The 144179-nt window shown below is 35.3% G+C and overlaps 4 protein-coding genes across 10 annotated transcripts in view; 3 read left to right on the forward strand and 1 right to left on the reverse strand.

The window, feature by feature from the left end:
• Positions 1–6374: 6374 nt before the first annotated feature.
• Positions 6375–10831, forward strand: LOC110459661 (fibrinolytic enzyme, isozyme C-like). Its single transcript, XM_021512018.1, has 6 exons — positions 6375–6548; positions 7006–7183; positions 7619–7706; positions 9230–9404; positions 9806–9954; positions 10602–10831. The coding sequence occupies exons 1-6, from the start codon at positions 6500–6502 to the stop codon at positions 10749–10751; spliced, it is 789 nt and encodes a 262-aa protein (XP_021367693.1). The 5' UTR covers positions 6375–6499; the 3' UTR covers positions 10752–10831.
• Positions 10832–17618: 6787 nt separating this feature from the next.
• Positions 17619–90671, reverse strand: LOC110459654 (ecotropic viral integration site 5 ortholog-like). Of its 7 annotated transcripts, XM_021512010.1 has the most exons (21): positions 90502–90671; positions 65827–65994; positions 59607–59758; positions 59219–59307; positions 58683–58907; positions 58060–58134; positions 57182–57307; positions 55981–56124; positions 53879–53968; positions 53028–53125; positions 31926–31986; positions 31134–31187; positions 30192–30362; positions 29890–30045; positions 29442–29588; positions 28850–29011; positions 28274–28420; positions 27619–27714; positions 26365–26451; positions 25139–25152; positions 22935–23034 (listed from the first exon to the last, which is right to left on the reverse strand). In XM_021512010.1, exons 2-21 carry the CDS (start codon positions 65907–65909, stop codon positions 23022–23024), a joined length of 2190 nt encoding a protein of 729 aa, XP_021367685.1. In that variant the 5' UTR covers positions 65910–65994; positions 90502–90671; the 3' UTR covers positions 22935–23021. The 7 variants fall into 7 exon arrangements, with proteins under 7 accessions (XP_021367677.1, XP_021367680.1, XP_021367679.1 ...); XM_021512002.1 differs by lacking the exon at positions 25139–25152 and having other exon boundaries at positions 17619–23034; XM_021512005.1 differs by lacking the exons at positions 25139–25152; positions 90502–90671 and adding an exon at positions 73769–73869 and having other exon boundaries at positions 17619–23034.
• Positions 90672–93483: 2812 nt separating this feature from the next.
• Positions 93484–101596, forward strand: LOC110459649 (putative peptidyl-prolyl cis-trans isomerase dodo). Its single transcript, XM_021511997.1, has 3 exons — positions 93484–93564; positions 99297–99488; positions 99827–101596. The coding sequence occupies exons 1-3, from the start codon at positions 93513–93515 to the stop codon at positions 100045–100047; spliced, it is 465 nt and encodes a 154-aa protein (XP_021367672.1). The 5' UTR covers positions 93484–93512; the 3' UTR covers positions 100048–101596.
• An 18514-nt stretch (positions 101597–120110) lies between these two features.
• The window catches only part of LOC110459652 (NMDA receptor synaptonuclear signaling and neuronal migration factor-like), a 30341-nt gene continuing 6272 nt past the window's right edge, over positions 120111–144179 (forward strand). Inside the window, exons 1-4 of the mRNA XM_021512001.1 lie at positions 120111–121126; positions 141752–141999; positions 142748–142866; positions 143294–143374. Of these exons, the coding sequence (XP_021367676.1) occupies positions 120786–121126; positions 141752–141999; positions 142748–142866; positions 143294–143374 (789 nt within the window). The 5' untranslated portion in view covers positions 120111–120785. The remainder of the gene's footprint in view (positions 121127–141751; positions 142000–142747; positions 142867–143293; positions 143375–144179) is intronic.

The raw sequence follows: 144179 nt of genomic DNA on the forward strand, positions 1-144179 counted from the left end.
AATAATGTAGTGTTTGTTAAAAGAAATAATAATGTAGTATCTACATACAGAAATAATAGTGTAGTACCATATACAGAAATAATATGGTAGTATCTATATACAGAAATAATAATGTAGTGTTTGTTAAAAGAAATAATAATGTAGTATCTATATACAGAAATAATAATGCAGTATCTATATACAGAAATAATAAGGTAGTATCTATATACAGAAATAAAAATGTAGTACCATATACAGAAATAATAATGTAGTGTCTGTTAAAAGAAATAATAATGTAGTATCTATATACGGAAATAATAATGTAGTATCTATATCCAGAAATAATAATGTAGTATCTATATACGGAAATAATAATGTAGTATCTATATACGGAAATAATAATGTAGTATCTATATCCAGAAATAATAATGTAGTATCTATATACGGAAATAATAATGTAGTTACTACACACGGAAATAATGATGTAGTTTCTACATACAGAAATAATAATGTAGTGTCTGTTAAAAGAAATAATAATGTAGTACCTATATACAGAAATAATAGTGTAGTACCATATACAGAAATAATAATGTAGTTTCTATTAAAGAAATAATACTGTAGTATCTACATACAGAAATAATAGAGCAGTACCATATACAGAAATAATATGGTAGTATCTTCATACAGAAATAATAATGTAGTATCTATACACAGAAATATTAATATAGTGTCTGTTAAAAGAAATAATAATGTAGTATCTATTCACAGAAATAATAATGTAGTATTTGTTAAAAGAAATAATAATGTAGTATCTACATACAGAAATAATAGTGTAGTACCATATACAGAAATAATAATGTAGTTCCTACACATGGAAATAATGATGTAGTTTCTATATACAGAAATAATAATGTAGTATCTATATACAGAAATAATAAGGTAGTATCTATATACAGAAATAATAATGTAGTTTCTATTAAAGAAATAATACTGTAGTATCTATATACAGAAATAAAAATGTAGTACCATATACAGAAATAATAATGTAGTATCTATTCACAGAAATAATAATGTAGTATTTATATACACAGAAATAATAGTGTAGTATCTATTCACAGAAATGATAATGTAGTATCTATATACAGAAATAATGATGTAGTATCTATATACAGAAATAATAATGTAGTATCTATATACATAAATAATTAAGTAGTATCTATACACAGAAATAATAATGTAGTACTTTTACACAGAAATAATAGTGTAGTATCTTTACACAGAAATGATAAGGTAGTATCGATAATGTAGTATTTATACACAGAAGTAATAATGTAGTTTCTATACACAGAAATAATGTTTACAATCGATATGTGGAACAATCCACTTCAGTGTTCATGTGAGAGACTGGAATTTCTCCGGTGGATGATGACAAACAAGCACATGTTTTCAAGATTTGAGCATTACAAATGTACCTTAAATAATGGGACAAAGGTTTTGTTTTGCAACCTCGGTACTTCATTGATAGAAATGGAACGAGATTGTGCTAGTTACGTGGTTACGGCCATTGTTCTCAGTGTGTCAGTAGTTGTAGGAGGTCTTGGTTACCGTTACAGGTGGACACTACGCTATGTTTATTACATGACAAAGAATAAATTCGTCCTAAATGACCATGTCAGAAACTGCCAGGACATATTAGTCTATACCTACGATGCGTTCCTATCCCACGCCGAGGAGGACTCCGACTTCGTAACTGGTGATCTTCTCAGAAATATGGAGGAAATCAACCAGTTAAACATCTGTCTACACAAGCGTGATTTCATTCCCGGTAGAGACATAGCCGGAAATGTAACAAATGCCATTCACAACAGTCGTAGGACTGTGGTGATTTTATCACCGGACTTTCTCCGCTCCTAATGGTGCATGTTCGAGTTTAACATGGCACGGATGGAGGGAATCTACTCCAGAGATGGTACAAACGTTCTTCTCCTTGTGTTCTACAGATCTGTCAGGCCAAAGGAACTTCCTCTCACCCTGATGGAGCTGATTGACACTGAAAGCTACCTTGAATATCCTGGTGACGCCCAGGGTAACGCTGTGTTCTGGGACAAAATGGCTCAAGCTTTGGCGTAGTGTTTTGATTGCTTCCTCTTTGAACAATTGATCCTTTGACTAGCATTGTTTTACATTTGTATCTTAACATCTTTATTTTTATATTCATTTTGTTATATTGATGTTTTGGATTATTTTCTGCCCCCCCCCCCCCCCCCCCACATCGTTTTAAAGCGTCTTGAGCGGCAGTCTCTTACCTATGAACAATGCATATTAAGTATACTACGTAGTTTCTGTAGCTAAATTATGTTAATTAGAAATATCAGGATTAAGGTCTTAATTTTAAACATGACTTTGCGATTCAATCTACTTCTCGCTTATTTTAGTTTAAATTATTAATAGTAGATCGGAGCCTAGTTCAAACCCAGATTACAATGTATATGAGCGAACCACTAATCACCCCTATACTAATACAGATTTCCGAAGTGTTCATTTGGAACCCTATACGTTAAGAATGAGGAACAGCACAGATATAACAACTAAAGGTTACCATATGACCTTTTCCATACCATACCCTGCGAGGCCCCCATATCAGCGCGAAGGGCCAAGGGCAAGAGGGCTGATATGGGTTGATCACATTATGACCGTTTCATCTTATACACTGTACTTATCATTGCAAATATTTCAACACACCATCAAAATATTGAGTATTCAAACAAATCCGGGTGACTGAGGCGTGATTTTAGACATAGTAAATTCATATGAGAATTAAAGAATTAATATTGGAAACGACTTGAGGTGATGATATTATTGCAAATGGATGAACGAAAATTAATCAATTTAATTACATTATTCGGAAAGGGCTGTCGAACAACGAATCCACTTATGATATATACTACTATGTAGTATCCATATACTGTATCGGATGGTATCCGTCTTTTTTACCCAAGCTTTTATGTGATATTCATTTCAATGTCTTTCTCATGAATTGTATTGTTCTACTTCCCATCCTCCCAAGTTACAGTGTATAAATATTCAAATTTCATTTTATACAATTAATGACAAAGGTCTTTGAATATGTTTTATACGCGCTTACCAAATGTGCCTCCTTGGTCACGATTTTTCTACCATATCCGAATGATGCAGTGTATTAACATTTTCAGTTGCCCGTATTACTTTGTTCATGTTGGTAATTACAGCAAAAGGCGTAACGGATAGAAATTATGTTATTTTGCAGATCGTTTGTATGCAAAACGAATACAATTGGTCTAAATAGTGAGTTCATGGAATATGACTTACTGATGTACAAGATTGGAGATACAGAATTAGTTGTGGAGTAGGCTTTGCTATCTGTCCTTTTAACATTTCTTGAGATTACTAAATGGAAAGCGCTCCAAAACATTTCAATAATTGTTAAAACAAAATCAGGGAATTTCTCTACTTTCTCGAAGATGACGTAGGCTTACAGAAGGCGTAGTAAAATTATTAACTATCAGCAAACAACCAATTTACTGTTTCTTATATTGACGACAATTTCGACGTGTAATTTTGCGGCACTCGGTGAACCAATTGTTTTATAAAGATCTTTGAGTAAGTTTGGTTCAACATGCGCACACGGACAGCAATCTGCGAGAGGAACAATAAAATGTTATCTTAGCTTTGTACGTCATGAACAAATTGATAATGCAAATCAATATCACATATTATTTGATTTAATAGTGAAGAACATGTAAAATTAATGAAGAAAGCAAATGTCAAAACCAATTTAATCACAGTCTATGATAAATCACAATCCCCATATTGCTGGCAACGCAAGCATCTATTTCATTTGATATCTTTCGAGGATTTCCTCTTGCGTTTCTTGATGATCTTTGATTTTGTCCTGCTTTTTGTGTTCGCGTCCTTTTCGTCCTTTTCTTGTTCTTGTATCTGAAAGCGTCGCTGTTCCTCAGCAGCAAGACAGTAACGACCCATCTTTTTCATTGTTTCCTCTGCATATTGTTTTAGTTGCTTGGCTTCTTCTCTCAGAAGTCTGGCTTCCATTCCACCCAGCAAATTAGACTCCCACATCATGTGCTGAGACTCCTCTATTACTGCTATAGCTCTGTTATATATCTCATCGGCCTTTTTTGATTCCTCGCTGACTTTCGGAACTGGAGCCAGAAGAACATTAGAATTGTCTTTCAGAGTTTTAGTTTTCCTTTTCGATTTCTCAATTTTTTCTCTCTGACCAGAATTTAAAGTATTTGTTTCTGGAGTAACATTCTTATTTTCGGCTTTGTCCCATAACTTGCCAACATTGTTTAGCATTGCCTTCGCGTCTATCCTAATCTGATTGGCCTCGCGCTTCAGTTCCCTAGCCTCTTTCCCGCTCATCCGCTTTGCTTCCCTCTCCATCCGCTCAGCCTGTAGTATCAATGAACGAGTTTTGATGTAAGCCTCGTAATATTTCTCGGCCTCCTTGTTTGCCGGTTTGTAGTTGTAAATGCTGTCCCTTGATTTAAGCGGACGACGCAGTGCTGTGCAGTTCAAATTCGAGAACAGGTGAGGAGGGGTATATCGAATGAATGCCGAACTATTAATTCCCATTTTGCATAGCTTCGGTCACAGACTAATAATGAACAGCTTTCGGAGGTTTCTATGTTGCTATGAACTAAAGTGTATCTATGACGTCATAATTGATCTGACTCTGGCATATTTATGACGTAACAATGTATTGTGATTTGACAAAATATGTGACGTCACATTTGGCGTGCATCTAGTGTATTGCACGAACTAAAACAGTCAACAAATTATATTACTGTATAGTGATTGAAACTGTGTACATTGTAAAGAACGTGTAATAATAAAGGATATGTGGTAAATTCGTGGTTATTTGCGATGTGTGACGCTTCACCAATTCAAGAGTCTTGAGATATTATTAACTCTTATTACTTTGTTGAGGGACTTGCGTCCACGGTAAATGATAATGGGATACTAAAAGAGTGCCACTCACTGACCACTTTTAAGTGCCACCTCGCCGAAGTGGCCTAACCATGACACAGTAGAATGGCACTTGATTCGGTCAAATGATTTCGACATCAGGTTAACCAGAGGAATATGAAAGTAACTATTATTAAATTGAAGCTTGTAATTGTGGTCATCCTTATGAGAATGTCTTTCACTACTTTTTGGAATGTCACCTTTTTACAAACGAAAGACATAATCTGGTTCAAAATCTAAATAATTTGAATGTAGCGTTAAATTTAGAAATATTTTTGTGCGACAATTCACAATTTTTCTGTGGGCTTAACACAAACATTTTAAGAATTGGGCATAACTTTATTAAATCCAGCAAGAAATGTTGAGCTCAAATTGTATGTACATAATTATTGTCATTATTGTAATGTCACGTAAAAAAATCTTGTTTATCTACATAAGATGTCTAACCGTTAAAATGCAACAATTTATTTTTGGTTTAAAAAAAACGTACTTCATCTTTTGAGGACCCGATTGTTAGGCCAACTTAATCTGTCTAGACGTAAAAATATGGCGTCAAACTAGCTAATAAATAAATAAGAGGGGAAAGGTAAAACAAAAAGAAATGTGACCGAATTCTACATTAGATATACTCTAAATGTCCGGTTGTTGCCCTGACTAGCTCAATGGCACAATATACAATTTCCGCTAACAATGAAATATATGATGATCGAAAAAAAGACATCTAGCGGTAAAAGGACATTCAACTTTTAGTATCCGATTTTTTTTAAAACTTTGATATAAACGACACAGAAAGCCAACGGAGTAGCCATTATACAGCTGGGAGCCCTAGTATTTAGTAATGAGCCGTCACGTGGACGTATTAACTTTTGTCCAACATGTCCGACTAACTTATTATATCATTTCTGACCATAGAAACCAAATCCTTGACATGTTTAAATTTGTTGCTGGATTTCTTAAATTCCTTGCTGAACTGCCATTTTTCTTATTCTTCATTTAATTATTTTTTTCAATATTCACAATCTCACATGAACCCCACCCAGCGTAGAAATCATTATCAAATGTTGCGAACAGCTTTTACTTAGGACATCAGCAGATACATTATACAACAATGAAATGATAAACTTTGAATTATTACAAAATCTAATAATTTGTTATGTAAGTTTTATTCTCTTCAACGTTATAATAAGACACAGAAAACAATCGAAAACACCCGTGTCCTCCGTTTCCGAGATTAACCACTACGTGAGACGGTTATAAACTGGCTGTAATTGTTTAGATCGTGTCTTGTGTAATGGTATACAGTAGGAGCAGCATACACATCAAAGTCAGTTTATCCAATAACATTCTCAACGATCTGAGAACTGACCATGTGTGTCCTCTCTGTGTCCAGTGTCGTGATAGAGTAATAAATCACTGGTCAGTCTCCCTGGGTATATAACAGGCCTGGGGCCACTGACCACTACTGGACGATACCTGGTCATAAGACACAATGAGGGTTAACGTGCTTATCCTTTTAGCTGGAGTGACGGTGATGGCGGGTAAGTTGATTATTACTTATTAACACGACTTCTTGCAAGCTTTTTTTCTTATTTCTCAGATAAAAAAAAGGTGTTGTCGCATATTACTAGACATTAGGAAAACCTAATATTTCAAATGTATATAAAAATACTTTTCTGTCAAATTTTGATGAAATATTAACAATAGGTACATCTGCATGTATGGAATAATAAAATGAGCGAAAAGAAAACAGGATTCTAGTTTTAAATAGATAACTACGTGGATAATACCGGAGCCTTGTATTCCGCCTTGGTAACCTTCAGCACGTAATTCCGGCTTGTGTTTCATCTCCATATCACGACATTATATTTTTACTGTAAGCGAAGTGGACTAAATGGTACATCATATAGATACCTAAATAATGGAAAACAATAGAAATGTGGATGCGAAATTTCCCTGAATGTTTCGCCGTAAGGTTATTTCTTGTTTCTGATACAGGGGCGGTGCCCAGTAGCCGTATAGTAGGCGGGGCCCAGGCGGATCCTAACGAGTGGCCGTGGCAAGTGTCACTACAGAGTCGTTCCGTCTTCTTCCTCCCTCCATCCAACTTCTGCGGCGGATCTCTCATAGCCCCTGATGTTGTGTTGACGGCTGCGCACTGCGTTGATGGAACCAGGTACGTCGTTTGTCTTAAACATTCAGATGTATAAGATCAAATATCTGGACATTCCTACCTTCTCCATTTCTTCTCTTTCCCTACATATATCTCCTTTGCTCATTCTTTTTCTCGTCAATTGAAAGGGCGAAAGGTCGTAATAGCGACTGTAAAACCATCAAAATCAGATCAAATCAATCAAACATCTCGAGTATTTTTTAGGTGTTTCGTCAATTTTGAAAAAGGTTGCATGCTCAGCGCAATTCCATAAGTATATCGTAGGGTTGATCATATACATTCGCATGTACTTTTGTAAATGCTCACTGGGCATGCGTTTATACAATCGCTTCTGTGCGCCTCGTCAGGAATAGTTCGACCATACCAACATCTCACCAGCTCCAATTGACTCTATACAGAAATGCTCAAGTAAAAAATGTGGTTTCTTTTTCATTGTAGTCCGTCGTCGGTGACTGTGGTGGCAGGTCTTCACCGCCAGGGGTCTACATCAGGATCTCAGACAGTACCGGTATCTCGCATCATAATGGTAAGTCTACATACGATGTACCTGTAAATATTAGCGGTATAAAGTCAGTAAGTCCGTGTTGTATGAGTTATGTAAAAAATGAGTAATGACGTATGCAAAAAGTGATTAAGATCGGTTAAAGAGTATTACATCATAATCAGCAAAACAGACATAGACCATAGATCTGAAAATGATGACGTCAAAAACTTGCCCATGTTTTGAAAATGTTATTTGTATCAATTCTTGAAATTTAATTACGTCTCATATGAAAGGAAAATTTATTTTTTATGGTATAATAGCGCTGCTAAAAATCTAATGTATTGCTTGTGCTAAGATTGTTACATTGCTATCACAGACCGTAAATATCCACGCGCGCACGGTGAATATCAAAGCTTACTGTGTGGGTTACAAAACTTTCAGGGATATTGAGTGTCATCACAAAAAACATCCATAGACTTTTTCAGATTTGCCTCTTCGACTTAGTTATTCGAGGTTTTTTTCATATCTTTCCCACTACATGCTAATCACTAGAGAATTCCATGGTAGTTTTTCGTAATACAATAATCTCCCCTTAATTTCGTGTTGGATATAATGTAGCGCGATTTGATGACCAGGGTATACGTACTACGGTTGAGACGACAGTATAATTCTGAGGCCCAGGGTTCGAAACCTGGTCTGGCGCTGTTGCATATTTTACACTCAGAACACTGTTCTTGATTTCTTCTTGTTCATTTCAACTTGATTATTTTTCTATAAAAGTATATATTTTTTTTATTTTTTTATTTTTTTTTTTTGTGGGTATTTTATCTTTCTTTCTTCAAAAATGACCTATCGAGCTATAATAATGCAAAGTTAGAGTTTTTGGTAGAGTACGGAAAACCTTCACTAGATAACGCGTAACAGATTCCATACAGGTAAAAACTAATTTCAGGTATTGATTTCATATTCTCCTCAAACGAACTCATGACAGGTGAAAGTATATCCAAACAATTAATATGAGACCAAGTTGCCAGCACATTTATAGCTAGCCGCTAATAAGTACAGCCAAAATACGAAGTCAGTTTCCAATCAGATTCTTTGTTAATTTACTTCTTTTTTCAAATTATTTTCGTGACTTCGTTTAATATCCAATTTGAATAAAACTTGATATTCTATTAGAGAATCATCCCGTGTTTCTTGTGGTAATATTTATAGTATTGACTCTGTTGTTGAGATATCACATTTCATCCCAGCATAAACATTATGCTTTGACGTCGTTCCCGTATACACAATGTTAAATTTTGCCGTAAAATTGTTTGGTAATAATTCTATGAAAGGGTAATGAAGTGAAATGTTACCAATAGAAACGCTACATATTTTCTAGCTATGTGCCAATTTTTATAAATTGTTGACTAAAAACGAAGTCAGGAAAACTAATTTTCGAAAAGTAAATAAAAATAGAAGCTAATGGGGAAAATGAAGTGACCTGAAAGTCTTTTGACCTCCTACTGTACATCGTTGTATTTGTTTCAACAGTTCGGTTGCTTGATGCTTTTGGTTTACAGCATCCGCAGTACGACAATTCAGGTGCTGGATTCCCTAACGACATCGCCGTCTTGAGACTGTCTCGGTCAGTGAGTACTGCAGACAAGACTGCCCAAATTGTTCAACTGCCAGGCGAGAACATGAGTTTCCTTGACAACCCCGACTGTTGGATCACTGGATGGGGGAAAACTGATGGTAAGAAAACACTTACAAGGAAATTCAGAACTTACAAAATTTAAAGTAAATTCTTATCCTTTTTAAAAAAAAGATATGATTCGATGGTATTCTGTTTAAAAAAATAGCAAGGCAAAATTCTGACAGCACTTTGAAGTAGTAATTTTCTTGATATTTTAGTAGTTAATTCAAATTCCATCAGGGTATCTGTCTCAAGCACATTTCCATTTTATTTATGGTATTGTTATATCCTGGGCACGGCCCCGATATTCGTCTAACATTACGATATCAATGACCATCTCCGCAAATATATGTCATTGGACTATGTTATATCCTGGTCACGACTCCGTCGATTTTAGATATATATTTCAATCGTAATGTTCAATATATATGTGTCTGCAAATATTTCATAATGTTGACAGCTAACAGTGGCACGGCCGAAGTTCTTATGGAGGCCCGGATGGAAGTGATCAGTAACGGTGACTGTGAACAGAGTTGGTCCCAGGTGTCGGGGGCTAGTATCTACGACACACACATCTGTATAGAGGCCCAAGGCAAATCCGCATGTAGTGTACGTACATCTCCTACTTTAGATTAAAAAAATAGGATAACACATACAAAATAGTTTAGACCGATGTAACATTCATAAAATAGCCAGATAACCCAAATTAATATGTTCTACATCAGGAAATCATAAAAAAACTCTCAAAGAAATGCTAACGAATAGCGTCTTTTTTTCTCTTGTAGAATGCATAATGAGTATTTGTTTTCTTTTTATTATATCAATAGTAAATAATTTCACTATTTCACATGTATAGATGAAATCCTTTTTGCATCATCGATATCCAGAGGTTACGCTCACTGCACCCATGGAATATGTCGTAGCAAAATCGAAGGCTCGGTGTGCACCGTCTTGCGAATGAGACGAGAAGACTAGTTTGATCCTTTGATGTACACCAAAATAATCTCGCGGTCGCGTAACGGTAAAACTTATTTTCTTTGAGGTCGGGCGTCGCTCCTCTGTTACCTTCAAAGGACAAGAATCAACCTAGTGATTGGTCAGATTTTTCTACCTGACACCAATCAAATAGCTAGCAAAGTGCCTTCAATTTTGCTATGACATATTCAAGGGGTGCAGAGGTCGAAAGTGAGGTAACCCCTGGATTTAATACCCTGTGCTACATTACAATATATAGCCTGGCGTGTATTTCCTTACAGGGAGATTCCGGTGGCCCCCTAGTATGTCGGGTTGATGGGAAGTACGCCCTAGCTGGAGCCACGTCCTGGGGGATCACCACATGTGAGGGCTTTCCCAGTGTGTATGTCCGGGTCAGCAAGTACCTTTCCTGGATCAACAGCAACATGTAACCAGACAATGGAAAGCTTATACTACTGTGCAATAAAATGTTATACCGTAAAATGTAGTGGTCTTTTTATTGTTGACGTGACTGAATGTACCAATATTAAAAAGACTCCACAAGATTTGAATTGTGTAATTGTGTGTGTCAGAAGATTAAGGCTAGCATTACAATTCTGGAAATTTTTGTACTATGGTATTCAAGTAAAATTTGTCAAACTTTCAAAACTAACCATAATGAATAAACTTATTTTAGTCAAGAAACAAAGTGGTACAATGAAGTTTATCATTTCTTGTGACGGTAAAACAAAAACTGTAAAACGCAAGTTTTAAATCAACCACTATTATCAAGAAAATGTAAAGCTTTTATTAAAAGTGCTTATTCACAGGGTAAAGAAAAACAATATCTGTTATAGGTCAGATATATCTCCTAATATATCTGTTATATGTCTGATATATCTCTAATATATGTTATAGGTCAGATATATCTCCTAATATATCTGTTATAGGTCAGATATATCTCCTAATACATCTGTTATATCTCCTAATATATCTGTTATAGGTCAGATTTATCTCCTAACATAATTATCTGTTATAGGTCAGATATATCTCCTAATACATCTGTTATATCTCCTAATATATCTGTTATAGGTCTGATATATCTCCTAATATATCGGTTATAGGTCAGATGTATCTCCTAATATATCTGTTGTTTCTACTAATATATCTGTTATAGGTCAGATATATCTCTAATATATCTGTTATAGCTGATATCTCCCCTAATTTATCTGTTATATGTCTGATATCTCCCCTAATTTATCTGTTATATGTCTGATATCTCCCCTAATATATCTGTTATAGGTCAGATATATCTCCTTATATATCTGTTATAGGTCAGATATATCTCTAATATATCTGTTATAGGTCAGATATATATCTCCTAATATATCTGTTATAGGTAAGATATATCTCCTAATATATCTGTTATATGTCTGATATATCTCCTAATATATCTGTTATAGGTCAGATATATATCTCCTAATATATCTGTTATAGGTCAGATTTATCTCCTAACATAATTATCTGTTATAGGTCAGATATATCTCCTATATCTGTTATAGGTCAGATATATCTCCTAATATATCTGTTATAGATCAGATATATCTCTAATATATCTGTTATAGGTCAGATATATATCTCGTAATATATCTGTTATAGGTCAGATATATCTACTAATATATCTGTTATAGGTCAGATATATTTCCTAATATCTCTTATATAGGTCTAATATATCTCTAATATATCTGTTATATGTCTGATATCTCCCCTAATATATCTGTTATAGGTCAGATATATATCTCGTAATATATCTGTTATAGGTCAGATATATCTTTTATAGGTCAGATGTATCTCCTAATATATCTCTTATAGGTCAGATATATCTCCTAATATACCTGTTATAGGTCAGATATTTCTCCTAATATATCTGTTATAGGTCAGATGTATCTCCTAATATACCTGTTATATATCTGTAATATGTCTGATATATCTCCTAATACATCTGTTATAGGTCAGATATAGCTCCTAAGATATCTGTTATAGATCAGATATATCTCTAATATATCTGTTATAGGTCAGATATATCTACTAATATATCTGTTATAGGTCAGATATATATCTCATAACATAATTATCTGTTATAGGTCAGATATATCTCCTAATATACCTATTATAGGTCAGATATATCTCCTAATATATCCGTTATAGGTTAGATATATCTCTAATATATCTGTTGTATCTACTAATATATCTGTTATAGGTCAGATATATATCTCATAACATAATTATCTGTTATAGGTCAGATATATCTCCCATATCTGTTATAGGTCAGATATATCTCCTATATCTGTTATAGGTCAGATATATCTCCTAATATATCCGTTATAGGTCAGATTTATCTCCTAATATATCTGTGATAGGTCAGATATATCTCTAATATATCTGTTATAGGTCAGATCTATTTCCTAATATCTCTTATATAGGTCTGATATATCTCTAATATATCGGTTATATGTCTGATATCTCCCTTAATATATCTGTTATATGTCTGATATATCTGTTAGGTCAGATATATTTCCTAATATATCTGTTATAGGTCTGATCTATCTCTAATATATCTGTTATATGTCTGATATCTCCCCTAATATATCTGTTATATGTCTGATTTATCTCCTAATATATCTGTAATATGTCTGATATATCTCCTAATACATCTGTTATAGGTCAGATATAGCTCCTAAGATATCTGTTATAGATCAGATATATCTCTAATATATCTGTTATAGGTCAGATATATATCTCGTAATATATCTGTTATAGGTCAGATATATCCCCTAATATATCTGTTATAGGTCAGATATATCTACTAATATATCTGTTATAGGTCAGATATATATCTCCTCATATATCTGTTATAGGTCAGATTTATCTCCTAACATAATTATCTGTTATAGGTCAGATATATCTCCCATATCTGTTATAGGTCAGATATATCTCCTTATATACCTGTTATAGGTCAGATATATCTCCTAATATATCGGTTATAGGTCAGATATATCTCCTAATATATCGGTTATAGGTCAGATATATCTCCTAATATATTTATAGGTCTGATATATCTCTAATATATCTGTTATATGTCTGATATCTCCCCTAATATATCTGTTATATGTCTGATATATCTCCTAATATATCTGTTATAGGTCAGATATATCTCCTAATATATCTGTTATAGATCAGATATATCTCTAATATATTTGTTATAGGTCAGATGTATCTCCTAATATATCTGTTGTTTCTCCTAATATATCTGTTATAGGTCAGATATATCTGTTATAGGTCAGATGTATCTCCTAATATATCTGTTAAAGGTCAGATATATCTCCTAATATATCTGTTATAGGTCAGATATATCTCTAATATATCTGTTGTTTCTCCTAATATATCTGTTATAGGTCAGATATATCTGTTATAGGTCAGATGTATCTCCTAATATATCTGTTATAGGTCAGATATATCTCTAATATATCTGTTATAGGTCAGATATATCTCTAATATATCTGTTATAGGTCAGATATATCTCCTAAAACATCTGTTATATCTCCTTATATATTTGTTAAAGGTCAGATGTATCTCCTAATATACCTGTTATAGGTCAGATATATCTCCTAATATATCTGTTATAGGCCAGATATATCTCCTAATATATCTGTTATAGGTCATCCTAATATATCTGTTATAGGTCAGATATATCTCTAATATATCTTTTATAGGTCAGATATATCTCCTTATATATCTGTTATATGTCTGAAATATCTCCTTATATATCTGTTATAGGTCAGATATATCTCTTAATATATCTGTTATAGGTCAGATATATCTCCTAAAACATCTGTTATCAGATATATCTCCTAATACATCTGTTATATCTCCTTATATATCTGTTATAGGTCAGATATATCTCTTAATATATCTGTTATAGGTCAGATATATCTCCTAATATACCTGTTATAGATCAGATATATCTCTAATATATCTGGCTTAGGTCAGATATATCTCCTAATCTCTAGTATATCTGTTATAGGTCAGATATATCTCATTATATATCTGTTGTAGGTCTGATATATCTCCTAATAATCTGTTATATGTCAGCTATATCTCATTATATATCTGTTTTAGGTCAGATATATCTCCTAATATATCTGTTATAGGCCAGATATATCTCCTAATATATCTGTTATAGGTCAAATATATCTCCTAATATATCTGTTATAGGTCAGATACATCTCCTAATATATCTGTTATATGTCTGATATATCTCCTTATATATCTGTTATAGGTCTGATATATCTCCTAATATATCGGTTATATGTCATATATATCTGTTATAGGTCAGATATATCTCCTAAAACATCTGTTATCAGATATATCTCCTAATACATCTGTTATATCTCCTTATATATCTGTTATAGGTCAGATGTATCTCCTAATATACCTGTTATAGGTCAGATATATCACCTAATATATCTGTTATAGGTCAGATATATCTCATAATATATCTGTTATATGTCAGATATATCTCTAATATATCTGTTATAGGTGAGATATATCTCTAATATATCTGTTATAGGTCAGATACATCTCCTAATATATCTGTTATATGTCTGATATATCTCCTAATATATCTGTTATAGGTCAGATAGATCTCCTTATATATCTGTTATAGGTCAGATATATCTCCTAATACATCTGTTATAGGTCAGATATATCTCCTAATATAACCGTTATAGGTCAGATATATCTCCTAATATATCTGTATATCTCTAATATATCTGTTATAGGTCAGATATATCTCTAATATATCTTTTATAGGTCAGATATATCTCCTAAAACATCTGTTATATCTCCGTATATATTTGTTAAAGGTCAGATGTATCTCCTAATATACCAGTTATAGGTCAGATATATCTCCTAATATATCTGTATATCTCTAATATATCTGTTATAGGTCAGATATATCTCTAATATATCTGTTGTTTCTCCTAATATATCTGTTATAGGTCAGATATATCTCTAATATATCTTTTATAGGTCAGATATATCTCCTTATATATCTGTTATATGTCTGAAATATCTCCTTATATATCTGTTATAGGTCAGATATATCTCTTAATATATCTGTTATAGGTCAGATATATCTGCTAATATATCTGTTATAGATCAGATATATCTCTAATATATCTGGTTTAGGTCAGATATATCTCCTAATCTCTAGTATATCTGTTATAGGTCAGATATATCTCATTATATATCTGTTGTAGGTCTGATATATCTCCTAATAATCTGTTATATGTCAGCTATATCTCATTATATATCTGTTTTAGGTCAGATATATCTCCTAATCTCTAATATATCGGTTATAGGTCAGATATATCTCCTTATATATCTGTTATAGGTCAGATATATCTCCTAATATATCTGTTTTAGGTCAGATATATCTCTTAATCTCTAATATATCGGTTATAGGTCAGATATATCTCCTAATATATCTGTTATAGGTCTGATATATCTCCTAATATATCGGTTATATGTCATATATATCTGTTATAGGTCAGATATATCTCCTAATATATCTGTTATAGGACAGATATATCTCCTAATATATCTGTTTTAGGTCAGATATATCTCTTAATCTCTAATATATCGGTTATAGGTCAGATATATCTCCTAATATATCTGTTTTAGGTCAGATATATCTCTTAATCTCTAATATATCGGTTATAGGTCAGATATATCTCCTAATATATCTGTTATATGTCAGATATATCTCCTAATATATCTGTTATAGATCAGATATATCTCTAATATATGATATAGGTCAGATATATCTCCTAATATATGTGTTATAGGTCTGATATATCTCCTTATATATCTGTTATAGGTCAGATATATCTGTTATAGGTCAGATAGATCTCCTTATATATCTGTTATAGGTCAGATATATCTCCTAATACATCTGTTATAGGTCTGATATATCTCCTAATATATCGGTTATATGTCATATATATCTGTTATAGGTCAGATATATCTCCTAATACATCTGTTATAGGTCAGATATATCTCCTAATATATCTGTTATAGATCAGATATATCTCTAATATATCTGTTATAGGTCAGATATATCTCCTAATACATCTGTTATAGGTCAGATATATCTCCTAATATACCTGTTATAGGTCAGATATATCTCCTAATATATCTGTTATAGATCAGATATATCTCTAATATATCTGTTATAGGTCAGATATATCTCCTAAGATATCGGTTATATGTCAGATATATCTGTTATAGGTCAGATATATCTCCTAAAACATCTGTTATATCTCCTTATATATTTGTTAAAGGTCAGATGTATCTCCTAATATACCTGTTATAGGTCAGATATATCTCCTAATATATCTGTTATATGTCAGATATATCTCTAATATATCTGTTATAGGTCAGATATATCTCCTAATACATCTGTTATATCTCCTTATATATCTGTTATAGGTCAGATAGATCTCCTTATATATCTGTTATAGGTCAGATATATCTCTAATATATCTGTTATAGGTCAGATATATCTCCTAATACATCTGTTATATCTCCTTATATATCTGTTATAGGTCAGATATACCTCCTAATATATCTGTTATAGGTCAGATATATCTCTAATATATCTGTTATAGGTCAGATATATCTCTAATATATCTGTTATAGGTCAGATATATCTCTAATATATCTGTTATAGGTCAGATATATCTCCTAATACATCTGTTATAGGTCAGATATATCTCCTAATATATATGTTATAGGTCAGATATATCTCCTAATATATCTGTTTTAGGTCAGATATATCTCTTAATCTCTAATATATCGGTTATAGGTCAGATATATCTCCTAATATATCTGTTTTAGGTCAGATATATCTCTTAATCTCTAATATATCGGTTATAGGTCAGATATATCTCCTAATATATCTGTTATAGATCAGATATATCTCTAATATATGTTATAGGTCAGATATATCTCCTAATATATCTGTTATATGTCAGATATATCTCCTAATATATCTGTTATAGATCAGATATATCTCTAATATATGATATAGGTCAGATATATCTCCTAATATATGTGTTATAGGTCTGATATATCTCCTTATATATCTGTTATAGGTCAGACAGGTAGATACGTATGGGTACTGCATGTTTCCCGATACTTGTATTTAATTTACATGACTGTGCAAATGTATGTGGGAAGAACACAAACAAGTTACAACATATAATTTATTTTTATTGTCAATTGCATCAGGTACAAAATAACATGATGACATTTCCTGGCGGTAAGTAACAGCCTGAACTTGTATGAACTGGGCTGATAAATGATAACAGCAGATGTTGTCTGAATCTCACTCTAGATAACCTGGAGGCATCAGATACTTAAAATAACATAAGTTGCAATAATTCGCCAAAGGAGTGAAATTCTAAATTTTATCAATACTCATGATGTAATATTACTGTAAAGTGAAAGTAAAATGACAATTTCCATTATGAACCCAGGTATTATTAAAGAAAAATGAAAATTCCTGCTTCAATAACAACGCTGATATGATGACGTTACCACAGATATCTTGAGTGAGATGCAGACAACATTCCTAGGTCCTTACATTATAAGCTTGGTCAGGTGTAAACCAAGTACACATCCACATATAACACAATTTGGATCAAGATATAGTTTCAACACCAACAAGCACATTGCAAGGCAGTCATATTAAGTATATTAAAACTTCTTCATGATTTTGTCTTCAAAATGGTTTGATAACTACAACTATTCTATAATTTCTATTTTGTAGACATGATTCCCTTATTTTCTTAAAAGTAGGATGCAACGATTTTTATACAAATGAAAGATGTCCAAATTTAAAGTGACAAGCAATTATAGGTAGACTTTCCAATGAAATTTTACAAACATGACATTTTAACAAAGTAAGATTTAGCTAAGCTTACTATTTTTTTGTTCGATTATTAACCAATATTGAGAAAAGAACATGAACTTTAAAGTTAATTTATAAAAAAAATGTATGGTTGTGAATTAAAATACATGTATTGATCTAAAAACCTTGGGAAAACCCTAGTTTTTTGGTCAACAGATAAACCTGTATTATTTTGATTCAATCAACAACTAAAACATTTTTGGATCAAATTAGGATCTTCTCCAAATATTCTTATGACTGAAAATACTTGATAAAAAAATACATTTGATCACATGTTTTGGTTTGACAGAGAAAAAAAATCTTACACTAACTTATCTCAAAAGTTTAGTTTGGCACATATCATAACAAATAACACAATGAATTCCACTTCCTAGTGATGGCTTTCCTGGGAAAACAAGGAACACTGGAACAAGAGGAAACATGGCCGGCCTGAGTAATTGGCCGTTTTATAACAGACATAAATTCTGTAACAACTTTAACAGGATAAGTAAGGGATACTTGTTTCATTTCTTGGAATTTTAGCCTAGATCATGTAATTTTTTCCACATACATCACACAAATGATCTCTAATATATATTTAAGTTACAAAACATACTCGCCCAACACTTTACTGTAGGGGAAGGCATGTCCTGATCGCACACATTTGTTCTGTTACAGAAATTAAACACCATCACTAGGGAGATTTTACTGACATTTCTGGGGAGCGAGTCGTGTTCAGAGCCGCGACATTTGCAGTAAATATTCAGTACATGTAGATAATGGAGAAAAGTAAACCAATCATCCCTCTATGATGACTAGACAAGGAATTCACAAACCTGTTGATATTTATCTGTTTTAAATAAGATTTATAAAGAAGTTAAGCAGAAACTCTATAAATCTATTTCCAATGTCTATCAGTTTCATCTTCTATAAGCTTCTTTAAGATATGCACAATTTCATCAAATTGTCCTTATGCTATCCTTAAAAAGAACTGAAAACTCACTCCAAATAGCTAGGTATACAGTATAAGCACAGTTCAAAATTTTCATTTAGACAACTCATTTTTTTTTTTTTTTAAATTGACAGGGTGTTGAGTAAACCCTTCATGATAGTAATTCAACTATTCAAAACAAGAAAATCCAACAGGTATCCATGTATAGGTGATCCTTTGGCTCCTTGTTAACTGAGGAGAGATTTGATAACTAAACATTATGGCCTCCTGTACTTAACACTGTGAAATGGTCAACAACATCACATTTCCAGCTTTCTAGGACAGACTGATCAGGTCCATTCTATTACATACAATATAATGTACAAAAGAATGACTCTTTATTTTATTTTAATACTCTGGAATCGTTTCGAGGATAATGGCAATGATCACATTTCATAAATTTTCATATAAATCAACAGGAAGGTGAACTTGTGAAAGACCTATGGGAGAAAGTTCAGCAGGTGAAAACATCGTACCTGATCATTTCTACACTCAGTTGTTTTCTTTATACAAATCACCATTGTATTACCAAGTACAAATGCATACTGAAACACTGATAAGTGAATAAGTATCATCTAAATATTTGTGATTAAATCAAACTATATTGGCAAATTGAAAACAACTATCAAAATAACGTGATACGCTTTTTTCCTCAATTTTGTTCCATAACGATTTATAATGCACCTTTGATAAATTCCATACTTTAAAAAAAAAATAAAAAAAAAATGCAAAGGACAATGGATTGCTCACTTATTTGAATAACTATCTATCTCCCTAAACTAAGGACACTATCACCCTAATTTGGTCGAAACCTGGCAGATAGTTTTATAAGTAATGTAGTTTAAAGCAATCAGCCAATCTGAACCCTTTTGACCCCTCCTTCAGCTCCAAGGAGGACTGTCCTTTCTTTTTGATACTCATAATATAAAATAACTACTAACAAAGTATTGTTAAATTCTGTTCAGTGTTTTTGGAGGAGAGTTTCCTTACTGTAAATGTTTGACAATAGATGACAGACAAAGCAACACCATATACGCTCCCTGTAGTACATTGTACCAGGTGGGCTAACAATCCTACCTAACAAAACGTACCAGGTGGGCTAACAATCCTACCTAACAAAACGTACCAGGTGAGCTAACAATCATACCTAAAAAATCGTACCAGGTGAGCTAACAATCCTACCTAACAAAACAGTGTGACGTGACCTGAAGATTTGTGACAGAACATAACTACAGACTTCCCAACATTCACCAAAATATACAAAATAGCTTTAAATCTGGAGCAGCATCTGACTTATCATTACAAGCATACATTAACACAAATTCGTTGGATATTGCATTGGAAAGTATAAATTTTATGTCAAAACAAAGAAATTGACTGTCTACTGCATACAACCATGATTAATTTGAAACTAAATGTTTGAACACAATCATGACAACCTCAACATCCACACAACACCCTCCATCCCCTATACCGATCCTATATCATATTAGTAATAATGGGGGTTTACAAATGGAGTTAACTCCCTGAGGACTGAATGATACATTTTAGTTTGCAGCAACTCAAGCTTAATATATGATGTTGATGTGTCTTCAGACATGGCATCCTAAATATGTTTGCAGATTCTATAATAAAAGGTGGTCAAAATATGCTACAATAAAAACTCTTTACAGCCCCGATATCAGCAAAGGATGCCACGAGGGTAAACAACACATGATGACATATTCGTGATGGGATAGAATTATGTTAAAACTTCGATCTGTGGATGGGAATAAATGTAAAGCCTTGTAACTCAATTGATTTTAAAGTGAAACAGTGACATGATTGGTGAATGGTTAAATAGTACTGGTACTTAGTGGTACTACAGTGGCACTACAGTAGTACACAGTGGAAGCTGATTTTATTAGCCGATACCTGGTTATAGTGTACAAATACATTGCATTGTCTAAAATAACAGCTGTTGTATACATTTATGTATGTAAGCCAACTATAAGCCTGGTAAAAACAACTTAGACAAGGGAGACAATTGAAACAGAACCAGCTGTTCACACAAGCTTGTAAATGTATAAAGTAATGACATTTATGTTAACGGCAAAAATAAAGTTGACCAAAAATAAAAACTCTTGTAATATAGTGTGCAATTATCAGAATTCTCTGGCAGACTAGGGTCGAGGAATAAAATGTAATAAGTTCACAATGAAAGAAATCTGATATTTTAGAAAATACAAAATATATACCTGGTAGTATATCACATGGTATACCTCAAATATATGTTTCCTCTGTACCCATGTTTACCCACCTAGTCAATACTTTCTAAAGCAGACAAATACTCCAGTTTTATTAGTTGGTAAATGCTGTTGTGTTTAAAATTCAGTTGAAAATTTGGAGTTAACTCCCTTGGACCAAAACCAATCGGATAAATGCCACCATACAAAAACCAATACTGCATGCGAGTCCCTGGACAAGTCGGTCACTCCCTGGACAAGTCGGTCACTCCCTGGACAAGTCGGTCACTCCCCGACTTATGTCACCCCATTGCAATATGCCATTTTATTAGTAACTATAAACGTGTCCATAAACCAACCTATATGTCCCTCAGCAATTAGATAATTTACATTTTGGGTATTACTTAAAATACCAACAGTCCTACAGAGTGACTTCTCTACACAAAACTCAGGCATTTATTGTAGTATGATAGTCAAAACACCATCAACTTTCTTTTTAATTTTTTTCTTTTTTATATTTTCCCCTCCTGGAAGTCAAGTGACCAAGTATGGAATCAACCTGACAAAAACAAACATCACTGTTATGCATGGTAAAAATCACAATGACAAAATGGGATACATGCAAATGAGAAAATGTCAATAAAATTACAAAAAATACGAAAGCATTTTAAACACAACACAGTAAAAATTGTACACAATGAACTGAAATGATGAACATAAATACTGATTACAGAGTTGCACCATGGTGATGTATGACTCATAAAAAGGGGCGGGGCAATAACAGTGATGAGGCCACGCCACTTGTACCCTTACCCAAACCCTTTGGACCAAGACAGGGGCAAGGTTACTTTTGTCAATTATCTCTCATAAAACATTTGGTTTTTTGCACCTTTAATGATTTTTTATGCAGCAAGACCATTTAAAGTACCAGTTAATTTTGTATAATCATGACATAACTCAATATCTGAAGTGTACACTTTCACGACAAAAGTGTAATCTGTAGCCTCTGCCTTGGCCAAACAGCACAAACATGTCAGTAGACTGTTGCATATTAATTATAAATAAAACCTGTACAACTACACTTTACTTTCCTTATAAATCTCCACATCAATAATATCACTGGCATCTCGAGGCACCCATGGAGTGCCGTAAACATCACAAGATAAAGACTGCTCTGAGCTCTTCAATTTCTGTAAAGAGTCTTCTGTTTTGAGTTGCCTGTTGGCCTGAATGCCACAGGGTGTTGCACTACTCCCTAGATTAGCTGAATCTGTGTCTGAAGCACCATTGTATTGTAACTGTGAGGACATTTCCTCAGACAAGTCATGGCCGTCAACTATTTCAGACAAAGTCCTATTTAATGTTTCTGGGTTTTCGAGATCTGTGAAATCCTCCTCGTCTTCTTCGTCCTCGTCATCGACCTTATCCTTACCAGGTCCACAGAAGCCATTGTGTCTTGGCCGCTCGCTTTCTGGTGTCTTCTGCATCAGTTTTAGTTGTAAAACCTGTAACAGAAACTCCATCATAAAGTATGTTTACAGATATCAACTTTTCTGTTCTATAATTGGAAACGGAAAATTCCATAAAATCTAACTCTTTTTTGTTCCCTCCTTTTTTCCCTTTGTTCAAAACATATGAAACAAGATACAATAATATCAGACTACATCAAATTTGCCTTATTTTGCAGATATAACAAATGTAAAGGTGCTAATGGCACTGCCATATACATACAATTATTGTACATCCTGATGATGATCATTATCAATAATATCAAGTATTGTAATGTTTAGTTACTGAAAAAGGCCAGAAAGGACAGGAAGTATCACTTGATGTGAATAATTTTGTCATTAATGATTGTATAATGATTTAGAAGTACCTGTTACATGCACTTGGAGCATCAACATATACATGTACTACTAACGTATGTGTATAACAGACATCAAGGACATTCTTATACATACAACAGGTACCAAGTCAAGTGTTAGCTCTAGTTGTGATCATGCACAGAAAACAACTATGTTTGTGAATTAAGAAAAAGTGATCTCAACATTTTCAAAATTAAGATGTCATTTTGAAAGAAAAATGTGGGGTTTTTGCTCACACTTCATACTTACTTAAATGTGATTGAGGAATAGAATTGATTAAATGTGATTGAGGAATAGAATCAATCAAATGTACTTTTTCTTCTAAAGCCAACATCAGCTTGTATATATTTTTTTCACTTCTAAATGCAATAAATTATTAATCATAATTTACACTGTCATCAAGGCAATTTATTTGATGTACATATGTACCCTGTATATACCAAACTCCAGCACAACACATATGATCTTGTTATATTAATTTTAAAGTTACGGGTATAGGATCTAAAAGCCCTGCAGTCTATCTAAAGCAGCTCTCCACAAGCCTCTCTACAAGCAGTTACTGTCCTAACCATACCACTCCAATAAGACTCTATGTATACCTAATACAATCATTAATGAGTCACCGATCAAACTTACTTGGTTTTCTAAAATCATGTGAAAATATTCTTAAACTCTGCCTACAATATTTACTAACATTTATTTAAATATTATGGATTACAGTGTTTGTAGTATTTAATGAATTGTGATGATCAAAGTTATTATCATGTGGATCAGTAGAAACATGCATGGAGTCCAGATTATACAGCAGAGATGCTTAGATTAACGATGCTAATTAAGGTTGAAGAAATTTACATTTTGAAAATTCTATTTTGTTTTTTCATTTCTTATTTTGCATTAAATTTAACCTAATTTAATCTCATTCTGACTTTACAAAATGTTTACACGTTTGTTTTAAGAGCAAGTTTTCATTGCCCTGTTATAACATATTGTAGGGTACGTATTTTCGCTGTTTTTGCAGTTCATGTACAATGAATCCAGGAACTCAATATAATAGTAAACACTTCTAGCAAAAAAAATATACAAACTGTAAACTCAAGCCTACGTTATTTGTGCTGGTAAAATTTCAAGCTAACAATGCTGAAACAATGCTGCTACAATGTGCTTACAATTACATAACTATCTTACAACTACCAAATCAACATTGTGCATTGTTTTTACAAAAACAGAAAAGTAAAACTGAGCAGCAAAATCAGAGCTGTATATTTATTTAGTAAATTGAGTTAAAATTAATAATAGTCATAATACAGAATTCCTCAATGGAACCAATTCTAGATAAAAATGTTAATGGAATAATTTTAAATAAAAAAAATCATGTTCCTTTTCAAATTTTGTCAAGTGGAAAAAAATGTAAACCAATGCAATGTTCAGATCACTGTAATGGTCTCTATATTTGTTCTTATCAATCCATACACTTGGAAATAACAGTATTTGATTGTGTCTCCAAAATGCTATTAAAAGGTTCACCTGAGAGTAAATAAGTTAAAAGTTTATGAAAACCTTATGCTGGAAAAAACATTTGACCAAAGGATAGCCTTAAAAATTCTAAAAAATAAAAAATAAATGCAATCAGAACCAGTTACACGATGCCATGTAGCAACATTTCATGCTCTATAACTTGGGGAAAAAAAACTTTTACTTAATTCAAAGACAAAAACATGAAGACCAGATTAAAAAAAATACTTGCTGGAATATTTTGTCCTGATCAATAAGCAAGACATGTGAGGAAAAATGGAAGATTTTAAAAACATAGCAGTTAAATGTCTTTGTTTCTTTTGCTTAAATTTAATAAGTTTTATTAAAAAAGCAATCAAAATACTACTTTATAACTTAAACTGTATCAAACTATTTGATTAACTGATTTTTAATGCTACACAATAATTACCTTCCACACAGGAATGAATTGTACTGGTTAGCATAAAAGTTTCATTTCACATACATGTGAATGATTGTTATTGTGAAGGATAAAAGTTTCCTTTCTGATACAAATGAATGAAAAATCAAGTGAACCAGTGATGTTATATTCTAGATAATGTGAAGTACAGTAGGTAGTGTTTGGGTGACACTATAGGTGAATGGCTGATTACAAACAATATCTATACCAGGTTATACATCTATATAACAACTTACTTTCAATCCTGTTTTGGCAAAAGGTAAAACTAAACAGATTTTATGAAAGATTAAAAGCTTAATAAATCAAAAGGCAATTGAAATAAAATCAAAATGAAAAATATGACAAATCATTGTCAATTTGAAAAAAAATCTAATGCTTAAAAGCAGGACAAGGAATATGAAGCGAATATTTAAAACCCACAAAAAGCTATTATCCTATAAAACTAAAAACAGGACAAGCATGCCACTGAGGAAAGCTACTGTACCTTTCATTTATTAGACACCCCTTCTCATCAAAGGAAACGATGCGACATGAAATTGTTTATCTATCTTTTGAAAAATAAAATAATTAGCTAGTACTTTAATATGTGTGCATCACAGCAGTTAAACTGATGAAATATTTATGTCTATATCATAAAAAGATGCTATCTAAACAAAATTTTGTTGTTCAAAACTTTCCTTATTACTTCAAAAAATGTTTTGAATGGCTTTAAGTTTGTTGCTAAACACCTAAATATTACCCAATTTAAAAACAATTCCGCTAATTATCCAATCTGTGTAACGTTTTGAATTCAAGACTAAAGCATTTGTTTTGCAGTGAAATTCATTTCTAAAGCTCCCAACATTTGTAAATGTTGTTTTTTGATTGTAACTATACATGGACACATTCCAGACTAAACAAAACACAAACAAGTAGGGAAGGACATGGGGGTGGTAATACAGACAAGAGAATTAGAAAACACCCACACGCTAGGATCGGTCATGTGCAGTAGAGCATGCAGACTGAGCGAGGTCACACACCTCATCCTGAAGGTCATAGATACGATTTTCTAGGTCCTGGCTACCGACTTTGGTGTCCAGACGATCAGCAGTCAATAGCTCCTCCTTCTATATAAACAGAATTCAGACAAATTGTTTACAGTGTAATCACCTTGGTAGTCCTGATACGATACAATGTATCAACTAGACCAACTCTTTACAGTCAATCCAGATACACTGTATAAAATAAAATGAAACTTACCATGTTATCTGGTTATTCCAGATACATAATATCAAACAAACTCTTTGCAAACAATCCAAATACAGGTATAAAATAGACCAACATTTAATTACCATATAATTTTGTTAGTCCAAATACAAGATATGAAATTTTGGTCGAAGAAGGGGCATTAACAGGTTGGTGTAACCTGATAAATCTGAATATACTGTATACAAAAGACTGTATTTTATCATATAACCTACTTGAATAGCTCACCCAGATACATTGTAAAAAACAGACTTTTGCTATAAAATCCAGTTAGACCAGATATAAAGTATGAATTGGCTGACTCAATCTGATTAAAATCATCTGTTACATGGCTCCGCCTGAACATCTGAATGTGCCGCGGTCAGGGTCACGTTCAAGTGACCTTTAGATGAACCAATCAGAGGCGCGCTGGCAAAAGTTTGCCAGCGAATAGGAATAGCATGGTTGATAGATAAATAGCGAGGGGTATCGAACAGATTAATTTTCCAAAACAAATATGGCGGCGGAAACTGACGTTTCTACGACGCCAAGGAAAACGTACCCAATGGGTAATAATTGCGTAGGCAACACCGCCATACAGTCTTTCTTCTCTACTAAAGCTTCGAATATCTTTTTCTGTTCGGGTTTCAGACGATCAATCTCAAATAACTTCAGAACTTTCGCATCATTCTCATCAATGTCCGCCATATTTGTTAATACTCCGAGTGCCCTTTTGAAAGAGCGTTTCTGATTGGTCAAAATTTAATGAGTATTTATAAATATAAAGGTCACCTGAACATGACCCTGACCGCGGCACACTCAGATGTTCAGGCGTAGTACGAAGTTAACGAAGCCATGTAACATATGATTTTAATCAGATTGTGGCTGACTTGGCTTCCTTGGTAAGTCTATATAGATTGTACCGACTTTTACAGAGGAATCGGCATGGTTACGCCACTTAACAATTGCTGTATAAAGCACAATTAAGTGAATTGACTGTTTTTTTGTGATTTGTGACATGTTTTACCTGTATTTGTACCAAACATTACCTGTATTTCTACCTCAGCTATCTTTTGTTTCAACGTAGCTACATATTGTGCATGCTCTGCCTCCGTTATCCTAACCATCATGGAGTCTTCCTTCCTCTGAATACACAAAACAATCAGAAACATGAAACATGTATCATTTGAATTTTGTTTAACTTTATCAGGTATCAACTGTATAGATATTTATTTTGCAGGTAAAAAAACAATAGTGTTTAATATGCACTTTATTGCTATGTTTTGAATTTTCGAATCACCAAGTGAAGTATTTAAAATGGAACTTCAGCATTTTTTACTATTTTTTTTAACAAATTCATCAATTTCTTTCAAAATATTTTAATTATTTTACATGACTTTTATCAATTGATTGTTTAATATCATGCATACATATTAAAAACATTACCGATCTGAGGCTGACCTTCACTGTAGCCTTCGATAATAGAATCTTAATTGCTAATTTTAATTGCAAGATATTTTCACATACACATTATCTTTCATTCTCAAAATTTCTGAAATTGAATCCCTTGTGAAGACCGTAACTATACAACATAATAATCTTGTTTTAGGCTTTTAGCTGTGACAACATTATTGAATTAGAACAACACCATGTTCAGCATGATGCTGCAGTCATTAGACTTGTATCACTTTAAGGTATATATACCTGTGTGTGAAGATCATCCATTTTTCTATGGAGTTCCTGAATTTGATGCTTATAATCTTTTTCTATTATATCTCTCTCCTCCATCTTGGATTTCAGCATTTTATTTTCTTCGTCCATTCTACGTATCTGGTTCGTACATATATGATTCTGTAAAACAGGAAACAGATACAAAATTCCATCACCAATGAGTAACTTAATTTTCTATACTCTTGTTGAGTATATTTCACAATTCTGTATCGAGCAATATTCTTTTATTCAAAGCTTCTTAACAATTTGACCTAAAAATGAATACATGTATCAAAATAAGAATATTTATCACAAAAATCATTTTATTACAACAATATTTTTACACAAAACAACCACATTCAAGACCATCAGGATAACGTCTACATGACAGTTTTTTGTAAAGGAAGGTATCTCTTTCACTAAATATTTACAAATGGTAGAGTTTTCCAGATACCTGATGGATGATTGGGTCTCTAAAAAGTTTACTGTCATTTATCAGAAGAATGTTTCCTGAAATAATGATCAGATAAGTTATGAGGAAAGCCCACTGTATCCAAGTGGATGATGTACCTGTGTTTCAAACTCCATTATTTTCTGCTTACTCTCCTTGAGATCAGAGAGAGAGGTGGCCTCACGGATTTTAACGGTCATCAGTTCCTCGTTGATCTGCTTCAGCTCCTGTTTCTTATCTTTGGGAGACACCGGGTCTCTTGTCATACTCTCTATGTGTTTCTGTAACACAACAGTTGTATAAACCACCACTCTCATCACCATGGATACGTACATTGAAGACGTTCAAATATATGGAGAAATTATGTACACATTCATTTGTGCTCATGTGATGAAAAGAATCATGTTTTTGTTTCTATTTCATTTTTCAAAATTTTCAAGAAGTATTAGCTCTTCTAGCTCTGCAGAGCCTCACTAAAGTGAAAACTACTAGACTCTTTTCATAAATGATGTAATTGAAGATCCAAAGTACAACATCACTACTTTATATTTCAATAAAAGTGGATAATCATGGCTTATTTTCTTGAGTTTTACCGTACAATTTGACAGTAACTGTTTAATTAGATATAGAAAGAGCTAAAGTTTAGAAGTGAGCCTAGGACAGTTCTGCGGTTCCTGATTCAATGTTTTTTATACAGCAACATCAACCTACCGCCCAAAGGGATTCCAGTTCATGCACCCTCTGTCGCATCTCTTTGAGTGACAGATTGGCCTCTGCTTCCCTCAGCTTTACGGCGATCAACCCCTCCTGCAGGCTCTGGATGTCGTTACTAGGTGCCCTCTGTAGCTGTAGGTTGGTCTGTAGCAGGAAACAATTACAAACATAAAATTAAATGTCATTGCACATGTTAACAAATGTACAACCAATCCAAAAACCACACTTCCATCTAACCTACACTAGCCATGAGGGTAGACAAGTACAAATACAGCAAAATTCCAATTTCTGGCGTGAACTGTTCCTATAAAAGCTTTGTATGTTATTGATATTACAAAATGAAAACATAACACTAGTTGAAATAGATGTTCATGTTATACACTTAGACCTTGTATTTGTTAGTGATTTTATGACTACCTAGATCTGTAGGATTGCGTTTACTTACATCCTCCAAGTCTTTGATCTTGGACCTGAGTTCCTTAACTAGAGAGTTGGTGTCTGCATCCTTAAGGTGGAGAGCAATGAGTTCCTCCTGGAGGCCTTGTATCACAATCTCGCTCTCATCGTCATCTAAGGACCCAGCGTTGGCTATACTCAGGGTCTAAAGGGGAGATAACCAGAATACGTTATACTGGACATACTTATCATGAGGGGCTGTACCATATAAAACAACAAGGGCTTTAGGCTATAACGCTTATCTATAAGGGAATAATTAGAACATGCTTCTTTTTCTATTAACTTTCTTACCCGTTGTTTGACATCGTCCAGTAGAACATGAGCTTCCTCTAGTTTACGAGTGGTGTCTGCTAGTTTCTGTTTGGTTGTTGACAGCTTGTTTTTGAGTGCGTATGTTTCCTCAGCCTCTGTAGCCCGTGTCACCTGATCATGGATCAACTTATCTGCCAATAATGCTGACTCCTACAAAAACCACGATAATGACATAACACTATAGAACAAGATGTTGAATCAAAAACAAAAGTCAGGGCCATGACAGAATCATTTGTACTTTTGCTAAATATGGTTAAAATTGGCTGTGTGTAATGTTTCCCATGCAATATTGAACCCCCTAAGCCTTTGATCCAGGACATATCAAGCATCTTCATTTTCCCTAGATCCAGATATATATGTATCTCACAGATATTGAATCCACATATTTTAAGATATATCTAAGGAGTAATCTTTTAACAATTTACCCCTATTTCCTCTTCACCATATTTATCATCACTTGTCATTTATACAAAACTGAATCCCTTTAAGGGGCCTATGGATGCTTCATATATATATACCAGTCAATATCATTTAAGCAGTTCTTAATTACCAGGAAAAAGGAAGCTGACTGACATTGGAAGTACTTCATATACCAGTTAAGCTTAAATAATGAATGAAAAAAGAAATTATTTCCTGAATTCTTTAAATAAAATGCTTATAAGATGTTGAAATGTTGTGTGGGTCATGTGACTTCGTTGTTCCATAGCTGTCTTAAAATGTGCAAACTGTACATGTACACCATTTCGACAACTGTACCGAGTGCCCGGCCTCTACTTGACCTTTAATGGACAGTAATTGACCCCTGTATCACAGCATTACCTGCATCGCTATACAGCCACATACACTATAATTAACATATCACATTTCTATTCTACAAGCCTGATTTAACCATTCGGGTCACAGTGACATCTGGATACTTACTTTTTCTAGTGTATCTATACGCTGTCTCAACAGTCTGTTTTCTGTCCGCAACCTCTGTTAAAATAAGGTCAAATCATGGTAAAGACGTAAGCCAGAAATATGTTTCAATTCAACTTTTATAAAGAACATTTATTCTATCATAATTTTTTATTTTGATGCTTTAATCAATGAGATAAGGACGGAATTTCCAATTTAAAGACTAGCTGTTACATGTATTTCTTCTATCAATCAGGAAAAGACAACAGCACATATGCTGATAACAAGATCTAAATGCGAGCATTTCAGTCCCCTACTATTAAAAAAATATAACTTTGATGGTATTGTTATTCAGACTTAACAATTAAAACATCCCAAGATACATATAAATAGCAGGTTTGGTGAAAGAGGGTAAAATAGCTAGGATAAGTCATACTCCAGACAATCTTCTGTATCAGACGTGAACAAAGGGCCATAACTCTGTTATATAGTGGGGCATCATACTTGATTTCAGTAATGCAACACAGTCCGCATCTGAAGAGGTACACCCAGAAAATTGTTGCAGCAAGAGTATATGAGAGATGCCTTATCAAACAAGACACGCTGTGGACAAAGGGCCAGAACTCTGTTTTTAAATGAGCAAGAGACTTGTTTCAGCATACAACACTCTACCATACCAAGGATATTCTCGCATATAAAATTTGGCAATTGCAGGTAACTGAGTATATGAAGTATGCCCCTTACAATGTGACTCACAAATGGACTGATGGACAGTGTGAAATGTACCGTCCCCTCCAGTCTAACTAGATAACCTACCCGAAGCTCAATCTGGTCTTCATTCTCCTTGCTCTTCTGGGCGGTGTAATCCTTCTCTATTCTGCAGATAACAAAACAAAAAGACATATAGGTTAATATAATGCTTTCTATCAAATATTAAACTACTGTACTTGAATACTGTAAACACTTCTTGTAACAGAAATTCTGTTTCAGCTAGCTGTGATTCCTGTAATAATAATGATTATAATTCAAGGTTTTATATACCGATTTATCACAACCTAGTTCGTAGTTTGTCTCAAAGCGATTCACAAATTAGTATCCGTGGTTATAGGGCCTTAGCAACCAGCCAATATCCCTGGGGAGCATACAGTCGGTGCTGCCATTTCGGCGCTCACAGCTAGCATTCTACAATTCTAGCACTGCCCAACCACATACTCATTTACAGCTGAGTAGACTGGAACAAGCGGAGTAAATATCTTGCTCAAAGATACATCACAGTGCCGTGACTCGAACCCGCAACCCTACGGTCACACGCCCGGCGTCCTACCACTGTACCGAGATTGAAGATATTTTCTTGTTTATGTGTTTATATATATATAATGCATTTCCACAGTTAAATGCAGAAAGTCAAACTTCTAGTACAGTACTCTCGCAGGTAAAGTTAAAAAATATAACAACCCATAATACAACCACTATTAAATTTTACTTTTTGCACACAGATTAATAGCCCTCATCAGATGACTTTATCTTGGTGTTAAAAGATTAACAATCATATTAACATTTGTTGCATAATCTTTTGTAAGTAGAGTCGGTTTCTAAATACCGTCAATCACCATTTAATATATCAGCTCTACAAAATTTAGATTTTATCTCATCTTAATTCAAAAGCATACTGTAGAAATTGTGTTGAACTTATTGCAGGTAGAAATGTAAAGGTAACTTTACCAGGTCAAAATAAATTTTAACAGTGAAATATGATAATCTTCCAGCACAGAGACCATAATCATGTCCTCAGTTGATATGTAATTATAGCCAGAAATAACCTTTAAAGACAGACTCTTAGTGTGTAGTGGCTAAGGGATAACCAAATACCCATCTATCATGTAACATACAAATACAGGGATACATGTCAGGAGGGATGGTGTTAGTAACATGATATACCAGGCTAGGCAGTCATCAGTCAATGTTTAATACCCATATGTTGTGATGCAGGGGTCAAAGTTTTCATTTCAAATTTTCAATTGTCTTTTTTTCACAATCTTTTGCTTGATATATCAAATGCAAAAAACACCAGACTAACTTGTGGTAGAAGGAAAAGACAAAGAGAAAGAAATATAGGTATAGGGATAAGGACACTCCCGGGACACTGAATCGAGGGACCCCCAAAGATGTTAGAAGATAGAGACAAAGATAGACATCCCTGGGAAATTTTGAAGTAGAGGCAAAAATATCAATCATTTAGTCTCTGCATGATGTCCCCAACCGGATGACATAAGAATTAAGATCGCTCCCCACCTCTTAAATGACCAGGTGCTTTAAACTGACTTTACATGACATGCAAGAGTACAGGGTAACACAAAAAAGGCAGCTATACATGTATATATGGGGAGGGGTAGTGGGTCCTTAGGGATATAAAAAGTGAGTGGTATATATGGGGTCATGGAGAGTAGACAGAGAAAAGGATTAAGGTGGAGCAGTAAGGTAAAAGTATACCAAGGGGTAAACGAGGGTATCGGTGGATCTTTTGACTCCCTCACGCTAGGGAGCTGTCACACCCTACCCTATAGCCAGTCCTTGACCCGTGACTGCATCCTTTGTTGCTCTCCCTTACACAGGTATGCGGGGACCGACATACAGATTACCTCCGAATGAGGTGTTTAGACAAAGTTAATATCACCAATGAATTATGATACATACACCATAGACACAAGTCTGTAGATAAAATCTTCACATATCTTCCAGTGACATGTGATGAACAGCGATACAGAAATAGCAGTATACATTTCCTATTAGGCTATGATATATCTGCCAAGTTCATTTGAAAAACTGGTTGATTTCATTTTTTTTATTTTACTTTGGAAACTCTGTTAAAAATATTCAATATTTTCTAACAAATTGACTCTTAGCCGATTCAGAAACTCTGAAAGGACGTTGATGTAGCTCATTAATTGATATTTTTTAACATATAGACATAATGTCAAGCTTGCTATAAGCATGATAAAACTTGACGTCAACCACACATGACAATGAGCCTCACAATATATATACAAAGAAACCCAATCAAGTGTGAAATCTATATACCGATAAACATCGGACTTTATCCAAATGTCAACAAATGATAGACAAATGTCCCCGGCTCACACACATACAGATGCCACAAGGGCTGACTGTTGTAACGGGTACAGCTCATTTCCTATACCAACTTACTCATCCTGAATGGTGTAAAGTGGATCATATTTGACAACTTCTTGCTTCAAGGGAGGGCCAGTATATGTCTCGATCTTGTCTACCTTTATTTGATTGTGTCAGGAAGATAATACAATGTATAAGATTGCTCTTTGGATTGCATGCCACAAGTGTAACCTGTTTTAAACCAAGACCTGTATATTAGGAACACCTGCATAAATCGCAGATCTTCAACTAGATCTCACTGACCTTAACACCCAAGTCTTACAGCCTTACATCCGTAAAGCAGTCTTCATTAACAGTAGACACTGTTACATATAGACAAGGAAACATATCCCCCAGAACACTGGGTAAAACCAAGATAATGGTAGTAGGACTAACCGTCCACTCAATGGTAAACTTAACCAATTGTGCATTAATCATCATTGATTCAGATTCAAAGACATTGGTCCAAGTGCTATTCAGTTAGAACAGGTTTTCCCCTGGTACCGACTAGTGTTTGTTACAATATGGCAGTTATATATATCGTTTTGGGAATACATTCGTGTTATTTCTATCATCAACGTAAGGGCAGATACAGATTATCTGAACATCTTGATGAGCTTTGATTCATAAGGAATTCAAGTAAAAATTTCCATGATTTGCATGACTTAAAGAATTCCGAATGTTTAAAGCAATTACACACTTAATGTTCATCTTTTAACCTTCAGCCTTTGTGACTTTGATATTTCTGAGTTCGACTGATGTGGATGGAGACGACCTTTATTTAATGTCAGACCCTGAGTCTGAACCCACACTGGCTTTTAGACAGACATTAACAGATGTCCCACTCGGAGACAACTAGATTTTTACTGGAGTGACAAAACCTACATATTAAGTGAAGATATATCAGCCTATGATACAGTATGATCAAATATGATAAATGAAGTAAACACACAGCCAGTCCAACAAAATAGTTCAACAATAAAACTGATTGAGAGCTGGTAATGGTGCATATATATAACCGTTATAAATTTACTATTTGTAAGTTAAAGGAGTTCCACACTTAGGTCTCGAAGTATATACTTATTAATATCTTGAAGTATATACTCATTAATATCGTGAAGTAATTATTATAGTCCATTAATAATTTAATACCCTCCCTAAACATTTACATAGTCTCCACTCCTGATAGTAACTTACTTACAGGTAATATATCAGTCTGGGTTAATTTGCTGAATCTTTAATGGGGAGTTGAACACCTGAGTCAACTAATCTCTATAAAACCATGCATGCAGACATTATTTACAGCTTATTCATTATCAGGTGTACAGAAGAACACCCTCCTCATGTAATATCTTCATATTAACTCATAGACTGCACCAAACTAACAATATTTGAAAATCATTTGGCATAGACATACACTGATACACTGTTTAAATTACAGTCCAATCAAGGCATTATAGCTTTTAATACGACTTCTGAAAAACAAAGTAAAAAATATACATTGGTATGATTAGTGTGGACAATTGGACCCTACATAGCTAACTAAGTTGACAATGCCTTCCATAAAACATGTATAAGACGATGTAGGCTACAAATTGATAGTTAGGTTAAAATGTCCACAATAAACAGTCAGTATTTCCTATTTATGCCAGAGTTTACTAAAGTATTGAGTAAAACTGATGTTAATTAAATATTATCACACCCAGTCTTTACACGGATACTCTAAGCCTGGCCTGTCCAGCCCTTTTGGTGAGATTTTTGTTTATATTGTCAACAACAATTGTGTTGGGCACACACTGCCCTAAGAGGTAACAAGGATAAAACTAATATTTGTTTAGCTTGCCATATACATCAGAGTGTTCACCCGAGGTTCACTCACAAGCTCCTTACAATACTTCTACTGTTTTGGCTAAAAGGCTGTAAACATTAGTCAGACATGAACTAGAGAGCGCACTTTATATAATATTTCCTTCAGCGAGATTTAAAAAGAGATTACTTTAACAGTACAATAATGGAAAGATAGAAATTCTAAGTGTGCATATACAAGTATGTATTTTGGGCAGCAATAATGATCACGACTCGTATAGATTTTGTTGAAATTTTGTGCGTTTTGATTAGCTTTATCAGTTTACCATCACTGAAGGAGGGCATTCATACCAAGTGAACAATTCTGCATACCCTGGTGTATATATATCTGTGGCCTCAAATGGCATTTTACTTCAACAGTTTAAAAGCTTGGTCTGGGTCTCAGTAAATTTATATGTGATTTTATAATGATGACCAAAGAATTTAAAGTCCACCCTCATTTTAAACACAACACTTTACAAATGATTATTTCAGGTGAAGCATTTCTGCAAAAACGATTTCTAAATGAAAGGTCAAATGTGTGGATATAAGCTCAGTGGTCACATATTTTACCCCCTTTCTGACGACTTCGTGCTCTTGTGAACGACATTTCAAAGATAGCTTTGACCAGCATATAGATAAAGTTCAACTTTCAGTATAAGACATTTTAGAATTTCCAATCTGTTGACAAATATAGACTACATTGATATTTGATCTTGAATCTTTATTACAATATAAAGTTATGTACATATTGAATTTATATAGCTATATATAGGACCACTATAGAAGTTCCTCAAGGTTTTACTGACAGACTGAACACCATCTCAATGTGGCAGGTATTTCAGTGTACTAAATTGAATCCTCTTTAATTCTAGATACATGTACCTCTACACTAATATACCAGTGATTGGTAATTTTAAGATGGTCAGGACTTTGATGATCAGATACATAGGGTCCAGTTAATTATCCTCAATAAATTAGCCAATAAATCAATAATTATGCACGACCTTATTGTCATTATTAGTTATGGCAAACAAGTAGAAGGCCATCAGCTAGGGGTGCAAGAGATTTGGGTATGGGTGAAGGCCATCAGATTCCAAAGATGATCAAATAAATTATCATCACACTGAAAATTTGGCTTTAAACGACACAATGCTTTATTTTGTAGAAATATTTCAAAGAAATTTATATAACGATTTTTCCTTGCATGTGCCACGTGTTTGGCAACTTAAGCATCTTCCCCCTCGGATTATGATTCGATCTCCTATCCGACCCCCAAGGGGTTGAGAAATTCTATCAATCTCGTATGTTTTATAATGTTTGTCTGACTGGTTTATCACTGCACTTCCTAGTTGGATGTTTTGTTCATCAATTTAAATATTTGGCGTAGGGTTAGGGGTTAAAGACTAAGACAAGTGATTAGCCGATAACAATTATTTTTGTACAAATTACAGACTAAATGCTTGAGGAGCTGTGAAGTAATTATTACCAGAACATCGTATGAAAGTCAACAATGAATTTACACCAACGTATAGTACCAATGTAAATTATCAACCACTGATCTCTGCCATACAGTAATGTACAGATGTACATGTATTACCAGCATAAGTCAGTTGTCCTTTTTTGAATCCAAGAGGCCTTAGACTAATTGTAAAAAGCAGCTGAATCATACAACGTCTCTCTCAAACCATTGCCAGTTGGAATGAACAACAAGAAAAAAGTCCCCAGACAGTGTCATGTGGAGTGGCCGAGTCAGCAGGAAAATGCATTTCTATTTTACATGATCCAATCAATAAAACAACATTTGCAGAATTCATCGTAATTCTTCAGCTTGAAAAAATCGATTTCTGCTACACAAAGTTATTTTTTAAGCAAAATATTATGACTGTCTCCAGACCATTCATATCAATTCTAACAAAATTGGAGTGTCATACATATCTTACTGCTAAAGACAAGTGTGCACTGGATATCATAATAAATAACAAAACAACATATCAACAAAACTTATTGTTATTATCATCCATAGGAAAGGTCTGACAAGTTTATTGAATACTAGCAACTGTATACACAGCATTGTAAGAGTAACCCTACTAAGGGTCTATATAAAGTTAAGTATCCCCCTATATATATAGCTAATATAAGGATCTATGAAGTTAAGTATCCCCTTTAAGGGTCTATATAGTAAAGTACAATGTATACCCTCTATAGGGGTCTATAAAGTAAAGTATCCCCTCTATAAGGGTCTATAAAGTAAAGTATCTCCTAAGCCGTCTAATGGTAAACTAGACCCCCAGGAACCTCAGTGGGACAATGAAGACCCAAAGGGTACCCAATGGTAAACTAGACCCCCAGAGGCCTCATCTGGATAATGTAGACCCAAAGTGGACTATATAAAATAAAGTATCCCCCTCTAGCGGTCTATATAATAAAGTATCCTCTCTAGGGGTCTTTAAAATAAAGTATCCCCTCTAGGAGTCTATAAAGTAAAGTATTCCCTCTAGGGGTCTATAAAGTGAAGTATCCCCTCTAGTGGTCTATAAAATAAAGTATCCCCTCTAGGGGTCTATAAAGTAAAGTATCCCCTCTAGGGGTCTATAAAGTAAAGTATCCCTTCTAGCTGTCTATAAAATAAAGTATCCCCTCTAGCAGTATATAAAGTAAAGTATCCCCTCTAGGGGTCTATAAAGTGAAGTATCCCCTCTAGGGGTCTATAAACTAAAGTATCCCCTCTAGGGGTCTATAAACTAAAGTATCCCCTCTAGCGGTCTATAAAATAAAGCATCCCCTCTAGGGGTCTATAAAGTAAAGTATCCCCTCTAGGGGTCTATAAAGTAAAGTATCCCCTCTAGGGGTCCATAAAGTAAATTATCCTCTCTATAGGTCTGTGAAGTTATTTACCACAGAATTAAATGGAACCACTGATTTAGCCTTCAGGGTATTTAACCACTGATTACAGGTACCCTCCCAGGGTCTAGTTAACACTGATCCCTTTGGGGCCTTATGCCTCCACAGACAAGGAGTTCTGAAACTGGTTCCCCATGATCTATGTAGTCACCAGTTTCCCTTAGGGGTCTTACTGGGTAAGTTCCCTAGAGTCTTGAAAGTGCATTTTTTTATACAAATTTACATAGCTACCAGACTGGTCCCCTTTGGTTTCTATAGCTAGTTACCAAAGATTCCTTAGTTGGAATCAATGTTACCATTGTGTCCCCTGACGGGGCTTTGATTGTTATCATTAATTGATTGTCATTGATGTCTTGTTACCATGGGGTCTTCATACAACGACGACTTTGATGGGTCTAGTTTACAAATGAGTTCCCTTTGGGTCTACATTGTCCCACTGAGGCCCCTATGGGTCTAGTTTACCAATGAGTTCCCTTTGGGTCTACATTGTCCCACTGAAGCCCCTATGGGTCTAGTTTACAAATGAGTTCCCTTTTGGTCTACATTGTCCCACTGAGGCCCCTATGAGTCTAGTTTACCAATGAGTTGCCTTTGGGTCTACATTAATTGTCCCACTGAGGTCCCTATGGGTCCAGTTTACCAATGAGGTCCCTTTGGGTCTTCATTGTCCCACTGAGGCCCCTATGGGTCTAGTTTACCAATGAGTTCCCTTTGGGTCTACATTGTCCCACTGATGCCCCTGGGGGTCTAGTTTACCAATGAGTTCCCTTTGGGTCTACATTATCCTGCTGAGGCCCCTGGGGGTCTAGTTTACCATTGAGTTCCCTTTGGGTCTACATTATCCAGCTGAGGCCCCTGTGGGTCTAGTTACAACTGTAAGTCTTCTTTGGGTCGACATATTTGTCCCGCTGAGGCCCCTGGGGGTCTTGTTACCACTGTATTGCACTGCTCAACAATGATGATCAATAGATGCATCAGGACAAAAGGATAGCCAGCCAATCTGTTATACTGGTTACATTAAATCAATACCTGCTGGCACATGCATGTGAATAATGTGTGTTAAACCTGCCAGTACCCAGAACAATCTCAACTGATGCAAACTTGCCTGTACAAGGAACAATCTCACAAAATATTCCAATTTCAAATCCTTAATTTCCATACGTTAAAATCTATTTTTCTTTTTAATTTGAGTTGTGTTTGGATTCGAAATGATAAGAGATGTAATCAATATTAATTGTCTTAATCACATTACCGCCCCAACATATATAACAAAGTTACAAAAACAACAAAAATGAAAGAAACATCCAATAAACAAAAAATAATAAATTCAGAGGTTTATCTCTATTTCAAATTCAATGAAATCATATGAAAGTCATCGTCAGATGCATTCACTTTTGCACACAAGACATCTTTACTAGTTGAACAATATACATTACTAACTATATTATTCAAATAATAATAATTTAAATTCCATGGTTTATATATGTATTATTGATTTGCTTCATCTTTTGTATTGAGCCTTCACAATTAGAGCACTTAAGTTCTTAACATTTTAACACCTTTTATCACTTTAAAAAGAGTATGTCAGAAAGGAAGTAATGAATGTCTTATTTAATTATTTACTCAGCTGGTTGATTGTCATGATATTGATGAGGGACTCCAAATAGATTAAGCTGAATCCTACCTTACACTGATGTTAGATGGAGGAGGTGAGGGTTTAATTGAGTCAATCATTACAGCGTTAGACAGCAGCTGTATCACACAGCTGGTATCTATATAACTACAGGTACCTTACCAACCTTACCCCTGGAAAGGTTAAGTTTCCATTGATGGGTACGTAAGATCAGTGATATCACTGGACAGAAATAACACAGTAAGTGTGACAGTAATTTCATCAACTGATGACAATTAAATTTTAGTTCGTAAAGTTTGTATTGCAGTACCGTATGCTGTAGATCAGTTGTGATAACAAAATGTCACAAAGTGGAATCTATAACCTTTAGAACATAGAGTTATACTTTATTTCAGCTGACTGATTCAAGTGATTCAAAATAGGGCTCCTCATACCATGACTATATTTACTTTTGTCTCTCAGTCTTATATAAGCCTTATTTAACAGCTGTCAGTAAAATAAATATTTAAATAGTAGAACTGTTGGAACGGAAGATGTAAAAATCTGAATCTGTAATTGGTGCAGAAAATCAATTTCTGTTTACCTTATTCAATGTTCCCAGTGTAAGCAGAGGACACAGAACTTAACCCCTTGTAGGAGAAGTAGACAATATATAACACACTGAAATCACTTCATACAAATTACTCGATATTTTCTCTAACCTATACAGGGGTTAATAATCAGGTAATTTATTCTACTCTCATTTCAGATCTACAATGTCACCGATATAATATCAAATAGACTAAGGTCAAACACATTTCTACCAACTGATGCAATTAAACCTCAGATATAGATTGAACTTTATTAGTGTGTCAAAGAACTTTGATAGCAATGAATGTACATGAATGGATAGCAATGAATGGGACGTATCAGGGAAGCATGTTATATAGTAAGACATTTTAATAGGAATACTGTATAAAACTCACCCAAGCAATTCAGCTAAGGAAAGACATTGATGTAATGGAAAACCATCTGTTCAGTTTGTGAATGTGAATCAAAAGCAAAATGCATGGTCAAATATTTGATAAAATAACATTTTGATTTTGAAAAGTGCTGAAAAAGTAGGCTACTGTCGCAATGTGCATTTATTAACACAAAGCTGGAGCATACAAGTACACAGACAATTTTGCACTGCAGCAGAATGTGGTGGAATGCTGTGTAAAGTGGTACAGAGGTCCCCTGAGGTTACAACTGTCACAACATTCCTACACCCCTATACATCAGGACTGCCCGCATCACTGCAGTGAACAGTTCTAATAACAGTACGTTAACCCATCTAATATCTATAAACAATACACAGAAAAAAACATGGATAGAAATCTATCCACAAGTAAGAGATATTTATGTCCAATTTCCAACTTCAATGTAAAAATAACCAAGAATTTTAGCATTCATTGTGTTAAAGTTAAGATATATACAAAATGTTTAATAAATTACGATTTTTTTGAAGAAAAAAAAAGTTTTGGTTTTGAGGGCTGTCAAGCTTGTAAAGTGTTAATTAACAACTCTAACTTTAATAAATCAATGGAAATGACAGGTGAACTTAGTCATACCTGTACATGATACATTATATATACACAGGATTTATACAGTCCAAGACTTACCCATCATTTTGAGGGCTGAAGTCGCTATAGTAATCCACATAGTCCACAAAATCCATGAGATGAAGAAGTTAGGAGCGACTAAGGTCTCAGAGGGGTCAACCCTGATGTCAAAGTTCACCGAGTCATTCTAAACAAGACAATCACTCTCCCTTAGGTGTCTGCAACACACACTTGTCTCTTAGGGTCAAGATTAATTAGGCCTTATATCCTCTTAATGACCCTACAAATCACCTGTACACCAGGTAACATGTCTCCTCAACGTTTGTATCCAATACCTGTACTTGTGTATTTACATGTGTCAAACACTGGTAGACTACGTGGGTACACCCTTCTAATGTGTAGTTCCTAGTAATGTCTTACTAATTAATTTTACTGGCTCAGGTTCCAAATGTTGCACGGCTCAGGTAGATGGACAGGTAATTTATACACAACCCAGTGAAACTTTGGACAGCTATTGCTATTAAAAGTCAATGTAAAGCTGTATCTTTTTAAAATTACAAAGTAGAAATCAGTTAGTATCTATGTTTTACCAGTATAGACTGTCACAGGTAGATAATGCAAGGTAAAACAGATTAATTTCACAAGTAAGTCCAGGTATGGTTTGTTTTTGTTTCCACATTCCTCGTCATAGATGTGTGTATTGTACAGGTAGAACAGGTGGATACACTCCTCTGATATATCTTACTTCAAAACACAATACAACTAAGGATCACATCACAATCTTACTTTATACCTGAGATTCTTTTCCGTGGAATGTGTTGATATATAATAATCTAGCACACCGATATTCCCGTTTTTTCGAAACAGCATCTAGAAATCTGATGCACATAAATGCAACTGATTAGAAATCTTGGTTTTTTCCACATGATATGTAGTTATAATTCCTACTTCTTTATGCACACTGCCTGTGGCTACGTGTCACACTCGTATATATCCAGGTATTAGTAATGTCCTAGAGAGGAGGCTGATGTACCACAGACCTGGTCATTCCACACACCACCTGTCACCAATGTCGGGGATTCCTCGGGTTTTTTTTAACTGTAAAATCTATACTTCCACACTAGATAAGAGGTTAACATTCCTAAGTCTTGCCTCAGTTGTGTAACATTAGATTGGATGTAGTGTATGCAAAGTCTCCCGTTATATATACTTTTGACAAATATGTTAATCAGTGTTCATCAGTCATGGTAATATTCACAGATACAAAATGTGGTCACAGACTTTTATTATCACATTTCGTTATCAAAATTCTATCTGTTAGGTTATTACCTGAGTTTCCGGATTATCTCATATGTTAATTATACATCTACCTGTCATTTGTACAGGTAAAACCGAAGTAAATAATGTCAGTAAATTGTAGATTCCTTGATTACAGGTGCTCTGAGAAATGTTTCTCTATAGTACTTGAACAAACCACGTTAATCATTCCCTGATCTAAGATTAGTCCTGAGGTATAGGAATTGAAATATTTAGATTCTGACGGAAGGTAAATGCAATAAAAGACGGCACAATTGAAGGTAATACTGTCCAGTGGAGGTAAACATGTCCCTCTGGCCCGGCCCTCTGATCCATACCTGTAGTCAGTTGATCTCACTGGAGATTCAGTGATTGAGAGTCTGTGATCAGTTAACCTCCGCTGAAATTGTTTACCAAGAGATGAAGAGATACCATTGAATTCTTTATATACCACAGAGAGCTCTCGACCAGTTTTATGTCTTTTGTAGGTGACTTGATTACAGTAACAATCTAACTTGTATCACAACTGAAAGGTCCCACAAACAGATGTTCACAATCTTATCACCTCAGGTAGGGTTAACATAGGGTGGGCCTCGTCACTGGAAGTAAGATTTTATATGTCTGTATAATTGTATCCACCACATGAAATATCCCTTAAGTTCACATATTCAGATGAAATCTTCAGTTTATCCCCTGGACTGATCACTATTTGAATAATTCACCATATCTCCTGGAGTTAAAGTATTGCTTCAAGCCGATTTATTCCTTACATACTTTATGTACACACTTTCTCTTCAATGCTGTAGTTCAGTGTTTTAAATGCACATTGAAGCCTTTTTATAGACAAATATACAGATGATGATGATGAAAAAGGTGACTTGATCCTCATATTCACAGATGAGGCATCCGTAGTGTCAGTAACAGGTATTGAATATACTTGTAAAGCTTGGTCATACCCGTACCGTAACCGCGATCTTCTTTTTCCTTCGGACTGTGGGCGATATTGGATGATACAGCTCTTATGTATCCCTCATACCTACATCAATAGGTACGGATCTCAATTAGGCCATATCACCTTAGTACCACCTAGCACAGGTAAACACCGAATAATTGGACATATTAGATCCTCTTCATTCTCCATAGAAACACTTGAGATTGCAGACGGAGACAAAAAAAAGTAGGTACCCCACAGGTGTAGTAAGTACCACTGTTTACCTGAATGTGTCACCCTTGACCGCTCAGCTTAGATTTCAAAGTAAGGCGGGAGGGCGTTAAAGGCCAGGTCTACCTATAGTCCTGTCACAGCTGACGGCTACACTGTATAGTGGTAGTGTATCAACAAACCCACACCTGTACACATGTCCAATCCTCCGCTGTCCAATCGGTCAACTAACCCCTCACTAACACCATTCATGGTCAGTTCAGACACAAAGTCAACTGCTGCTGCTGACCAAGAATGAAGCAAACATTGTCTTGCATGTTAAAATCTGCTTTATTGGCACACCAGGCCTCTGAGAAGGGGAGATTATGCTGCAGTAGTTCCGCCATACGATGGAGAGGCGCCGAGGGGTGATATATGTGTGTGTGACAATAATAGGCTGATAAGTCAGGTGTTACAGGACAGCAGTGCTCGGTCTACTTACAGGTAAACTAGGGCGCACCTCATCAGCAACCTGAGCACACCTGACTATTCACATGTAAACACATAGAGCAATTCAGAATAAAATTATGATAGAAGTTTGAGAACACAGTAACATAATACTGCTACATCTACCGGGTGGAATATAGTATTACCAATAATACTGCTGCATGTAATACAGTATTTCCAAATCTGCAACAAATTGATTTGCATTTGAAAAAGATATAACTTCCTTTTGGTTGAATATTTGTTGCAAGTATGAATATTTGAATTACTTAATTTCTGTCATTTATTTAACTACAGTAAAATATGTCTTAAAATCAACCTTAAAGCACAAAGGATAATTTTTCAACTTCTCTAAGTTCTCAACTCTGTAATGAAACAATTAGTCTTTAACCGAAGTGTCGCAGATGCTGGGACAGAATGATTTATAAAGCCATAGAGATTTTATAGGAAATATTCAAGCAGCAATTTCTCCAGGTTTATCATGGGAAACCACACAAGTTACCCAATAGCTATAAACACCTGCTGACGATCACTGATAATTATGATGCTGTTATTAATTCCCCAGGTGTTCAAATATAATTCAATAAAGCAATCTTTTTTTTTATAGTTGTTACAAACCAAGATAGCCACCTCTAAAAAAGCAACATTATAAATAAAAGTGAGAATAATGTATTAAAGGCTGTGTTAATACATTAATGTGAGAAATTAATTGGTTTTAAATCTGATTAGAACAATATGCAGGTGGTATACAGGTGTATAAAATATGTATTAAGTTCTGTTAAATCTAGCTTGACCTACAAATTTAATTAATTTCTATTAAACTGAAATAGCTAATATGTTTACCCATAGTGTCAGTCACGGCTGATCTATAGCATTATATACATACTATGAATATAAATGTGAAATACCACTTTCCTACACTGCTCCACTAATCAACACACTGACAATTACTACATCCTGTATTAATGCCAGCTAGCTCACCAAATACAGCTACCTCTGGAAGCAACATATGTGCATAAAAATAATATATCATTAGATGAAATTACAAAGAGCCTGACAAAATGTAGGAATAACAAGATTATTATTATATAGGCCAGAGTTCTTTTTTTGTCAAACATTTTTGAATGCTGTTTGAGATATTCCACATATACAAACAGTTTTAAATTTTATCTTTTATACCACCACATCAAATGTGACAAAATTTATTTCTACCCGAGACACAAATAAGGCAGCATGACAAAGATATGGAGGAGGTGGGGGTGTTCAAGTTTACAGCAGTATAAATGTGCATGTGCTTGCATATATTTTTGGTATGTTATCATCCACATTTTTTTTATTTATAATAATAATAAATTATTATTCAAGGTTCTTATATACCGCTTTATCACGACCTAGTTCGTACGATATCTCAAAGCGGTTCACAAATTATTATCCGTGGTTAAACGGCCTTTGCAATTTAACCAGCCAATATCTTTCTCAACTCCCTGGGGAGCATATAGCCGGTGCTGCCATTTCGGCGCTCACAGCTAGCATTCTACAATTCCATCACTGACCAACCAAGTACTAATTTACAGCTGAGTAGACTGGAACAAGCGGAGTAAAGCATCTTGCTCAGGGATACAACACAGTGCCGTGACGTGACTCGAACCCGCAACCCTTCGGTCACGAGCCCGGCGTCCTAATGAAATATATTCCATTGCCAGCACACCCTGCATTATTGTACATAAAACAAAAGAAAAAGTACACAGTTTATACAAATGACAAACATCTGGTTAAGGTTTAGTGTTAGATCTAGCACAGAAGGATTGAGCCAGACAGGTATCAGTAGACAATACACACTCACGATTTAACAGCTAGCTACACCAAAAACCCCAAGTGTATAAATTATGCAAACTTTGATACAATGCTGTCATCTTATTACCGGTACTTCATCTCCAGCCATCAAATGACTTTGTTACTCATCTCTGAACTATTCTTAAGAACTTTCAACAGAAATTGATTTTATTTCGTATTAAGCAGCATGGGAATGGCCTGCAGTATGAGGGAAGGTCTACATATCACAGTTTATACCTGACTGGTGTGTTGGCAGACTGTATAGATTTTTCCTCTGAAGCCTGATCAATTTTCTATGACTCATTTCCTAGAATGCTGATTTCTTGAATGAGGCCGAGACCCACATCTATCACAGACATATATATTGCATGTCTAAAGCTTGTGAGGTGTTACAACTCTCACCTTCAAGGATAATCTAGATCCAGAGGGGACATGCAGTAAAGTTCAGGACCATCAATGATTTTTACATTAATCTGTTTATAATAGATCTACTGATCAACTGATATGTATACAAGTCACTATGTGGGAGACAAAACAGGTGATATAGAGGTACCTCAATGATTATCATGTTTCCATGTGTTTGAATATTTCATGGTCATAATTTAAGGGACATAAAATATCATATTCCATACATTTAGTATAACGTCGCTGACAAATGTGACGTTTTAATTTACAGTTGAACTTATATTACTGTTCATATAAATTTTGTGACCCTGTGTTTTAACCAATGAAAATGCTCACAATGTATTACTTTAGATGACTTACAATTTGTGTGATATTTCTTTTGATGTATTTTGAGGTACCATACTTTACAAATTCAAGTAGAACAATTTATTAAATTATTCATATATGCTGGTTTCTTGCATTAATAATATGGTATATGTATAAAGTTTGCGCAAATATTCCATTTCTATAAATGAAATTATACTGTCTAAATAACAGTGATAGTTATACTGTCATACTTTATATTACTCTACAAATAAGTATCTGCATGCTAAAACAGGAATTGTATGTGAAAACAAAGAAACAAATCATGTATTCAAATACAACGTACTACCTGATTATTTCAATTTGTGTGTCATATGTTGAATATTTGACTTTTATCCAACACACAATTATTCTTTGACATATATATATATATACTAACATCAAATCTTGGAGAAATACTCTAGCAAATTGGATTTGGCATTGCCTATGTTTTTGTAGAGTGCTTTCTTGTAATGACAGGTCATGATTTGATTCTTCGTTTGTTTATGTCAATTACAAACGTCAAAGGTGCAAAAAATTGCAACTGTAATGTATTTTGAATGACATCATAAATATAGTACTTATCAGTGTAATCAAAGGGATGCTATACACCTTCACACTCCAGCGACCACATACCGCCATCCTATCTCTACCTCACAGGTATGATAATGTATTTCTATAGATTACGATATCAACTTGTTAAAGGCTAGACCTCATCAGTTTGGTACATCCTACATGCTCTGTTGTGCATGAACAATCATCTCTGCCATCAAGTACTGTGCCCCAGTTGTACAGGCAATTTTCAGCTTTATAAAACTCAACCTTTTCAAATAGGATGTGTACACCTTTAAATTTATGGGAACATTTTACTTAGATATGACAGTCTACCCATTACATTAAAACCTGCTTATATAAATCCCAGAGAACCTTATGAATTAGTTCTCCATGTTCACAACAACCCCCAGTGGATCTAAGAAATATCTAATAAGTCCTTAAAAGAACTACATAGGAAATATGTTTAAAACAAACCCAAAGGGACCCAAGGAAGGAATTCTCTACATTTGAATTAAAAGCAACATAAGCTACGGAAGGATATGAAACTTTTGATTAAATTTGATTTTCTTACTTTAAGAATTTGTTTCAGTCAGATTGCAAGTTGTTTTTTAATTGCTAATTTATGCAACTTCACTTTCAACGTTTAATATTCTTGTAACTTCCCTTTTATTATGCAGGTACATATAGACATGAATATATTTCTGTATCCACCCTTTAATAGCTAGACCTTGACCTATATTTCAACATCACAAGGGTCATCATAATATTTAAATAACAAGAAACCTGTCCTATATAGTTGTCAAGTTACCAGCAGTGTTCTAGTTACTTAAGTAACTAACTGAATGGGTTTTACCATTGCTTTTTAAATGCTTTGGTGATTTGTAACATTTTGAATTTTGTAAATTATCACAGTAACACAATTGGACATTTCTACAATTCTATACCACAGAATTTTTTATACATGTATGTAAAAGCTAACAGTAGTGTTAACATGAAATTGGACGCCTTTCAAACTCTGTCATTGAAAACAGGAAAAATCTCAACATACTGGTGTTACTATGAAGAATTCTTATCATCATCACATAAATCATGAATTCAATAGACAAACTGTTTGATGGCGTTTAAATGATGTCAAGTAGACACATTTACTGACAGTGTATAGGGACATCTAAACCATTACACCATTGACAGTGTAGGGGAATACAAAACAGGTAAAAACGCCTAAGGACGCGTGACATCTCATCAGATAGCATTATGTGTAGGATAAAAATTATGTAAATACATGCAAGGCTCCCAGTAGAAAACACCTTTAATATTTCTCATTGTATAAATATATGGTGATTAAATTCAAAGGCTTGAATATTTTGTTTGTAAACAACTTACAAGTTTCTTTTTTGCACTGACCCAAATGATATGTTCAAATATTCAGGCCATAAAAACTCTCCAGCCGTAAGTAATTTCTATTCATTGTATGTATGTGGTTCAACTGGGAATTTAACCTTCTAAACTTTTTTCTCATAACAAACTTTTACTCTCCATGATATAAATAGGTTATCTGAGTAAACATATCAGATGTCTTTGACAGTGTAAACTTAGTAACAAAAGGAAAGGTACCTCACCCTCCTTGGAGCCAGACTCTGCCAAACAAAACCTGTTTTTTCATTTTAAAGAAACCTAAAACACTGTACATTTCAGATCTGTGTGTCGACAACAAGCTGTTATCATTATCAAATAACAAAAACGGAGTAGTTGAAAATGGGATTGAGGCCATGACAACAAATTCTATTAAATAATAATTAAAACAAAGCAATTAATCTGAACATTTCTTAAATAAACTAAAACAATCTCCCTTTTTTACATTACTACAGCAGATTTTTCCCTACAGACAGGAAATCTTCGTCTAATATAGTGCTGTTTTGCATGCTTATCATCATGATTTATCAGTCGATTCATATTTTCTAATTACAGTTATTCATTCATTATTCCTATCGATTTAATTATCAGTAGGCCTCAGGTAAAATGTTTGATCCTTAACAAGAAATTTCTATCAATAATACATCTCATCTGTCCTTACATGCTAAGTTAAATTTGACACATGTATGAACTGTACATACATCAATTCAAATTAAATACTAACTTAATTAACACTGAATAATCTGACAAGCTGTGTGTTTTGATCTCACTCTATCAATTTCTATGCAGACTGACCCTGTGTAAACCAAAAATGTGTTCCATATTATGTACACAAAATAAAGGGATCAGAGAGATATGGCAAAAACTGGTTACAGTAAAAGTGTGATTGAATTAGAATGACCCTAAGGTAATGAAGGAAGCTACATGTAGCTCTGCTGACCTGCAAATGAACAGGTTTAAATACATGAGATAGGTAAATTGACCACTGTGGTGATTTAACCTACCTATGTTCAGGTAATGTACCAATAAACATGAGTCTCCAGGGTTATATAAACCATCAGTGTCCCAACCAGTATTTACCTGGCTGTCAGACACCTAAATAACTGTCCTAATGTTACCAGAGAAACATGTTATCTAATACCTACACCAGTCAGTGTCCTGTAGGAATCCACTACAAACTGACCGGTACAATACAACACCATGACATCAGGCCATATTCAAGGCTGCAAATGAAACAGAACTATGTTCATTGCAATTTTCAGAATGGTTGAAAATATATAAACTAATTTGGTTCTTTATTCGTTACCTTCAATAAAATTATTCTCCTGAAGAGCTGTAAAGCAGCGAAATGCCTTGGAAATCTGTCTTTTTGTGATTTTTTCATTTTCATATATTTTTCCTGTCGCACGGATTCCAATCAAATTTTCATATAAACTAATTTTAATATATATATATATAAACGGCCCCTGTCTAATCTGGATCCCTGTCTTAACCAACAGTGATCTGTGGTCCCGGCATATTCCCTATATAATCATAGTAGTTAAACCCTACATAAACCAGACACTGTCTATTCCGAAAACCGACGTTGTTTCACAAATGTTGGTATAGTAATCCATGTAAAAACAACCTGTTCATTCCGGTCCTGACATTTCTCTTGGCTGGCTACAATCTAAAGCAAACAAATTATAAACAAATCAGCGCTATCCAATGTAGGGTCGCCCTTCATTTGTATTATAACCTGTATATTTTGTAAATAATTAAACGTTGCAATTGATCTATTTCTCTGTTGTTTATGTTAACACACTTGCAAACAGATGGTATGCAAAACACTACATTTTTGTATTTTCAAAAAATGACATACCGACCATGTTAAACCGGACACCTGTGTAAACTGGACAAATAGTTTGGTCCCGGTGACATCCGGTTTAGAGAGGTTATACTGAATATAAACGACTACTCATTCCACATCTGCATTTAACTGAGACAATATTATAAGTTCATGGTTTGATTTGTTTGTGTTTTACGTCTTATTAACAGCTATAGTCATTTAAGGATGTGCCAGGTTTTGGTGGTGGAGGAAATCAAAGCCGGAATTCCCTGAGAAAAACCACTGACCAATGGCCAGTACCTGGCTACTGCCCCACATAGGTCTCGAACCCGCGACCTAGTGGTGGAGGGATAGTGGTAGCAGAATGTGAGACGCCAGAACCACTTGGCCACCGCAGCTCCTTAAGTTTATGGCATCAATATATAGGTCTCATACTGTACATTTGAGGTGTGCTGTTTTATATTTCCCAACAAAAATACTGCAACCAAATTCATTGTAAATGATATCATCAATGAATTATGGTTAATTTTGATCCGATATACTAAACTACACAATTGTCTAGACTGTTTAACCTTTTGTCAGCTGAAAGATAGCATACTTGCCAACGTTTTAAAATTTCCTTGGATGAGATTCTACACGCTCAAAATTAAAACAAATATAAAATGAGTGTATACACCCACTAGAGGCAAAATAACCCTTTAAAATGACATATTTTGAGGTGGTTTTTTTCCAGATGAATTCATTAGATCTTAGAATATAGGAACAGGTAAGCAAATTCGTTGGTTGAAAACACTCAATTTAAGGGTCCAAAATCACTAGTCTTCTTCCTAAATAGGGAGAGTTGGCAAGTAGGAGATAGTCTCCAAGGAAGAGTCCCAATAAGTTCAGCAACTTTCATTTTCTGACATGGAGTTGCTTGCATATTAACTGGAGCAGAGAGTTATATATGGAATAAATCCATGTTTATTATAATTCCCTTTTTCATAAAAACAAGTCTATCACAGGGATTTAATTTGCAGACCACTTGATAAACCAGGTAGCTTATACTTTCTGCAACATTGATGGGACTTATTTCAGCATCTTCCAACTGCCGAGTTATTAGGATTGGGATATGTTGGAATTCATTTGGTGGGAACACTTTTCCATAATTTTTATTCATAAATCTTGTACCAGCAATAACACTAGGTGAAACATCTTATTGCAGAGTTGTGCCCCATATGTCTCAAAAGGCAGAGTTTGGAGGTAGGGTAAGGGGAAGGAAGGGGTAAAGTGGATGATAGACACAGAAATAGAATCAGGGAAGGGGTAGGATATGATACAAGGGAGGATGATGAAAAAGCCTAGGCTGTTATTCATCATGATGTTTAATCTATACTGAAGATGTGAAACCTTGGCCATCAGATTGACAGAACACAGAAAGCAAAGTGTTAAGAATATATAATACATGGAACTTATAATAAAAGCTTACTTTTTCATTTTCTTTGAATTGTATCGCACTTGGTAGGCTGCTTGGAACAGTTTCTCAGGCTCTTGTTCATATTTCAAAGGTACTTCCTTCTGGAAAAACTGTAAATATAAACAGTTATTTAAACCGACTTTTGTAACATGACCCTTTAAAACCTCTCAAATTTATTATTAAAAGAATGATTTATTGAAGACACTGAACATATTTGACATGGAGTTAAATCTTGAGTTATTCTTCCTGTTTCAACTTCGGATATCCTATTCAAATCTAACCGAGTTACTCCCCCTCTTTACATTGACAAAATCTTTCATTGTCTTTTAAGTATATCAGAGTTACCTCCCCTAGACTCCCAATTCATTGCTAGGATAATATATAATCAAGTTTCTTGAAAAGAGTGGGAGATATAACTGTTTATATTAACATCCAAGCAATAAACCTAAGCATTAAATGCATTGATATTAATATCAAAAAAATATTTTTTCTGCAAGAAATCTAAAGCATACATGATTGCATTCTCCATATTATTGCTTTTTTATGAGTATGAAATATTGAATATTGTGAATGATTTGTTATAAATAAATAAGATCAGGATGTTTCAATCTCTATCTTACAAAATACTTTCATCAATTTAAAGCAAGGTTGATTGAAAAATAAATACCACTTGTCAGAAGTCAAAATATATATCTGAATCTTAATTGTTATTAAAAAGTACATAAACATCAATTAATAATGAGAAGCATTCATTTGATTAAATAGGGTGTGTTTAAATTAATCAGATATTTTTGCATACTTGGTGCTAGGTAAAAACTGCACGATTAACAGAAATGCTTATGAGCGTAGTAAATGAAGGTTACCTTGAGCATGCCTTCCATGTCCATAGTCTTTAGCACATCCTGACTAGTCTGTAATATTGCAATCGCCAGTCGGAATATAAAGTCCATACCCTGAAGGGAGAATACAGAAAGTCAACTACAATTTTGATTCAACAACTTTAGAGAATTTTAAACATAATATATTTATATATATACTAAAGTAATTTGTTTTGTAAACACCATAAGGTAGATGACTTATCTTTAACACAATTCGACCAAAATTTAGTTAAGAATAAAGTATAGATACTGGCTTACTGCCACTTGTATCCTCCATTACAGGAGTTCCATACCACCGTTAAGTAAGTACTACCACTTGTATCCTCCATTACAGGAGTTCCATACTACCGTTAAGTAAGTACGTAACCCCTTGTATCCTCCATTACAGGAGTTAAGTAAATACTACCACATGTATCCTCCATTACAGGAGTTAAGTAAATACTACCACATGTATCCTCCATTACAGGAGTTCCATTCTACCGTTAAGTAAGTACTACCACTTAACGGTGGTATGGAACTCCTGTAATGGATGATACATGTGGTAGTACTTACTTAACAGTAGTATGCAACTCCTGTAATGGAGGATACAAGTAGTAGTACTTACTTAACGGTAGTATGTATCCTCCATTACAGGAGTTAAGTAAATACTACCACATGTATCCTCCATTACAGGAGTTAAGTAAGTACAACCACTTGGATCCTCCATTACAGGAGTTCCATACCACCGTTAAGTGGTAGTACTTACTTAACGGTAGTATGTATCCTCCATTACAGGAGTTAAGTAAATACTACCACATGTATCCTCCATTACAGGAGTTAAGTAAGAACTACCACTTGTATCCTCCATTACCGGAGTTCCATACTACCGTTAAGTAAGTACGTAACCCCTTGTATCCTCCATTACAGGAGTTAAGGAAGTACTACCACTTGTATCCTCCATTATAGGAGTTAAGTAAGTACTACCACATGTATCATCCATTACAGGAGTTCCATACTACCGTTAAGCAAGTACTACAAACTTGTATCCTCCATTACAGGAGTTCCCTCCTTCCGTTAAGTGAGTACTACCCCTTGTATCCTCCATTACAGGAGTTCCCTCCTTCCGTTAAGTGAGTACTACCCCTTGTATCCTCCATTACAGGAGTTAAGTAAGTACTTCTTTAACACAATTCGACCAAAATTTAGTTAAGAATAAAGTATAGATACTGGCTTACTGCCACTTGTATCCTCCATTACGAATGTTCCATACTACCGTTAAGTAAGTATTACTACTTGTATCCTCCATTACAGGAGTTGCATACTACTGTTAAGTAAGTACTACCACATGTATCCTCCATTACAGGGGTTCCATACTACCGTTAAGTAAGTACGTAACCCCTTGTATCCTCCATTACAGGAGTTAAGGAAGTACTACCACTTGTATCCTCCATTATAGGAGTTAAGTAAGTACTACCACATGTATCCTCCATTACAGGAGTTAAGTAAATACTACCACATGTATCCTCCATTACAGGAGTTAAGGAAGTACTACCACTTGTATCCTCCATTTCAGGAGTTAAGTAAGTACTACCACATGTATCCTCCATTACAGGGGTTCCATACTACCGTTAAGTAAGTACTGCCACTTTTATCCTCCATTACAGGAGTTCCATACTACTGTTAAGTAAGTACTACCACATGTATCCTCCATTACAGGAGTTAAGTAAGTACAACCACTTGTATCCTCCATTACAGGAGTTCCATACTACCGTTAAGTAAGTACGTAACCACTTGTATCCTCCATTACAGGAGTTAAGTAAGTACTACCACTTGTATCCTCCATTACAGAACTTCCATACTACCGTTAAGTAAGTACTACAAACTTGTACTTGGTTGATGAAATGACACAACTCCTGGAGGTACACAATAATGCAATAATAAAATATTTCAAAACCCTGATTCTAAATTTGCATAAGGGAGATAACCTTGTAACAAAATCACAGGGATCAGGGCTATGAACTTATACAATTCTTTATAGTATATGGAAGGTAGTTTTTATTCTAACTGTACAACTGATACACTGACGAGTAAGAAACAGTGAACATTACCTCTGAGATAAACACATCCATGACCCGACACGCCATGGACATGGGGAGCGTTGTAGAGAAAAGGGTAAGAAACCAGGACGAAGCATACATGGAGGTGTAGAAACCCTGGGTCTGGAAGTGTAGGTACAGGGTCGGCAGAAACTCCTGGAAAACACAGTAACAACATTGTAACATTCAAAACATGAAACAGAAATAAACTTTCATTCCTGGAGCAAAGACTGTTAAGGAACAATTTGATCAAGGAACATGTTATTGAATGATAAGGACTTGCAGCTTTTATGTCAATTTTATGGTGTATTTTTCAAAGTTTTAAGAGATCATGCATGAAACTTTTAAATCAAAATTAATGAAATGCTATAATTTTAATGTTGGCGTTTAAAGATGTTTTTTTGTATCATCTGTAAGAAAGTACAACAACATCAGATTCTATAGTTTATCAACGTAAAAAAAACAAGTCGATTCCATTGTACCTTACTATTCAACAGCTTGAACTTGACCTTCAAAGCAAATGTTATTTCATCAGCAATCATTTCAATCTTTTATCCCAATAACTGTGTCTACATTGGCATAGAAAAACTATAATATGCATGACAGAAAGTCATCAGGAACATACACACTAGCACTGGAACCTGTAAAACTGTTCCAGAAATCTATTGTAAGCATATTCATTTCAGTGCCTAGATTTTACAGATGGACAGAATATAGATTAACAAGGACTAACTCTATGTTCACCCCACTAAACCATTTTCTTCTTGGGTTTATCAAAACAAATCTGCTTAATGTAGAATAAGCATTCTTATTCAAGCATGAAATGGGCAAATATTTATTCTAAATGTGACTAACGCATTCCACTAAACAAAACAGAAAGTGTTCATAAATATCTGCAGATTACTATATACCAGGAAAGTTTTGCCCTACACCCAGTGCTAACTTCACCATTCACAGTTAACTTCCACGTTTATTATGTTGTTTACCAAAGTTTGCTCTAATGATAAATTTGCCCTCGCTATGGAAGGCATAAAAGGCGAAAGTTAAACAGCGGAGAAATTTCCTAGTATACAGATTCAAGACAATACCACTAGAACCAGGAATCAACACTATTACAATGTTTATCTTGGACAATATCAATACAATATATTGCAATGGTTACATTTTACAATGATGTAGGTACAACCATGTCTGTCTGTACTGTATTCCTCACCTGTATCAACCACTCCAGTTTGTACATACATAGGCCCAGCTCTGCCATGCTGGGTTTAAAAAGTTCTCTGAGACGATAGTCCTGCATTAGTTGTACTAGCACCGCAAACGTTTCTTCCTCGGGCATCTACAATGGAACATAATTGAAACAATCAACGAAAAATTGATGAATGATATAAAAGTTTCTATCTGATCAAAATGTTTTCTTTGATTTTTCTTGCCATTAAAACAAAAATAATTTTCTATCATTGAAGACAAGATTTAAACTTTTGTAAATGAGTTTGTAATTATGTTCCGTCTGGAAAGTGTCTTTTTCAGACTACCAAGTCTAACAGTGTGAAAAATGCAATGAGCCCAGTCAGAATTCAAATCCAGGTCCTCCAAACTACTACTGGGAAACTAAGCAATATGGTCCCTGGAGATCCACCTAATTATCCTTCTTCTATGCTTGTGTCCATGAAGACAACACTATCTACAACATAGGTTCAGTTATCCCCTTACCAAGTACACAAAGTACTTGACACAACGGTTGGTCACAGGCACTGATTTGTAACAGTTAAAAAGCCATGGGCAGGTCTTGGATTTGAATCCGGAACCTCTGAACTGAAGATGGATCAAACATTCTACCAAATGATCTTTGGAAGCCAAATATTACAGGAGTACCAGGATGCAACAGCAAAGACCTGAGATTCAAATTCATAATCTCCAAACTCAGACCAACAGAGCTATCAGGTGATAGGCAATCGACCTATAATGGAGAAAATATTCCTCTTAATTACTTTAATACTGCCTCTTCCACCTTAACTTGAGAAAGCAAGTGTGCGGAACTGAATCACTTCCTGTGGCAATGTTTTTTTATAAGTCTGTGAGTCTTGTTACCTGCATGAGGAGAAGTCCAACAATAAAGCCACTCCCCTGGCAGTAACCGACCTCTCTATCATGTAGAGAGTACGCCTGAAAAGTACAAGGCAAAAACATGTTAAACATGTAAGAGAGTAGCTTTTAAATTGGAAATTGGGTTGTAGTTTAAATTGAAATTGGATTATTATCCAAGTCTGAAATTAGGTTGTTATTAGAGGCTGAAATTAGGTTCTTATCTAGGTCTAAAATTTAATTGATATCAAAATTTAAGATTGGGTTGGTATCAAAGATTAAGAATGGGCTGTTATCTAAAATTTAAAAATGTGATGTTATCTATGTTTGAAATTTGATTGGTATCTAAGTCTGAGATCAGGATGTCAACAAACTTTGAGTCAGGACATACCAGTGAAGCGTATGTACACAAAGGTGTAAAATATGTAGCCGAATCGACATCGATTTGTGCATAACTCGTACATATTTTACACCTTTGTGTACATATACGCTCCATTGGTCATTTGTCTGATGAAGGTGACAGAGTACATTATAAACCGTATTAGTCATTAAACATCCCATATAAACACTTATTGGTTGTGCTACATGAATCTTTTCATCATTCTCTAACACTTGAAATACAATACTACCTTCATAACATTGAAAAGACTCTCCTGACCAAGCCCATCCTTTTCCTTGAAGAAATCCTGTTCGGGGAAAGTGCGAGCAATATCTCGCTTGATAAGCTTTTCACTGGGGGAACTGTCCTTTAAGTATTCCACATACATTTGTCGGTGGGGCGACTCATTCACGTTCAACAACAGCTGCCAGGCTAGCCCCCGGAAGTGATGTGGGATTCCCTTCCGAACCAGGTCCTTAAGTTAGTAAACAAGCCAAGTAACATCTATATATTTGAAAACTTTTTAATATATAAATTGAATATTAGAATTTCTAGGTAATCCTCAAAGTTATAATTATAATAATTCTATTACAGTTTTCCTTTAAAATGATTGATCATTCATTTTGCATATCATTTGTCAGAACTTTTTTGGCCTTTTAGACACCAAAATCAATTTTAAATCCATGAATCAACACAGAGAATTCATTAAAATGTTGTTGACATTTCATTCTGTAATAGATATCAATACTTTATAATTGCAAAAGCTGCAGGACATAGTGTGCTTACCTTGATATATTGCTGTTTCTTTTTGGCATTTTCCCAGTCATTGACAAGTTTACCCCACACATCCCACAGGTTCCCTGATGTGGACAGGTCTGTAAATAACCAGAGATCCTCACTAAATATGTCATAATTCATAAAAAATAATTTTCAATCCCTTTGCAATATATGCAAATAATATGACAGAATGGATTCTCTTATGACACTGACATTTGCTGAAGAGATTTATAGAAACTCTGGTTTGAACCTAATGGATACCACAGGCAGGACCAGGTAATGTGTTAAAAGTCCAAATACAACCGTACAGTTAACCATCTTTGGGTGACCTACACAGGAAACTTTGAATTTCTTTGAGCATCATTGTTTTAATGTATTAATAGTGCTGTTTACATACTGTTCTCCTCGTCTGTCTGCTGTGTACTGTAGTGACTGTTGGAGGACGTAGAGGACTGCACACTAGACCCCGATCCCTTCCGTGAGTGACCGGGGGTCGGAGAGGGCGCAGAGTTGAGGGAACTGCATGCTTTCTGATCTGCCTCTAACAGCCTGTAAAAAGTGTATAATTACTTTGTTAAATCTTCTGTAGCCTTGGGTGTACCATAGCATATAAGTTTCTCATGAATACGCACATGCATCCATGTATAACAGATAGACGTACGTACTAGTAATATAGCTACAATGCCAAGAGAATATTTACGTACCTTTTGTACCTCTTCAAAAAGACCTCATAAATCATTTAGATATTTCTTTAATAAGAAAAAGATTAAGATCCTTACTTTCTGACAATGACGTCAAACTGATGTCATACTGATTGTGACCTTATATTTCATTACAGTGTACTCAGTTTTGGGCAGTATTATTTTGTCATAGGCAAAAGAACAAATATATCTGAATACCACAAATTAAATGCTCTTTAAACTTTTCTGTAAAGGTTTAAAAGTCTACAATTTGCTTACCACAATTGCAATGCACCTCTATTCACACTACATAGTTATGTACTTATTATCATATGCATGCATGATTACATATTTTTGCTCACTATCTCTGGTAGAGACCTTGCTTACAGTTCACTATCACTGGTGGGGACCTTGCTTACAGTTCACTATCACTGGTATAGACCTTGCTTACAGTTTACTATCACTGGTGGAGACCTTGCTTACAGTTCACTATCACTGGTAGAGACCTTGCTTACAGTTCACTAACACTGGTGGAGACCTTGCTTACAGTTCACTGGCACTGGTAGAGACCTTGCTTACAGTTCACTATCATTGGTAGAGACCTTGCTTACAGTTCACTATCCCTGGTAGAGACCTTGCTTACAGTTCACTAACACTGGTGGAGACCTTGCTTACAGTTCACTATCTCTGGTGGAGTCCTTGCTTACAGTTCACTATCACTGGTATAGACCTTGCTTACAGTTCACTATCAATGGTGGAGACCTTGCTTACAGTTCACTATTACTGGTATAGACCTTGCTTACAGTTTACTATCACTGGTGGGGACCTTGCTTACAGTTCACTATCACTCGTATAGACCTTGCTTACAGTTTACTATCACTGGTGGAGACCTTGCTTACAGTTCACTGTCACTGTAGGAGACCTTGCTTACAGTTCACTATCATTGGTAGAGACCTTGCTTACAGTTCACTATCATTGGTGGAGCCCTTGCTTACAGTTCATTATCACTGGGGGAGACCTTGCTTACAGTTCACTATCATTGGTGGATACCTTGCTTACAGTTCACTATCACTGGTGTAGACCTTGCTTACAGTTCACTATCACTGGCAGAGACCTTGCTTACAGTTCATTATCACTGGTGGAGACCTTGCTTACAGTTTACTATCATTGGTGGAGACCTTGCTTACAGTTCATTATCACTGGGGGAGACCTGGCTTCCAGTTCACTATCACTGGGGGAGACCTTGCTTACAGTTCACTATCATTGGTGGAGCCCTTGCTTACAGTTCATTATCACTGGTGGAGACCTTGCTTACAGTTTACTATCATTGGTGGAGACCTTGCTTACAGTTCACTATCATTGGTAGAGACCTTGCTTACAGTTCACTATCATTGGTGGAGCCCTTGCTTCCAGTTCACTATCACTGGTGGAGTCCTTGCTTACAGTTCACTATCTCTGGTGGAGACCTTGCTTACAGTTCACTAACACTGATTGAGACCTCGCTTACAGTTCACTATCACTGGTGGAGACCCTGCTTACAGTTCACTATCACTGGTGGAGACCCTACTTACAGTTCATTATCACTGGTGGAGACCTTGCTTACAGTTCCCTAACACTGGTAGATACCTTGCTTACAGTTCACTAACACTGGTGGAGCCCTTGCTTACAGTTCACTATCACTGGTGGGGTCCTTGCTTACAGTTCACTATCACTGGTATAGACCTTGCTTACAGTTCACTATCACTGGTGGGGACCTTGCTTACAGTTCACTATCACTGGTATAGACCTTGCTTACAGTTCACTATCAATGGTGGAGACCTTGCTTACAGTTCACTATCTCTGGTGGAGTCCTTGCTTACAGTTCACTATCACTGGTATAGACCTTGCTTACAGTTCACTATCAATGGTGGAGACCTTGCTTACAGTTCACTATCATTGGTGGAGCCCTTGCTTCCAGTTCACTATCACTGGTGGAGTCCTTGCTTACAGTTCACTATCTCTGGTGGAGACCTTGCTTACAGTTCACTAACACTGGTAGAGACCTTGCTTACAGTTCACTATCATTGGTGGATACCTTGCTTACAGTTCACTATCACTGGTGGAGACCTTGCTTACAGTTAATAATGTATTTAGTAAGCTATACATGTAATTACTAGCTATATTACACAGTAGTGCAGTACTAGATACTATAGCTAGCAAATGTGAAGTAGTTTTTTTCAACTATTTTCACTACACTTTATGAGCTAGTTCAGTGAATGAGAGATATATATATATATATATATGTAAGGTTAAATTCAAATTCTCTTTATGTGCTTGCTTGAACTTCCTACAAGCTTGCAAAAATGTTTCAAATGATTAGTGCATTGTATATAATTACTTAGATTATGACAAGATAAAGTGGAAATGAGCTTGTTGTGAGCTGTTTTGTAAAGCTTAATTGACAGTGATTTGTTTTTGGGTATATACGTAGTTGCAGTGTTCTACAAATATATATTCAATTAATCCTAGCAGCTATACTAATTATCATTGTCAGAAAAGAAATTTAAAGACCGAACATTTCTTACGGATTACTACTATCTTACTTATAGAAAGTATACTGCAGTAATTATTGTTGTATCATTCTGTTCCGGATACCAGTTTAACTCCATAACATTTGATGAATGAGTCACTAAATTGGTTGTTAGCTAAAACGTGCTCAACACATCTTTATAGTTGCCGTTTTTACCTCAAGGGTTTAAGATTTGATGATCATCAAGTGAAAATAAACAGACTAACGTTTCTCATGAATACACACTTACATGTAGTAATTAAATGGGAGAAGTGACAACACATGTCTCTATGTATAACATGTTGACGTACTGTGGCTACACTGTCAACGGAATCTCTAAGTGCTGATTACATTAAAGGTAACATAAATAATACAGACACCTGCATACAGGTGTATCTAGTATGGTGTACATATTTATACTCAAGCTTGTACCTGCCACATTGTATTGTAAAATACATGTAGGGCAAACATATTACGTCTTTCATACCTTTAGCCTATACGTATACATGGATATCTGAGATAAATGTATACATGGATATCTGAGATAAATGTATTTATTGTAAGGTAAACATGAATTGTGTCTACCAATACCTGTTCTACCTCTGAATAACAGATATACCAGCATACACTGTACAATAAACACGCTGCATCTTATGGATCTACCTAAATATCACATGTTAATGCTGTATGGGCAAATAAGTGTCTTCCATACCTAGGGCTGCAACGATAGGGTATATATCGTGCGATGATATCGAGGTATTTTGAATACGGAACGATACACAAATTTTTTTGAGAGGTAATACGATGCCCCTGCGATATTTTCCAGATTTTGTTGTTTCTGCATTTAAGTAAAAAGATGACTGGACAACATCCACTTGAAGCTACTTGTCAAATTTATTCCAGTTTACTAGTTTCAGCTTATTAGATAAGCCGTCATCAGAACAATATTTACAATTCAAAACAGACCTAAAGTCTGAAATGCGGTGCCTCTGTCTGGCAACGATCACAAGGTGTAAATAGTGACGTCACAAGAGAGTGACGTCATAGTTCATGAGTCCATAATTTGGCAGACTTTTCCAAGCTAACACATGACTATGGCAGAGTTAATGATGAATGCATTGTGAGTAGTAAATAAAGATCATGATAACAATGATGGATAGTGTTGACTTATCATTACTTGAAAATGGATATTGTAAAGTACATGTATACTACACTAGTGATAATTAGATAACAGTGTCCATTGGATAAATGGTGCTAAAGTGTCCAGGTAGGTAAACAGATGGATTAAAGTTCCGTATGCTTCGCCAGTACCACTCTGAAGATGGGTTTTACGTCTCTACCGTGGTTCCAGGTCTCCTTCAAGGTAGGTGGCGGTTTGGTTTCACTTTTGGAATTACGGAAGATGGGAACGGTAGATATATTTGGTTTCGTATCATTCACCCTTTCAAACCACCTAAGAATTTCCGGTTGGATACTGAATTTAGTATACTCATATCCGTTCCAACATGGCAAGTGACAGCTCCAGCTTGGCAAACACGTCGAAAGACGTGAATTGTATGAAACTTTTTAAATCATGCCCATTTTTGACGAAGTCTATTTCAAGTTGTAATATTGCCATTAAGAATTTGCAACATATCTTTTCGCTTTGCTTCTACTGTTACTATTTGTATCGTGACCACAAAATCGCAATATGTATATCGTATTGTCATGTTAGTGTATCTTTGCAGCCCTATCCATGCCATATACTGCCTACCTGGACATCATACAAACATGTAGACTGAATGACAAACATATTTCTACCTTAATTACTATGGCGTACCTGGATATCATACATATATTTTATGACAGAGATGTGTGTACCAAATTTACCTTCAGCCTACCTGCATCCTACATACATGTATACTGTATGACAAACCCTTGTTTCTACCTTAATTACCACAGCCTACCTGGATATCAGGTACATATTGTACAACAAACTCAGGTCCAGTCTTAAATAATCCGTAGTTCCGGCTGATCTTGGATCCAAATATAACCTGTTATCTATAAATGCACCAGCTGTTTCCCCGTTGATGTTGTTATACTACACAGACAATTTTATGACCAAATATTCACTGTTTCCTGTTGCTTAGATCAATGAAGTTCACAGGTTTCTCCTGTGTGTGAAGTGTTTCCTGTGTTATGCTGTGTTATGCTGTGTTGTTTGTACAGAGTGTCCCCCACTCTGACATCATCCTGACAGAGCTTGACGTAAGTTAGTATCAGGAATACTAAGTAAGGTAAAACAAAGATTTATAACAGGTTCACCTTGTCATCACTCAGCTGTTATTGTGCTGATGACGTGATGAATATTCTTACAGTAATTAAATGTCTAATTAGTAATTCAACTCATTACTAGAAACATTTTGTTTTGTCTATCAACATATCATTTCTTAATATAATAATAAGTGGTATGTGCCAAAAGGAGTCTCCAGAGGGATGAAACCCCAAACATAAAGCCCTTAGTCCATTAATTTGAACTCTTCAAGAGAAACGTTTCCTCCACAGGTGTTGGACACACAGCTAGTATGATGTGTATACCAACAATATACAACAATAGATCTAAAAGGAATCTTGGCACTCAACATCGTAAGAATTTCATGTAGTCCAGGCAAGATTGCTTTAAAAAAAAAATACCCTTTTTATTATCTGTGGGATAGAGAGCCATGTGAACACTAAATGCATCTCTGGATAACTAAATTTGATCAAAAGTTCATACTGATGTGTATAGCTTTGCTCATTCAAATTATGGTTGTCGTTTGACCTACCAGTACTTAATGAGTAACATGGGGAAACTACATAAGAAATTTTAGAAAGATCTGTCAAGTACTTATTGACAAATAAGGCTACATGATGGCTATACATGCCTATCATGGTTTTTTAACCGGTCACAATATAATTTACAATTGGTGATTCAACATCGAAATTTGACAATTTTTTTAAGGCCAAATTATAGGGGGAAAATTTAATATAGTGAAAATAATACTTTTTATAAAAATAAAGGGACATAATAATTAATTTAACTAATATTGACCTCCAATGATCCTGAGGAAGTCTGTGTCAAACATTTGGTAACATTATAATCACCAGCCTTAACCCAATTATGCCATACAAAGTAAAACTAAAAGGATCAAGTTATAATACATTTCTTCCTGACTTATTTTTTTTTTATGTTTTAATAATTATGGTAATAATTTTAGGTTCTTATATACCACTTTATCTAAACCTAGTTCGTAGGTCGTCTCAAAGCAGTTCACAAATTAGTATCCATGGTTATTGTACCTAAAGTACCGGCCCGGGTATGTTAAAATATCGTGATAATGTTACACCGCCATTGTTATAAACTGATTTACCTATTAGCGATCTCCAACTTGGAGAGGAGGTCAGTCTCTGTATCATGACCATTGTCCGAGGGAGGCTGGTCATTGACAGACATCTAGCTGGTCTGGACCTCTAATCAAGACCTCTAAACAATCTGGTCATCTTATGTCAGCAGACAAGGTCTGATGGCACCACCAGATCTGTAACGATAAAACAATAACTTATAACATTTTACACCACCAACACCAGATCTGGAACGATAAAGCAATAACTTATAACATTTTACACCACCACCACCAGATCTGTAACGATAAAACAATAACTTATAACATTTTGCACCACCAACACCAGATCTGTAACGATAAAACGATAACTTATAACATTTTACACCACCAACACCAGATCTGAAACGATAAAACAATAACTTATAACATTTTACACCACCAACACCAGATCTGAAACGATAAAACAATAACTTATAACATTTTACACCACCGACACCAGATCTGTAACGATAAAACAATAACTTATAACATTTACACCACCAACACCAGATCTGTAATGATAAAGCGATAACTTATAACATTTTACACCACCAACACCTGATCTGTAACGATAAAACAATAACTTATAACGTTTTACACCACCAACACCAGATCTGTAACGATAAAACAATAACTTATAACATTTTTAAACAGAAGCCGACAATGTCCAATAGCAACGTACAGCATGCCAAATTCTCTAATAATGAAAAACTTGTAGATAAACCATCTTACGTATGACAGCAGACAATGTCTGGAGGCAGGTACCAGATATGTACATGTAATGATTAAAACAGAAACTTTAAACAATTCATATTTATACTGTTCTGAAGACCCGATGTAAAAAAAGGTGTGTTCTCTCCTTGGAGCCATATAACCTAGCTTACTGGACATGTTACACAATAACTACCATTCTTGCTTTTTATTGAAGAAATATGCTTTGTTTGCAAGAAAAGTTTTAAGTCAGTGGCTGAATGTATAACATCGTTAAACGTGCATGTATGTCTAATTCTGGAAACTCTTGGTTTTTGCCCAAGAACAAGTTGACACTAATTTAAAATGTGTTCGTAGTGTCATATGTATTAATCTAAGTAGACATTATAAGTGTGATGGAAAACTTTTAATCCATGCAGGACCATCACATTTTTATATAGACACACTACCACTTGATCTTTTCCTGTATATAACTCATATAGATGTATAGAACTCATACAGTTCTCTTCATGCATGGATATGTATATAAGCTAGGTCACACAACAGTTCATGAACGTAGTTAAAACTGAAATGTAGGGAATTTGGGGGCTTGAGCAGGGGACGTACAAACCTTGTTCACCATCTGGGAGTTACAGAACCAATTCATTTCCTATAGACTATAGCATTTTATCTTCAAACAGGTTTTGGTCAGAATTATAGAGCAAATATAGCATATTGAGTCCTGATTGGATCTCTGTACTCCATATCATTTGACACACAAGTGGATATTGTGGAGAGTATAGATATAGTACATGTAACATGTATATGAAGTTTTTAAAATGATACTCTATACTATATAGCAGTGTAAGTAGTGACAGTCCAGACATTTGACCTCTGCTTCCTCAACAGTTGTGACCTTGTAGGGGTATATACAGACATGTCAGTGTAGCGATAGACAGTTTATTATGACACATCAGACCTATTTATATATATCTATACATGTGACAAATTAGAACCAGACCAGTGTGAGGAAACTTACTCACTGGAACTGACTATTTGGTTAAAGATGTGTGGTAGGTACTTTTAAGTCACAATAAATTTGAGCTGACTGTTTGGTTATTATACTGTATAGAGACACAAACAGACTAGTGTGTGTTATAACGTGCCTAATTATACTGTATCGAGACACAAACAGACTAGTGTGTGTTATATAGCGTGCCTAATTATACTGTATAGAGACACAAACAGACTGGTGTGTGTTATATAGCGTGCCTAATTATACTGTATAGAGACACAAACAGACTGGTGTGTGTTATATAGCGTGCCTAATTATACTGTATAGAGACACAAACAGACTGGTGTGTGTTATATAGCGTGCCTAATTATACTGTATAGAGACACAAACAGACTGGTGTGTGTTATATAGCGTGCCTAATTATACTGTATAGAGACACAAACAGACTGGTGTGTGTTATATAGCGTGCCTAATTATACTGTATAGAGACACAAACAGACTGGTGTGTGTTATATAGCGTGCCTAATTATACTGTATAGAGACACAAACAGACTGGTGTGTGTTATATAGCGTGCCTAATTATACTGTATAGAGACACAAACAGACTGGTGTGTGTTATATAGCGTGCCTAATTATACTGTATAGAGACACAAACAGACTGGTGTGTGTTATATAGCGTGCCTAATTATACTGTATAGAGACACAAACAGACTGGTGTGTGTTATATAGCGTGCCTAATTATACTGTATAGAGACACAAACAGACTGGTGTGTGTTATATAGCGTGCCTAATTATACTGTATAGAGACACAAACAGACTGGTGTGTGTTATATAGCGTGCCTAATTATACTGTATAGAGACACAAACAGACTAGTGTGTGTTATATAGTGTGCCTAATTATACTGTATAGAGACACAAACAGTCTAGTGTGTGTTATATAGCGTGCCTAATTATATTGTATAGAGACACAAACAGACTGGTGTGTGTTATATAGCATGCCTGACTATACTGTATAGAGACACAAACAGTCTAGCGAGTGTTATATAGCGTGCCTAATTATACTGTATAGAGACACAAACAGTCTAGTGTGTGTTATATAGCGTGCCTAATTATATTGTATAGAGACCCAAACAGATTGGTGTGTGTTATATAGCGTGCCTAATTTAACTGTTTGATTATTATACTGTATAGAGATCTAGACACAAACAGACTAGTGTGTGTTATATAGCGTGCCTAATTTAACTGTTTGGTTATTATACTGTATAGAGACACAAACAGACTGGTGTGTGTTATATAGCATGCCTAATTATACTGTAAAGAGACACAAACAGACTAGTGTGTGTTATAACGTGCCTAATTTAACTGCATCCTAATAGTGTTCCAACCAATTAGGACCAGATTTTATTAGCAGTTCACAGTTGAGGTTTGACAATTTGGACAAACATTGCAGTGATTTGACATCTTATAACTTTCTGTGACCCTGATACAACTGCATGACCTTTGTTTCACTATGGTAATCATATCAGAAGGCCTTGTCATAACATATCAATTTAATTAAACAATCTTTAGTGGTTCAAAAATTATGGTCTGTAAACAAGCTCTGAACCACTTAATATATTGGTTGGTTTTACTGCAATTGGCCTGCGCGTACACTTAAGTACACTTAAGGACATATGTGCTCTATTCAAAACAGTGTTTCCGACATTTAAAAAAGTGTTTCCAACATTTAAAAAAGTGTTTCCGACATTTAAAAAAGTGTTTCCGACACATAGAAAAGTGAATAGATTAGTGTACATGTATTAATACAGTGTGGAGAGAACCAGTTCTACAGTCTCAATACAATGCATACTTAAACAATGCATTGATAACTAGGTCACACTGCATATGTTATGGCACATAGATATATAATGTATGTATACAGGTAAAACATGATGGATATACCATTAAAATTATACAAGTCTGAAAGAGATTTATGATAAATTGAAAATAAAACTTTGAAATTAATGATTTATGTGTTTTTGTAGTACACCTAGCCTATGGCATAATTTGACAATAAAAATATATAAGCTGTGAAATTGAATATTGGGTGTGTCTGTGTATAACAAATTGAAATCTTATAATCAAGACTAATGTAATATCATCTGCACCTCCTCAATGAGAACTAATTGTATAATATTGATATGCTAAACAAATGAAAAGAAACCTGAATACATGTTTGATGTTTGATGTAAAATGATAGTTCTATTATGAATTTTGATATATTTAGCCAAACATATTCCGGAGGATAGTGTGTAAGGGGCAGTGATTCCTTATAATGTGCATGAATTCAAAAACCTCATGGTCATACTGTTTAGAAATCAGTTCAAAAATGGAGAACTGCATAGCTGTACAAGTATATATTTTATCCTGGAAGGCAAAATTATTACTGGGACCTTATTATAACTTAATAAGGGGGGCACTAGACAGGGATTCAAACCCAGGACTTCAGACTGTTATACCTCATGCACTGCTCTTTCTCTCTCTATATATATATCAGGCCCATTATACTGGGCTACAGTTATGACCCAACAGAAGTTAAGGGGAGATTACTGTGTATATGAAAAACTACAGTGCAGTTGGACAGGGATAAATAATAAATGACTTTAAAAATTAAAAGAAACAATAGATATATGACAAAATGCATCTTAGAATGATACCGAATAACAGTGTCAATGGACTGATGATGCAAACAGTGTATAATGGGACATAATAAACTTATTTCATCTGACTGTCAGACAGTAATACTTATAAGGAGCAACAGGAAATAATATGTTGAATGTAAATATCCAAAGTTTTAAAGAATCAACTCAACAATGGAGAAATGCATTAGTGGATAGAGTGTAAAGGGGCATCATCCCCATAATAAGTGTCAAAATGACAAAAAAGCCATTCATATATATATACCTGCATGTTATTGTATTAATACATTTAAAGTAACAATTAAATAGGCTCATGATCATTAAGTCTATTAATGCACAACTGGACAATTGTTCACCAATATTGTCCAGCAGAAAAAAATAAAGGCTTAATTTAAATTATAAATAAATTATCATACATCAACAAAAATAACACAGAAAAGGCATTGCATGAGGACCTACCCAGTAATTGATGGAACAAGGACACTATTCATACAGGTACGGTTATATAGATCAAGTACAACAAACTCGGATAATTATACCATATTCTAAATTGAAGATTTTCAAATATTTGTATATAAATGTATGTAGAATCAAGATATGTCACTTTGAAATCCTGTAATCTTTAAGAATATCTATACCTGTTAGTATTTACCTTATTGATTTGATAACAGTTAAACATCTATATATACACGCACCATGCAATAACCACTGTCTCTATACAACATCCTTATGACATATCAACAATTATCTTACCGTAGTGGATGACTCTTAATAATAATAATAATAATAATATACAACATTTATATAGCGCCCTATATAATTTGTAAAATTACTCTAAGGCGCTTTACAACATATGGATAATGTAGTAATGGTTATAATAGTGAAAACAAAAAAACAAAGGCTTACAATCACTTTTATACATTTAAGAAGCAATGTGCAAATAATTGAACAAATAAAAGGTGGTATATATTTACATGACGTCTTTGCAAGGATTCTAAATGCAGACCTGAAGGAAATAAGATCTGCTGTCATTTTTGTTTTGAGCTAATCATTTCAGATCCACTGACACAATATCCTCATTCTATGACGAGTTAAACTGTGCTGTGTTATATATTGTCAAACACAATAGAATATTGAAGACTTTCAATATATGTCATGCATGACAACTATAAAAAGGTATTGTGAATGCATTATTCAAGATTGTCAATATATAAACACAAAAACTGAGTTGTACAACCCAGATGTACATTAATTAGATAAGATGTTGAGGAAATCATTCTGACAGAACAAAGAAATTACACTGGTACACATATGTACTGTGCATGTGTATGAAAAGGTCAAGATATTACATCACTATCATTGAAGTGACGGGCCAACATCATGGTCCTGGGGAGACTGTACATGTATGTATTTTAATTGAATCATACGTATACAGTAGCACTGAGACAGTGTTTGCATGATAGCAATTAATATCATAGATGTAAGTTGTATCTAAATATACAGTAAATACTGGTTAAAAAGCATTCAACTTATTAATCTGTGACCTAGATAGAAAATCAAACAATATTTTAATAAACAAGCCCCTACCTCAAATTGGTAGGGTACTACAACTTGTTGTATTATAGATGCATTACAGTCCAAACAACCATGTGCACATGTGTCTGTAAGTGTGTATAGCGCTGTATAGAGAATACCTCTGGAATCCTGGGCTGATCCTGTACAATATAAATGTATCTCCTTGGAGTCAGTGTTCACTACATTGTGCTATTACTCCTCAGTAAGACACCCCAGATATTATTAATGAGAAAACACACCAGCCCTCCCCCTCCTCTGTCATTACTCACGACTACTAGTGGTGACGTCCCAGCCAAAAACACACTAACCAGCCAGCCTGAGTCTCATCTGAATCATCAATTAATCAAACCCGGGAGACTTCACTTTAAAAAACTTCAAGTATATATTTAAACCATTAGCATACACAATGTATATATACATGTAGGTCGTATGATCAGTTCAATTAATCATGGGACACATTAATTTCAAATTCAAATTGAAAGAAACTTGCTTACATATAACATAGAAAGTGTTTGGTGTTGGTTAAACATCTATATGTACGACTGTGGTGGCCTGATGCACCTAAAGACCACAGCACAGCTGTACTGAGTATAGGGTGAGGAACAGGCTCCCCGGGGCAGCACGTCGGGCAGCACGTCGGCGCCTAGGGAGTTACAACTATTAAACCACTAGTCTTGAGATGTACACACTATAGCAATATGTTATGTGTACATGAAGCTTGATTGATGGACAATGGCAGTTACACAGAGATGATTAAAGCAATCACCCGCCATCATCTATATAACATGTTTTTGATTGAGGCATTGTTTTGCTAGAACTCAAAATGTTCAATCCATTATATATGTATTGTATAAATATGCAGAACTTTTATTAACATCTTGCAGTTTTGGTATAAACGTAAACACAAAATATAAAACAACAGAATATAGATAAACTCATTTGATCCATAAGATTATAGTAATTAATGTCTTTATAAACCTAATTTACAGTATATGGAGTGTCTGTATATATGCATGTAATACCTTGATACTCAAATTGTTTTTTATTTATGTCCATGGCCAGACAAAGACGTGTTTACATTTCATACAGATGACATACAGACTGTACTGTATAATGTAAAACAGTCCACAAAGATTTCCATTATGTGCCTGTGGATCTGATTAGCCTAGGTGTGATTGTTCTGTATAAAAGATTGATGACCTGCTCAAGTGATTACTGTATAACCTTGTCAGTGTCTACAATACAGACCTTCACCAATACACAGCTGTATTGTTATAAATTATGATATGTCTGACAGCTAGCTGTGGTTTGTTATGATCCTTTGCAAGAGTTATTCCCCCCTTATTTAGTAGCATCATATACATTGTACCAGGTAAATGCCTGCATGTGTACCGTTCAGATTCACAGTTACAGTATGTTGTGGCAAATTTTAATTTTATATATTTATAATCGTTGTCTACTTCTAGCTTCACACAAGAGAGAATTTCGTTTCAGCTAAATTGGTAGAGAGGTATAGACTAGGAATTAAAGCTAGTGGTTGCTGGTTTGAACCCTGCTATTTATTGTATATAGAAAAAAGGAAGTAAACTACTTTCTTTCGTAACATAACAAGTTGTCTATAGGCCTCCCTGTGGTGACAGGAGGTAATTAGAGTCTAGGTGGTACATGTATACTAAAGTAATTGTGATGTGTCTATATAAGGACAAACATATTGTAGAAGGGGGAAGCAGTATGGCAGATTTTAATTGTATATATATATATATGATCACAATTGTCTTCACACTAGCTAGATAGAGGGAGCTAGTTTCCTTCAGCTCACGAGTGGGTATACATAGCTAGCAGTGGATCCCCAGTGGAAGCACATGACTCTCCTGTTGCAGTGTTAATTTCATCTTTTTACACAGCATTTTACAATTTTAGAAAAAAAATCAAATTAATAATAAATTATTTAGTAGAAATTGTGGGGTATTACCTTGTATGGTTAACATGTAACAGTCCTCTAGATCTGGTTAAGCCACAATATACAGATGGTGTCTTGTTTGTCCTTCTTGTATTCATCAATAACACTTCAATGTATGATTATGTACACAGAAAATGCCTCAGGCATGCTATTATGATGTGAAGATAAAACTGTACCAAACACAATCTACATAATGGACTGATACTATGTAAACAGGGATGCTGATTAGTCCAGGTCAACACCAGTAATGAAGGTCCAGTGTCCATTACAGATAGATTACAGAACACTGTACACCATAAGTATACTTACTATATTCAGCATCACGCAATTAAGCGAAATAAGATCAAAATAATTGACAAAGAGGACACATATTACTAGAGTACTAGAAATATCTGAAAGTACATACTCCAAGTATTTACAAACAGTCACTGATCGTTTATAATGATATATATACCAAATGTTACAACGGCCTCAAAATTGTTTTTCCACCTCTATAGAAACCCCAATAATGGGTTACAATACATTATGTCATAGCGCACCCTAGGACATTTTTGTATGGCTATCATATGAAAGAGAACTCACAAGAAACTACTGACAATCCTATCTGAGTTTAACAATTGCTTTAAATGTTAAAATGCAAATAGGTTCATCTATATACACAATGTATAAATACATTAATCCTAGGATATGTACATGGTGCAACTAAAATACATGAGCATGTTCTGTTTAAAGTCAGTAACAGGCCTAGGCAATAGCTATAGGTTTCTTCTAAATATCTTATATGGTAGTTTGGTAATGTCTAAGAGAATTAAGCTTGCAATGTATAAATCAACATATGTTTCAGCATTTTCAGACTCAAGAGAATTATTTCATTATAAGAATAATATCTGATCATGACCTATTACAAACTAACTATCAGGTTCTGGTTGCATTATCATATCTCTTACTCATCTGAAATCCTCAAGGAACTAAACACTGGAGCTTTGAATAGAAAACGTACTGCATTTAACCTCTGGATCCAGGCAACTGCACATCCACTTGAATTGGGCCAGGCCTTTCAGAGACTGTATCCCTACTTCCAGAGACTACAATCAGTCATTTACCCCTCACTCAGAAGACACATTTAAATTCCTCCAATGCAAAGGTTGGAACAGTTCATTATGAAATTTCCAAGGTGAATGAGTTAACATTAGTACAAGTTACCGGCCAGCCTGATGAGGGACTGAATAATACCACCGCATAAAGTGAACTTCCTTGCGACTTTTAGAAAACTAAACATGATTGGTACTTTCAGAGGACTAAACATGATTGGTACTTTCAGAGGACTAAACATGATTGGTACTTTCAGAGGACTAGACATGATTGGTATTTTTAGAGGACTAGACATGATTGGTACTTTCAGAGGTCTTAAATATGATTGGTACTTTCAGAGGACTAAATATGATTGGTACTTTCAGAGGACTAAATTCAAACATGATTGGTACTTTCAGAGGACTAGACATGATTGGTATTTTTAGAGGACTAGACATGATTGGTACTTTCAGAGGACTAGACATGATTGGTACTTTCAAAGGATTAAACATGATTGGTACTTTCAGAGGACTAAATTTAAACATGATGGGTACTTTTAAAGGATTAAACATGATTGGTACTTTCAGAGGACTAAATATGATTGGTCCTTTCAGAGGACTAGACATGATTGGTACTTTCAGAGGACTAAACATGATTGGTACTTTCAGAGGACTAAACATGATTGGTACTTGCAGAGGACTAGACATGATTGGTACTTTCAAAGGATTAAACATGATTGGTACTTTCAGAGGACTAAACATGATCTGTACTTTCAGAGGACTAAATTCAAACATGATTGGTACTTTCAGAGGACTAAATTTAAACATGATGGGTACTTTTAAAGGATTAAACATGATTGGTACTTTCAGAGGACTAAATATGATTGGTCCTTTTAGAGGACTAAATATGATTGGTACATTCAGAGGACTAAATATGATTGGTACTTTCAGAGGACTAAATATGATTGGTACTTTCAGAGGACTAAATATGATTGGTACTTTCAGAGGACTAGACATGATTGGTACTTTCAGAGGACTAAACATGATTGGTACTTTGAGAGAACTAGACATGATTGGTACTATCAGAGGACTAAACATGATTGGTACTTTCAGAGCAATTGTATTTGAACCATGCATGGTCAATTTTGCCACAATGAGATTCAAACAGCTTTGGAAAGAAAAGAAAAATCACTAGAATCAGATTGGCAAGTTACATGCACATAAAATCAATTTTGAATTTAAGTGGGCAGATGTTTGGTTTTTTTTAATTTCAAATGTAAAAAATAATATGAATTTCAGAACAAAATTAATTCATTTTCATGCTTTATCATTTTTTTATTTATAATAGAAGTTTCATCAATCTGAAATCATTATTTCGTAGAATATTTTCACCAAAAAACACCTAAACATTTGTGAGCCGTCTTCTGAATCTATCAATGAATAGGGAATGGTAAGATTAATGTATTGTTCTACCTATACTTAAACCTAGTTTTTGTTTGTATCAATATATCAGCTATATACATGTACACATCCACGTTTACTCCTCTAACACTGGTCACACAAACTGATGGTCAATGCCTTGTTTTTAAATGTGTGAACTGCAATTTAGCTCCCTTACCTACAGCAGCCGAGTTTAAATGTGTATAGATCTAGATAAACCATACAAACGACTCCCTTTCTGATACCTTGAGCTTGCATGATAGCACGCATGTACACAGTAATCGAATGTGTTTGGTTTTCAATGAATTTATACAATGTATTTAGTCTGTTGTGCAGCGATCTGACAGCCTGGGGAATACCAACTGTACATATTCACAATCAATACGTATCTGCCTTCAATTCTTAATAAGTTCCATCTCAAGTGTACCCACACCAGTAATGTAATGATTGAAAAAAAACAGCAGAATTGATTCAGTGTTGCAATAATAAACTGCAGATGTCTTAGCAAATGATTTTTTTGCTCTCATTAATCATCAGTATTTTCTTGTTGTATAGATCTGATACAGTATGATTTTCAAATGCAATCACAGTAAAATTTAAAAACAACAGAATTTTACATTAAGATTTCCAATAAGGTGTTCCAGTTGCTTCAATTAATGTGCAGACTTAGTTAATGTTCGTTTTGTTTAATCATACAGCATTATGTAAAACTATGATGATATAAACTTATCTTATGTCAGCGTAGCCCAGACACATCATAAGTATCTAATCATATCACTTATATCTTATGTCAGTGTAGCCCTGAGACACATCATAAGTATCTAATCATATCACTTATATTTTATGTCAGTGTAGCCCAGACACATCATAAGTATCTAATGGTATCACTAATATCGTATGTCAGTTTACCCCATACAAGTATCAAATGGTATCACTAATATCTTATGTCCGTGTAGCCCAGACACATCATAAGTATCTAATCATATCACTTAGGGGGTATGTCAGTGTAGCCCAGACACACCCTCAGTATCTAATGGTATCACTAATATCGTATGTCAGTTTACCCCATACAAGTATCAAATGGTATCACTAATATCTTATGTCCGTGTAGCCCAGACACATCATAAGTATCTAATGGTAGCACTAATATCTTATGTCAGTGTAGCCCAGACACATCATAAGTATCCAATGGTATCACTTATATTTTATGTCAGTGTAGCCCAGACACATCATAAGTATCTAATGGTATCACTAATACCTTATGTCAGTGTAGCCCAGACACATCTAAAGTATCTAATGCTATTACTTATCTTATGTCAGTGTAGCCCACACAAATCTTAAGTATCTAATGGTATCACTAATACCTTATGTCAGTGTAGCCCAGACACATCATAAGGATCTAATGGTATCACTTATATATTATGTCAGTGTAGCCCAGACACATCACAAGTATCTAATGGTATCACTAATACATTATGTCAGTGTAGCCCAGACACACCATAAGTATCTAATGGTATCACTAATACCTTATGTCAGTGTAGCCCAGACAGATCATAAGTATCTAATGGTATCTCTAATATCTTATGTCAGTGTAGCCAAGACAAGTATCTAATGGTATCACTAAAATCTTATGTCAGTGTAGCCCACACAAATCTTAAGTATCTAATGGTATCACTAATATCTTCTGTCAGTGTAGCCCACACACATCATAAGTATCTAATGGTATCACTTATATATTATGTCAGTGTAGCCCAGACACATCTTAGTATCTAATGCTATCACTTATATCTTATGTCAGTGGAGCCCAGACACATCATAAGTATCTGATGGTATCACTAATATCTTATGTCCGTGTAGCCCAGACACATCATAATATAAACTTATCTTATGTCAGTGTAGCCCAGCCACATCATAAGTATCTAATCATATCACTTATATCTTATGTCAGGGTAGCCCAGACACATCATAAGGATCTAATGGTATCACTTATATTTTATGTCAGTGTAGCCCAGACAGATCATAAGTATCTAATGGTATAACTAATATCTTATGTCAGTGTGGCCCAGACAAGTATCTAATGGTATCACTAATACCTTATGTCAGTGTAGCCCAGACACATCAAAAGTATCCAATGGTATCACTTATATGTTATGTCAGTGTAGCCCAGACACATAATAAGTATCTAATGGTATCACTAATACATTATGTCAGTGTAGCCCAGACACATCACAAGTATCTAATGGTATCACTAATCTCTTATGTCAGTGTAGCCCACACAAATCTTAAGTATCTAATGGTATCACTAATACATTATGTCAGTGTAGCCCAGACAGATCATAAGTATCTAATGGTATAACTAATATCTTATGTCAGTGTGGCCCAGACAAGTATCTAATGGTATCACTAATACATTATGTCAGTGTAGCCCAGACACAACATAAGTATCTAATGGTATCACTAATACCTTATGTCAGTGTAGCCCAGACACTTCATAAGTATCTAATGGTATCTCTAATATCTTATGTCAGTGTAACCCAGACACATCATAAGAATCTAATGGTATCACTTATATATTATGTCAGTGTAGCCCAGACACATCATAAGTATCTAATGGTATCAACACTATATACTTTGCTCTTATATCATACTGATTACGTCACTGATTTGAAATGTTAATATCAGAATAAAAAAATTACACGTTGTAACATGTCAACATTATACATCTCAATACATACAAGTAGAAGTGCAGACTATTTAAACTAAATGTTGGATGTTGAGGACCATTTACTATTACACCTACCGGTATATCTTTGCTAAAAAGTAAATATTCTACATCGATTTACAAGCTTTAGTATCTATATGCATATATATATACCGGGCTGGTATACACGGACACTTTTTCATAAACAGTTAAATTCATAATTACATGTTACCATAACAACTGCAGCTATGTTTTTCGTATAAAGCCATATATATATGCTTGGTATTCCATTGTTCACTTAATGTGAACTTAAGTGTCACGAAAGGTTAAATTTAATACTACCATGACATGTCAAAAATTATAAAATACTATAAATGTTATCGATTAAATAAAGCCTAAAATCTTCTGTCTCAGGTAGGAAGTTAGTGCTATGAAATGTTACAAATTTTATCGTGCTATCACACTTATATGTTACCAATTAAATTTTATAGTGCTTTCTCACTGGAATGTCTGCTTTTTTATAGTGTCATCACACTGAAATGTCTCATATTTTATGGTGTCATCATGCTGAAATGTCTCACATTTTATAGTGTCATCATGCTGAAATGTCTCACATTTATAGTGTCATCATGCTGAAATGTCTCACATTTCATAGTGTCATCACACTGAAATGTCTCACATTTATAGTGTCATCACACTGAAATGTCTCACATTTATAGTGTCATCATGCTGAAATGTCTCACATTTTATAGTGCCATCATGCTGAAATGTCTCACATTTATAGTGTCATCATGTTGAAATGTCTCACTTTTTATAGTGTCATATCACACTGAATGTCTCACATTTATAGTGTCATCATGCTGAAATGTCTCACATTTTATAGTGTCATCACACTGGAATGTCTCACTTTTTATAGTGTCATCACACTGAATTGAGGTACAATTTACAGTGTCATCATGCTGAAATGTACCACATTTTAGTGCCATTTACAGTGATCTAAAATGTCTCATACTTCAGAGTGCAGTAAAATGTCATACATTTTATCGAGCCATCACTGAAATGTCAATAATTGTATAGTGCAGTTACACTGAAATATCAAATATCCTAGCTATGCCATGATATGTTACAGCTAGATTATCATAGTTCCATGATCATGAAATTGTCACACATCTTATGGTGACACATCTCTATCACTGATCTCATGATTACTGATAAAATATTACAATATTGATTTGAACACCTTGCCCATTTTAAATGATGATGACTAATTTATGATAAGAGAAGTCTATTAGTTATGTTATATGTACAGTATTATTTAGTAAATGTTTCAATTGATTTAACTCACACAACTTAAGCTGAAGTCAATATATTCCTACACTACATGCATTTGTACTTGGAAGTAGGAATACATGTAAACTCTACAAGTTTTTGATTGTCAAACTACACTTCAGTAACATGCATACATGTATATATGCATATACAGTCATGTACCTGTTTATTTTATTAACAAAACTAAATAGCTGAAGCCTGAACCACATGTACAACCCATACTGTAAATTTTTATTATCCGTAATTAAGTGATACAACCTATAGAATGGAACCATAACAGCTTGAGCATATAGTCAGTCTGAAGCACCGTGAGAACAGGTAGGAAGTGATGGAGGGATGAGTCGGACATGTAAGAATCTTCAGATACAGTGAAGAATTTGGCAGTTGTGTAGATCTATAATCTGGGAAGCTTGTATAGGTGTTCAGTGCACCATTCTGCTACACATATCTATGACAAAAGTTATCAAGTCGAGTCATCACAAATAACCACAGACATGTCTGGGTATGTACAAAATGTAGCTCGGGGTTTAATGTGAACACATAGTCAACACAATTTTTAGATTCTACACTTTAATAATCATGAAAATATTCTCCACAAGAATGATTATAAATGTAAGAATTATAAGGCTAGTTTTATTTTTGAAAAAAATATTCTATAGTGATGCAGTTGTATTTTTTTTATCACATAACACTGGCTTTCACCCTATACATGCATGTAGCTGTATGAGAGGATTAGGGCCCCTAATATAATGATTCTCTGTCCTTGGTGGTTGGCTTGGACCTGAGCTTTATAGACCATTCAACAATTTACTTTACATGATTAAAACTCCCATATTACATGTAGTTCATGTATACTGTTGTCAAATACAAACAGTGTTATTCGTGAAAGTGTTCCTGATTGTGTCAAAGCTGATGATCATTATAGCATTTTATAGTCGGAGACATTTGAAGGTTAACAATTCATTTTAAAAAGATAAAAAAATTAAAGGAAATTGAAAATATACCTACACAAAGTTGTAATATATTTTCGAAAATGGAAGGCTGAAAGCAAAGATAGTGTTTGTCTTCTTCTAAAGTTTGTCTTCTTCATTTAGAAATAAAGAATGTTTAATTATTCTTATACATGTACATGAACAGCTGACTGCATCAAAATACCAATTATATCTCACTACCTGTACATCTTTATTAATCTACAACTGACATTTTTATACTCACTAGCTAATATAGTCTAGTCATATGTAAATTCCTAGAAATAACAAATATCATCAAAAGAAATTCACAGCCTCAGACACAGGCAATTTGGGAGAGAAAAAATGTGAATGTTGGAAACAGCGCTCAAACTTTTAAATGGTTTACATATATCTAATGGATGTAGAAATAAAGACATAAATTATTAATATGTTCCAGTACATAAAACTGGGGTTAGAATAGTAAAAAGTCAAGCACAGAAAGCTAGCTGTACTTTATACATGTAATTGGGACCAGAATTTCAAGTGGCTTAAATTTAGTTACACTTGTACTGTAAAAACTTGTGTTAAATAAGCTAATGTGCTGTAATAACGGTATTATATTAAGTTTTGAAGTTGGGTAAGTGGTTCCGAGTGTTTGCTCAATAATGGACACAGCTTACCATGTGATCAGTAATTACATAATGAACTTCACCAAAGTATGTGTGTAATGGGTAAAATGTACGAGAAGAAACAAGTTTAACAGAGATGTGACATCTAGTTCCTACAGAGGTGGTATGTTACTTATGTATCACAAATTCCTCATGTGTCAGGGCTACTCTCTATAGATTCAAAATGAATATTTTGTCTGGAATTATACTTCAAAAATCTCAGCAATAAAGCTTGCCTTTATTGTCTGTACAGTATAGATCTAAAATTTGTATCACTTTAACAAGACATGCTCTGGTATTTGTGAGAACAGTGTGCAGACACAGAATTATGTGATTATACCTTTTGTAATTTATGATATGTCAGAGACAAATTTGACTAGTTTTAATTGTAAAGACAACTGATTTATCAAATTAGGAAAAAATAACTGTCCAAATTAAATCCTATCATTGCAAACATCAGTGTCTTCCTCTTATTGTCATAGCAGGCTCAGATATAATTTGGAGAAAATGGAATAAAGTATCTGCATATATAATTACATGTATACAATGTATCAGATTCTACCTATCATGTTCAATTACTGATAGTACATGTAGATATTTGCATATTAATTTAAAGTGTACCCTGAGAACAAAAATAGAAATTAATAAATTATTATTCTATATGATCCAAAAACAAAAATGTCGAAAAACCGCATAAAAATCGGTGATCCCAATAATACCGAGATATTGACATGTAAATTGTACGATTTTCACCTGTCAGACCTACTTCTACTAATTAGCATAATCTTAACTCGCGGTGATTTAAATTTGGCCACTATCAGTTATGACATCACAAGTTCAACGTTGCGGTCACCATCGAAGGAATAGGCGATATCGAGAACAGCCATGGTCAAGCAGCATCAGAATGCAAATTAATATTTGTTTTAGTTTTGAGGAATCAGATTATGCTGAAGATTATAAACATTATGTAGATGGTATCAAGCCATATAACATTTGACAGAATTTCCAGACAGTGAGTTCAATTGAAATAGGGTAACCTACATGTAGTCTCGGGTAGTATAGCATTGCATGTCCTGATTCTGAGCACTGATCAGATTTTTTTCAAATGAATGAATTTGAGGTAAATTAAACAGAAAAAGTCTCAATGCTGTCGATCAAAGATATTTCTTAATTTTAGCTGGAAAGTCAGTTTGCAATCATTTTATTTACTCTACACAGAGACGTATATACTTTATATGTCTCTGCTCTACAGTTAGAACTAATTATCCAATCATGTCGTCATTGCATGAACAGCACTACGATTTGACCAGTTTCTGTGCCGGAATACTTATATTGCAAAGTTATATACTGTGGTACCTCTACAATCCAATTCCATATATCAATGAAAGATGTTTACAAAAAATCTTCAACGTTGGTGTCTGCTGTTTTAAATGTCACTATTTTTAGTATCACCGTTTGATAACAAATCGACGACATGGTGTCTTCCTTATGTTAGGTCTACAATTCAAATAAACAGCAAAATATCGACAGTTATACACATTTAAGTGTATACAATACAGTATCCATGTATGCGATGCTAGATCAGATAGCGAACTTATATAATCTAATTCTGTGATTACATTTATATTGAATATGTATCATTGAATTATGAGATTCAAACATTTTTGTTTCTCCCTATACATCAGAGACGTATATATACTTTAATATGGCTTTATACATGTATGTCTCTGCTATACATGTAGCATATATACATATAAGTTATAATTTAACATCTTGGTTAAATAATGAAAATCATCTCGATCCACTCCATTAGCATAATTAGGTGTGAAATTTGTGTACAGGTAAATACCACTAAACACCTGTGTCCAGTGCTGACAGCAGGAGGCCCAAGACACACCTATTTACCTGTGTACAGGTATATATATGACCTCAAAGGGATGTCAGCAGGTGGGCAAGGGGGTACCTGAAGTTAGTATGCAGATTGCAATTGGTGTAGATTAGGTGTCTTCCAATTTTCAATTTAACAACATTATGTCCTCAGGTGAGATAACGGGGAAATGTATAAGCAGAGACGTAATAAATATTACTATACGGATCAATTTCAAGAAAAATATAAATAAATGAAATGCGTAAGTACTGTCACAGAGACACATTTCATGCAAACCACAATCAATACAACTGCATCACTCGACAGATGAAAGTTTGCAAACATTCTATATATATCTGATCAAGTGGTAAAATACTAATCTTTATTTGTAAGACTTGACAGACAGTTCTCCCTCTGCAATATTCTTAGAAGTGGTGTGTATATTTATTATGTGCTAAATTCCTTGGATGCATAAAGAATAAAAACGTTTTATGACATGGGAGTAAAAAAACATGGGTTGCTGCTTATTTCGAGTATAAATTATTGTACCGGTGCATGTTTTTGTCAATTCCAATCTATATCTACATATTGTAAAGAAAGGGTTAAGGTAAGGTGCGCCTACGTTAATTTGACTCAATTTTTAATCAAATGTTTTGTGTTGTATATAGATGTTCAGAAGATTTTCTAAAGAACAATTTAATAATAAAAAGTATATTATTTACAGTCACTAGATAAACAACTTATATAAAAAACACATTTCCATTTAGATAGCATTCAACACACCGTTTGCCTCCTCAAGAGGAACTCATTTAAAATTGTAAAAAAAAATAATCTTTATATGTATGGAGTCTTCAAATATAATTTACATAAGTAAGTGACGACGGAATATGTCATAAAAGTAACTAAAAAGCACACATATTGAACGCACGATCGAAGCTTCCCGGTATATTATATATATATTCCTATAAGGCTGTTTTGACAGCATTGAACTTGTGACGTCACAGATGTACACGGGCTACCCATATTGAGGCGACTGCCGCTGAGCCAAAGGTGTGTTTTACAGATTAATCACAATATCTCGGAAACAGAGTAAACTATGACCTTTGCACTTTCTTAGTCTTTTATTGTATAATATGAAGTATTTTCATAGCTTGATATAGCAAAACATTCAGGGTACACTTTAAATAGTACATTATTACCTGATTCACAACATCTCCATATTTTCACCATGGGTATATAGTATGAACCCCTGTAATCTTAGACTATTTTGGTGCATGCTTGTGATACTCCTAACATAGTCATCACATGTCAATTAGCTTATATAATTAATGTTTGATGTTTTCATATGTATCCATTACAATTTACAGGTGCCTGAATCCATTACTATGCTCTGCATGGCAGTTCAATTTCTAAATTACCTCTGACAATTGCATGTGGCCCCAGGCCATGCAGAAACAAGGCTATAATTATATAAACATGCATGTACAATGTACATCATATATATCTTACAAAAGGAACATTTAAACCATCAAACATTATTGGGCACAAAACAGGAAATATTTAAACATCTCAGTTTGTATCTGGGTCCCATGTTACAATAATAAATCCATATCATAATGATGAGGCAAACATATATATTATATATTGGCCATGGCATTTATAGTTAATATGAATGCCACCTGAGTTTGGAATGGTTATCATAAATAGGGGCAATGTACTATATATGCCCATACAATAGACTAGTGATGAATATATATATATACATGAAATATAAAAATGATTAAAGACAATTTATTGTAATGAGACTTCAAATGTTTTAAGAGAGAAATTATAATAATAATAGAAATTATAAAAATATTTCTAATTCCTGGTGTGTACAATTTCAAATACTAGCCCAGAGGCAGGTTTAAGGAAAAATTCTAAAAGCCAAACATATATTTTCATAATAACATGAAATCTGCAACACCAGAATTGAAGATCCCTGTTATTTTCCATATTTATGATATCATCACTCAGTGCAGAGCTTAAAATTATAAATAACAGGGATTTCAATAACAATGACATGTTCTAGCACTGACCATAAAAGATTCATTTCAATTGCTTTAAACTTAAAAAAAGTCTTTTGACCTGTTATTCATACAGCAAAACTAATGAAATATTTGTTTGGATATAATCAACATTTTGATAAACATATGCATTGTGCCATCATGTTCAATCAGGAAAACACAATTGCCACCTTGAACCATCTGTCAAACATGCCTTTAATTTGCATTTCATACAAATGACAGTTAGATCAATTGAGTCTATATATGGCCGTATCTATTCCCTATAAGCTCATCCCAAAACAAGACTTGAGGAAATATTTTGTTATAAATGAGTTGAAGAAATTGCTGAAGTGCATGTGCAGATTGCACTGGACCTGGACAATATATTAATAGTATAGTGTAATACTATTAATATATTGTCCAGGTCCAGTGCAATCCGCACATGCACTTCAGCAATTTCTTCACCAGTGTATTGGTAAGGCAGTGGCGGACTAGGTATACACTTTTATGACTACTGCCGTCATGTTAATAGGATGTGTATTGTCTGTAAACAATCTAACAGGTAGTTATAGCATCAATAGGCCCCAGGACACAGTCAGGGCAGTCTCAAGTCAGGATAACCAGTTTGTGCTAAGCTTTAACTCTGACCTGTACACTAAACAATCTAACAGGTACTTTTATAGCATCAATAGGCCCCAGGACACAGTCAGGGCAGTCTCAAGTCAGGATAACCAGTTTGTGCTAAGCTTTAACTCTGACCTGTATACTAAACAATCTAACAGGTAGTTATAGCATCAATAGGCTCCAGGACACAGTCAGGGCAGTCTCAAGTCAGGATAACCAGTTCGTGCTTTAGCTTGAACTCTGACCTGTACATGTACAATAGGTGAAACATGGTGACATGTATTGTCATATTGAACAGCTGATTTAACATATCTTTGGCATATATTGGTTCTCTACTAATATTAAGATATTTTATTTTAATATTTTAATTAGCTTTCAGCTATTTGAAACAATTATTATTGACCTGCAACACTGTTACTCCTCATTTTCAATTGACACTTGTAACCAAAAAATAACAGACACAAAAAGACAATCAATTCAAACCAGATAGAATTTACAATACTTCTTCAATATTTCATGAAGAAAAAATCCCAAAAAACAAATGCCCATGAATATAATCTGCTAAAATATTATAAAAGTAAATACAGTACAATGAGTTATAAGGACTGGTAAAGGGTATACTGGTACAAGTTATGTCTCAAAGAGGAGTGCAACTTGGAAAACATGTGAGAACAGCAGTTAAAAAGTTAATTCCCTGCTACGGTGTGAGTGAGAACAGTAGTGGGTAGTTCCCTGCTATGGTGCGAGTGAGAACAGTAGTGGGTAGTTCCCGGCTAAAGTGTGTGAGAGAACATCATTTGGTAGTTCCCTTCTATGGTGCTAGTGAGAACAGTAGTGGGTAGTTCCCTGCTGAGGGGTGTGAGAGAACAGTAGTGGGTATAGTTCCCTGCCTAAAGTGTGTGAGAGAACAGTAGAGGGTATAGTTCCCTGCTAAAGTGTTTGAGAGAACAGCATTTGGTAGTTCCCTGCTATGGTGCGAGTGAGAACAGTGGTGGGTAGTTCCCTGCTATGGTGCGAGTGAGAACAGTGGTGGGTAGTTCCCTGCTAAGGTGTGTGGTATAGTTCCCTGCTAAAGTGTGTGAGAGAACAGCATTGGGTAGTTCACTGTTAAAGTGTGTGAGAGAACAGTAGTGGGTATAGTTCCCTGCTAAAGTGTGTGAGAGAACAGTAGTGGGTAGTTCCCTGCTAAAGTGTGTGAGAGAACACAGCAGTGGTTAGTTCCCTGCTATAAGGTGTGTGAGAGTACTGTAGTGGGTAGTTCACTGTTAAAGTGTGTGAGAGAACAGTAGTGGGTAGTTCCCTGCTAAAGTGTGTGAGAGAACAGTAGTGGGTATAGTTCCCTGCTAAGGTGTGTGAGAGAACAGTAGTGGGTAGTTCACTGTTAAAGTGTGTATGAGAACAACAGCGTGTAGTTCCCTGCTGAGGTGTGTGAGAGAACACAGCAGTGGTTAGTTCCCTGCTAAGGTGAGAGTGAGAACAGTAGTGGGTAGTTCCCTGCTAAGGTGTGTGAGAGAACAGTAGTGGGTATAGTTCCCTGCTAAGGTGTGTGAGAGAACAGCAGTGGGTAGTTCACTGTTAAAGTGTGTATGAGAACAACAGCGTGTAGTTCCCTGCTGAGGTGTGTGAGAGAACACAGCAGTGGTTAGTTCCCTGCTAAGGTGAGAGTGAGAACAGTAGTTCCCTGCTAAGGTGTGTGAGAGAACAGCAGTGGGTAGTTCCCTGTTAAGGTGTGTGAGAGAACAGCAGTGGGTAGTTCACTGTTAAAGGGTGTATGAGAACAACAGCGTGTAGTTCCCTGCTGAGGTGTGTTCTCTCACACACCTCAGCAGGGAACTACACTCTGTTGTTCTCATACACACTTTAACAGTGAACTACCCACTGTTAAAGTGTGTATGAGAACAACAGCGTGTTGTTCCCTGCTGAGGTGTGTGAGAGAACACAGCAGCGGTTAGTTCCCTGCTAAGGTGAGAGTGAGAACAGTAGAGGGTAGTTCCCTGCTAAGGTGTGTGAGAGAACAGTAGTGGGTATAGTTCCCTGCTAAGGTGTGTGAGAGAACAGTAGTGGGTATAGTTCCCTGCTGAGGTGTGTGAGAGAACAGTAGTGGGTATAGTTCCCTGCTAAGGTGTGTGAGAGAAAAGCAGTGGGTAGTTCACTGTTAAAGTGTGTATGAGAACACAGCAGTGGTTAGTTCCCTGTTAGAGTGTGTGAGAGAACAACAGGGGGTAGTTCCCTGTTAAGGTGTGTGAGAGAACAGCAGTGGGTAGTTCCTGCTAAGGTGAGAGTGAGAACAGCAGTGGGTATAGTTCCCTGCTATAAGGTGTGTGAGAGAACAGCAGTGGGTAGTTCACTGTTGAAGTGTGTATGAGAACAACAGTGTGTAGTTCCCTGCTGAGGTGTGTGAGAGAGCAGCAGTGGTTAGTTCCCTGCTAAGGTGTGTGAGAGAACAGCAGTGGGTAGTTCACTGTTAAAGTGTGTGAGAGAACAGTAGTGGGTATAGTTCCCTGCTAAAGTGTGTGAGAGAACAGCATTGGGTAGTTCCCTGCTATGGTGCGAGGGAGAACAGTAGTGGGTAGTTCCCTGCTAAGGTGTGTGTGAGTACAGTAGTGGATAGTTCCCTGCTAATTAAGGTGTGAGTGAGAACAGCAGTCAGTATTTCCCTGCTAAGGTGTACATGTGTGAGAGAACATCAGTGGGTAGTTCCCAAGTTTGACTTGGAGGATTTATATTTTTATCCAACACATTTTTATAACATATATATATATATATATATACTCTATTTCAAACAACATAAATATATAAAGTGAACATCACAAATAGAAAAATATTTCATGATACACTGTTTTGGCCTAGCATGATGGAGTTCAAGGTACATTGTACTCTTCTGGTTTTTCTTCAATTTGTATAAAAATGCACAAAAATCTATACTTTCATGTGCTGTATATGTACAAACCATTTACTCAATATAACCATTAGGATAATATATTGCTTAAGGTATTATGTAATTGAATAGAGGTGTCATCATGATCATGTATAATCATCACCATCTTGGAAAGTTTACTTACTGATGCATCAGACAAGTACACTGACTAACACTAGTGTTTATATAAGACTATTCAGTACAGGTAAGGTTGTGTGGCCCCAAACCAAACACTTACCAATGTAAACTGCCAACTGATATCATGACTGTGCAATGCCTCAGGACATGTGTCCAGGAAGTGGTATTGCGATCATCTTCATACACTGTATGTCTACAACTCCAGTCTTACCATTGATGCCATCCTTTATATTAATTGCAATTTAGAATGTTTCTGTTATTGTTAGGTTTTGTAACCAAAAATATACAGTTACCTTGTATAATTATTGCACCACTTATTTCACTCTGAAACCTCCCCAAAAAAATAAATGTACAGTATACATAAAAAACATTAGAGTTCCTTTCCATCAACAAATAAATTGTATAAATGTATCATGTTTGAGCTTGTTTAAAGACTAGGATCAGTACATTTTATATTTTAAAGTCTAAGGTATCGTGGAGGTGTGATGTTATTGGAAATTCTTTATACAATTTACACAGAACAAGGATCTATAAACTTTAACAACTTGCTTGTATGATATAAGTCCTAGATGTTGTGATAAGAGGGAGGAGATACCCTATCGTGTCATTAGTCAACCCAACAACAGCATTCCGGTGTACATTGTACAGCCAGAGAAGGTATCTGGAAGGTGTAAGACATAATAAAATCATTTACATCGTGGTGTGGAAAGAACAGTATTGCACACGTTTTGTAAACAAAAATAAGTTGCAGTGTAAACGTTCTACATCATTCTACAGTTTTTGTTCTGTATCTGCAGTAGAAGTCCACGTACCCTTTGTTATTGATCGCTGATCAATTCAAAGATAAAACAATACAAACTTACATGTCAACCTGCCATGCACGTATCAAATTGAAGAGAACAGTAGAATGCGAATAAAGAATATTGCTTTCTGATCTGAAAGGACCTGTCATAGACATACACAACAAACACTATGATCATGATAATTCACACTTACCTGTGTTCATCACAGTATTCGGCTAGATTAAAAGTAGAGTATATCCGCTACCCCATAACAGTCCAAGAATTTTACGAATGTGATCGGACACCTTTTGAGTAGCCTCTATCCATCAACGCCTGACAGATTTTGACAGAACGACGACTGGAAAAACTATCAAACGCCCTCTGACCCAGATCGAACCGGAAGTACAATTTTCGGATAATATAAACTCATTTTCTCGACGAGATTTACTTTGAATCGCTTTTATATTTTACAGTAAACATTGCTAAATTAAAATTTATATGAAATTAATTAAATAAACATTTAAAACCAATAATACATATTTATTAAGAAAACTTTCTTGAAACTCAAAATAATAACCGAAACGGGAAACGGAGAAGGATCCATACTTCCGACAATCGTTTGCAGGAAAGACAAGAATATATATGTTTTCATGTTTCCATGAGCACACGTGAACGTCACAGTGTCTTACCCGACACTAAGATTGTGTTACTTGTCCCCTTATCTTGATAAATCACAAGTTACTAAATAGCTAATGTTATGTGCCTTTGTGTAAAAAAAAATGATGAGAAATCACATTAAAACTAGTTTATCATATCTTAATATTATTCCACAGTACACTCTGTTGTTTAAAAGCAATTTCCATTCCCTTTGCTTAGGGTTTATTTATCTTATAGCGCGACCGCTGACCTAATCTCAGTCTGTACTTCGAAAGTTTACTCTGATAGTTGAATGTCATTAGGAGACACCGGGGCAAGTTTGGCCCGTTTTTATTAAAATCGCCCTGTCATATCTAATTTTACGTTATTTCTTCAACAAATTTGCAGAAATGACATTGTGATGCATGTTCAAAGTGAGATTCATCTTCTATTTTCTTATACACAAAGTACGTACGCAATCTCTGACTATATTCAAGATTTAAGATGATATTATGACAGTTGAATTTCTGCAATTTCCATCAAATTTGATTCATAACGAGTTTTTGAAAGTACTGCTGTAATGTTTATTCTTTAGATAGATATATCAATGCTGATAGAGGTTTCTTTCGTAAAAACTCTTATTGTTCACGTGATAAAGACATCAACCATTTACTATCTAGTAAAAATCAGTCGATACTGTAACGATTCCTAATTATATACTCTAAACCCAAATCTTATATATCTTCTTGCACATTTATCATCCATTTATCCGTTTTTCCTAAAATATCCATGTACCAAGCCTGCAATGCATTTATCATTTTTTTTTTCTATTTTAACCAATAATTTTTGACTTAAAGAACTCTACCATCTACATATTTGCGATTGTTACCAATAGTGTCCTCTTTTTTTTTTACCACTGAATTGGATTGTTTTCTAAGACGGTGGTTATATGCTGCAGTTTCATTATTTTTCTCATGCTCTTGTTGTATTTCGGAATGTAACTTAATGATTTTTTGTCGAAACCCGATTATAATTTTTGATGATTCCGGCTATAAATTCAGTAACGGAAGATACGGCCCTACTTGTATATATAGGCCTCTAACTGGTAATCTATACGTACTCTGTTATGTATTGGCGAACAATAACTGAAAATTATGATAATAAACATCCATCTACTTTTAGAAAAAAGTATGTTCATGAATAGATAAACAATTATAACCGTGTCTATGTATTCCGTCTTTGCGTATTGCAGAGTTATCTTCTCTCGAGAGCAGGTATTGATTGTTACGTCATTGGTTTGTGTGAGAAAATTACGTCGTTTTCTCAAAAAATGATGACGTTACTCTCACAAACAAATGACGTAACAAACAAAACCTGCTCTCAAGAGAAGATATTCTGGGAGCCTACGTACGGTATCTCTAATGTTTAGTACGCTGGTCTGGCGTTAGACATGTTTAGTTCAAGATATTCTTTTTAATTTGGAAATTAAAACACCAACAAATGAACACATTAAAAAATAACAGATATAACTTAGGCATGGAAAGAAAGCTAGATTGATTGTTGTTTTAAAAGAGTAGATCTACCTCGGAGTAACTCAATTAGAAGGGGTTACAAAAAAGACGGACGCGTGGTGCGTAAAATTATCAGATTCAGAATCTTTATTTACTTGTGTTTTACAAGCCATCGGAGAAAAAACATTACAAACAATTTTTTCAAATATTGCAATGTATGATGATACAGCATAACACAATGTCTTACACATACATTTTGAATGATCTTATATTAAATGACACTCGACATTGAGCATATACACTGTAATATCTGCATTACAGTTAAACATTGCATTGATGAGTATAAGTTCATCACATAAATAATGTATGTTTAACATCAAATCATTCAAATAGTATTGCGTAAGATTAAATGATTACTGTATGATGAAAATTGATCAATTTCAGTCTAAATTATACTGAACATTGTAATGTTATTATATCCAATAAGCGCTTTTATTGATTCTATTCGTACTGTTCGCACTGTTCTTCCAGTCGTTGTAAGTCTTCGACTTGTGAGACCGTCCTATATCTTGTTGTCATCGATACTTTATGGTATGCGCATATTTGTTGGTGACAAGTTTTAAAGTTAAAAGTTCGTTCCGACACACTAACGATTTTAGTGTGTTGATTAAAGAAAAATCAATTTATTGGCCTTTTTAAAATATGATTTTTTTCTCAGCAAACTAATTTGTGGGCTGACACCCTCTAATAACATAACTAAACATATCTGATATCAAATATCATTTTAATTATGTTTTTTTTTATTAAATATAATTTTAATTACAGTATGTGTATTTAGAACGAAATCAACAATTATCAACTGTCACTCTTACACTAGCGCCTGTTTAACTGTACACCATAACTATCTTAAGAGATCGGTGTAACATCGGTTGTTGTAACACTGGCAAGCTGAAATGAAATGCTAATTTAAATGTATTTTATAGAGAACATTGATCGAATACGGATTATCAGTCCGTTCAACTAATATTAGTGTAATCTAGGTCCAAGCATTCATTCGATTCGGATTAGTTTAAAATTCATGATGGCGGATTTGCCGGCAGGATGGGAAAGGAAAGTCAGCCGCTCTACTGGTAATTTATATGGCCAATTTATATCGACACCATACTAACTTTTATCATTGACACTTCATCCGAGCTTGAATAACTTATTGAAAGACGATTCATTCTTAAAATTCCATTTTCAATGTTTATCACAGGAACATGAGAATTTTGTTACACTACTGTACAGTACAGCAGGTCCGGGAGGTCCAGTACAATCTGCCGATTGCGCTATATAATATGTTTTACGGCACGGCCGTTAGTGAGGGCGGAGCCAGGTTGTACTGTAAATGTATCGGAATATCGGTACTATACTCTTTCAAACATTGAGTGAATTGTTGAATTACTAAATCAGACCTACGTCATGTATAGCTATACAGTGTATATTACAGTTAAGTTTCCTTTCTTGATTTTTTTTTGGCTGACAAGATGTTTGATATCTTGAAGTTTTCCGCCTAGGCGTATGATGACATGACATTAATGTGAGAATGCGAAAGGTTCATTAGACTCTTTATAAGCATTTAAATTTGCACCTCTTGAATCCATTGCAAAAATCAAGTGCAGCATATATTCTACAAAGACATTGAAATAAAACATATTAGGATGGATATTGTTAATCATGTATAATAGCATAGTTATCTGATATCCACGAAAAGATATACATATATATATATGTATAATTATATATATATCTTTACGAATAAGCCCTTTGGATTACTTCAAACTAAACTTCAATGATTTATAAATATTGTATCCAGAGAGAATTTATGCATAGTATTTTACAATTTTTTGTGCTTTTTATGTGTAAAAATTAATTTGTTCAGTGCTATAAAAACTGGATTTATATGAAGTTTCTATTAAAAATAAGAAGAATATTCGATACCACAATTTTTGTCATTTTCCAATACCCATCATTGCAGCCCAGAGAGTCAATAGATCTATATAAAATATATATATTGTGGATGAATACATTTGTTTCAGCAACTTACTGACTATATGCTTTAAATGTCTCTGCTTTATGTATAGTTTTAGCAATAGAGAAAATGTATTGTTTCCTCAATTAGAAATTGAATCAGTTCAGCATATAAAACTGTATAGATTTTTTTTTAAATCGTGCAGATTTGTAAAACAGCAGATTTTCTTTTATGAATAAAAAATAGCTGTGAGATAGTAATCAAAAATGAAAATGTTACAGTATCGTCTAGTCATCAGTTTCCGCGCGTTATGTATTTACGCGCAGCCATTTTATCAAGCTATAACTCGTAATTACGTGACCTGCTGGACACACCACAAGGATATTTTAGACGTTTGGCCATCGTCTGTAAACTGACACAAAAATTACCGGAAGTTCGTCCGGAAAACATAAGAAATAATCACCGATTAAAAAAACCACGCATAAATATGCAGTATTGCTTAATGCACTTTTTATCTTGCTCAAAATGAGCCCATACCTGAAAAAAAAAAGATATATTTCATTCATGAACCGGTCTTTTTTGTAGTCTGTCAAACGTAAGAAAATGTTGTATGCAAATGTGGCCACATCTCCTCTCCGACTTTTTTCCACTTCCGAAGAGCCAAGGAGACATCTTATATCGATAAACAGTGTTTTTAATGAAACGTAAACCTTGTAATGCAATGAACTTCCAATTTTCACTAATTTTAAACAGAACAAAATGAGAAATAACTTACCATCAACCAAAACCGATATAAAACTGCAGATTTTTTTTTATAACAGATTCTTTATTATAACTAAATAAATATAATAAATAATTTTTAAAAAATACATGATTTCGTTCAATTTGACATCTTGAAAAAAAAAATCAAAATGTGAAATTTAAAAAAACTTTTTTTGATAATTAATTTGACAATCAAAGATTTTTTTTTTTATTCCAAACGAAGCTTTTGTTCTTGCAGGTCACTGTAGAGAATCCTTTTTAGTGTATTCGAGTTATCTTTCTTTGAACACTAAATCAAAGTAGACACACGGAAACATATGACGTCTACTTCCGACGGGAGAAATTTGCTAAAAAATGTTTGTTTTGATTCTTTTAAAATACAGTTTTATGTTGCTATTTTTTGGTTTCCTTTAGTAGATTGTATACATGTTTATGACAGTCTTCTGTAATTTCAACAGTTTTCTTCCGATATGAGTACGAAATCGCGGATGCTTCTTAAGTGCGCGAAAACCGGTAACCCGAGGATATTCTTTTAAAAAAATAATGATATAAAGAAATCGGAAATTTTACATTTATGAAAAATGGAAATAAACATCTAAATGTATACTCTTTGTAGTCAACATTACCATAAACCTTATTGTTTTATGCGACTTTGCTTTAATTTAATGAAATTTGAAATCTGAGAAAATATAGCTCAATACAGCTATAATTTATAGGTGTATATAGCTATATAGGTCTTTATAGCTATATAGCTTAATCGGCAGAGTGTACTGGACCTGTACAGTACCGTCTAAGTCGTAGATTTCCGCGTGTTATATATTTCCGCGCAGCCTTTTTATCACGCTATATCTCGTTACTTCGTGACCTGCTGGACACTACACAAGCATATTTTAGACGTTTAGCCATCGTCTGTAAACTGTCACAAAAATTACCGGATGTTCGTCCGGAAAGCAAGAATTAATCACTGATTAAAAAACATGCATAAATATGAAGTTTTGCTTATGCACTTTATGCTCAAAATGAACCCATACCTGAAAAAACCTGATATATTTTATTCACGAACCGTTGTTTTTTGTAGTCTGACAAACGTACGAAAATGTTGTATGTAAATGAGGCCACATCTCCTCAGCGATTTTTTTCCACTTCCGAAGAGCAAAGGGGACATTCTTATATTGATAAACACTAGTACTGTTTGCAATGAAACGTTTACCTTGTAATGCATTGAACTTCCAATTTCCACCAATTTTAAACTGAACAAAATGAGAAATAACTTACCTGCAACCAAAACTGATAAAGCTGCACATCAAAAATAATAACAGATTCTATTATAATAAAATGAAAAAAATAAAAAAGAGGATATTTAATGGTGTCTTCAGTAATAATAAATGTATTTCACGAGTGAAATATATTTGTTATTACTGAAGACACCATTAAATTTTCTATTTATTACATTTTTAAAGCATAAAACATGAAAAATGTAATGCATTTAAAAAAGGGCGGGAATCAGAAGCATAATAATTAGTGTCATATTCTAATGATGTCACGCTTAACAACAAGGCTGTGCGCCATTTTGAAAGGGAACGCAATTCCGACGTTTTCTGCTATTATCTGGTGTGATTGCTTATGAAAATGTTATTAATTGTATATTCATGTAAATACTTCAGTTTGAGTACCAAACATTTACCATAACAACCACTTATTCTACCATCGCTTCATTTGAATCTGAACAAAAATATTGTAGCCTTTGAATGCAGCGAATAGAAGATACCGTTGTGATTGGTCAATACCAAAAAGGGATTTTTTCACACGGTGAAAATATCACTTTTGATATTTTTCACAGTGTGAAAGATATCACTTTTATCAAGTTGATAGAATCCAATATTTCACTGGCAAAAATGTAATAAATAAATTTATAAAATTACATGAATTCGTTCAAGTTGACATATTGAAAAATCAATGAAATATGTACATGTGAACATTTTTAAAAATCTGTTTTGATAATTAATTTCAAGATCAAAGATATAGTTTTTTTTTATACCAAATGCTTCGTTCGTGCAGGCCACTCTGGAGAATTTATTTTTAGTTTATACGAGTTATCTTTCTTTTAGCACTAAATAAAAATAGACACTGGGAAACATGCAGCAGCTACTTCCGACGGGAGAAATTTGTTAAGAAATGTTGAATCTGATTTTCTGTTGCTAGTTTTTTGTTTCCATTAGTAGATAATGTACATGTCTATTATAGTCATCCGTAATAGTTTTCTACCCATATGAGTACGAAAGCGCAGGTGCTTCTTAAGTGCGCGGAAACCGATAACACATGGATAATATTTGGGCTTAAATTAACGTGTTCAGAGTGAATTTAACACATTTTAGGTAGGGGTGGGAATCAGTAGGAATTTCCTGATCAATCATCGGTTCATCATAACCAACCAATGATCGATTAATAATCGGTTACAATGAAATAAACCTAAAATGTGTGAACAAAATTACAATAGTGTATGAACTATGTATTAGAATGATCAAATAATACAATGGAAAATCTTTTGTTAAAGTCTCATTTCAATCACTTTTTAAATAACAAAACTGCAAATTCTTTTACTGACTGTAGCTCTCATAAGATCGTCTCCCATGTACACAACGATCATGTTAGACTAACTGATCCAGTACCATTAAATTCATATTATTTTCTTCAAATTTGAAAAACTTGCTTTGATAATTAATTTGGTTAAAAAAAAACATAATTGAAATAACCAGCAGGGCTGTCACAGGTACAGTATTTCGGTCCCGTAACCATGGAATTTGAAAATTGAACTGTACCTGCTGGGTACCCAATATATTTGACCCTATGCAAAATCTTCCAGAGACGGCCAGTACATATTAGAGGCAAGATAATAAAATCAACAATTTGTTTCATTGATGATAATATTGTATTCTTTTCTTTGTATAATCATCCTCACATTCGCTCTCTACTCCCCTGGAATATGTCATAGCAAAATTGAAGGCATGAAGATATCTGTTTGATTGGTCTCAGGTAAAAAAAAAAACTTGACCAATCACTAGGCTGATACCTGTCTTTTGAAGATTAGAAAGGAGAGACGCCCGAAGCCTGTCTATTTTTACCGTTACGTGACCGCGAGATTCTTTTGATGTACACTTTTATATCAAAGGATCGAACTAGTCTTCTCGTCTCATCAACAAGGTGGCGCACACTGAGCCTTCAATTTTGCTATGACATATTCCAGGCGTGTAGAGAGAGAAAGTGAGCGTAACCCCGGGATATCGAGGATGTTACATAATCTGATTGTGTTGTAACCATAAAACTTGTAATTAACCCTCACATACATGTATGTGAACCAATACCTATTTTGACGGTAACCTGGGTACACATTTTCAAACCCAGTTTCCTATAATGTCTTAACCGACCTATATCCGGGTGCTCAGGTACATGTAACAGCCCTAATAACCAGAGAAGTATTTGTACGTGCAGGCCACTATGGAGAATTTCTTTTAGTCTGTTTGGGTTGTCTTACTTTTATATTGAATCAAATACCCCTTGCCGAAAGATATGGCGACTGCTTCAAGCAAGTGAAATTTGTTAACAAATGTTTGTTCGTGTGTTTCAAAAATAACTGTTTTCAGTTGGTTGTTTTTCAATTCCATATATGGATAACATTGAATGCATGTTTATCTCAGTCCTCTACAATTTCAATAGTTTTCTGTTGATATGAGTATAAAATTATGGTTGCTTTTTAGGGTGTAGCAACCAATGACACAAGGACAAAGGCCATTTATATATATATATATAGGACAGTACAAATGATACAAGTGTGTATCAAATGGGGCAATATGTAATTTCTTTGTTGGATTATAGTCACAATGAAAAAACCTTCAATACCAATTGATGGATATATATACGTAATCAAGAATTGTGCCCATGTAATGTGTAATACAACAAACAATAGAGTAGTTATATATATCCTTCAAGGCTTCATCATTTTCTTCTACCAAATGATATTTTTGTATAGAGGAATAATCGTTGTGGTTAGTGTTTCTTTGTCTTATAATACTGGTGGTGTTAAATGTTTAGGCCAAGAGTACTTCCTGAACCAGTACACAAAGGAGAGTCGGTGGGAACTTCCTACAGAACCTGCTCAGAGAGAAGGTGACACTGTTCAGTGTTCTCACCTACTAGTGAAACACAGTGGCTCGCGACGACCTTCATCCTGGCGGGAAGAAAATATCACACGCTCCAAGGATGAGGCTCGAGTGATTCTCCAAGGTAAAGTGATACTTTACTGTAGAGTTTTATTTATATTGAAGCATATTGGATAATTGAGAATTTGTTGTGATATACTAGTAGTCAAGACAATGAAATGTTGTCAACAAAGGTAAATGTTTACTAAAAAAATAAATATTATAGCATATTAGGCCTTCTTTATTATGTTTGAAATTATAATTATGCGATCATTTTGAAAGATATAAATTTAAATCCTTTCACTTTCCTACTTACTGGAAGACAAATTAATAGTCAGAAAAATGTAGCAAAAATCAAGATATATTCCATATTTTGTTAGAAACAAAGAGATTGAAGATATGTTTACCATTTTCATAACATAGGCTTCAGGAATAAGATAACGTCGAAAGAAGCCAGCTTTGCAGAATTAGCAGCAAAGTACAGTGACTGCAGCTCCGCAAAACGAGCAGGTGACCTGGGACCATTTGGACGTGGTCAGATGCAGAAGCCATTTGAAGATGCTACTTTTGCCATGCAGGTTGGAGAACTGAGTGAGATTGTATCAACAGATTCAGGGGAACACATTATCCTAAGGACAGCGTAGTGGTGTACCCTTCAACCTGCTTACCTGATGTGGTGATCAGTCCTGATAGGCATTGTGTAGGCATTCATTACATATAACCTACAATATAAATCAGGACCAACTCACTTCAAAATCAACAATTTTGTATTAATATCAACATTACAATATCATTTACATGTTCTTCTTACCATTGTGTTCTACAAGTATGATATTTTTGCTATGGTTGGTCTTTACAAAAATATTGTCGGTATAAGTGCTACCTTGTAATCAGTCTTGAAAACACTAATTTTTATTTTCATTCTAGTGTTTATGATAAAAAGTGCTTGACAATGGAGATCTGCATGTAAAATTCAATAATTGTTTGTTTTTGGAAATATGTCCTTTGTAACTTGAATGCATTTGAATATTTTACACAATTTTCATAAATATCTTATGTCCGATAGAGGACTCCCAATTTACAGGGTTCCAAACATTTATTTGTGTTACATGAAATAATGAATTATAACAAATGATAATCAAGTTCAAGATGAAACTTTGAAGTAACACGACCTTTGAATTGATTGACATTTTGGACCTCCATTAATGTATTTGTGAAAGAAGAGTTGTTTCCCTTCTGTGCTGAGGATTGGTTTAATGATAGAAGTATGTTTATTTTATTAATGAGATTGTTTCATGCAGCATAAATTTACATGTTGATTCCTTTGCCAAGCAATAAAGGTATAACTTGCATGTACATTGTGCTATTTAGATAATATTAGGTTCACAGACTCCCGCTCGCTAAGCTTCAGATAAGATATGTCGTACATGTAGAGCTACTAAAACAATTTTCTATTACTTAGCCTAAGAAAGTGTTTGTTAAACATAATTACCAGGTAGAAATTACAGTAGAAACAGTACCCAAGTTGGATCAGTTCCCAAAACAGATCACTCTTCACAAAAATACATTTTAAATCTTGGTAGGTGGCAGTGGTTTGTGTTTTACAAGGATGTAGCACTAGAATGCATTGTCATACTGATATCTTTTGTCTTAAGCTGATTAATCTACGTGTATATGCACAAATAGCATCAGATCAAGAATTTCAAACTCAAAACTTATTTGTGTATGTTTGTTCAGACATTAGGAACATACTCGGACTATAGAAATATTTGAATTCATATATATTCCAAAGATCATTATAAAGTGGGAAGAATTCTTACATTGATGTAACCATAAATGAATGAAATCAACGCTCTCACTTTTCAAAGAATAAAGAATTTGATGGTTTGGTGATACGTTTTGGGTAATCTCACCATCTCACCTTAAAGCTGCCAGTACAAGTTAAAAAGCTTTCAATTGAGATTTAAAAAACTTCACAAGAATGATACAATAGGTTTTAAGTATATTTCATATTAAATATCCTTGTGCTGCCTTGACACATTGTTGTAAACAAATGATGATTCTATATTTAGGGTATGCTCTCTAAAGGCACTTGGCATATAAGGAAGCATGCATTGAAGACATTTAAACTGTTTAAACAAAAGTGACTGTTTATGAAATGTGTCATAAAATAAAACATATTAAGATCAAAAATATTGTATCGTTATTTTATCTTATCAAGTGAGGTTATTTTTCATATTTATCTAACTGGAGTCATTAAATTTTCAAATTTCAGTACAGCCAAGTGCCGTTTTGAATTTCAAAATTAAATGATGAGTTAGATATTAACAAATATGATTAACAACTGTCAATAATTGTGGATATTTTTTTCAACCGTATCCCATTTCATTGTCTGATGAAACCAGAACTGAATTTGGCCCTCACAGATTTCCGTATGATGATGCATAATTTGTTGATGCTCTATTAATATTGGTGATGTCACATTTCAAGGTCCTGAGGTCAAGATACAAGGTCATGAGTTCTCTCAAGCTACACATAGCATACTTTGATTATGCATACAAATAACCAACGATTACATTTATAAACACGTCACCTGGGCTTATTTCGTAATATGTAACCAGCTCCCATGAACAACTTTGGATATCCTGAAGGTTTCATCTTTTCCTAAACCTTAACCTTTCCTTTGTCATTGATTCTTTGGATGGCTTTCAAAAGAAGAGTCAGCAACCATATCTGAGTTTATTTTAAATAAATAATAAAAAAAAAAAAAAAGGTTGACTAGACTTCAATAGGACACAGAATAATAGTTTAATCTTGCACAAAATATCTAGATAAACATTTAAATACTCGACACAAATCTTCGGGAGAAAGGAAAGAGCAAAATAAGATAAATATATACGAAACTACTGCTGCGGTCATTATGCATCATTTTTTTTTTTTTGCATGCCCTGAAAATGTTAAATGGTTTAAAATATTAAAAACGCATACATATGACACTATAACGGAGAAACTATGAAAACAAATCAACATAGTTTTATGGCGTGTTGAGGCGTCCATCATCAACTTTTTCATTAAAACTACTTCTTCTCAACAACCGAAAGGCCCAGGGTACTGATATTGGGCCTGTAGCATGCTGGGATGAAGGGCTACCAAGTTTGTTCAAATAAATGACCTAAACCCATTTTCAATGTCACAGGGGTCAAATATGTTTATCATCTTTAAACAACTTCTTCTGAATACCCAAGAGGCATATATAATGACATTTTGCCAGTAACGTGCTGGGATGAAGGGCTACCAAGTTTGTTCAAATGAATGACTTTCATCTATTTTCAAGGTTACAGGGGTCAAACATGTTAAAAACCTTTAAACAACTTCTCCATAACCAAAATACCTTGAATGAAGATATTTGGCCAGTGAAATAGGGTTATGATATTTTGTCAGTTAGGTGCTGAGATGAAGGGTTACCAAGTTTGTTCAAATGAATGACCTTCGCTCATATTCAAGGTCACAAGGATCAACTATGTTTATATCTTTAAACGACTTGTTCTGAATATTCAAAAGTTCCAGGGTAAAGCATATTTAGCTCGAAGCATGCTGGGGCAAAAAGGCTATAAACTCTGTTCAACTTAATGTCATTGTTCGACTTTCAAGGTCAGGCGTCATATGTTTAAATCATTTAATAGATTCAAATGAATCGAACACAGATGTTTTGCCTGTAGCTGTATATTAGTCCACTTTTAAGATTACAAGTGTGAGATTAATACCAGGTTAGCGATTCAGGCCCATTGGGCCTCTTGTTCCTTTATCTAACAGTAGAAATGACATGACGAAGCGTCATCACCAGAACAACATGGAGACTCATTATTGATTTCGAAATACGTCCGGAATGTATATGGAACGCCACAACAGGAAAAACTAAAGTCGTGCTTTTATTCAGATAGAAACCATGTGCGATAAAAAGGTGGTTCCGATACACCATGTGGCAACTGTTTACCACAGGGACCTGAACATTTGTTACAGCTATATTTGGACCTAAATAACTCGTTTATTATCATCATTGGGGGTGGCGGTTTTACCAAATGTTACGAAAGCCTATTGGTGTCATTTTAAAAAGCGATTTTTTTTATCTCGTTATGACGCGTTCTTTATCTCGTTAATACGCGTTATTATCTCGTTATTACGCATTAGTTATCTTGTTATAACGCGTTAGTTACGATCTAAACCCCCCAACCATGTAAAATTGTTCTAAACACCTTGGTTTATGTCCAAATATAGCTGTACCATATTCTCATGTCCTTGTGCCGTTTACTAGTATATCTCGATCTATGAGCGGCCGTTTTAGGATAAAATATCAATACTAAAGTGAAAAAACTAAGTGCAATAAACAGGAAGAGACTTCCAACATGACATTCCCCAACCACAGTCTTTTTCGACTGTTCCTAAATGAAGCTGCAGGATGATAACGTTTTTTTTGCACTTAAGTACAAAAAACTTGACATAATGGCAAACAGCGTTTTGACATTATGTAGTAATCATTAATTATTCTTAAGTGCGAAGGTACATAATGTAAAACGATCACTACATAATGACCAAAACAGTTTTGGCATTATGTTATTTTTCACCATTGTCGCTCAACGGCAATCTTCCATCTGCATATCCACATTGCACCAATCTCCGAAGTCCAAAGACTACATAGCTACACTGTACCCTTTGACTTTGTTTCATATCAAAATCAAAGTCTCTAGACGTGCCATCTTGCGGATTAATCTGTAAATTGCTAAGAAACCCTTCATACGTGTGATCTCGGAGTTATGCTGTTATTAAAGATAAAGGTGAAGCGCATTGCGGCCTCACGGTAGCACAGCTCGGATTTGATCACAACGTAGCTCTTTGATAATCATCAAGGTGCAAATACTATAAGACTTTTTCATGCTCAGGGGTGTACATGTAGGATAGCGAAATTCCGCCCGAGGGATTTTCAATTTGGTAAAACCTGAGACTTTTGCCAAATTAGAAAATCCCGAGGGTGTAATTTTCCTATCCTACACTCTAGGGCATGAAAGAGTATTTTTCTCTCATTCCAATCACCAGAATAAGCTCAAAAACTATGAAAATACATTTGGACTGGACACCATTTTGAAAATATCAATTCCCCCCCTGAGCTTTTTAGGCAAATTAGCCAGCCAGATAAAGCATACCCCATATTTGCAAACAGCATTTGCCCAGAAAAATCATCACATCATTCTAACATGTACGGTAAATATATAATAAAAGGTTTTAATTTCATCACTTCGCCTTTTCCGCATTGCAGCATCGGAGAGTTGCAAATTCGTTACGTCATGTCATTGTTGAGCCATTATGACGTCACGTCACGTGAAATGGGGTGTAAGATTAATAGAATATCTCCCTTAGGGGTGAGATAGGGGAATTTCAACCCGAGGGGAAGAATCCTAAGTTGCCAAACACTCGTGGCAACACGAGTGTTTGGCATTTTAAGAATCTTTCCCTGATGATTCTTTTTCTCTTACCTTGTTCTCCCATTGTGTACACAATGTAATGCTAACGTTACAAGCTCAATTCAGGGTTGACGTTACGTTGATGGATTGTTGACGTGACATCATTGTATTGTTGAAGTGACGTCATACCATTGTTATGAATAGGAGAACCCTATGGCAACACAAGAATCTTCCCCCTCGGGTTGACATTCCCCTAGGTAGGAGAAAGAAATTTCCTACACCCCCTTCTTACCCTGGACAGCTCTATCTTGCACACAGGGAAATCAGAGAATATAAGACTCTTTCATGCTAAGGGGTGTAGGATAGGGAAATTCCACCCGAGGGGTTTTCAAATTTGGTAAAATCCGAGGGTTTCGCCAAATTTGAAAAAAACGAGGGTGGAATTTCCCTATCCTACACCCCTTAGCAGGTAGGGGTATTTTTCTCTCATTCCAACTACCAGTATAAGCTTAGAAACCATGAAAATGCGTTTGGACTGGCAACCATTTTGAAAAAAGAAACTTTTCCCCTAGCGTTTTAGACGAAAACGAATCTGTCGGCAAGATTAAGCATAACCCCTATTTACAAACAGAAGTTTGCGCAGAAAAAATAATTGCATCTTTCTAACGTGTACGGTAAATATCGTAGTAGGTTTTGATTTCATTACGACACCTTATCTGCTTGCGGCATCGAAATTTTCCATTCCAAAGAGCTATGGTGGAAAACTTACCTAGTCGGCATTGATGAAAACGGAAAAATGTTAATGACTAAATAATTTATAGCATCGAAAATGCATGGAATATATATAAAACCAATTTAATATGAATTTGTGAACTGCTGAGATATTAGGTATTGTTAATATGATACTGCAAATATAGCCATACTCATTATATCTATGTAAGTGATTGGGTTTTCCAGACTAAAAAAAATTACTTTCAACACTTTCCCATCCGAAGACCAACATTTGAATAAACTTTTTTATTCCATGTTGTAATTTACCAAAACATGTACCTATGCAGTTGGTGAAATACTGCGAATCCATTGACATCATCAGCCGGGTCCATCAGTCTCTAGACGTTTCAACCCTTGTCCCGGAACGTCCTCGTGATGGTGGGTCGACAGTGGCGATCAATTCACTGCCCGTCAATGGATGGCTTCCAGTCTTTCTCCTCCCGTCTGTTCCACAACGAGCATAATGCGCGCTCGGCAGCCTCTGCTAGTCTGCACACCGCCGTCTTGCGTGTATTTCCGACTACTCCCACAGCCTGCAATGTCTTCCAGGCTGAACGTGCCGGGAACGCATCCGACCTCCACAGGAAACAGTCAAGCACGCCACCCTCGCTCCCTACATTGTTCCCTGAGCTCCGTATACTTTGCTCTCTTTCTCTCATTGCCCTGGTCGCACCGCTCCTCCCAGGGCACAGTCAGCTCGATGACTATAACCTGCCTGGATTCGGCGGACCATATCACCACATCCGGACGTAGCGTTGTCTGTACGACGTCCGGAAACACCAATTTATTCCCCAGGTCGACTATCATCTGTCATGTCTCTGCCCCTTCCAAAATGCCAGTGTTGCCTGATGTTGCTTTCGTCTTCTTCTCCCATGCTTTAACAAACCGGATGAAGGATGGTTTGTGCTTACGGGTTGGTCTCTTCTTCTTCCTTTTCACCTCAAGAACATCTGCCAATTCCCGAAGCACATGGTCATGTCTTTACCAGTATCGTCCCTGTGTTAGCGCTATTTTGCATGCTGAAATGATATGGCCCATGGTCCCATATTCTTGACATAGCTGGCACTTTGGCTCTTCAACTAGTCCCCACAGATGAAGGTTCACTGGCGACGGGTAAGTGTTGTATACCGACCGCAACAGGAACTGGATCCTCAATGGTTCATAGCGCCACAGGTCTTTCCATGTGAGTTTTCACTTCGGCAGCTTCCATCTCGTCCATGCTTCTTGAGAGCCCATTTCCACTGCCCTTGCTTTCCTGGTCCCGTCTTCTTCTCTGCGTATTTCCCCATGTACCAGAGATATTTTCTCCTTATCACCTGATCTTTCCCACGTTTAAAAATGGGTTGTCCCCAACCCTTGCCGTCCTGAGCAGATTGCTTCGACGATGTCCAGGTGTTTGAGAGCTCCCTAGGCTGCTCCACAGACTGGCTTGCAGACCATTTCCTTCCTGTCCTAGTCTGGATTCATGTGTCTTATCTGCTCGTCCTTTGAATCTTGCAGCGTCATCACTAGTCTGACCTTTGTTACCTCGAACTCCTCCACCAACGATGACAGTGGGAGTTGCAGTGATGATGTCCGACTGTAGAGCCTAATGCTGGAGAAACTGTGCGGGACTCCAAGTCACCTCCGCAATTAGCTGCTGATAGATCTTTCCAGTCCTTCCACTGTTGCCAAAGGAACCTCATATACCATCAGGGACCACATGAGTCTCGGCAGCAGCCCATGTTGGAAGATCCATGACTTGAACTTTCCTGACAGGCCTGCGTTGTCAATCTTCCTCATCCACTCAATTGCCTGGTTCTGCATGCTGCTGATGTTGCAGGCATCTTTCAGTGATACATCAAACCACTTTCCTAGGCACTTGATTGGGTTTTCCGCAATTGATGGGATCTCTTCTCCTTATACTTTCAGCTTAAACTGCTGTGTCAGTCGTCCCTTCCTCATTATCATGCATCTCGATTTTCTTGTCTTGAATTTCACCCTTGCCCATGAGACTACCTCCTCCAATGCAGACAGAACCCATCTCGCTTGGTCATGTGTGGTGGTAATCCATCCGAGGACCAACTTTTGAAGAACTGTTTTTATTCCATGATGTAATTTGCAAAAGCAAATCGTATTCCGGAAAAGTGGTCCTCCTTTGGGAAAGTGCTCAAAATAGTGAAAACACTTGGGTGAGCGAGTTTCATGAATTGCGACAGGTGTTTTTTGGGTTAAAACAGTATGTACTCCCATCTTCGTCTATGTCCGATGTAGCCGAATGTGTAACGCAGTTGACTTGTAACCAGACAACGTGAACGATGCAAGTTCGAATCCACGTGCAGGTTCCGTTTATTTTTGAAAATATTTAAGCATTTGGTCTTATTTCTTCATTAAGTTTTGTTTTCTTCTTTCAAATCAATGGTTTATTTTATTTATATTTTAATAACATACCTATTGATTTATCTTCTTTGGATTCATGTCAACAAATCACTACACGTGTACAGTACAGCTTCGCTTTGTAGATAAGACATCATCTTAATAGATATTTATTGATTGTTTTACCCTCCAATAGGCACTAGTAATGTTATATATTATTTAAACACAAACAAATGATGCTGAAATACGAAAAATGTGGGAATGTTGCGTCAGAATAAAAAAGGCCAAGCAAAAAATATGAAGTGTTATTATCGCAAATATATTACCATAAATACGGGGAAATTCATCGTTGAGGATAGTCTCATTTGTTTGAAATGTAGGAAGACTGTTGCACAAAGTAAAGATCGCAATACACATGTGAGACATGCTATTCGAAAATTATATATATCATTTGGCCGTTCATCGATACAGGAAAAATAAAATCAAGATGTATGTTTTGTAAGGAAGCAGGTAACGGCATGACGCAGGCAGTAGGAATTGAAATTAAATCTTTTAAAACTTGTTGATAATGCTTGTACGATCTTTTGTGACATACAGCATATTATTTGTTTTGAATTCATAGAAATAACGCAAAATAAGCAATTTGTTGAGTCTTTATCTTGAACCGCATGAATCAATAGCCATGGCCTTGAATTCGACTGTTTACTTTAATCTATTCTTAGACACAGGATTCCGTTAGACCTACATGTATAAAAATATCTGATGACGCGTCATACAAGTACACGGTGGCATGCGCGCACTAGCGGTCTCAGCTTTGGAGAAATAAACATAGCAAACCGCCATAGCTCTTTGTGACGTCACGTTATTGTTCGAGCCATTGTGACGTCACGTCACGTGAAATGGGATGAAATTTCCTGCAACCCTTTCTTACCCTGGGTAGCTCTATCTTACACACGGAAATGAAAAAACACTCTCTAGCAGCCATGTGATTAGTTAGTTTTTTAATGTGTAGAACAAACAATATTTATTTGTGAGCCTTCGATTATATCACGAAACTCAAATATTCACCTATCAATCTTTATTCATCAATCTATTTGTCCACCATTTATCTATTTATTTTCATCCATCTATCTTTCCTTCATTTATCTATTGATCTTCAAGCACTGATCTCATCTATATTTCATCAAAGCGTCTTTCGCCAATTATCTATCTTCCAAATTCATATTCGAATCATAGTATTAAAGCTTTGAATATTAAGACACTGTAAACCAACAGAAATGGATTAAGAGGACACATGTATTAGATCATTTGAACAGTTCTAAATCGAATTACAGTGTATTGTTAACACACGAAATTGCCTAAAAGAAACTTATAATTGACGCACGCCTGATGCCAATTATAACATGATAACATTATCCTTTATTTCTTCGCTATAAATAACTTTATTTTCAACCTACTTTTTACGAGATTAAGATTTACAGTAAAACGACATATACGCACGAGGATTCTTTTCCCCAAAATAGCGTATGATGTCAATGTTCCCTAAATAAGTGCAGTCAAACTGACCACTTCGATTAGCTTTCGATTCTGTCACGAAACTCATCTATGTTTTCCGCCCATGTCTATTTTAACGGTCTCTGGAATGGGAGAGTAGTCAATCGAATAGAATAGCGTAATCAACCTATATTAGGTGTAAATGTTAATGAAAAAAAAAGTAATGGGCTGCATTTTCACACTCATGTGCATGTGGAAATGAGTGTGAAAATGCAGTCCATTACTTTTTTGATTGTATGCTGTATATCAGACAAAGACAAATTTTGATTGATGATATCTCACGTTATTGTAATATTTCTCTAAATGTTATTATGTACGGTTCTCCAAATTTGTCAGATGAAGACAATGAAAATATCTTCCATATAGTCCAAACCTACATTAAAAATAGTAACAGATTTTAAGGTCAGTAGTATTATCCTATCATCTCTCTTTCTTATTCTTCTAAATTTCTTTTCTTCCCTTTTCCCTTCCTTTCTTCTTTGTTCATATATATATTATAAATATATTTGTTGTTGTTGTCATGTAATCAATATAATGAAATGTATGGGAGAGGGCGTTTCTAAGTTGAGATAACTTGTGCCTAAACCTTTTTGTTGAATGACAAATAAAAAATGTTTAAATCACATAGTCACTAAATCTTACATAACGCTCCAATACATCTGAGATAACCGTTTAATGTGACAACCGTCTACTATATATCACACCCAATTACAATGTATAATCATTGTACGGATACAAGCAAGAGGATATCCATATAATAAACAATCATTCATTGTTAAAATGTGAAACATAGAAACCAAACAATGTGAGTTATATGTGATATAGCTACAAAAATGTAAACTGAAGATGAATTTTATTTGATGCATAAATGTCCATGATTTTGTTGATACCATACATATAACATCAAAGTATGCATGCATCGGTAGAAATTTTTTAACCATTTACTTTTGTTAACAATATTAAAGAAGTAATGGATAAATTATGGCATATATGCGAAAACTACTAAGGGTATTGTAATGTGTTAGGCATGCAATGTCATGTTGCACTGTTTAAAACGAAGAGTAGAACAAATCTATGGAATCAAGAACTCGTGCTGAAATTGATTTGAGAGATTAAAGTTGTAAAACTGACCCAATATTTCTTATTTATAAAGTTGTTAGGCGTAACCTTTTCTGATAGCTGTTCAGCAATTGCAGTGATGTCGTTAAATTATTGGTAACTTTTATATCAAAATGCAAGTTTACACTATGCAGTATGAGTTTGGATGTGTTTCCAAATATGTGAATCCCCAAATTCACCCTATCATATGTCTCTCTTACCAAAAAAGATCTGTGTATTGGCATTTTCATTCCAGTGATATAATGTTGACATAAAGACAAAATAAACAGGAAAAATGTGCTAATTAATATTAAAACAGTCGGTTAATCAGGTTTTCTTTGAACGCCTAAGCGTGCCAGGTATGGATATAGCTTAGAAGCGAATATCATACCCCCAGCACGCCGCACCGTCCGTAATTACTGATTTACTGGGTCTACTACTCCTGGAACACAGGGAATCTCAGATATTACGGAGCAATTAAAGACTCGTTGTGTGTTTTTTTAATTAACCGGACACGCTACATACTCAATTATGGTCACAAAGGTCAAACAACGTATCGTGAATCTGCGCTGTCAAAAAAATAGAAAAAATGTTATGGCCACGGGGGCAATATTTACATCATAGACCATAAAAGCCCAATCCCAGTGTCCATACATTAAAAGTAAGAGGAAATCAATCAAAGTCAGTTACAAAACATGTGCTCCGAGTCCAATATGTAAGTTTCAAGGGAGAATGAACCATGTCTATAGAACTACAACGATTAAGCAAAATCACTGATATAACTAATTTTTCAGATTTTAAGAAGGTTTATCTATCGGAATTCCATGGATACGTTCAGGGAAGGAAATGGTGAGTCTTGCATTCAAATTATAATTAGATTCTGTAATTGAATACTTATTCACTTGAATTCCACTCATTTATGACGCATTATCAAGCTTTTTCATGCAAATGTTGATGTTAATTTTTTTCAGAGTAACAGTTATCTATTCAAAATATTTATATATTTATATTCAGTTATTATATGAAATATTTTAAATAGAACTTTAAGAGTCATGTAAGAAACAAATCATTCATTGTAAACAATTTCAAGCTTCCATGTTTTAAATAAGTAAATTTCTATACAAAATATACTTTGAGTCGCTGTCCTTATTGTTTAATTGACATGATGTATATTGTGATGTTATTGATCAATTGCCGAATCGATAACATTCTATATAATGTTACAATTGAAGGAATATATTGTAAGTACTGCACACCTTATGTACTAATACCAAGCCTACCCTATCTGGGTTATACGTCTTATGTCCCCTTCACTAGATTACAGTCTTCCATGATTTTGGTTCATGTATGCACTTTTCGCAGATACAGTACGTTACATCTATCATTTGTAAATCAGAGTGAACAAAATTACACATCAATCTACTACCTGGCGACCGGGGTGTCAAATAACGAGTCGCGCACATTTTGTCATTAGTCGTTTGATACTGAAAGGAATCTGCGTGGGAATGTTCCATGATAATTGACCGGACAGCCTAGGTCTCGCCTGCGATACCACACTGCCATGACCGGACACCCAGTTCACTAGATTCGACGGTAAGGGAAGCAGATTCCATTAAGATTGAACAGTATTGATATCTATTTCTCATCAAAGGATAATTAATATCGTTTATCACTGATCGATGTGAATGTTCCAGGGATGTTCCGGGTGGAGTGCTTGTAAGATTATGTTACGGCAAAACTAAATCTATTGTGGAAAATTAGGACATATAAATGCAGTTTATTCCTTGGTGCCATCGATTATTTTGGAATAATTGAATCGACTAATATCCATCTCATGTAAGTATCAGTATTATGCAGTATATTAGTGGTATTTGCTGAGTTCAGTAACTTTATCTTTTTAACCAGTCAGAAGAACATATCTCATCCAGTGTTCCTTTGACGCTTAATTCTGATATTTCACTGTCCAATAATGGGTTATGAAGAGCTGGAACATTCGGATTCACTTCTTGTTTTGGTTTTATCCAGCAGTTGTGTATAATTATGTAGGTTTGGCAGAAACTCGATGGCAGGCAAATCCATACGGAATTGTACTACACGTAGTCAATTTGTACACAGTTTATCTGTACACAATATTTAATCTCGTTCAGTCGCGCTTGCAAACCAACAAGAAACTAGAGGGTACGTGAATATACACCATATATATCCAGACATTTGTACTAGCAGAGTCACAAATTTATCGTATCAGCTACTATACTGTAAAATTTGCGTATGATATGAAACTCTGTATATATATGGTTTTCAGTGAACGCTTGAATTCTTAGAAAGATTGAAGGAGGGATTTTGTAATTACATTTGTCAGAAATGTAGGTACTAGAGACTATGAAATAAATGCTTAGCAAACACATGAATACGTCCCTGTGAGAGAATTCCTGGAAACTGCCTTGTTTCCCGAGTTAAAATTCACAGAATTGGGAGAAGAAATATCCGGTAAACTTAATGATTCATTCATGAATCAATCAAAGATACATGTACTTTAACTCAAAATGTGTTCTAGTACATTTCTATATGCATAAGTTAGTTAAAAGCTTAGAAAGTTCAAACTATTACCAATGTGATGATACAGTTGGTAGTCGAAAAGTATAAGGAGGCAGGACCCTAATCAGATCAGTACCAAAATCGGATCACTCTTTGCAAAAATACTTTTAAATCAATAAATGTGTCAACAATTAAGTTATAGTAATAATGTATCCTTATAATATATAGTTGTGCATTATTTTTAGTCTAGAGGTGATTAATTTATAAGTTCAAATAGTATCAGAAGATGTATTTCAAACTAAATATCTTCAAATTCCAAAGGTCATTATACATCATGTCAATTGTTAAAATGCCGACAAAGAAATGTTCATTTAAAGCGCAAAATATTATAAAATTCAAACTGTGATCCATTTTTGGAACTGACATTGCAAAAAATGGAAACGCTCAAGGGTGACATCAGTGTTCTATATATATATCAGGTGAGCCCTAGGTGTGTATTTCGTTGGTAAGAACACCCATCGATAATCTTCTTTTGATACAATCATTTTCGATGAATGCATATATTGATGGTTAGGTGATCCATTTTGGGTACTGTTACCTTAACTGATTTATATATTTATTGACAAACTAATTAATTTCAAAATGAAACATTCATATTTATGGTAAAACATACATTTGGTATCTCCCTGACAAAAGTGTTATATTATCACTTACCAACCAAATATCTGAATAAACCGTAAAAGTGGGTTAGAATAAACCCTTTTTGATTTGAATGTGATTTCACTATAAATGGACCGGTTAATGGATTTGTTGTTTACATATAGTGGACTTATCTATCATGTAACAAGTTTTATATTTCTGTTTGTTGATAAAATGTTTATCAATTTGTATCAAATTAAAACAATTAAAATTTAGAATTTCGTCCTATTTTTCTACCCATAGGAGTAGTACATGAATGTTTACCATAAGCTGTTATAAATATTTTATCCCTTTTTATCTCCCATGAAAGTTTCAATATCACCAGGTATATATGATAGTCTACACGTATGAATATATTTTATTGTCAACAATTAATGATAGCAAATATAACAACATTTTATGGAGGAATGCTTTTATTGACCGAAGAAGTTTTTTTTTTTTTTAAATATTGAACCAAGTCATTTAATATAACCGCACCTAGATTAATGAATGTGTTATCATTAGAACTGTCAGCTGAAAGAACTGAAGACGTTAATATTTTGATGAGAGGTACATACTATCAATGTTTCTCAGCAATTGTTGTGGATTTAAACTAACAAAAGATATCATTTTTATGACAAAATAACCAATTACTTACATTGGTTAAAAGTGACATACGAATATAAGTAACCAATGTACAAACTGTAGTTCATTGATAACAATAGATGACTATTGTGAGATGATCACTCAATTGCTCAGTAAAATCAGCAAATTTTCTGGCGCTGTTAGACCGTAGCCTTATCCCTACAATTTTTAAACAACGAAAGCATTTCAGAAATGTACAACAGACTGTTATATGTATATGTATATTAATGCATGATGGTAAAGACTGGTCGCTTTCTCTCGACAGTGGCGAGAGTAGTCCTTGATCAAGTTTGCATACATTATATTTGCATATTATAAATACGATCCCTCATTACCCAAAGTGATATAATACTTAAAGAAAATAGATAGAGGATACTTAATGGTTTTCCATTGAATAACCAATGTATTATAACAAATTATTGTTATTTTTTACAGGTGCAATACACTCGTGAAAAAAATCAATGGTGAACTAAAATGATATACGTCCAGAAATCAAGAATATCTTCTCTTCATTACAATCTTATAGGAAAGGTTCCATAGCCGAGAAAATGTTAAAACATAAAAATGGGAAAAATATTGAAGCTTTGGTGCTATATTTTGATGACATAACTGTTGTCATACAAGTTGGCCGTCATATAGGGCTACTCATCCAATTATACCGTCCTTTTCCTCTATTATTTTGTAAAATTTGTTGACAAAAATTACCATGCACATTTTAAAATCACCCTTTTTGACGTCACAAGGTATAATATGATGATATCTTGGATTTTGACAAACTAATAATATGATGGCTTTTCCTTTCGACGAAGCAAGTTTTATATTAATATCAAAAGCATCAGATCTCTTGATACGTGAGATGTTCGTGTGTTGATACGAAAATGAATTATATCTATCTTTCGAAACTCTTTAGAAGGATGCCAATCTAGGCGTTACAATTTACCCCAGGCTATTTCCATGGAAGTCAGATTCTCGTATGTTGTGATAAAGGAGCTATCTCTGAAAGTCAGATTCCCGTGTGTTGTGATAAAGAGAACAAGGGTAGACCCGAGGCCCCCTCTGTGGTAGTCAATTCCATGATATTATGTCAAGTCAAATAAACCTACAGGAGGATATATTCCATAACAATGACATAAATAATATCCTACCACAAAAGTCAATCGAAGCTAACATACCACCGTACTTTTGCAGTAATTATTGTGAATAGCACACCAAAGGCCGAAATGAAATACCTAGTGGACGAAAATCTTGAGTTCGGCGGCAAGATGTAGGAATAAATTGTGTCCCTCTTCTTGCCAGTTTTGTTTTTGTTTTCATACGAAACTGACTTTGTTTGAAATGAGATTGCTCAGTTGGTATGAATAACAAAAGTTTGTTGCTTTGAACACAAACACTTATTTTGCGAGCTTTCGATGTCATTCTTAGCTTGGCAAAGGGAACAGACGTTTTCGAAAGCTTGCAAAATAAGGTTTTAATTACTGTTTGAGTTCAAAGTCGAATTTGTTGTTAAGCTTATCTAGACTGGCAATAAAAACCTAGCCAAGTCCTTCAATTTCACATCCGATTCATTAACAGCATCGACCATATATATCCACCTCAGCTAAAAAGCGACGACACTACAGACTCTTCTGATTCAGCTGTTTTCCTCGATCTTAACTAACAACATGGTCAGCCGTGCCGGCTAACTACTAAGCTGTACGATAAACGAGACTTTTTAACATTCTTGTCGAGAAGTTTCCCTTTCTTAATAGTAACATCCCTACTTCCCTGCCTACGATGTCTTCTTGTCGTAATTGATTAGGTATTCAAGAGCTTGCTCCGCATATCAGGACATAAGTAATAGACGTCGACTACTGACGTACAAGTTTATGACACAATTTTGGCAAAGGTGCAGACTGATGAGGGTTGTGAACAAGTTTAATGTTGATTTTTTATATTGATTTAAATATTCATTCATATCTGACGAAAGCATCAACCAATACATATCGTAATTACAATACAATTCTTCAGAGTAAAAATATGAAGGGAATCCAAAAATAAAATGTTCTCATTATCAAGTAAATTGATCGTCTCCCCATGTGAAAGGTTCGAGTAAAATCAAGGTGCACCTTTCGTGCTGACAACGTTCTCGACTTGGATATCCAACAGTGAGGTTATGTTGGTCAACAGCAAAAAATGACCTGACTAGTTATCAGAAGTCAATTAATATAAAAAAACAAGTAATACTATGGTCTGCTTTTCAGTGAATAATGGTGCTAAAATCTCACGAGAGGGCAGATGTCATAATAGGGAGGTAATCAGAGGCACGAATACCATTCTAAAATCTAGTGCATTAGGTACAGGGAGTATTGTGGTTTTTTGTTTGTTTTATAAAGTTCGGATAATTAGACCACAGGTAAAGGTTTTCCTTCAGGACATCAATTCTTCATGTAAATCGATTCGACTGAGACAGGGTCTATCAGTTGTTAATTCACAGGTGGGTTTTAACGAGACAACGTCCAGAGTAAGTGATTAAAACGACCCATTGATTGACCGTTATCATGCACTCACCATCCAGAGCTTGTTCGTAAAAGTACTGTTCCTGTTGCTCTCTTCAGTTAATACATTGCTTCCCCGATCTCTCCAGAGTGAGCCTGATCACCGAGGCTTGCTGTTTGCAGACACCCCGTTGTGTATCTTATCGATACTATCTCCCTCATCATCTCTTCGTTTATTAACAGCAACCTTTCAATGCACAGCCATCGCCCCAATAAAGACCAGACCAGACCAGCCGTACTGTTGCCATTACTCAAGCCACCAAGGAGGTAAGTGTTCCAGCCCTTTCCCAAGGGCACCCCCTGAGTAATTATACGATTTATGTTATCAATACGGGTAAGTTAACATGCTTTTTTAAATGTTAAGTTTTACACGATTCCGTTGTTTGCATGTTGAAATACTGGACGAATTTCTGTAAACTAATGTGTCTGCAATATTAAACACCCTTTACTTCACGCGGTGTTTTAGTACTTTCAATACTTGTGAAGTATTGATTTACACAATAGATGTAAAACATTTCATGAAGGTTTCCTGTGCCCGTATTCATGAAACCGTTCTCATGCTCAAGTATGAATTTTGCGCTCAAGCTTCATTTCTTGTTCTTGTTATAAATTTATAAACAAATCTTTTTGGCCAATGCATTGGAAAATTGTTGAAGAGATTTGAACCTGAATACTGTTATCAATGTTAACATTTGACATTTTGATCGTTTGACACGATTTAAGTGAGTTACAAGAAAGTCGTTTTGAGCACATAATCCATTCTTGAGCATGAGAACAGTTTCATGAATACGGGCCCTGGTGTGTCTACCTGTGTAAACAACAGTATTTATAATTCATTTGATCACCATTAAAGCATACCTAGTACTCGGTATATTAACTGAAAAGTTGCTTAAGCAAATATGACTTTTATCGATTTATTACTTTTTATTCTGTCTGTTCTGTGATTCGCTTACATACCCTCATATTATTATTATGATTTCATTTTACACGTATTTTGTATATGCATGTATACTTATCCTTAACAGTCTGATGATCGAACGTTTTGAAACTTGTTCCTGCCGATCGATATATTTGTAACGATATACTATTTAAGTATCATTGACTACATCTACATTTCTGTATAGACATATTTGTCTATCAAAAATAACTGTTTGTAGTTTGTGTGTATTTTATTGTTCGTTTGCTAAGCACTGTCGTAGTTCCTGTCTTAGTAAACACTGTGCTAGTATATCCTCTGGCTGGTTTTATCTAACAAAAGTATGTCAACATTTTCATAGAAGGAAACAAGCATTTGTTGTACACTGATTGATCAAATCTCAAGAATCACTGGCCTCACCATTTCAGAATGTGAAATAAATACATTATTATTTTAGAAGTTCTTTATGCCAGAGTGCGGTTATCTTGTTTGTAGTGTTTCTAAACATTCAGCTGAATAAAACGTTAATCAATATCCGTATCGCATTACGTTTACTGTCTTCGGAAGTATGAATACATTTAGCGATCGGACATGAAATGGTATGGGGGCACCTGCTCGACCACGGTTTTCTCCGGGTACTCCGGTTTCCCCCACATTAAGACCCCCGCTCCCCCATCCCCGCGCTAACATCCGGGCAAACAAGAGTTGTAAATATAACTTGAAAATCTTGTTTTATAATTGTTGCAAAATAAATAAAGTGTTTATATATGTATATATATATAAAAAACGCAAACAGAAAGCGATTGAAAGTCTTTCTGTAGCGAATAGTTTAGCGTCTATATGCTTCAGTTCTGTTTAATCAACTTGTACTCTCTAATGTCTTAATACGAATACGTCTCGTTAACTTTTTCTACCAATCAGATCTACGCATACCTCTTTCCTTATCTATTTTCTACCAATCAGATCTACGCATACCTCTTTCCTTATATATTTTCTACCAATCAGATCTACGCATACCTCTTTCCTTATCTATTTTCTACCAATCAGATATACGTATACGTCTTTCATTAACGTTTTCTACCAATCAGATCTACGTATACATCTACCCTAAACCTCTTATACCAATCTGATCTGTGGACTTATTCCAAGGTAAGATATCTTTAGACAAAGCTAAAATGCGAATGCACTCATTCACCAATGTCGTTTTATCTAAGAATATTTTAATTAATCATGCATCAGATTGACACTGAAGGGGAAACATTGAGCATTAAAGCTCCCACATGACACAGATAGGGTAATGCGTTACCATTAGAGTGGGGTCATTAGCCACTGTCTGTCTTACTTATGGATGTCGTCCATCGAGTTGCCGGTCAATACGGTGATGAGCACTTACATCGGCAAACATTGATTTTGCCGGAAGATAAATTGGTGAAGATACTATAAAATTCCTGTTTTTATACCGTGTAATAGTGCTTGAATATTCCAGTTTGCTATGTTTTTCGAAGAATTGTAGACTTAAGATCTTCGGAGTTTCGGAATGGAATATAATATCATGGTTAACACAGATGTCCCACAACATATCAACTGAAGCAACCGACAAAACTATAGTAAAGATATTACTGATGGAGGAAGATGTATATGATAATTACAGAATGATTTACAGTCCTTTTGCTTTCAGTATGTTTTTATTGTTCAATAAAGGTTAATTGAAGCTCCTTTGGTCATAACTCTAGTTTACCAATTTTAAAAGCCTAACCACCCGACTAATAACAAATATCATGGGAGATAAAAAATTAAACGTAAATGCATCTGTATCATTCGAAGGTTTTACCCGAGTAGGTAAACCAGCACAGATAGCTACCCCGAGTGTAAACATATACATGTTGTTGATTAGGAATCAATAATGCATGAGACAGCCTGTTCTGGTATTAATGGACCTACGTACGGATTCTAACCGGGCCTTCTCTCTGATCTCTACAACCCATAACACACCTCCTTCATCGCTATCGATTACCGCCGTTCAAACTCACAATAACCTTTAATTATTAATTAGTCGTATCCACAACACTGACAAGCCAATTATGTTTAAGTCTTATATCCAAAAACTTTACCCTTATATTTACACGCCAATATTTGATAATGTTAATACATGAAAACCATAACGACCGATCCTGACGCATCATGTAGCACTGTACTTGTGATGTCTGCACTCTAAAGGTATCTGAGGAAACGAAACAGACGGTGCCAAAATATACCCACAACCTTTGTCTCGACACCTCCAACTAGGATCATTGCGTGCGCGATCAACACCTTCAGTCGAGGAATTGCTAGGTGTGTATGAGAACATCATGTTTTAATTAGTCTTCATATGTGATTCCGACTCTTTCATCATCTGTGATGTAATGTAGTCATGTTGTACAGCCATGCAGCCCTCGGCGTTTCCAGGTGAGACATGTACCCGGTGAGCTGTAGATGCGGCACGCATTACCGTGCACGGTTGATGTCACGTCTACAGGCTACATACCAACAAATAGTACTGGTAACAGTTGATTTGGGACAGTAAGCTTGATGGAGGGTTGACTATCATACACACGGTACCAATGGAGCTGAAGTATGCTAGAAACTAGCATAAAACCGTGTTATTTTATGGATGGAAGCCTGTGTCTGGCATTGACTAATACACCGTGACGTTTAATGGATAAACCGATAAAGATGGTCCCTGGCAACATCATAACAACTGCGCGATGTGTTTTGGAACTTTTTTAATGAATGGATAAATACCGATCTGAACGGGGTCATTCCTGAAATATAATAAACAAGACGTACCACAGAAGAAAAAAATGTCCTCGAACGTTGCTAAAATAAAAATTGCAGAAATGTTTGACAAACCTAAGCATTTCTTGCTGAAGAGTGAGGTCCACTCTGAACCAGAAGATTTTGTTGATTCGGATTTAGATGAAGATGACGTTGATATACGTTTTTATGTAAGAAGAAATGAAATCACCAAAGAGAGATTTGATGAATCATTCCTAGAACAACCGGACCCCGACTTTATGATGCCATCATGTGTCCGGGAAATCCTCAGGTCAGAAGGGCTGTCCAGTAACGTCATTGACAAGGCCATCTGGGTCGGGGAGAAACGTCATCGTCTCGCCATGCATCTCACTGTGCAACAGGAAAAGTAGGTCAACTGTCATACAGTTTAGTTTTATGTGTTCTACAAAGAGTAGTTGTTACCATGGTACCAAGGTAACTTTACATCTATTGATAGCAACATTATCAAACTAACAACACTTTACTTTTTAACTATATTATATGTTTTTTAATCCTATATAGAAGTTAAGTTAGATATCATATTAGAAATCTCATTTATTCTATAATATGTCTCATTTGTTTTTTTAAAAATATATTTTATTTATTACAGAAGGTACTTAACATAGAATGATGTTTCGTGCATTAAAATTTAAAAAAATATTGTTCCCCTTTTTGCAGTGTATTTCAAATTACGGTAATGTTTATAACCTATGGGAAAGGTTCTACAGAAAGGGTTATTGGTTTACCGAACATTCAAATTTCACTCAAGGTGTACCATACCATGATTAATCTAGATTTATGTTAATGAAGGAAATATTTCATGTTATAAATGCCATCAAATTTTGCATCAAAATGTTTTAAAACATCTACTATTGGTACGTTATCATAAAAACAATATCTTAATAGGATATATCATATAATATACACATATAAAATCCGATAAATAGGTGAATTTCCCTGCAGTTTCATTTTGTTTTTGTCCTCTACAATGAGTAGGAATTTATCATGACAGCGAAATTATTGTAATTGCATGTGACGGTCAAACATAGAGCACTGGCAAATATTGATTTAATAGTAAAAGTTTATTTTGGTGAAAGCTTGCCGTTATCTGATTTATTGAATATGGTTTCTCACATACATATGCAAATGTTTTATTGTATACGATAATGTAGCATGTTATATCTTATATATACAAGATTGCCTTCTTTTCTTTGGCTTGCTCTTCATATATTTGGTTGCAGAAATCCCTCATTTGTATCTATAAATATAGTTCGGTTATCTTCTTTGTTTAGCCATGTCAGCAGCAACATGAAATTGGTAATCCATTCGAACAGCTCCGCGTTTTATTTTCAGACAAATATTTATGTATATGTAATTCACGATGAAAAATGTCCTTTTCAGTTTATCGAAAAATCTGTATTGCCCTCTTTTGAACCTTATAAAGCCAGAACATTGTTTAACTTTTCTCTATTGTAAGTTTCCAGACGTAGTTGGTGCAATAAAACACAGCCAGAAAGCAAACATAATGGTAGCTATTCATCAAACCTAGGCATAATGATCGTTTAATTGTAATGAGTTGTAATAGGTGTATGTACGAAGGACAGGGAAATAATGATCTCTTATCCTTGAGTTCTTTCTGTTCTTATGAGGAAGATGTCATTTTTTTATCTCTTTATTGGGGAGTTTTTACAACCTTTAATCTCTGCCACAGGTGCTTCTTATACCCTTTTGACTTTTTTATGGCGTATTTCTTATGCTTTTAAATCCTTTTATAAGGTAGTTCTCTCACACTCTTGTATCTATGTATACGGTAGTTCTCTCACACTGTTGTAACCCTTTTTAAGGTAGTTCTCTCACACTCGTGTTACCCTTTATGAGGTAGTTCTCTCACACTATTGTATCTGTGTATAATGTAGTTCTCTCACACTCTAATAAACCTTTATAAAGTAGTTCTCTCACACTGTTGTAACCCTTTATAAGGTATTTCTCTCACACTCTAGTACCCCTTTATAAAGTAGTTCTCTCACACTGTTGTACCCCTTTATAAGGTATTTCTCTCACACTCTAGTAACCCTTTATAAAGTAGTTCTCTCACACTGTTGTAACCCTTTGTCAGGTAGTTCTCACACACTCTACTAACCCGTTATAAGGTAGTTCTTTCACACTCTTGGAACCCTTTATAATGCAGTTCTGTCACACTCTTGGAACCCTTTATAAGTTAGTTCTCTCACACTCTAGTAGCCATTTATAATGAAGGTTTCTCACACACTTGTAACCCTTAATAAGGTAGTTCTCTCACACTCTTGTATGTTTTGATATGGTAGTTTTCTCACAATCTGGTAACCTGTTATAAGGTAGTTCTCTCACACTGTTGTAACCCTTTATAATGTAGTTCTCTCACATTCTTGTATGTTTTGGTAATGTAGTTCTCTCACAATCTTGTAACCCTTTATAATGTAGTTCTCTCACACTCTTGTAAACCCTGATGGGGGAGTTCTCCCTTTTTTTATCTATCTATGAAGTAGGTCTCACATGTTTCATCCCTTTAATTAATTGTTCTCCCACAACCGACAATCAATCCACCTCTACCACCACTTATCATAACAACGTATATTAGCTAACATTACTGTATGTACGGTTTATGAACCATGAAAACACCGGACACTTGAGTGTGTAAATTTTATTCAATATTGGTTAACCTACCATTTATTGCCCATTAAAATACTATCGGGGAGCGCTGGAATCGCTTCCGATGCCGTTAATTGAGAACAAACAATTAATGATTGACTCTATTTATGGCTGAGTAAACTATAACTGCAATCTGTTATCAATCACGTGATCCTGAATCCTGGTTAGCTTGTCGCGATTAAGTAGACAACCACATACATTTAAATAGAAAACCACAAACAAACTGAAATAGACAGCCACATACAAATTGAAATACATGCAGACAACAACAATCAAGCTGAATTAGACAACCACACACAAGCTTGATTACACAACCACAAATAAGTTGCATTAGACAACCACATACAAGCTTGATTACACAACCACAAACACGTTGCAATAGACAACCACATACAAGTTGCAATAGGCAACTACATACAAGTTGCAATAGGCAACCACATACAGGTTGCAATAGATAACCAATACATGCAGACAACAACAATCAAGCTGAATTAGACAACCACACACAAGCTTGATTAAACAACCACAAATAAGTTGCATTAGACAACCACATACAAGCTTGATTACACAACCACACACAAGCTTGATTACACGACCACATACAAGCTGCAATAGACAACCACATACAAGCTGCAATAGACAACCACACACAAGCTTGATTACACAACCACATACAAGCTGCAATAGACAACCATATACAAGCTTGATCACACAACCACAAATAGGTGAATTAGACAACCCCACACAATCTTGATTACCCAACCACATACAAGCTGCAATAGACAACCACAAACAAGCTGCAATAGACAACCACACACAAGCTAGATTACACAACCACAAATAAGTTGCATTAGACAACCACATACAAGCTTCAATAGGCAACCACATACAGGCTGCAGTAGACAACCACATACGAGCTGCAATAGACAACAACATACAAGTTGCAATAGGCAACCACATACAGGTTGCAATAGACAACCACATACAAGTTGCAATAGACAACCACGAACAGGTTGCAAATGACGACCACATACAAGTTGCAATAGACAACCACGAACAGGTTGCAAATGACGACCACATACAAGTTGCAATAGACAACCACGAACAGGTTGCAAATGACGACCACATACAAGTTGCAATAGACAACCACGAACAGGTTGCAAATGACGACCACATACAAGTTGCAATAGACAACCACGAGCAGGTTGCAAATGACAACCACATACAAGTTGCAATAGACAACCACGAACAGGTTGCAAATGACAACCACATACAAGTTGCAATAGGCAACATATACAAGCTTGATTACACAACCACAAATAGGTGAATTAGACAACCACACCCAAGCTTGATTACACAACCACATACAAGCTGCAATAGACAACCATATACAAACCACATACAAGCTTGATTACACAACCACAAACACGTTGTAATAGAAAACCACATACAACCACACACAAGCTTGATTACACAACCACATACAAGCTGCAATAGACAACCATATACAAGCTTGATTACACAACCACAAATAGGTGAATTAGACAACCACACACAAGCTTGATTACACAACCACATACAAGCTGCATTAGACAACCACATACAAGCTGCATTAGACAACCACACACAAGTTTGATTACACAACCACATACAAGCTGCAATAGACAACCACATACAAGCTTGATTACACAACCACATACAAGCTGCAATAGACAACCATATACAAGCTTGATTACACAACCACAAATAGGTGCATTAGACAACCACACACAAGCTTGATGACACAACCACATACAAGCTGCATTAGACAACCACATACAAGCTGCATTAGACAACCACATACAAGCTGCATTAGACAACCACACACAAGTTTAATAGACAACCACATACAAGCTTGATTACACAACCACAAATAAGTTGCATTAGACAACCACATACAAGCTTGATTACACAACCACAAATAGGTGCATTAGACAACCACACACAAGCTTGATTCCACAACCACATACAAGCTGCATTAGACAACCACACACAAGGTTGATTACACAACCACATACAAGCTGCAATAGACAACCACGCACAAGCTAGATTACACAACCACAAATAAGTTGCATTAGACAACCACATACAAGCTTCAATAGGCAACCACATACAGGCTGCAGTAGACAACCACATACGAGCTGCAATAGACAACAACATACAAGTTGCAATAGGCAACCACATACAGGTTGCAATAGATAACCACATACAAGCCTGATTACACAACCACATACAAGCTTCAATTGACAACCGCATACAAGTTGCAATAGGCAACCATATACAGGTTGCAATAGATAACCACATACAAGTTGCAATTGACAACCACATACAAGTTGCAATAGACAACCACATACAGGTTGCAATAGACAACCACATACACGTTGCAATAGACAACCACATACTGGTTGCAATAGACAACCACATACACGTTGCAAAAGACAAGCACATACAGGTTGTAATAGATAACCACATACAGGTTGCAATAGACAACCACATACACGTTGCAATAGACAACCACATACAAGTTGCAATAGACAAGCACATACAGGTTGCAATAGATAACCACATACAGGTTGCAATAGACAACCACATACACGTTGCAATAGACAACCACATACAGGTTGCAATAGGCAACCACATACAAGTTGCAATAGGCAACCACATACAGGCTGCAATAGATAACCACATACAAGCTGCAATAGACAACCAAATACAAACTGCAATTGACAACCACATACAGGTTGCAATAGACAACCACGAACAGGTTGCAATAGACAACCACGAACAGGTTGCAATAGACAACCACGAACAGGTTGCAATAGACAACCACGAACAGGTTGCAATAGACAACCACATACAAGCTGCAATTGACAACCACATACAAGATGCAATAGACAACCACATACAAGTTGCAATAGATAACCACATACAAGTTGCAATAGACAACCACGAACAGGTTGCAAATGACAACCACATACAAGTTGCAATAGGCAACCACATACAAGTTGCAATAGGCAACCACATACAGGTTGTAATAGATAACCACATACAGGTTGCAATAGACAACCACATACACGTTGCAATAGACAACCACATACAGGTTGCAATAGATAACCACATCATACAAGTTGCAATAGACAACCACATACAAGTTGCAATAGGCAACTACATACAAGTTGCAATAGGCAACCACATACAGGCTGCAATAGATAACCACATACAAGCTGCAATAGACAACCAAATACAAACTGCAATTGACAACCACATACAGGTTGCAATAGACAACCACATACACGTTGCAATAGACAACCACATACAGGTTGCAATAGGCAACCACATACAAGTTGCAATAGGCAACCACATTCAAGTTGCAATAGGCAACCACATACAGGTTGCAATAGATAACCACATCATACAAGTTGCAATAGACAACCACATACAAGTTGCAATAGGCAACCACATTCAAGTTGCAATAGGCAACCACATACAGGTTGCAATAGACAACCACATACACGTTGCAATAGACAACCACATACAGGTTGCAATAGACAACCACCTACAGGTTGCAATAGACAACCACATACAAGCTGCAATAGACAACCACAAACAAATTGAACTAGACAACCACCTACAGGTTGCAATAGACAACCACATACAAGCTGCAATTGACAACCACATAAATGTTTCAATAGATAACCACATAGCAGCTGCAATTGACAACCACAAACAAGTTGCAATAGGCAACCACATACAGGTTGCAATAGACAACCACATACAAGCTGCAATTGACAACCACATAAATGTTTCAATAGATAACCACATAGCAGCTGCAATTGACAGCCACATACAAGTTGCAATAGACAACCACATACAGGTTGCAATAGACAACCACGAACAGGTTGCAATAGACAACCACATACAAGCTGCAATAGACAACCACAAACAAATTGCAATAGACAACCACCTACAGGTTGCAATAGACAACCACAAACAAGTTGCAATTGACAACCACATACAAGTTGCAATAGGCAACCACATACAAGTTGCAATAGGCAACCACATTCAAGTTGCAATAGGCAACCACATACAGGTTGCAATAGATAACCAGATACAAGCTGCAATTGACAACCACATAAATGTTTCAATAGATAACCACATAGCAGCTGCAATTGACAACCACAAACAAGTTGCAATAGGCAACCACATACAGGTTGCAATAGATAACCAGATACAAGCTGCAATTGACAACCACATAAATGTTTCAATAGATAACCACATAGCAGCTGCAATTGACAGCCACATACAAGTTGCAATAGACAACCACATACAGGTTGAAATAGACAACCACATACAGGTTGCAATAGACAACCACATACACGTTGCAAAAGACAACCACATACAGGTTGTAATAGATAACCACATACAGGTTGCAATAGACAACCACATACACGTTGCAATAGACAACCACATACTGGTTGCAATAGACAACCACATACACGTTGCAAAAGACAAGCACATACAGGTTGCAATAGATAACCACATACAGGTTGCAATAGACAACCACATACACGTTGCAAAAGACAAGCACATACAGGTTGTAATAGATAACCACATACAGGTTGCAATAGACAACCACATACACGTTGCAATAGACAACCACATACAGGTTGCAATAGACAACCACATACACGTTGCAATAGATAACCACATGCAAGCTGCAATTGACAACCACATACAAGTTGCAATAGACAACCACATACAGGTTGCAATAGACAACCACATACAAGTTGCAAAAGACAACCACATACAGGTTGCAATAGATAACCACATGCAAGCTGCAATTGACAACCACATACAAGTTGCAATAGGCAACCACATACAGGTTGCAATAGACAACCACATACAAGTTGCAATAGACAACCACATACAGGTCGCAATAGACAACCACATACACGTTGCAAAAGACAACCACATACAGGTTGCAATAGGCAACCACATACAAGTTGCAAAAGACAAGCACATACAGGTTGCAATAGATAACCACATACAAGTTGCAACAGACAACCACATACAACCTTCAATAAACAACCATACATAGATTGCAATAGACAACCACATACAAACTGTTATATACAACCACATACAAACTGTTATATACAACGACATACAAGCTGTTATATACAACAACATACAAGCTGCAACAGACAACCACACACAAGTTGCATTATACAATCACAAACAAGCACAAATAGTCATCCACAAACAAGCATAAGTTGCAATAGACAACCACACACATGTTGACAACTATAAACAAGCTTCTAATGGACACATATTACAAGCTCAAAGGAAACAATGGCTAATTAAGGACTATGCTTTCCCTCGCGGACCACTTTCCAGTTATTGTACTTTGAACTTTGTTCCCGAGTGCATTATAAAGCTTATAATGCTTTGTTCGCAATGGCTTTAATATGATTATATGTATTTACAGTTACTTTTTGAAACAGGATACGTTTCCATGGAGGTGCGTGCCTGAGTCCATCTCCTGGGATGGTAGTCCGAGTTCGCTTTCAGATTTAGAATATGCTGATGATGGGAATCTTTGATCTCTATTAACGGCCACCATTATATTTGTATAATTTATCAGTTTTGGGTATTTGTTATCATAAATCATACAGACATTCATAGCCGCAGTATGTTTGCTTGGTAAACATCAATATTATTATTGTGAAATCATAAATATATTAATCTGAAATGGCCTCTTTCCCAACCAGTGTTGATATTGTATCGCCGATCGATTCCGGATGAACAAATTTTTGATTACTGCATTAGGAAGGTTATGAAATATTAATCAGTTATGCGTTTTCTATTGGTTGCAATTCGAAACAAACCCTAATATCAAATCAAAGCATTCATCAATGGAAAAACACACTTATGGAATGTCGCAATAGACGATATGTATATATTCCCCCGAAACATACTTTACCGACATTCGTAGCGAAATGTAGCCGACGGCTTATCTATCGCCTCCTGTAATGCGTTCTATTGTCTTGGTTTGGAACTAAACGACACCTTATGTTACACCTAGCAAAGTACAATAAACAACACTTAGACACGTTTCGATTGCTACATAGAGGGACATTTGCATCGGTTTTCTGAACACCTACGACACAGGAACAAACATGATAGAGGGACATTGATACCAGAAATGTGTATGCACTTAGGATACTTGGACAAACACTTGGTAAGGGCATGTTGATACATGTACCAATATTCTATTACACTGAGGACAATGTAACAAATACTGTTAGAAGACTAATATAATCTTCCCCTACCTTAAGGGTGTAACAGAGAAATATCCTACCTAAGGGGTGATGTTTTTGGTTGTCTAACCCGAGGCTCTGTCGAGGGTTAGACAACCAACAAAAATCACCCCGACGGTTGGAGATTTCTCTGTTACACCCTCAAGGTAGGGTATGATTGTTTTTCTCCCATCCTATTATTTCATTCACAACTCATCGACAATAGTCTGAACAGAAATACATGTGGGGTATGCATATCGTCATTCAATTTTGATGACGTCACAATTACCGATGACGCATTTTGATGACGTCACAATTGAACACGTGCTAATCGACACGAGGCTATCTCCCCCTAGGGGGTGACAAGCTGATCTTTCCCGGCTAAAACGGGAGACACGCCTGTGAAGAGTGGGAGAAACTGTTATCAATAATATTCATACAACTAGGACACATGGACAAACACTGGGTAGAAGGTTATCGATACCTGTTATTTTTATACACCAAAAACACGTTAAACACTGTTAGAGGAACATTGATACAAGTAAATCATACAAACCTAGGACGCTTGGACACACACTGATAGAGGAACTAAGAGTATATCATCCCCATGGGGATGAGATAGGAATCTCAACTTATGGGGGCAGATTCTTAAGTTGCCACACGATGCTTTGCTGAGCGTTTGGCAGCTTAAGAGTGTATTCCCGAGGGTTGAGGTTCCTAATCTCACCACAAGGGACGAATGATTTTTTCTCTGGCTCTGTTCCCTCATTGTGTATCATAAACAAAATGAATTGTTAACGTCAAAGACAAAACTTAGGGTTGACTTGACGTTAAAGCATGTTTGACGTAACATCATACAATTATTATATTGTTATGAATAGGGGACTGCCCCCGTCTCAACCCTAAGGTGGAACAAGGATATATCACACCGGGAAAAGTGAGGATATACCAGTCCCGGGTAAGAGAAATTGATACCAATAATTTTTATATACCTACGACACTGGAACAACACTGGTAGAAGGATATTGGTACCAATAATTCTTATATACCAAGGACACTGGAGCAAACACTTATATAGTGATATTGGTAGTAATACTTCTCATTTACGTGGGATACTGAAGCAAACACTTGATGAAGGGACATTGATACCAGTAATTTTATACAACTAGGACATCAAAACAAATACTAGGTCTAGGAACATTTATACCGTTGTTTTTTGAATACCTGTGACACTGAGTACTGAGATTTGTTCAGGTATGTTTTCTCATACACCTTATCCCTGTTTGGCCTGGTGCCTAACGTGACTAAGAAGTACCAGTATATATTATCTGGTGTCCTGCATTTGTCCCAATGTCCTTGTTGCAAAAGAACTTCCGGTATAAAGGTCCCTATATTAAGTGTTTCCCCCCATTGTTATATGTGTATATTCATGTTCCTCTACCCAGTATTTTCCTTGGATAAATAAAACCACCCTGGTAACACATATTGATCCCGAGCACGCAATGGCATCTCGACGAATAGTACGGGTTTATTCAGACATTTGGAATGTGGATAGTTAGGCTACAATGTTGTTGATATATATTCAAAAATAGTATGAACATATTGTAGTTACCAGTTACCGATTAATTGTCAGTTATTGTCGACCAAACTTTCACACAAAGTATCATGTTCTGTGTGCTAACTATACCAGATAACACTGACGTAATATTTTTCATATCAGCCGTTAACTGTTCCCTTCAGTTAGTTTGTTGTGTTCCTTCGTGTCATCCTGGACATCACTGACTATAACGCTGTCAGTATAATGGTCCGAACGTCATTGTGTGTGTCCCTGATGTGTCATTTTATTGAGGGGGCAAACGAGAGCAGTCATTTCGTTTATAATGTTAAAAATGAATAAAGTCGTAATATGACACATACAATATTGTTATATAAAGACACAAAACACCCACCAATTTACAAACAAATAAAGCCCTAGTGATTGTTTTGTCTTTATATATTACGTCCAGCTATGGAACATTAATATACAATAGAACGTGTGGGGTAAACAACAAACATCAATTACACTAGAAACACATTGCGATCACACTGAGTCATACAGAGCATTACTGCCTTCGTTCGATCACAACTAAGAGATATGTACAGAAGTAATCACAACCTATCAATAATTCGATCGAGGATACATTTCTTATACTTTAAAAAATAGTTTTTACCTTTTGCAATATTTTTATTTGGTCGATTTACAATTATCTTGATATTATTTCACAAAATGTGACATCTTAACATATTCATTTAAAATATGACCACGAAAGCGTGAATTATTCACAAATCCAACTATGCATTACTCTACAGTGTGTGTGGCACCGTTTGTTCAGTTACAGTGTGTGTGGCACCGTTTGTTCAGTTACAGTGTGTGTGGAACCGTTTGTTCAGTTACAGTGTGTGTGGAACCGTTTGTTCAGTTACAGTGTGTGTGGAACCGTTTGTTCAGTTACAGTGTGTGTGGAACCGTTTGTTCAGTTACAATGTGTGTGGAACCGTTTGTTCAGTTACAGTGTGTGTGGAACCGTTTGTTCAGTTACAGTGTGTGTGGAACCGTTTGTTCAGTTACAGTGTGTGTGGAACCGTTTGTTCAGTTACAGTGTGTGTGGAACCGTTTGTTCAGTTACAGTGTGTGTGGAACCGTTTGTTCAGTTACAGTGTGTGTGGAACCGTTTGTTCAGTTACAGTGTGTGTGGAACCGTTTGTTCAGTTACAGTGTGTGTGGAATCGTCTGTTCAGTTACAATGTGTGAAGATCTACTTTTTCAGGTTACAGTGTGTATAGATCAATTTTTCAGGTTAGAATGTGTGGATCCACTTGTTCACGGTACAGTGTGTGTGGATCCACTTAATTACACTGCAGTGTATGTTGATCCTCTTGTTCACGTTACAGTGTGTTTGGATCAACGTGTATTGATCCACTTCTTTACATTATAGTGTGTGTGAATACACTTGCTACAGTGTGATTAGGTCCACTTGGTGACGTTGCAGTGTGTGAAGATACACTTGTTCGTGTTACAGCGTTTGTAGATCCACTTGTTCGTGTTACAGTGTGTGTAAATACACTTGTTCATGCTACAGTGTGTGTAGTTCCACTTGTTCATGTTACAGCGTGTGTAGATCCACTTGTTCATGCTCCAGTGTGTGTAGATCCACTTATTCATGGTACAGCGTGTGTAGATCCACTTGTTTATGTTACAGCGTGTGTAGATCCACTTGGTCATGTTACAGTGGGTGTAGATCCACTTGTAGATCCACTTGTTCATGTTACAGCGTTTGTAGATCCACTTGTTCGTATTACAGTGTGTGTAGATCCACTTGTTCGTGTTACAGTTTGTGTAGATCCACTTGTTCATGTTACAGCGTGTGTAGATCCACTTGCTCATGTTACAGTTTGTGTAAATACACTTGTTCATGTCACAGTGTGTGGAGATCCACTTGCTCATGTTACAGTTTGTGTAAATACAGTTGTTCATATTACAGTGTGTGTAGATCTACTTGTTCATGTTACACTGTGTGTAGATCCACTTGTTCATTATACAGCGTTTGTAGATCCACTTGTTTATGTTACAGCGTGTGTAGATCCATTTGTTCATGTTCCAGTGTGTGTAGATCCACTTTCTCATGTTACAGTGTGTGTAGATACACTTGCTCATGTTACAGTTTGTGTAAATACAGTTGTTCATATTACAGTGTGTGTAGGTCCACTTGTTCATGTTACATTGTGTGTAGTTCCACTTGTTCGTGTTACAGTGTGTGTAAATACACTTGTTCATGTCACAGTGTGTGGAGATCCACTTGTTCATATTACAGTGAGTGTAGATCCACTTGTTCATGCTACAGCGTTTGTAGATCCACTTGTTCATGTTACAGCGTGGGTAGTTCCACTTGTTCATGTTAGAGTGTGTGTAGTTCCACTTGTTCGTGTTACAGTTTGTGTAGATCCACTTGTTCATATTACAGTGTGTGTAGGTCCACTTGTTCATGTTACATTGTGTGTAGTTCCACTTGTTCGTGTTACAGTGTGTGGATATCCACTTGCTCATGTTACAGTTTGTGTAAATACAGTTGTTCATGTAACAGTGTGTGTAGTTTTAGTATCACTGGTATAGTGTCACTGGTATAGTATCACTGGTATAGAATCACTGGAATAGTATCACTGGTATAGTATCACTGGTATAGAATCACTGGAATAGTATCACTGGTATAGTATCACTGGTATAGAATCACTGGAATAGTATCACTGGTATAGTATCACTGGTATAGAATCACTGGAATAGTATCACTGGTATAGTATCACTGGTATAGTATCATTCATGTTACAGTGTGTGTAGTTTCACTTGTTCATGTTACAGCGTGTGTAAATACACTTGCTCATGTTACAGTTTGTGTAGATCCACTTTCTCATGTTACAGTGTGTGTAGAGCCACTTGTTCATGTTACAGTGTGTGTAAATACACTTGTTCATGTTACAGTGTGAGGAGTTCGACTTGTTCATGTTACAGTGTGAGGAGTTCGACTTGTTCATGTTACAGTGTGTGTAAATACACTTGTTCATGTCACAGTGTGTGGAGATCCACTTGCTCATGTTACACTGTGTGTAGATCCCCTTGTTCATGTTACAGCGTGTGTAAATACACTTGCTCATGTTACAGTTTGTGTAAATACAGTTGTTCATATTACAGTGTGTGTAGATCTACTTGTTCATGTTACACTGTGTGTAGTTCCACTTGTTCATGATACAGTGTGTGTAGATCCACTGGTTCATGTTACAGCGTTTCTAGATCCACTTGTTCGTATTACAGTGTGTGAAGATCCACTTGTTCGTGTTACAGTGTGTGTAGATCCACTTGTTCATGTTACAGCGTGTGTAGTTCCACTTGTTCATGTTACAGCCTGTGTAGATCCACTTGTTCATGTTACAGTGTGTGTAGATCCACTTGTTCATGTTACAGTGTGTGTAGATTCACTTGCTCATGTTACAGCGTGTGTAGATCCACTTGTTCATGTTCCAGTGTATGTAGTTCCACTTGTTCATGTTCCAGTGTGTGTAGATCCACTTGTTCATGTTACAGTGTGTGTAAATCCACTTTCTCTTGTTACAGTGTGTGTAAATACACTTATATTTACTTATATTAGGACGGCCAAACTAGACGAAATGGCTTCTAGTGGTACAAGAGTGAATCAGACAACCTAAATATATTTAAATAAAAGTTGACTGTCGAGTGTAGAAGACAGCCTGAACAAATCTACAATTGGCAAAGGGATGCAGCAAAGCATTCACTTTGTGTGGCTTTCTGCACCGAGAAACCATGTTTGAGATAGAAGCTTCCCTGCGTCGTTTTCTTAGTGGTTGACCCTTCTGGAGCACTATCATTCCCTGAGGTTTGCTGTAATCTGTAGCTGAATTTTTTCCAACACTTTTACAAATATTAAATATAAATATTAATAGTTAAGAATAATGTATCTGTTGTAGCCATAAGTTGTAAAAGTATTACGTTACAGAGGCTGCAAGGCTCCTTCCGCTGTATATTTACATTGGTTTCCGACTTGTATTTGCAGTTGAGTGACCTTATGTACAAGCGACGAGTCATTCATGGACTGAATGGCCATATGGTGCAGCAAAATGTTTGCTTTGTTTGGCTTTCTGCATTGATAAATTAAATGTTAAAATTAGTGTTTCCTAACTGCGTAATTCTAGTAATGAACTTTAATATTTTTCTCATTTTTATTTTCTCATTTCCATTTCAGGGTAAAAATATATTATTTATGTATCTCACATATGAAATATATAACAACTTAGCATGGAGAAGTGATGAAATAGTCTTTGATGATGATGGTGGACTGATATCTATATTCGCAAAATCATGCATTTATCTTATCACGATTAGATATTTGACATTATTTTATTGACATGTGAAAATGTGAATATAAATATCATGGCTTGATAAGCTGGCCTTATATGGTGTTAAAAACCATTTTTCCAGTCTTTTCAAAGCCAGCCTCCTCAGAATCAAACGGTCGTCCCCGATCTGAGTGAAAATGTTTCAGTTAATAATAATTACTCCAGATCGACAAACAGTTGCTTCATAATCAGCTGCTACAAGATATTAGATATAAAACTATAATAGTCCTACAGCACGAAGAAAAAATGAATATTTTCAGGAATATTAGCTCATTGTCCGCATTTAGCGTGAAAGCCTGGAACCAATTAAAACACAATAGGTTCTAGACCTGGCGGAAGTATCGTGGTCTCCCATAAGAATTGTGCGTTATTGAGCGTCCTCATCAACAGAGTTCATATCAGTGTCACTTACTCATCAAGCGTCAATGCTGTGACAGTGATACAATACAACCGTATCATTTAGCATAGATATAAATAAAAAAAAATCAATGGTTTATTGACGAAGAAACAGGGATAGTTTACGTTAAATTGACCTTGGGTAGTAGAAAATACTCGCTTGTAAGCATGACAAAAAATAAACAAACAAAGCGATTGTATCGTCATTAAGGAGAAGGGTATGTACAGATTGTAGTACCGGCTGACTTAGCCGCCACTTACGCCCGCAGGAGCAAATTGGCTTAATGATACGGATCGATCGTGTTCTTATAGTGCAACGTAGGGACATCAGGGACAGTCGTGTTTAAGGACACGTGTTGTAAGGATAAAGCTTGTGTAGCGAGGACACGAAGGAAATAGGAGAGGCTGTCACCAACATCAGGTATAGTACAATGCCTAGTACCAACGCTTATGTTTAATGTGTGAGTCACATGGGTAGATCAAATCGAGCATTAATTGTAAAAACATTTACCCTGACTAAGTATAGTATCACTGGCATTGTGTCACTGGTATAGTATCACTGGTATTGTGTCACTGGTATAGTGTCACTGGTATAGTATCACTGGAATAGTGTCACTGGTATAGTATCACTGGTATAGTGTCACTGGTATAGTATCACTGGTATAGTGTCACTGGTATTGTGTCACTGGTATAGTATCACTGGTATTGTGTCACTGGTATTGTGTCACTGGTATAGTATCACTGGAATAGTGTCACTGGAATAGTGTCACTGGTATAGTATCACTGGTATTGTATGACTGGTATAGTATCACTGGTATTGTGTCACTGGTATAGTATCACTGGTATAGTGTCACTGGTATAGTATCACTGGTATAGTATCACTGGTATAGTATCACTGGTATTGTGTCACTGGTATAGTATCACTGGTATTGTGTCACTGGTATTGTATCACTGGTATTGTGTCACTGGTATAGTATCACTTGTATAGTATCACTGTTATTGTATCACTGGTATTGTGTCACTGGTATTGTATCACTGGTATAGTATCACTGGTATTGTGTCACTGGTATAGCATCACTGTAATAGTATCACTGGTATAGTATCACTGGTATTGTTTCACTGGTATAGTATTACTGGTATTGTGTCACTGGTATAGTATAAAAGGTATAGTATCACTGGTATAGTATCACTGGTATTGTATCACTGGTATAGTATCACTGGTATAGTGTCACTGGTATTATGTCACTGGTATTGTGTCACTGGTATTGTGTCACTGGTATTGTGTCACTTATATAGTGTCACTGGTATTATGTCACTGGTATTGTGTCACTGGTATTGTGTCACTGGTATAGTATCACTGGTATAGTGTCACTGGTATTGTGTCACTGGTATTGTGTCACTGGTATTGTGTCACTGGTATTGTGTCACTGGTATAGTATCACTGGTATAGTATCACTGGTATAGTGTCACTGGTATAGTATCACTGGTATTGTATCACTGGTATAGTATCACTGGTATAGTATCATTGGTATTGTGTCACTGGTATAGTATCACTGGTATTGTGTCACTGGTATTGTGTCACTGGTATAGTATCACTGGTATAGTGTCACTGGTATAGTGTCACTGGTATAGTATCACTGGTATAATATTACTGGTATAGTATCACTGGTATAGTATCACTAGTATTGTGTCACTCGTATAGTATCGCTGGTAAAGTATCACTGGCTTTTGCTGATTGCAATGTGTTTAGGGCTTGTGAAGTGGTTGAATATATACAGTTATTGAATTGCTGTGTGACACATTCATTTATTTCTAATGTATTAACATTCACTTATTAAAATGTATTTCGAACGTCTGTCTATGTCGTATGTTAACCTTGATGAACTATTTTGTAGATATATCACACCCTCTACGGAGGTTTAACCATAGTATGGGATTTGAATCTAATCCAACAACGTATATTGTTTATGTTTGCAAATATCAAAATGTGATGGCACGAGTCTGTATATAATATCTGTGGATATTCTATCGGTAAAGTGACCGAAAATTCTATCAAAACGAGCTAACACGGCAGAAAGGGATCGCCAAACACATGTCAGACATCAATATTCCCTGAAATGGATGATACGGGAATTCGAGGTATTTATGGCGTTGAATTAACACAGTATACACATATATGAATAATATATATTTGTAATTCAAATCTATGGATAAAACATACTTTGTCAGGTCCGTTTGAGCCATTGTATGTGTGATAGTCTAATGTAAGCCGTGACAGTTATTTGTAAACAGTAGTAGGCAATTCAACTCTGTCACCAAGTAGAAATAATCAGTAATAAACCACCTACCTACACTGTAAACCCACATTACCAGCTAGTGAATCAACGACACAATCAGGAACACGAAATTCGAGACCTGGTGTTTATTGCGCTTATTTGACAGAAATTTAGCATTTTTTAAGACAATCACATTGACTGTGCACTACCTACAGTACTACCGTTTTACCCTCACAAAAACCATGTTTCAATTGTACTGACTAACGTTCCTACCATCACAGAAGAGTGTTGATCTAACACGTAATGGAGACAATCACACGTGCCGAGAAGGAGCCAGTGTCGTATAAAATGTCATCGTAATGCATTTCACTAAATACAAGAGGCACGATGGTTTGGAGGTGCCAGACCCATCTCTTATTCCCAGCGTTGTCAGTTTGCGTACCGGATGCAATTCAGAAAAAAAAAATACCGTTCAGGGAAGGCACGCTAAATTTAGTTATGTCGATTTAGTGTACGGTGCTTGGTTCTGGGAGAGTCATCTGTTAATGTAGAGGAGCTGGTAACCTTGTACATATTAACCTAGTTTTGTCTTCATGTGCCATACTGACGTCATATCTCGTCACACAACGTACACTGTATGACAACACATCCCACGCGTGGTAATTTGGTTTGTATCGGGGAAATATCAGTCATTCAAAACTACCTGAATTAGGTCTAACGTGACATACGACTCGTAATGAAATCACACGCTTGTCGACTGATGCTTAACAAAGCAAGCCTGATGTAAGCTAGGTAAAATCGTAGTGGATTTACACTGGGGATGTCAAAAGGAGTATGTGTCCCTTGGTATGTATATACGCTTTTGGTTTAAACCAAATTTAGATTCACATTCGAGAGACTAATGGTAACAGGCCTGTAAAAGAACGATATCTTTCTTTAGCGCTGCATTTCAGAGTATATTGGTGAATCGCCTTTAGACCTTTATCTGAGACTACTGGTAACAGAGCATATTGGTGAATCGCCTTTATACCTTTATCTGAGACTACTGGTAGCGCAGCTTCTAGAGCAACATCCGATATATTTTGTTTCGAATGTATCACTCTCAGTTTCGAGCATTGTTGATATCTAAAGATTTTGCTACAAATCCGCACTCAATCTAAACGTTCTTATTCTTGAAAATGGCATTCGTTAATTTCGATTAGCTAAGACAATACCTGTAACTCGAGTCTGGAGTTCTATTGGGAAAGTTATGTTATTTTCATACAGATCCATAGGGTATAATTTACGTCAGACGACATGTTATGAATTTTGCGATTCAAGATTAACATAATGGCTTTTGATTGACTCATTGACAAGTTTTGTCGGTTGGTTTCGAAAGATATTTCGTTCGACACTGCAAGTGTAGCCGTTGTAACATTCGTGTTTCCCGTTGTCTTATTAAATGCAAAATATTTTAACAATGATCGATTAAATAGCTTTTATCAAAACACAATAACAATGGGTAAAATGTACGCTTAGAAAATGAACAAGACTCTCCGTAAATCCGTATAACAGAACAGCAAGGATTTTTCATGTACAGTGTACTTATATGTTCATTGCAAATTCTTCGAGACAATCTTGATACTGTTTTTGACTAATATTGGTAACACACTTTATTCCCAATGATTTTTTTCCATATTAATAAAGACGTTGAGACTAATCTGCATATTCGAATTGGTTTGATCTGCTAACGTGCTATATGCATTTGTATTTGCATTTTGGAGAATTTAAAGTGTACTAGGACGATACTGGCATATTTTAAACAGCTTCAGAGCTTGTACTGCCCGGGACACTGGGATGCCGCATTTGGTATTGGTTATTTGATTAAATACGTGTTTGTTCATGTGGCATCAGGCGAGCGTGACTGTGGGAGAGATAGGGACTCTAGCGATGAGTCTATGTGAAACGATTTAATTACGTTAACAGGTTCCATGTTAAAATCTGCCAATGATGCGATTTTTCAAAAGTGTTTGTCTAACTACAATAAGTTTGCTACTTCGCAACAGTCGATGAATGAAATACATAGCCTGTTGTAAAGACACACTGTAGTGGGCACATCGTGGAAGTATCAGCTAAGCGTCGGCGTCTGCGAACTATCGTCCTATTCAGTTTAATCACTTTAATTGAAGTCGGGTTTTTTCATCTGTGTGTCACAAAATGTCATTCTTCAACATTTAAAGTTAAGAACAAATTTAGCAAAACAAATTTTTAACTTTCTTTTACGAAGGCTGGCATGGCAGCTTTTAATCTTTAAATTAACATACGAACTTTGTAAAGATCAAAGTCAGTGAGTTCAGATAATTTCCTAGCAAATGTAGTGCAAATATAATTAATAACACATATACACTTTTTCAGTCACCTAACCCGGCATAATCTGCAGGTCTAGGAGCCAGACACTCGTTCTTTTTCCATATGAAAATTGAACATGTGTAATTGTAAATCTATCCATTTGAACCGGAAAACCTGGGACCCGATGGTATCAACTTCATACTTATAGCTTCACTTTTTATACTCAGCGCTGCGTCATGTGATCCTCGACGATCCACATACACGTACAAGTGACAGTAACGTATATGGAGTTGTGATTTAGTTCTAGCGAGTATTGGTACATTGACGGGAACACTGGCCTACTGTGGAGGAGAGGGTCTATCGATCTCGGTCAGTGCCAGTTATTAATGGCGACAACAAGCATACCCAGGGTTATATATCTCAATATACACAACCCTGTGGCTTGTTTTTATGTTTGGAATGCAAACAAGTATGGCATTATCAAATTACCACTGTTCGTGTATACAGTATCGGTTTTTGGTATTCGCCGAAATCCCTAGAGTTCCGTCTAAACAACCACTGATATATACGATAACTGATGCAAATATGGCAATTGTCCGATTCCTTTGCTCGAGGGAATCAGATGTTCATATAATTTTCGGATTTCACCACAGAAAAGGCACCAATGGCATTTCAGAATAGTAGTGCAATACACATTGTTGATAGTCATTGACCGGCTATTACATATTGTATTTGTCAACACTCGCTTCATTCAGACTCTAGACCTGTTAAATATACAGTTCGATATAACCTGTGATTGAGATGTTTGTGGATGAGATATAGCATTGCATAACCGGAACGTGTTTCTTTTTTTGATATATGTAAGTCGCATCGATTTCTTTGTCAATAGTTAAGCATTGGGCGCAGATTTGATTCCTAACGTTAGCCATAGAAGCACTTTTTAAGAATCTTGCAAACTTTGCTATTCACAGTGATACGTTTTGAGTTAATATGATAAAAACCTTTTTACTTTTATCATTTCAGAAAATGCCAGCGTTCAAATGATGGACGGAAGAACGGGAAGAAATCAGTGAACTCCTTACAACTGCCGCGCCTTGACGCATGTGATGGCTCCCATCTTCTGAGTGCGTCCGACCACTCCCTGATTTGCCAGGACTGCCGTGACGTTTCGGCCCGTCAAAGGAGGCGACACGAGAGGGCACGTCCCTGGCAAGACGTTTCCCCTAGCCGCCAAGACATGTCGGATACTGAAAGTTCCTCCAAGTCGAAAGGTTACGTCTGTTACTCGTTTACAGGACCGGGGCTCTCCCTTACACATTAATGATGTTGGTGTTGATGCGGGAACATATTCCTGCACCTTATAGGCTAATAAAAGCCGTGAATACACACAAAACCCTAATGAGCAGTCCTGGGGTCACATACTGACAGACCACTGTTTTTGAAAAGGTGTCGTTATGAATGCGGTGATCTTTACAAATGCTCTTACAGAATATTTGCTTTAGGTATTGGCGTTATGAATACTTCTGTCTTTACTGTTTCCTTCTTAGGACAAAGGTTTCAGAGGGATAGTTTGCGATAAGTTTTGTTATCAATCGCTCTCTAGGAAAAGGTTGTGAAGGTGTCATTAGGTTAAACTTGTCCTTACATTTGCTCCTCTACAACCAAATATTAGCAGGTTGTACACTAATCATATTTGGCTTTTCTGTTGTCCCTATGGAACACAAATTTCAAAAGGTGACATTGTGAAAACTGCGACAGCAATCGTCAGACACAAAAAGTAAAATACGCTGTACTATTTCTACATGGTTGCTTACTTGAAAAAGAACTATTTAGAAATCAATTAAACATAAAAAAAGAACGACGTTAACATTATTCAGACAGGGATATCGCAACCCTTGGGATACGTTTATAACTATACAGTTAAACTTCGGTCAAGATAGAAAAAAGCTATCAAGTAAATATACATGTATCATTTTATCATCTTCAAAAATAATATTAATCTCACTGTTACTATTAAAGAACAAAAGTTTGAGAAGGTGACGTTTTGCCTCACGGAAGCAGAGACGACACAATGGATGTCAGCCCAGCAAACAGAGCGAAGTTTAGTTGGCAGTGCGTACGAACCCCCTCGTCTGGTGGTAAGCTATGTTTAATCTTTAATTTTGTCGTATTCCAAGGGTGAAGAGAAGAAATGTGTATCGAGAGCGCACTCTTTGGATTTCGATGACATATTTAGAACTCATTTAAGCAAATCAAATATGCTGAATCATATTTTAAATAAATACAATATTGTACTAAGATAAATTTGAACGAATCAGCTTTGAAAAGTTTTGGAGTACCTGTCTTACTTAAACGGTCGCGCTAGGCAGATCATTTCGTCGCAAATCTCTATACACTGTGTGAGGGTACAGCAATATCGATGCATGCATTATGGGTTTACCTCCAATACAACAACTTTCCTAAAGATTGTTGATAGCTTGCACGAGGAATGTTCACTCTCATCATGATATTCTGACAACCATCATATAACATTGTTTAAAGTAATCTATTGTTTATTGTTTTCAGCTTGTGTCATCAAAAATGTCTAAATGCCAATACCTACCGAAGGTGCTCTTAGAGGATAAGAATATCCTACATGTTATATATGTAAGTATAGCTATCAGTGTCTCTGATGGACGCCTATTACCGTTCACCAACCCTAAATTTTATAGAAACTCCTGAATGAACAATACGTTATCACTGCTATTGCAGTGTTGTAAATCTGTCTTCGTTATTAGGTAAAGTTTAAAAGAAATCGATGAACTTCAATAAAGCACTGAGATAACAAAAAAATGGTTTAAATGTAGTAAGATCGACGTGTTATCGTTCATCAGACTTATACAACCGCATCAAAATCACAACACCAACACCACTCTTTGTATATTTAATTGAATATGTATCATAACATTGAACACAACATTTGCCAATGTACCGTTAAAATGGAGATTGATTCACTTGCCGTTGATACAATATCGTCATAACACAGTTATATGATATGTTTTCTCAGTATAGAACACAGGAGGAATTTCCTATTCAACACGGTCCAAATAGTTGTAACCTAGGTTCATTCAGTGCGATACGGCATGCCTTACCCCCGTCAACAAATACTGAAAAGCATATACAAGTATACTTATAGAGCTCTCCACTGATAGTTCTTACCACCTTGTCGGTCTTCTCTGTCGGCTTAACGTTGTTATTTGATATTTATTTAAGTATCGTTAGATATAGTAAACGATAACATTAAACCAAACTCTGCATTGCCGCATGCTTGTTATGATCATTTGAAATATTTTGGACTCATTGTAGATGTTGACGGTTACAACTGTATATACATGTAGAAGTTTTGTATTAGAGACTGGTAAGAAAATGTGAACATCAGAGGGCAATGGTTTGGGACCAAAATTCTACCTCC

The sequence above is a fragment of the Mizuhopecten yessoensis genome, unplaced genomic scaffold, assembly GCF_002113885.1.
Source record: "Mizuhopecten yessoensis strain PY_sf001 unplaced genomic scaffold, ASM211388v2 scaffold10175, whole genome shotgun sequence".
In the NCBI taxonomy this organism is placed as follows: domain Eukaryota; kingdom Metazoa; phylum Mollusca; class Bivalvia; order Pectinida; family Pectinidae; genus Mizuhopecten; species Mizuhopecten yessoensis.

What these genes read in the sequence shown, in the direction of transcription:
- LOC110459661 (XM_021512018.1), top strand. Translation starts at nt 6,500, where the DNA reads ATGAGGGTTAACGTGCTTATCCTTTTAGCTGGAGTGACGGTGATGGCG. An exon ending in TGGAGTGACGGTGATGGCGG is followed by an intron (nt 6,549 to 7,005) that starts GTAAGTTGATTA and finishes TTTCTGATACAG; the next exon opens with GGGCGGTGCCCAGTAGCCGT. An exon ending in CGGTATCTCGCATCATAATG is followed by an intron (nt 7,707 to 9,229) that starts GTAAGTCTACAT and finishes TTTGGTTTACAG; the next exon opens with CATCCGCAGTACGACAATTC.
- LOC110459654 (XM_021512002.1), bottom strand. Translation starts at nt 65,909, where the DNA reads ATGTCTGTCAATGACCAGCCTCCCTCGGACAATGGTCATGATACAGAG. An exon ending in AACTGGAGTGGTTGATACAG is followed by an intron (nt 56,125 to 57,181) that starts GTGAGGAATACA and finishes TGTGTTTTCCAG; the next exon opens with GAGTTTCTGCCGACCCTGTA. An exon ending in TGGATGTGTTTATCTCAGAG is followed by an intron (nt 53,969 to 55,980) that starts GTAATGTTCACT and finishes TTCTCCCTTCAG; the next exon opens with GGTATGGACTTTATATTCCG.
- LOC110459649 (XM_021511997.1), top strand. Translation starts at nt 93,513, where the DNA reads ATGATGGCGGATTTGCCGGCAGGATGGGAAAGGAAAGTCAGCCGCTCT. An exon ending in GAAAGTCAGCCGCTCTACTG is followed by an intron (nt 93,565 to 99,296) that starts GTAATTTATATG and finishes TTAAATGTTTAG; the next exon opens with GCCAAGAGTACTTCCTGAAC. An exon ending in GGCTCGAGTGATTCTCCAAG is followed by an intron (nt 99,489 to 99,826) that starts GTAAAGTGATAC and finishes TTCATAACATAG; the next exon opens with GCTTCAGGAATAAGATAACG.